Source organism: Haematobia irritans, chromosome 1 (assembly GCF_050003625.1).
Source record: "Haematobia irritans isolate KBUSLIRL chromosome 1, ASM5000362v1, whole genome shotgun sequence".
Taxonomy (NCBI): Eukaryota; Metazoa; Arthropoda; class Insecta; order Diptera; family Muscidae; genus Haematobia; species Haematobia irritans.
Window position 1 is genome coordinate 155,319,699 of NC_134397.1, and position 121,171 is coordinate 155,440,869.

Consider the following 121,171-nt stretch of genomic DNA (forward strand, 5'->3'; position numbering starts at 1 on the left):
TTATTTTAATTTTAAAAAATAATTATGGCCGTTATTTTTTTCTATTTTTGTTTAATAACTTTTAATAGATAATAATATTTTTTTTTAATTATTATTATTTTTTTTTTTAATCAATATATTCCTTCTTTCAAATCAATTTCCAACAATAACACATACACTCAAAACAACTTTCGCTTTCTTTTTCACTGTTAAATTGAAATTCTCTTGAACACCTTTTTGTTGTTTTAGCCAAAAAAAAAAACTCTCATCGAATTTCCATCGAGACCAACGATTTTGAGCTGGTTTTGTTGTTGTTGTTGTTGTTATCACTCTTGATTATGGTTTTGATTTGTATTTCTATAGGAATTCACACACAGTTACACAAACACATTAGACCACTCTTATAATGGTGGTGGGGGTGTTTAGCACTCACACACACATACACTTAGAGAGACATCGAAATGAGAGCTTGGTGTCGCTTGAATTTCTCGTCGACTATCCGTTTCCGTTGAAAGTCCCGTCGTGACTGAAATTGCTTTGCATTACTCTATCGTTTCTGTGTCCTTTCGGAAATGTCTGTTAACCATAATACGAATGTTGTTGTACTCTGTAACGATATGCGTATGTCTTCTCTGAACATTTCCATGCAATCGTTGTTAACAGTAGTCTGCTCAAGTGAATTAAATTAACGGTAATTTTTTTCAAATTCATTTGGATATGGCAACACTGTACTGTATAACAACAAAGATAATCTAGACAACAAGATAGGGCCTTGTCATTGGAAAATTGAAGCGCCAGAGGTCTCTGCCAACATATTATCATGAAGTTAGCGTCGGGAAATAACATTTGTGTTTTTGATTAATTTCTGAATTAAAAGCCACAAAAAAATACCATAACGATATTAAAAAGGAAAGTACGTGTATACACTGAAAAAAAAACAATGAACCCACCAGGAAGAAAACTTTCGGTTAATTTTAGAAAATTTTGAATATTTTTAGAAAATTTTAACTAAACAGTATTACACACGCTGGCATCACGCCGATGTCACAAAAATAAGTAAATATTTTTCCACAAATTCAAGAAAATGTATTAGACATAATTAGGTTTTTTCACTTGTTAAAGATAATTTTGTAGTTTGAAGGAAAAATTGGAGTTCAAAATTGCAACAATGTCTTTAGTGACATACGAAGTTCATGATGAACGCATTTGTAGTAAAATTTAAAAATTTAAAGAAATAATTAACTATTTTGTGAGAAATGTGAATTTAGTAAATCTTTATGCTTAATTTGTGTATAATTTTTCCCGATTTTTAGTTAATTTAACTAACGTACACAAAAAAAAATTATTAGAATAATGGAATCTTTCTCGAAACATAATAATTCCATGAACTAAAATAAAGTTAAATTGGCTTTAGTGAAATAGAGAGTTCACTTTTTTTTAAGTGTATTATATGCGGATATAAGCACATCTCATATAACAAAAAAAAACGAATAAAAGAAAGTTCAAAAAATATATATATATACTTTAAAAAAATACTTTATTTCCGTTCAAAATTTGATCCGTTTATAAAAAACTGAGCTTCAGATGTTTGCAACTAAAGTTTTTTTCTTTAGAAGGGCTGTGTGTGTATTACACACTGTTCTATAAATAGATATGCTTACTTGCGCAGAAAAATATATCACCAAAATATTTCCATTTCAAAAGTTAATTGAAACTGAAAACTTTTTCAATTAAAAAACAAGTATATACGACCGTAAGTTCGGCCATGCCGAAGCTTATGTACCCTCCACCATGGATTGCGTAGAAACTTCTACTGAGGCCGATGGCAAGGTATCTTAAAACTTCCTAACACCGTAATATATACCACATAGTCCATACGTGGTATATATTAAACTAAAAAAGACCGAATAAATATGCCAAAATTGGCATGGTTATTAAAAATGTTAAATTTTTAATTTAAAAAATAATGTTAAATGTTTAATTAAAAAATAATTGATACAATTAATTAACTTTTTAATCAAACACGGAATATTAACTCAGTTAAAAAAATTATTGAATTTTATTAATTTTTAATAAAAAAATGAATTGGTACAATAAATATTTTAATTAAACTAAGAACACACAGTTATTTAAGAAAATGAGTGAAAATGTTCGCGGTTTTTTATTAAACAATTAATTGTTTCAAATAAAAAGTGTAATCGATGTCGATTGCAAACCTTAATTTTAACTGATTTAATTGAAATTTTTAATGAAATAGTTAATTGAATCTATCAAAAACTGATTAATTTTACCAATCGACATCAATTAAATTTTTTATTGAATCAATTAAAAAATTAATTGATTTATGCAATCAACATCAATTAAATGTTTAATTGAATCAATTAAAACATTAAATAAAATTATCAAATCAATTGAAAATTTCTTACTCAATCATTTTTTTATGCCCACCCAGCAAAAAAATTTGGAAGTTCTTCTCAAGGCACAACATTAAAAGAACTTCCACAAATGCCCTCCCAAAGATGTTCTTTATTTCAACTGCACAGGAAGTTCATTTCAGACAATTTTTTTAAACTCGCTTTTTTCATATTTTTAATGGGAAATTTATTGCTTTTTTATACCCTCCACCATAGGATGGGAGTATATTAACTTTGCCATTCCGTTTGTAACACATCGAAATAGTGCTCTAAGACCCCATAAAGTATATATATTCTGGGTCGTGGTGAAATTCTGAGTCGATCTGAGCATGTCCGTCCGTCCGTCTGTTGAAATCACGCTAACTTCCGAACGAAACAAGCTATCGACTTGAAACTTGGCACAAGTAGTTGTTATTGATGTAGGTCGGATGGTATTGCAAATGGGCCATATCGGTCCACTTTTACGTATAGCCCCATATAAACGGACCCCCAAATTTGGCTTGCGATTGCTCTAAGAGAAGCAAATTTCATCCGATCCGGCTGAAATTTGGTACATGGTGTTAGTATATGGTCTCTAACAACCATGCAAAAATTGGTCCATATCGGTCCACTTTTACGTATAGTCCCCATATAAACGGACCCCCAAATTTGGCTTGCGATTGCTCTAAGAGAAGTAAATTTCATCCGATCCGGCTGAAATTTGGTACAATGTGTTAGTATATGGTCTGTAACAACCATGCAAAAATTGGTCCACATAGGTCCATAATTATATATACCCTCCATATAAACCGATCCCCCGATTTGGCTTGCGGTGCCTCTAAGAGAAGCAAATTTCATCCGATCCGGCTGAAATTTGGTACATGGTGTTGGTATACGTTCTCTAATGACCATGCAAAAATCGGTCTATAATTATATATAGCTCCCATATAAACCGTTCCCCAGATTTGATCTCCGGAGCCTCTTGGAGGAGCAAGATTCATACGATCCGGTTGAAATTTGCAACGTGGTGTTAGCATAAGGCCGTTAATAACCATGCCAAAATTGGCATGGTTATTAACGGCCTTATCGGTCTATAGTTATATATAGCCGATCCCCAATCACACAAAAATTGGCCCATATCGGTTCATAATCATGGTTGCCACTCGAGCCAAAAATAATGTACCAAAATTTTATTTTTATAGAAAACATTGTCAAAAGGTTATTTCTATAGAAAATTTTGTCAAAATTTTATTTCTATAGAAAATTTTGACAAAATTTTATTTCTATAGAAAATTTTGTCAAAATTTTATTTCTATAGAAAATTTTTTCCAAATTTTATTTCTATAGAAAATTTTGTAAAAATTTTACTTCTATAGAAAATGTTGTCAAAATTTTATTTTGTTAAAATGTTATTTCTATAGAAACTTTAAACTTAATTATATACGTATTTAATCAGCCTTTTTTAGTTTAATATATACCACGTATGGACTATGTGGTATATATTACGGTGTTAGGAAGTTTCTTACAACCTTGCCATCTGCCTCAGTAGAAGTTTCTACGCAATCCATGGTGGAGGGTACATAAGCTTCGGCCTGGCCGAACTTACGGCCGTATATACTTGTTTTTTGTTTCAAATAGGTTGAAAACAGATTAAGGATTAATAAAATGGTACAAATTATTAAAATTCTGCCGAAAAAAAAATGCTAAATCTTTTCTAGAAAAGTTACAAATATTTGAAAATATTTGATGACAAACGTTCCAGACAAGCGCAGCGTTGCCAGAATTGTTTCACCAAAAACCGCTAGATTTGCCCAAAAAAATAGCTAAAAAGAGCTAAAAATGCTAAAAAAATAGCTAGAAATAAAGCTAAATTTTTTTGTATCAAAAGTCACATTTTTGATTGAAATTTAACAAACTTAAAGGCTTTATTTCACTTACAATGCATATTATTTTCATTTTAGTTCCACTTCTGTGAGACTGTAACAATATCTAAGGCATATTAGCTCTGTTTGCGTATTCGATACATTTTGATACTATCACAAATTTTTTACTGGAAGTCCTTCGTTTTGTGGGAGCTACCTTCCCAACACCTCTATTTTATTTACTTGTTATTTTAAAATAATAAATGATCTAAGCATGCTTTGGATTTGGTAAAAAAATGATTTGTCATTTTTTTAAATAAAATTTTAGTTTGGATTTGAAATTGTGAAAAATTCGAAATACATTACTTTTATTTAAATTGTAGAAAATACTATCAAAGTGCTTTAAAAACGTGCTAACGCCAACTTAAATTTCCAAATTCAGACTCGACTTCAAGTAGAAATTATTGTATATATACGTTTTTAAAATAAAGTGTTGAAAAACATCTTCTATTTTTGAACGCTATTTTGGTTTGTGGTTAAGATGCAAAAACTCCTCACATTTAAAGACTATTTCATTAATTCTTCCTTCTTTCATGAAAACATACCCATTTTTAAGTTGAATCGCTTAATTATAAGGACAAAACGACTTTATCGTCTTTTGGACAAGGAAAACATAAAAGAAATTCACAAATGCTATTATAACCAAAATTCGCGTTCGTATTTTAAGGAGACGACAATATAATATTTTTCAGTGCACAAAGCTATTCACATCTACTATTTTAATTTAGTAATATCGTAATAACTTTAGAATATTATAATAACATAAAAAGGATAAACGAGTCAAATGATAATATTCCCAATAATTTACTGACAGTTTATCTAACAAATTTGTATGGTAATAGTAGATTTAAAGTTTACGATAACTTTTATGTATATAATGAAAAAACTTTACAACAAGGTGTATTTGCTACAAAAATGCCCGCATAATGGCTGGACTCATTATTAATGTTTCAACTGAGCTTTGAAATATGTGGAAACCCTTATACTTGCAGCAAGGCTTAGATTAAAACGACGATTTATCCATATTTCAATAGAAACATGTCGAAAATAAAAAAAGCCAAAAATAGCTAAAAGGGTCATGAAAAAAAGCCAGAAAAAAGCTAAAAGCTAAATGCATTTTTCCCCGCTAAACGTCTTCAAAAAAAGCCATATCTAGCGGGAAAAAAGCTAAATTGGCAACGCTGGACAAGCGTTATAATGCGTTAAAAATCATAAAATTTTTTAAAAATTATTTATTTGTCAAAATATCACAAACTTTCTACACATCCAAAACACTGAATTCGCCTCACACTTTAAGAAGTGATGCAAATTCAGTGCAGCGGCAGTTGAAATGACAAGCCTATGTCAAATTCATCGCTTCTGTGTCAATTTGGCACCACTTCCGGATCCAAACATTTTCACTACATTCCTGCATCATTTCATCATTCCTGATATTTCGCAATTTCACTGAATTGAATCGATTCTTAAAGATCGAATGCATGGATTCTTACACATCGAATGCCTCTAAAGTAGCAATTCAGTGAAATATCAGGAATGATGAATTAAAAGTAAATAAAAGAAGACTAAGATCTCAAACTTAAAAAAAAAAACTATTGACATTTTTTATGTGTACCAAAACTGGTAGATTTGTTACTGTTTAGTATATTGGTAAAATTCTTTATGATTTGGTAGATTTTGCAAAAAAAATCCTCTCCAACTCTCCAAAAAATGTTCTATAGAAATAAAATTTTGACAAAATTTTCTATAGAAATAATATTTTAACAAAATCTTCTATAGAAATAAAATTTTGACAAAATTTTCTATAGAAATAATATTTTGACAAAATTTTCTATAGAAATAAAATTTTGACAAAATTGTCTATAGAAATAAAATTTTGACAAAATTTTCTATAGTAATAAAATGTTGACAAAATTTTCTATAGAAATAAAATGTTGAAAAAATTTTCTATAGAAATAAAATTTTGACAAAATTTTCTATAGAAATAAAATTTTGACAAAACTTTCTATAGAAATAAATTTGTAACAAAGTTTTCTATAGAAATAAAATTTTGACAAAATGTTCTATCATAAGCGTAGGAAGGCCTCTGGGGAGTGGGCTTAGACCCCCAGAACAAAATTCTACATCACTACATGCCAAAATAAAAGTTCTTAGTTGTTTACTTTATTTGCAGTGTGTCTTCAAAGTTCAATAATTATTATTATTTTTGCGCGCATTGGTTAAAAGTGAAAATTTGCATATTTCCAGTGATAATTTTTTTAATTAAGACTTCTAAAAGTGAAAATTTTATAATGGAACCGTCTACTTCAGGTATTTGAGCATATGATAAATATTTGTTTGTTTAGATAAATGTTTTGGAAATATTGAAAAAAAATATAAGGAAATTGCTCCAAAAATTGGGTATTTTTGATGTTTGTATTGGATTTCAACTGAATTATCGGTGAAACTTGGTAAAACTGCTTATATTTTCTTAAAATATGAAGTTTCAGCTTATAAATTCCAAAACATCTTTTTGCCTTTTTGTTGCATTTTTTTACTTATTAAAGAATTTGTAAAATAACTCCAGTCGCTAAAAATATATATGAAAAAATAAAACAAACAAAAAATCACTTTGACCTTATTAGCTTTTGTCTTTATATTCCGTTTAGTATTTGTTATTGTAGCTACTGAGTGTACAGTGTATTATTGGCAAAGCTAAAAAATAAATCACACGCACTCACGAAAAAAAAATTAATTAATTAATTCCAAATTACTTACAAAGCTTCGTAAGCTAACTGAAGAATCTCAGGAAGCCAGAAATAAGGACTTCAAAAGGTATAGGGAGCACTTTTCCCGTAAATTCAGTCGGGAAAATACAATAGAAGACGTCTTTAATAGATTTCTTCAGTTCAGATCCATTTATTTCGAGCAAGAGGAAGAGTTGCAAAATGAAAATGCAGCAAATGCCTCAGACCGCATTGGAGTTACTTATTCTTACCCAAAATGAAAATGATAATGGTGACGAAGATGAGGAAGATAATGAAGATGAAGATTATGTTAACGAATTGTATGATGATTAAGAAGAAAATTATTATTATTAAGTAAATTAATTTTATAATGGTTGTGAAGTAAATGATGATTATGAATACTTTTAAAATTAATGAAATGAAGTAAATAAAAAACCCGTACAATTATATTTTTTAAATCATTTTTTTCCTTTAATGGTTGTTTGTTTTATTTTTATACTATGTTTTTTTATGAATATTGATCAATAAGATATAATAATATTTTCTAATGTAATTTTTTTTTAAATATGTGGAATTACGGAATTTGAAGAAAAAAATCGGATTTTAATTTAAAATTTTGGGTATATAAATACAGATTAAATATTTATTAACTATTATTTTTAAAGAACATTTTTTTTTTCTAAAAGCACATTAAGTATGCTCTAATTTTCAATTGCATTTCCTAATTTATCGTTTTTCTTTGAAAAATTACAGCGAAAATTGTGATATAAGACCACTTTTTCCAAAATACAAAAAAGGCCATAAAAGATTAAAACAACAATTTTTTAAATTTTTGTTGTTGTTTCTAGTTATGCCTTTTTATGTATTTATGACTATCCATCAATAAAAAATAACAATATTTTAAAATTACGGCTTTCCTGAATTAATCGCCACTTTGCCTACCGCTCAACCCACTGTGCGTCGCCAAAAAAGAAGTGAAAATGTTCTTTTTGGGTCCGGAAGTGGTGCAAAATTGGCGGAGAAGCGATGAATATAATATGAACTTGTCATAGAACGAATGTCCACCGTTTCAACAGCCGTTGCAATGAATTTGCATCACTTCTTGCAGTGTGATCCGAATTCAGTGTTTGAATGTGAATTAAAAAACTTTGTGACATTTTCCCAAATAAATAATTTTATATTTTTTATGATTTTTAATGCATTCTAACGCTTGTTTGAAACGTTTTCCCTCGAATATTTTCAAAATTTGAATAATTTGTACCATTTTATTTATTCTTACAATTTTTTTTTGAACTATTTGAAACAAGAAAACAAAAATGTACGCATTAAAATATGGAAAAAATGAAGTAAAAAAACTTCCTGTGTAGTTAAAATAATTAACTTCTTTGTGAGGACATTTTCGGAAGTTGTGCCTTTAGAAAAGTGTGGAGCTACTTTTAGTTGCTTTATTATAAATTAATTGTCGAGTTATTTTGATGCCTATTTATACCCTTCACCACTACTGTGGTACAGGGTATAATAAGTTTGTGCATTTGTATGTAACACCAAGAAGGAGTAATCATACACCAACCTTTTAGTATACGGATCGGCTTAGAATTAAATTCTGAGTCGATTTAGCGATGTCCGTCCGTCTGTCTGTCCGTCCGTCTGTCTGTATATGTAATTTTGTGCACAAAGTACAGCTCGCACTTTAAGTCCGATCGTCCTCAAATTTGGCATAGGGCAGTTTCATGGGACAGAGACAATCGCTATTGGTTTTGGAAAAAATCGGTTCAGATTTAGATATAGCTGTCATATATATTTATCCCCGATTTGGTCATAGTTAGCGTGTTTCGATTTGAACTTATATGGCCTCAAAATCCAGGGTTTTGCAGTGATTTGCTTCAAACTTCGCGCAAGGAGTGCGTTTAGTAGTATCGGTAATTGTGCCAAATTTGGTTGAAATCGGTTCAGATTTAGATATGGCTCCCATATATATCTTCAGTCCTATTTGCACTCATATGACCAGGGGGGCCAAAGTTATACTCCCATTTACGTGAAATTTCGCATAGATAGCAGAATTATTATTCTAACTATACATGTCAAATTTAGTCAAAATCGGTTCAGATTATATATAGCTCCCATATTTACGTACACCAGAGTTGGGGAAATATGGTAGACTGTTACACATTTTAGACCCATTTTCAATGGAAGTTTCCTCCAATTAACTAGATAGCGTTAGCCGATTTAAATTTTAATTCTAAAGATTTTGCAGAAGTAAAAAAATTGTCTCCTTTATATAGCTTCCAGCAAATGTGAAGTAGTTGAGATGTAACACAAATTTTGGCCTACATAGGGGTGAAGGGTATAATATAGTCGGCCCCGCCCGACTTTAGACTTTACTTACTTGTTTTTATTTATTTTTATGAAATAAAACATTTATTGAACCTATAAGTTCAGTCTATAAATTTTTAACTAGGGGGGCTATAGCCCCCCTAGGAAATTTGTCTAGCTACGCTAATGTGTTCTATAGAAAAAAATTTTCACAAAATTTTCTATAGAAAGAAAATTTTGACAAAATTTTCTACAGAAATAAAATTTTGACAAAATTTTGTATAGAAATAATATTTTAACAAAATCTTCTATAGAAATAAAATTTTGACAAAATTTTCTATAGAAATAATATTTTGACAAAATTTTCTATAGAAATAAAATTTTGACAAAATTGTCTATAGAAATAAAATTTTGACAAAATTTTCTATAGTAATAAAATGTTGACAAACTTTTCTATAGAAATAAAATGTTGAAAAAATTTTCTATAGAAATAAAATTTTGACAAAATTTTCCATAGAAATAAAATTTTGACCAAATTTTCTATAGAAATAAAATTTTGACAAAATTTTCTATAGTAATAAAATGTTGACAAACTTTTCTATAGAAATAAAATGTTGAAAAAATTTTCTATAGAAATAAAATTTTGACAAAATTTTCCATAGAAATAAAATTTTGACCAAATTTTCTATAGAAATAAAATTTTCTACAGAAAAAAAAAAATAACAATATTTTCTATAGAAACAAAATTTTGACAAAATTTTCGATAGAAATAAAATTTTGTCACAATTTTCTATAAAAATAAAATTTTACGTATTTTTGTAGAGCGAATAGCAGCACACGAACTCACAAAATCCCAGAAGATGGTTAGTGGCACTAACCGAAATATTGGAAATAAATTTTAAAACAAATCAATAATCGATTGTTTCTATGACCTCAAGCCGAATAAAATTAATAATCGGAGAAATACAATTTTGACAAAATTTTCTATAGAAATAAAATTGTGACAACATTTTCTAGAGAAATAAAATTTTAACAAATCAGGTTTTTTTTTTGTTTGGTATTTTTTTGGTAAATTTAAATTTTTGGCTCGAGTGGTAATCGTGATGGTAACTGATGGTAAGTCGTCATTCCCACGCTCATGTTAATGCTCGTGGTAAGCACCTCAACTTCTTGAGGTGCTTCTTGAGCAAGGCCGGCTTATTTGGAAAAAAATTGACAGGAAAAACAATTTCTTCTTTTTCAGAGGCTTTTTTAGAGACCAAGGCCGAGTGTAATTCACTGAATGCTCTTTGTAACAATTAAGCGTGAATCATGTAAATAACCACGTAGTGCAATGGTTAGTATATCCGCCTTGTATTCCAGCTTTCGGTCGAAGACCAAAAATCTTATTTTAATTGGTGGTCTTCCTACCAATTCCCACCAATTCGAAAAAAGTCGTATGCGATATCTAAATCACATCTGAAAATCGATTAACGTAACCCATTATGGGCCTTCAAATGTATAAATATATTTTTTTGTACATTTATAAATTCTAAAAAAATGCATATGCCATAGAGCTATTATAATATCGCTATCGCTACATAATCCAAAACAGATATTTTCGTTTTTCTAGTGATGCTGATGTATCAACCTCCCTATTTACATTTTTTTACATTTTTATTTACCTTTTTTTGTTTTTGTTGTTTTTTTGAATACTCATGTCAAGGATATATGTTTCGCCCATCGTTATTCGACATGGCTGTGTTTAAACATTAAAAACATTCATTTCATTGCTATTGTGATTGAGGTATTCCTACATTAAATACTTGTCATGGCAACTCTTTATTTAACCAGCTGTACTAAACATGTCTCAGCTATTGTGAATTATTTGAAGCAAAGTAAACAATTTTGTAAACCAAGCAAATTCCCATTTTACTAGATTTTTCTATAGTCTACAACGGTACCCCAATTTCCAAACATCTGCCATGGCTCACTATAAAGGAGCAGCCAGTGAAGCTGGCCGAGCCGCCCAACTTATGAAGAAACGTGAAATACAACAGCAAGAAATAGAATTTCGCAAAAAGAAAATCGAGGAGGAATTGAAGCTAGACAAGATAGAAAACAAATTCGCAACCCACTATGATGCCGTGGAACAGCAACTTAAAACCTCGACCATTGGTTTGGTCACTTTGGATGAGATGAAAGCCAAACAGGAAGACATTGTAAGGGAACGAGAGAAAAAATTGGCACAGAAAATTGACGAAAAAGAGCGAGAGAAACAAAGGGCTCTGGAAGCAATCCAAGCCGAAAAGAACAAACAGAAAAAACAAATTAAAACATTGTCATTTAGTTTTAACGATGATGAAGAAGACGAGGACGGCGATGGCGATAACGATGCTGAAGAAGATGAAAAACTGGAAATCAAACCAGAGAAGTCCACAAAAGTGGAAAAAAAGAAATGGACAGACTTGAAACCGGAAGATTTAAAAGCAGTACCTAAAAAAAGGATTTGTAAGAATCCTGACGTTGATACCAGCTTCTTGCCTGACCGTGACAGAGAGGAAGAAGAAAATCGCTTGCGTGAACAATTACGCCAAGAATGGGTCATGCAACAGGCCACCCTAAAAGATCAAGAAATTCCAATTACTTTCAGTTACTGGGATGGTTCAGGCCATCGTCGTAGCGTTGTCATGAAGAAGGGTAATTCTATCTATCAATTTTTACAAAAATGTTTGGAAGTTTTACGCAAAGAATTCAATGAACTTAAAACTGTTATGGCCGATCAATTGATGTATGTTAAAGAAGATTTGATATTACCCCATCATTACACATTCTATGATTTCATTGTCACCAAGGCCAGAGGTAAATCTGGTCCTCTATTTCAATTTGATGTACACGACGATGTTCGATTGATAAGTGATGCCTCTGTGGAAAAGGAAGAGTCGCATGCAGGTAAAGTACTATTGCGGCAATGGTATGAGAGAAATAAACATATATTCCCTGCCAGTCGCTGGGAGCCATATGATCCCACAAAATCCTATGATAAATATACTATTAAGGATAAAAAGAAATAGTAGAAAAATAAAAGTTATTTCAATTTAGAAAAATAATATTATTTGTATTTTTTTTTGTGGAAACTTATTTGTTTGATCATAAATTGAACTACAGAATTAACCCTTTCACTACTGATGTCCACTTAGAAGGACATTCTATTTTCCCACTTAGTTTCGATTTATTTCTCGATGTTATTTTAAAGTAGAGGCTTTCATCTAAATAAGCTATATATATTGTCCATATTGGTGAGGTCTAAAATACATTTTTATAAACTTCTTTAACAATAAACGAAAAATACGAAAATTTGAGACAATTTTTGTACTGTATGTTTCTAGTAAAAGGACATTTATACAAAACCTGTAGCTGATATTTTTACGGGTTCTTTTGTTTATTTTTTCTCACACTTTGAGAGATATTATAAGCCAAACAGCGCTTATTTTCGCAAGGACATTTGGTCAAAATTCTAAAATCAAGTTTTCAGAACAAGCTCATATAGCTTTTGAAGTAATTGAGGTAGGTTTTCAAAATTACAATTTTTGTTCTACATGCTGTTAGTACAAGTAAAAAAAGAAGAAAAATAAATGTTTTTATCATTAGGTTTATTTCGGTAGTGAAAGGGTTAACGGGACAACAAAAACATAGAAAATATTATTTGAGCATAAATTCGATCAAAGATTGATGTTGTAGACTTGTCAAATTTGAATTTTCGAGTTTTTCGAAACTTCCGTAGAGAGACAGTTTCTCGTATCGTTCGTAATTTGTTATTTGTAATTACAAGGGGCAATGGAGAACAGTGAATCCAAGCATCCCCAAAGGCCAATATCATTTGATAACCCCTTGCCAGATAGTAGGAATTATCTAGTCGATATCCATCCAATATTAGGTTAGGTATTGTGACTATTCAGTCGATTGTGATACAACCCCATCCAATATTAGAAAAACCGACATTTGCTCTTATCTTGGCAAATATCAACAGTTGAATTTGCGTTATCAAAGTACACACAATTAATTTTTAATTGAAATGTCTTCAATGGCAGAAATGAAAGTATCAATCACCAAAGTCAATTAAAAAAATTAGTTGATACTATTATTTATTATGAATGATTTTTGTTTGAATTAATGAATGAATTCGATATCGAATGCCGCACATGATTAAATCGCGGAATTAATTGATCCAATTTTTAAATTGAAGTGTCTTCAATCACAGAAAAGATAGTATTAATTAAAAAATTGCATCAATTAAAAAAATTAATTTATTTAACTAATTTTTGTGATTGATTTTTGTTTCAATTAAAAAATTGTTGAATCAATTAAATTTTTAATTGAATAGTTTTTAAAATTCAATTAAAATTTTAATTGGAAAAGTTTTATCGATATTTTTTCTGTGTATAAAAACAGTCACGTCATACTCCCCTTTCATATTAGACTTTTCGACTATATCGTTAATGTTCGATTTGTCGATTTTGGTCGCTATAAAAGTCGAATTACCAATTTTGGCCAAATTCAAAAGACATGTATGTCCATTCATAATTCTGTGACGGTATATTCGGGGCTAGTGCAAGATCACACAAAGATTTCGAAATAAGAACAATAATTATGGTCTCAATATGAAACAAATATTCTATACGGTAAAAATTGTAGCTACGCTGCGTACAGGTATCGTCATTTATTGCAATGGATTTACTTTTAATGCAATTTCAAACTTTACTGTAGGATAAGTCCATATGGGAGCTATATCTAAATCTGAACCGATTTCAAGGAAATTCGGCATAATTTACGACACTATCAATTGCACCATTGTGTGAAATTTAAAACAAATCAGGCTGAAATTCTGGCTTCTGGGGCCATATTAGTAGATATCGGGCGAAAGATATATATGGGAGCTATATCTAAAACTGAACCGATTTCTTCCAAAATCAATAGGGTTCTATTCTGACCAAAAAAAACATACTTGTGCCAAATTTGAAGTCCATTGGACTTAAATTGCGACCTAGACTTTGATCACAAAATGTGTTCACAGACAGACGGACGAACGGAAAGACGGACATGGCTAGATCGACTCAGGGGCCGGCCCTGAGTAATATTGCTAAAGACATCATATGTCTATCTCGTCTCCTTCTGGGTGTTGCAAACATATGTACTAACTTATAATATCCTGTTCCATAGTGCGGGTATAAAAACTAGTCTTTTAAAAATCTTCCAATTTCGGGCAAAATGCAGAAATTTAACTCGTTTATTCCTAATTACTATGACTGCATTCCCTTTCTAAACAGACGAAAACTCTTTAAAAAGTTCTGCTGTGAATTACAGTCTCCTTTGACCCATTTCATAAAGAAACATAGTAACCCCCTATTTAAAATGCCTGTAAAAATATTTGTTCGATTTGAAAATTTATTTTCTAAAATTTATATTCGTAATAACTTAAAAACAAAGTGATTTACATATAGTTCAGTTGGCTTAAGGTTACGATAACTCTTCTGCAACACGCAACACTTTTTATGATACTCATAAATCGTCAATACCTCTTCCGTGACTACCAATGATATTCGGCAATCCACTTTGCAATTATACTGGACTCCCTTTCTCTGGCTTCTAAAACTGAACGAGGATCTTTAGGATTTGTAGCCCTTAAATCCAAGTGATGGGCACCTTCGGGAATTATAATTATATGGATTGCTTCATTATCTGTTTGTAAAAAGCCACCACCACTCCATGGATCCAAAAGACCATTGCTAAATATAATATTCGATATATCACGTACATCCTTACCACCATAACGTACAGTAATGTCATTTAGCTTTGGCATCAAGCGATATTTTTTCATACAATTTTCCGAATATTCTTTGAAATTCCATTCTTTGGGGCGAAACATGGTATCCGGTGTAGAGCACATAGGCATAACCATTTGGTTACAGGTCTGTATTTCCCAAGCATCACCACCAATTGATGCTGGGTCAAAAGCCGATTTGTAGTCTAAGCATTTGCTGGACCCGGTAAAGTTGAAATACACATTTATGGCCTGCTGCATTGCATCCAATAATTTGTCACCAGTTTCTAGATTTTGTAAATACGAACAAAATTGTCTTACAGGATAGGGAGGCAAAGGACTTAAGAAATCATTTGCATAAGGATAATTGGCCATGGCCAAATTTGCATATACATCTTCTAAATAGTCCATAAATTTGTTGAGGTCATCTTCCGTTTTGATGGGATCACAAAACATAAACGCCCCATTTAATTTTTTCTTTCCTTCTTCGCTGGAGCTCAGCTGCTTAAACAAATCCCAAGATTTTTTAATATTGGCACTACATGTCCCGTTTTTAAATGATGTTGCAAATATGGAAGTGGTGATTTTTGAGAATATATCACAAGAGGTCAGCCCTTCGAATTGACGCACTGGGGCCGATGCTGCCAACGCACCATAAACTAAATGAGAATATTTCATGCGGAACCAGGCCGATAACATGCCACCATAAGAACCACCAAAAGCAATAACTGGACCATATTTATATTTTGTTTGCAGATCGGTTATAAGCCAAGCAAAATCCTCCAATGCCTGTTCCACACTCAAATAGCCATAGTTCAGCAGAGTGATATTAAAGGAGTCATTGCCAAAAGGCAATGATTTGCCATAATAACGATGTTCGGCAAACACAACACATGCCCTGTACTTTTGAGCCAACTCCCACATAAAGCCAGTGTTCTGGGCAAATGTTTCAATGTCACCTTCATTGCCGGTATAGAAAAACAGTGGAGATCTTTCACTTTGTTTATCCACATAGCTGTCATTTATCAGATATCGTAGTTTAAAGGTTTTATTCACAATGAAATTGAAATGATCTAGTGGCACATCGAATTCCTTTGTTTCATAATGATACGTAGCTTGACCGTAGCCATACGAGATAAGGGTCAAGAAGATTATTATATTAGAAATTGTTGTGAAATCCCACAAACTAAACACCCGCTTTGAACTAAACATCGTTTTCGGATGAGAGCTGCCGGGAGAATGATTGCAATTGTGAGTACAGAAAGTAATTAAGGTTTTTGTTTACGGCCTCTGTATTGATCGATGACGATAGGGATGCCAAAACCAAAAACCGGCCTAAAAATCTCATAGAAATAATAATAACTCCCAAATTCATGTAAAGCAAACATTATGGAAAGTTAGGTTTGTACCATTCGAATGAGTCTCAGGTATTAATTTTACTTAGTTATTGATTTAATTAAAATTTAGTTTTAAATTAGAAATTGACTACAAAGAATTAGTGGAGGACATGGAATTTTAATGTTAACATTCACGTTGGTACATATTGGGTATGGTTATTTTATGTGTGGGGATATACGAATTTAATGACTATATTTGTAAAGCATTGAGTTTCAGATCAACATCTAAGCCGCTGGTCAATGAGCTGGACTCCTCTAAAATCCAAACATGGACGTGGGGCTTTGTTACGGCAAGAAAAAATAAATAAATAATTTAATCAAGAGCGAAGAACAAACTGCCTGAAAATAGGCTTGTGAAAATAAAGTGTCAATCAGATAAGAAATATAATAAGATAAGTACATATCCTCACAGCCTAATGTAAAAATAGTGCAAGATTCAACTCGTACCTTTGTTTTTATCTCGTATGAATGGAGTTTTGTCTTATTATTGGAAGGTAAATCGCGGATCGAAATCAAAGAGCGTTTGGTTGCTGTGCCTCTTATTCTTCTTCTATAGCTACCGTTAATGTAATTTGTTTAAAATATTTTGACATGGTCGCACGTTGAGATTTTTAAGCCAAGTCTACCACAGAGTATTAAGTGTCAAAAATACATAGCCACCGATATAGATGAGACGCTAAACATTTTTAAAAATACATATAATGCATGGAATTTTGGTCGTGAATAAGGTGTCGGCGTGATTGGTGACTCGTTTACTTACTAGGACAACAAACACAATATTGAAACAATTCCAGAAAAAGGTTTGACGAGGTCGAAAAAGGCGATTCTGTGTTGGTAGTGGGCGAAACATGTACTGATACATAGCAGAGACCAAAAACATTGAAAGCAGACGTCACTGAACGAAAATGTTCCGAGGAAAGTAAAGGCTAGAAAGGCGCTGGTCACCGCTTTCTGGGATTCAAAAGGGCTTATTGGATCCCGGAGAAAGATTTAAACGAATATGCGGAAATAGCGGCAATTTTTTGGGCACTGATTTTTCACATTAATTGGAAACCGACTTGCATCTTCCAAATTGGGCTACGAACTGCTTTCCCATTCGTTGCATTCTCCTGAATTTTATTTCCAAGCTTACAAAAGAACCCACTGGCCACAAAAAAGTTGTTAGAGAGAACTATTTTACTGGGAAAAAAGGAAGCGTATTTCAATTTATCACACAACATAAAAGATTGCTTATATTTTTGAAAGCAGCTATTGCTTTGTAGCCATTATTTGATATGCTAAATATGATTCCTATCGGTGGAGTTTTTTCTACATAAACCGATCCCCCAAGTTTTGTTCTAGCTTTAGAAAGCAATATTTACCCGAGATGTCTGAAATTTGAAATCTGACGCTCTTTTATACCCACCACCATAGGATATTACATTAACTTAGTCATTCCGTTTGTAACACATCGAAATCCGTCCGTCTGTTGAAATCAAGCTAACTACCGAATGAAATAAGCTATCGACTTGAAACTTGGCACAAGTAGTTGTTATTGATGTAGATCGGATGGTATTACAAATGGGCTATATCGGATCACTTTTACATATAGCCCTCATATAAACCGATCCACAAATTAGCTTGCGGAACCTCTTAGAAAAGAAAATTTCATCCGATCCGTCCGTCTGTTGAAATCAAGCTAACTACCGAACGAAATAAGCTATCGACTTGAAACTTGGCCCAAGTAGTTGTTATTAATGTATACGGGAGCCACCGTGGTGCAATGGTTAGCATGCCCGCCTTGCATACACAAGGTCGTGGGTTCGATTCCAGCTTCGACCGAACACCAAAAAGTTTTTCAGCGGTGGATTATCCCACCTCAGTAATGCTGGTGACATTTCTAACGGTTTCAAAGCTTCTCGAACTGGTTTCACTGCAATGTGGAACGCCGTTCGGACTCGGCTATAAAAAGGAGGTCCCTTGTCATTGAGCTTAACATGGAATCGGGGAGCACTCAGTGATAAGAGAGAAGTTCACCAATGTGGTATCACAAAGGACTGAATAGTCTAAGTGAGCCTGATACATCGGGCTGCCACCTAACCTAACCTAATGTATATCGAATTGTATTGCAAATGGGCCATATCGGATCACTTTTACATATAGCCCCCATATAAACCGATCCCCAAATTTAGCTTGCGGAACCTCTTAGAAAAGAAAAATTCATCCGATCCGGTTGAAATTTGGTACGTGGTGTTAGTATATGGTCTCTAACAACCAAGCAAAAATTGATCGTAATCCATATCGGTACATAATTATATATAGCCCCCATATAAAACGATTCCCAATCACACAAAAATTGGTCCATATCGGTTCATAATCACGGTTACCACTCGATCCAAAAATTATCTACCAACATTTTATTTCTATAGAAAATATTATCAAAATTTTATTTCTATAGTAAATTTTGTCAACATTTTATTTCTATAGAAAATTTTATCAACATTCTATTTCTATAGAAAATGTATGATATGTACTGAAAGAAGTTTTCTTTTCTGAGGAACGAAGTTTTAGACAAGCAAAGTTTTCTTTTGACGCTAAATAATTTTCTTTAAAGCAAATAAAAAGAATTGGAGACAATCGTTGAATCGCATATCATAAATTTGGGTTTGTTTGGTCTAAAAGAAAATAGTTTTTAAGAAAGGGGAATTTCGTTTGTCCAAAATTTCGTTCCTAAGGAAAGTATTTTTTCTTTGGGTATACCTCTTAGTTGGAGAGGAATATTTTGCAAAATCTACCAATATAACAAACAGTAACATTTTTGGTAGAATTCCACCAATTGTGGCAACCGTGCTCATAATTGTATATATTTCAATTCTGGCTCTCTAATTACCGCGCAAATGTTCATATGGGTTCGTAATTATTTGTAGACTTCCCTATATATACCGGTCAAGAAGTGAATTATATACTAATTTAATGGGCCTTTTTTGTCTAATATATACCAATTTAGAAGACGATGTTAAGAAGTTTTAAGATACCTTGCGATCGGCAAGTATTACCACAACCCAAGTAATTCGATTTTGGATGAGGGCTTACAGATTCACATACTTGAGAGAGTATATGAGCTTCCGCCTGACCAAAATCAGCATAATTTTTACCTGTTAATACTTCCCATCAAATGTAGCTTGTTTAAGACTTTACTCTTTCCTTACAGGTTTCATATAGCCTCCATATAGACTGACATGATGTATTTACTTCTTGAGCATCTATAGGCCAAATTTGCGGTCCAATTTAAAAATGAGTCTATTTTACTTTATAATGCATTGGGCACTTATTTTCTTTTACGAATGTTTCAATTGTATTCTCTCACATAAAGCTCAAGCAGTCGGTATCTTAAAATACTACTTATAAATATTTCAATAATTAAGCGGACTTACCATTACATTTCATTCCATTATTATATTTCACACATGCTACAGTTTATAAATATAGTACAAAGAAAACGAAACCTACGCGGAAAAAAGACATCCCACAGAATGCATATTGTATTTGTAAAAGTAGTCTCTCTGTACGATACTTTTTGCGAGTAAACGAAACACAAGAACAATTTTCTTTTAACGATAGAAGCCATTCCATTCCAATATGATTAACATTTTCTAATATATAAGCTCAATTTTTATAACAGCTTTAACAATTTCACAAACTACATCCGCATCCTACAAAAAACGCGCCAAAACTGTTCACTAGCATTCATGAAAGCTTTGGAGAACATATTGTACAAGCATGAAAGAGATAGAGTACTATTGCAGACAAGGAAATGCAGTTAACAAAAGTTAGTGTTGCCATTTCATGTGGATTTAAAAATGAAGGATGTAGTGTTACCTGAGCTTATACAAAGCAAGTGCTTATGGATCCTGATTTAAATAAATGTTTATGTAGCGCAAGGACGTATATTTTCTATGCAAATCATTAATAAACAATTTTTGTTATCAAAAGAAATGTGATTTATATTTTAGTCCGTTATTTTCTTGATTTTTTAATAACCAAGTATTTGGTTCTTGTTTTGCAATAAGTACTTTTCTTTTCCTATTTCTTTTCCTATACAAAGCACTAATTATGGTTCTTGCGAGCCAATTTGAGAGCCCTTAAGCAATTTATTCAACTGAATAAACATTATATGTCGCAACCGACAACATGAAATCGTAATAGTCTTTTTATTTTATTTCCTGCATTGACGAAAATTTCAGTATCATTTTATACGTCGTTCGCACGTAGCATGTTTTGGGGTTTGATATGTTTTCCCTTTATAAGCATTTTAAAACGAGTCGTTTTCCTCGTTCAAAAAAACAAGTTCAAAAGTTTTTTTATATTGTATATTTAAATATTTCTCAAATTTAAGATTCCTGGAAATTGTTCGAAATTGTAATGGACACAAACGTTTTGTATGAGTCTGGCATCATAAGCAAATCAGCTGAGTTCATGCCATGAATAAATTGGCAACCCTATCAATCGGTTTCTGTTATCGACATCTCCTAATACACATTTCCCAGGCTGAGTAAATAGTTATGCAACGGCGTCTCTATGTAATATGGATTTTAATTATAAGAAATATGTACATATACAATTATTATTCATATATAAATTAATTCAGATTTCAGTGACGATGTTCTCTTTGATATACAGATTATCCATTTTGTAAGCGTTTCATTTCATAGCCTATTAATCTTCACGTATTGTCAAGACACATTAGCCGCCGGCTTCACATCTTTGTGCAAACAGCACGGTTATTTAACTTTGTGCTATATCAACCAGTCAGTCTTCTGTCATATGTCGATTAGTAAACACTTTGGTACCGCAAGTTTTTCTGTGTTTCCGGGAGTGCTTGCTGGAAGAGAAGATTCGATAAACGATTTTTCGATATTTTCTTATTAGAATTACATAGTGCCATATACATACATACACAACAGTCCTTTGCAGGCAAATGAAAATTTTACAGTAAAATATTTCTTTAAATGTAACAGTAAATTCTTATAAAAAACAAACCAATGAAGTGTTATCAGTGAAGAATGAAATATTCGTAGAAAAAATGTGTGAATAATCTCAATTTCAATTGATAAATTTTCTATCTTTTATCATGTTCCCGTGAACAGGGGTGACAAAACGAAAATTCACAAGTTTTTATGGTTAAAATTGACTACCACCACAAAGAAAGGGTGGGGTAATTGGAATGTTTATCATTAATCAAACTCTGGTTGAAGTAGTGAGAGTGTATTTTCTCAAGTGTTTTACAAAATAAACAATAAGAATTCGAAGCAGCAGCTAGTTGCAGTAGCAGTGAAGAAGACTAACTTTGCTTCCAACAGACTGCGACATCTTTGTTGGGAGTTTTAAGACCTACACACTCGAGGTATGTGTGCAATTTTCCATTTTTCACATAAACGCATCTCTGTGTTATGTAGGTGGTATTCCATTGTTCTTTCTTAAAATCCATGTATCTGTATATAAAGCGTCAATAGTTTATTCCATAATGCATTTTAATAATTGTTTTTAATCCAAGTTTTGGTGTGGGCAACTTGAAAACTGCATTTACTGTAAACGGCTCAATTATTTTGGCTAAATTTTTGGTCACATATACAAAACGAAAAAAAAATCAATAAGTTTGTGATTTGTATACACAAATAGGGCCATTTTCTTCTTCGTCCCCTCTTTCATTATTCCTCTTCTTATTCCTGTTATGTTATTCTTTATTGCAAACATACGCACGTATGTACTTAACATTTGGCAAGCTGATTCCACGATGGGATAGAGTTGCCATGATTTTGGGATATTTCTATAATTTTTAAAATGGTCGAATTTTTTTTTTTTTACATAAAAAGCCGTTGCAAAAGCACAAAAACGAATGAGAAATTTAGGGTAAAAATCAGATCATTTCGGGGAATGATCCAAAGCAAAAATTGAAAATGTTTATTTTTTTATATAATTATTAAAGGAACCTAACTATAAAAATTGCGATTTTGGAGCGGTAGTGCAAACTTAGTGGCTAATTTTATTAATAGAGTGTGTGAACAAATGTATTCGAAAAAGTTTTATTATTGGATTATCGAGTCCCATTTTTAATACTTGTTTGTTGCAACATTTATATGTTTTTGTTGAAAATTTGTTAAACAATCTGTAAATTTTGAAACAACAAATTTTATCCGTGAGAATTTTGGAGCTTCATCTATCAAACACGAACTTATCTTAAAAAAAAAAACATTAGGAGGGAAATTTTGGTTAGAATCATTGTGGTCTAGATGTAATGGTATAACAGTTTTAAAAATAAAATAAAAATAAATCTTACATTTATATATAAAACCCGTTATGCAGTTAAGAAAAGCATTCTACGTGCACATAAAGCAGTTTTTCCATGTAATTCTTAAACTAAACAGTCGATAACATCGTTCCATCGAATATTTTTCTAACAAAAATGCCAATACAATGTACAAATTTCGCTAGAGATACATACAGAGCTTAAAGGAAAATTTTAAAAGCCTATTTCTCACTTCAGAAACATTCGTTTGACTTAAACGCCACAAATGCAGCTTTTCTTAATAAATTCACGTTTTTCGACATCCTAGTCGGACAAAAGCATTGATTTCTGACTTGAGAATTTGACATAAGCATTGAAAAGAAATTGTTAGGTGTTCCTATTATAAGAATTTATGTTGAAACGTTGGTTTCTAGATAATTTGTTTTTTAATTTTTGTCATAACTTCCTTATTTTTTTAGAAATCTTGATTATAAATTAAATTTGTGCTGTAGACCTGAAATATTTTTTTTTTTTTTTGTTTGAAGGTGAATTCTGTGTTCGGTTGTTTCACCAAAACTCTGAATTAAAAATTGTAAAAATATATTTACTATTTCTAAATTAATTGATTAAAAAAAGTAATCTTGAAAATAAGCAGGTTTTCAGCTTGAAAACTTAACATAGTATTTGATTAGGACCCGATATGATGCACATAACCGACATTTTATTAGTTTTAACATTTCTTAAGCTCGATGTAGTTCTTGCGAAAATTCCTGTTATGCCTCCCATATGAAATGCTAAACAAATTTTCGCTAAGACGATAATATCGCTTGCTTTAATATTTTCTCATAAGAAACATAAAGGGTGATTTGTTAAGAGCTTGATAACTTTTTTTAAAAAAAAAAAACGCATAAAATTTGCAAAATCTCATCGGTTCTTTATTTGAAACGTTAGATTGGTCCATGACATTTACTTTTTGAAGATAATTTCATTTAAATGTTGACCGCGGCTGCGTCTTAGGTGGTCCATTCGGAAAGTCCAATTTTGGGCAACTTTTTCGAGCATTTCGGCCGGAATAGCCCGAATTTCTTCGGAAATGTTGTCTTCCAAAGCTGGAATAGTTGCTGGCTTATTTCTGTAGACTTTAGACTTGACGTAGCCCCACAAAAAATAGTCTAAAGGCGTCAAATCGCATGATCTTGGTGGCCAACTTACCGGTCCATTTCTTGAGATGAATTGTTCTCCGAAGTTTTCCCTCAAAATGGCCATAGAATCGCGAGCTGTGTGGCATGTAGCGCCATCTTGTTGAAACCACATGTCAACCAAGTTCAGTTCTTCCATTTTTGGCAACAAAAAGTTTGTTAGCATCGAACGATAGCGATCGCCATTCACCGTAACGTTGCGTCCAACAGCATCTTTGAAAAAATACGGTCCAATGATTCCACCAGCGTACAAACCACACCAAACAGTGCATTTTTCGGGATGCATGGGCAGTTCTTGAACGGCTTCTGGTTGCTCTTCACTCCAAATGCGGCAATTTTGCTTATTTACGTAGCCATTCAACCAGAAATGAGCCTCATCGCTGAACAAAATTTGTCGATAAAAAAGCGGATTTTCTGCCAACTTTTCTAGGGCCCATTCACTGAAAATTCGACGTTGTGGCAGATCGTAAGTCTATTCATGATGAAATGTCAAAGCATACTGAGCATCTTTCTCTTTGACACCATGTCTGAAATCCCACGTGATCTGTCAAATACTAATGCATGAAAATCCTAACCTCAAAAGAATCACCATTTATAACAAAACTGTCTTGTTGGCATTTTCGGTAGCATATCCATGAATTACTTATGGATACGTATCTTAAAAACTCCTAGCACCGTCTTCTAAAATGTAAGTTAGTCCATACGTGGTATATATTAAACTTAAAAAAGGCCGATTAAGTTCGTATATAATTCAGTTTGACAAAATTTTCTATAGAAATAAAATTTTAACAACATTTTCAATAGAAATAAAATTTTGACAAAATTAGAAATAAAATTTTGAAAATTTTTTTATAGAAATAAAATTTTAACAAAATTTTGACAAAATTTTCTATAAAAATAAAATTTTGACAAAATTTTCTATAAAAATAGAATTTTGATAAAATTTTCTATAGAAATAAAATTTTGACAAAATTGTTCATAGAAATAAAATTTTGACAAAATTTTCTATAGTAATAAAATTTTGACAAAATTTTCTATAGAAATAAAATTTTGGTAGATTATTATTGGCTCGAGTGGCAACCATGATTATGAACCGATATGGACCAATTTTTGTGTGATTGGGGATCGGCTATATATAACTATAGACCGATATGGACCAATTTTGGCATTGTTGTTAGCGGCCATATTTGCTCATTTTGCTCCTCCAAGAGGCTCTGGAGGACAGATCTGGGGATCGGTTTATATGGGGGCTATATATAACTATGGACCGATATGGACCAATTTTTGCATGGTTTTTACATACCATATACTTACACCTCGTTCCAAATTTCAACCGGATCGGGGGAATTTGTCTCCTCCAAGATGCTTCGTAGGTCAAATCTGGGGATCGGTTTATATGGGGCTATATATAATTATGGACCGATATGGACCAATTTTTGCATGGTTGTTACGAGAACATATATTAACACCACGTACCATATTTCAAATTTGCTTCTCTAACAGTCTCTGCAAGCCAAATCTGGGGTTCGGTTTATGATTTAAATTTTTGTAAGTTTTAAATTTGACTAGTAGATTCTTGACGGATTTCGAAATCGACTCTAATCAGCATTTATGTTAAATCATTTTAAAGAATTTAATGTTTTAAATTAAAAAAAAGATTTCTTGATTAATGCTACAATAAGCGAACTTTTCTTTTATGCTGTCCGATCCTTTGATTTTTTTTTAAATATAGAATCATTTTATTTATGGGACCTAAAAAACTCAAATCTACATTTAATCATCCAGCTCCTCAAAATAGTTAACTGATGACCCACAATATGAAAACAATACCGATGTTATGGAATTTCTTCTATGCATTTTTGTTATAGATAAAAATGGCTCATCCACAAAATGTCGTTGTCGAGGTCGTTGTTCTGGATGGCATATTTTTATGCGAATATTCCTTATTTGCTCTTTAACACTTTGCTTAATTGATGTTGAATGTATGTCTGGTAATATTTCAATAACAGAATCTATGTTTATGGCTAATGGAACTATAAAAAGAACGAGTACCTATTTCTTTTGCAAATTTATTGCAAATACCAATGAGACGAGCCCTAAACACATTTTTAGGTCTCTTTGGGTTTTAATTGTATTTTTTTTTTGAATACCTTGCCTTCCGGCAAAGTGAATATACATACATATTTCAACAGGGACCCTCTTACTTTTTTTTGTCGAAATATTTATAGGGTAATAATATTTTTTTTAATTTACATAAGATTTTAAATTACTATGGTGTGTATTTGTACACGTTGTTTTTCTCACAATATTTTGTTTATATTTTTTCACTCGGCCTCCTCTACATGTAGGCAACGGCTACTTTACTTTGTAGTTGTTTTGGACGTAGCGTAGTATCAAGCGCCAATGACCGTAAAAATAACAACAACACTAACGACATAATACCACTTCAACAACAGAGATAATTTGAATATTGCCGGTTGTTGGTGATAGCGATCCGGGCGCACGTACTTAGTGAACATTGCAATAAAGTATTGGCTAGTATTCTTCTTAGCCGTTAACAAAATGTTTGTCACTGAACAAAAATAGCTAGACTTAAGTTATGGGCCTTAAAGTGGTGAACAATTGGCACGCACATTTCTACCCATTCTAACCAAATATTTTGTAGTAGTCGCAGAAATGACTAAGTCTCTAGAAATTTCTGATTGTAATTATACACGAGTATTTTCCTAAAGTAATTAAATGTAATCTAATCTAGTACAATATTCAAGGTGAAAACGAATCAACAGTTTACTTGTTTTTTTGTACGATCTCAGAATGGAAAATCAAAGATGAAATCCCTTGGAGTAGGTTCCAAAATTTTCTATAGAAATTAACTTTTGACAAAATTTTCTATAGAAATAAAATTTTGACAAAATTTTCTATAAAAATAAAATTTTCACAGAATTCTCCATAGAAATAAAATTTTCACAGAATTTTCTATAGAAATAAAATTTTGACAAAATTTTCTATAGAAATAAAATTTTGACAAAAAATCTTCGATAGAAATAAAATTTTGACAAAATTTTCTATAGAAATAAAATTTTGTCAAAATTTTCCATAGAAATAAAATTTTTACAGAATTTTCTATAGAAATAAAATGTTCACAGAATTTTCTATAGAAGTAAAATTTTGACAAAATTTTCTATAGAAATAGAATTTTGACAAAATTTTCTATAGAAATAAAATTTTGACAAAATTTTCTGTAGGAATAAAATTTTGACAAAATTTTCTATAGAAATAAAATTTTGACAAAATTTTCTATAGAAATAAAATTTTGACAAAATTTTCTATAGAAATAAAATTTTGACAAAATTTTCTATAGAAATAAAATTTTGACAAAATTTTCTATAGAAATAGAATTTTGACAAAATTTTCTATAGAAATAAAATTTTGACAAAATTTTCTGTAGGAATAAAATTTTGACAAAATTTTCTATAGAAATAAAATTTTTACAAAATTTTCTATAGAAATAAAATTTTGACAAAATTTTCTATAGAAATAAAATTTTGACAAAATTTTCTATAGAAATAAAATTTTGACAAAATTGTCTGTAGAAATAAAATTTTGACAAAATTTTCTATAGAAATAAAATTTTGACAAAATTTTCTATAGAAATAAAATTTGGACAAAATTTTCTATAGAAATAAAATTTTGACAAAATTTGCTATAGAAATAAAAATTTGACAAAATTTTCTATAGAAATAATATTTTGTCAAAATTTTCTATAGAAATAACATTTTCACAAAATTTTCTATAGAAATAAAATTTTGACAAAATTTTCTATAGAAATAAAAATTTGACAAAATTTTCTATAGAAATAAAATTTTGACAAAATTTTCTATAGAAATAAAATTTTGACAAAATTTTCTATAGAAATAAAATTTTGACAAAATTTTTTATAGAAATACAATTTTGACAAAATTTTCTGTAGAAATAAAATGTTGACAAAATTTTCTCAAGAAATGAAATTTTGAAAAAAAAAAAGTTGCCAATATTTTCTAAAGAAATAAAATGTAGGCAACATTTTCTATAGGAATAAAATTGTGGCAAATTTTTCTATTGAAATAAAATTTTGACAAAATTTTCTATAGAAATAAAATTTTGATAAAATTTTCTATAGAAATAAAATTTTGATAAAATTTTCAAAATAAAAAATTTTGTCAAAACTAAATAATGAAAATGAAATAATGAAAAATAAAATTTTCCTATGGAAAATAAAATTTTGGCAAAACTTTCTCTAGAAACGAAAATTTTGTTTTAAAAATGGCTTCGGTCTCGTATTCGTCTGAATATTGTCTTTTATGAGGAATTTCTTCTTTGACTTCGGCCAAAAATATCCAATCAGTAAAAAGCTAGTGCTGCTATATTAAATCTGTTTTTATTGAACAGCACATATGGAAGAAATAACGTAGATATTTACTTTGTGTATTATGATTTGTGATCATAATAGAATTTTGCATAATTGTCCCCACTGACAATTCCACTCACGTATCATCTTGTCACATTTTTCGAAATCATCAATTGAAATCATCATATTAGTATTTACAACCTTTCAATTGATATAACATTTTAAATTTTAGTTAATTGAAATGTTACAAATATGCTTTGCTGACCGACAATCCATTTAAAAATTCCCAATAAAAAATAATTAAAAAATCATTTGACTTTGTTTTTTTGTTTCCTAAACAAATTAATTGAAGCATGTGAACAACTCAAACTACCATATAAGGCAGCAATAATGATTAGCTTATTTAAACCTTAATTCCACAATTAATTCGTAGGTGTTTTTTTTTTTCATTTTTGGATAAATCAATTTAAGACAATTTATTTGACAAACTTTATTATTAGTATACATTTGCAGCAATTAAATTTAAAAAATGATACAAATAGAGGAAACATATGCATACATTATGTGGTATGCTAATTATGTTTTAGATCCTAGACACCATATGAACGAACGCTATTTTGAATTAGGGGAAAAATGGTCAGAAAAATTTTCTCTGAATCAATAACAAAATTTATTTGATCCTATTAATTTTTAAATTGAAATTTCTTCAATCATGAAAATGATTGAAGAAAATTAATAGGAAATAAAAAATTTTACTTGATTAAAAAAATGATTTCAATTAATTTTTTATTTGCGGTTAACACTTACTTATTATATTATTATTTGTTTATAATTGTTTTTTCTTGATAATTGGTTGCATTATTCTTTAGATTTGAGTACAATGAAATTCAATATTTCCGAATAAATTTTTCAATTATCTTTGAATTATGTCTTCGAAGATAAATTTGAATTTGAAATTTGCAGCAAAAACTTAGCCGAGACACAAACCACCACCAAAAATATTTTCCAAATTTGAATTTGGATTTTTAGTATTTTGCTTATTATTCAAAACTAAGCTGCATGCGGTATAGAGACTAGGTTCATTGGAAAGGGCTTGAGCTTAGCTTTCATACCCACGAAAGTCTTAATTAGAAAAGTATTTGTGAAAAGCGCAAATTTGAAAATTAAATTTTCAACAAATTTTTACAACGGGCCCACTGTGCCAAAACTAAGCCGCGTGCGATATAGAGACTAGGCTCATTGGAAAGGGCTTAAGTTCAGCGTTCATACCCATGAAAGTCTTCATTAGAAAAGTATTTTTTACAGCGGGCCCACTGTCCCAAAACTAAGCCGCGTGCGGTATAGAGACTAGGCTCATTAGAAAGGGCTCGAGCTCAGCTTTCATACCCATGAAAGTCTTCATTAGAAAACTATTTGTGAAAAGCGCAAATTTGAAAATAAAATTTTCAATAAATTTTTACAACGGGCCCACTGTGCCAAAACTAAGCCGCGTGCGGCTAGGCTCATTTGAAAGGGCTTGAGCTCAGCTTTCATAATCACAAAAGTCTTTATTAGAAAAGTATTTGTGAAAAGCGCAAATTTGGAAATAAAATTTTCAACAAATTTTTACAACGGGCCCACTGTGCTAAAACTAAGCCTCGTGCGGTATACAGACTAGGCTTATTGAAAAGGGCTTGAGTTCAGCTTTGATAATCACAAAAGTCTTCATTAGAAAAGTATTTGTGAAAAGCGCAAATTTGGCAATAAAATTTTCAACAAATTTTTACAACGGGCCCACTGTGCCAAAACTAAGCCGCGTGCGGTATAGAGACTAGGTTCATTAGAAAGGGCTTGAGCTCAGCTTTCATACCCATCAAATTTGAAAATGCTTTTTCAACAAATTTTTACAACGGGCCCACTGTGCCAAAACTAAGCTGCATTAGAGGTGTGCACGTGAGTAATAGTTTACTCACGCTCACGCACACTCACGACAGAAAAATCATGCTCACGCACACTCACGCACGATATTTTTTGGTAGGACTCACGCTCACGCACACTCACGAAAAGAAAATTTGTATTCACGCACACTCACGCACGAAAACGTCGTGACTCACAAAAAATACCGTGACTCACGAAAAATACCGTGAATCACGAAAAATATCGTGACTCACGAATAATTTTATAATTAATTTACCTTACCGAAGTGTCTGAAAACATGAGCATTATTAAAATCGAGAGTGTTATTAAACTCTTAACGTCTCAGGTGTCACTAGAATTGTAATTGAATTTAAATCTTAAGCGTTTTATGTTGGTGAGCAGGATTATTGTCGTGAGTGTAATTCGTTACTCACGCACACTCACGAAGATATTATTTTCGTGACTCACGCTCACGCACGACATTTTGGTTTGTTAATCACGCTCACGCACACTCACGCTGTTGTCATGAGCGTGACTCACGACTCACGCACGAATCACGAAAATTTTCGTGAGTCACGACAATTTCGTGTCACGTGCACACCTCTAAGCTGCATGCGGTATAGAGACTAGGTTCATTGGAAAGGGCTTGAGCTTAGCTTTCATACCCACGAAAGTCTTAATTAGAAAAGTATTTGTGAAAAGCACAAATTTGAAAATTAAATTTTCAACAAATTTTTACAACGGGCCCACCGTGCCAAAACTAAGCCGCGTGCGGTATAGAGACTAGGCTCATTGGAAAGGGCTTAAGTTCAGCGTTCATACCCATGAAAGTCTTCATTAGAAAAGTATTTTTTACAGCGGGCCCACTGTGCCAAAACTAAGCCGCGTGCGGTATAGAGACTAGGCTCATTAGAAAGGGCTTGAGCTCAGCTTTCATACCCATGAAAGTCTTCATTAGAAAACTATTTGTGAAAAGCGCAAATTTGAAAATAAAATTTTCAATAAATTTTTACAACGGGCCCACTGTGCCAAAACTAAGCCGCGTGCGGCTAGGCTCATTTGAAAGGGCTTGAGCTCAGCTTTCATAATCACAAAAGTCTTCATTAGAAAAGTATTTGTGAAAAGCGCAAATTTGGAAATAAAATTTTCAACAAATTTTTACAACGGGCCCCACTGTGCCAAAACTAAGCCGCGTGCGGTATAGAGACTAGGTTCATTAGAAAGGGCTTGAGCTCAGCTTTCATACCCATGAAATTTGAAAATGCTTTTTCAACAAATTTTTACAACGGGCCCACTGTGTCAAAACTAAGCCGCGTGCGATATAGAGACTAGGCTCATTGGAAAGGGCTTGAACTCAGCTATCATGCCCATGAAAGTCTTCATTAGAAAAATATTTGTGAAAAGCGCAAATTTGAAAATAAAATTTTCAACAAATTTTTACAACGGGCCCACAGTGCCAAAACTAAGCCGCGTGCGGTATAGAGACTAGGCTCATTGGAAAGGGCTTAAAATCAGCTTTCATACCCATGTAAGTCTTCATTAGAAAAGTATTTGTGAAAAACGCAAAATGTGCCAAAACTAAGCCGTGTGCGGTATAGAGACTAGGCTCATTAGAAAGGGCTTGAGCTCAGCTTTCATACACATGAACGTCTTTATTAGAAAATTATTTGTGAAAAGCGCAAATTTGAAAATAAAATGTTCAACAAATTTTTACAACGGGAAATGTCTAGATGATATAATTTTTTTTAGTTCTTGTAAAGAGACACATAATTTATCTTAAATATTTAATTTAAAAAAATAATATTTTGAAAGTCGGGAACTCGAAAAATAAAATTTTCGAAATTTAAAAAACGTCGAAAAGTCGATAAGTTGTATTTTTTTCTCAAATATAGAGGTCGAAAGAAAAGTCGGTTTTGAGGTTCCGCTTGTAATCCCTGCAACTGCTAAATTTAATTATTTAACTTTTAATATCTTGAATAAAATGCATGCAAATTAAAAAAAAATACTTCGTTTAAGAAAATTTTAAAGTTTATAAAAAATATTTCAAATAAAAAATATATGTTAGATATACACGCAAAGAAAAAAAAAACGTGTACCGAAAACGTTTTTCTTTTGTTAGAGTTTTTTTGAATTGCTTCGAAAATTTTAAAATTTTATCACCAAAAAAAATTCGTTTGTTACAAAATTTTTATTTTTTTTCAATAAAAAAAATATTTTTGAATCAACAACACAGTCAATTTCGTTTATATCAAACACAGTTCTTTTATGACTTTAAGTCTTTAATAAGACACATTTTACAGTTCACTGTGCCCAACTAAATGTATGTTTCTGTTAAATAAAGTTTGTTTAATCGGCTCGTAGGCGCCGCAAGCTATGCTATATAAATATAACTTATATGGATAATTGTCAATTGATGACAGTAACAGCTACATAGCTCAGTGGATAGTGTGTTGTCTTACAAATTGCATGGTCCACGGTTCGATTCTCCGTTCAGGCGAAAGGAAAAGTTTATAAAATCGAATAATTTCTTCTACATTGTTTGTATTACAGAAAAAGGTGATAAAAACTGAAAAAAACTCGTGGAAGTGAGAAAGATGTGAGGGAAAATGCAATTAGCCAGAAAAGATTGTTTTTTTTTTTTATACCCACCACCATAGGATGGGGGGTATATTAACTTTGTCATTCCGTTTGTAACACATCGAAATATTGCTCTAAGACCCCATAAAGTATATATATTCTGGGTCGTGGTGAAATTCTGAGTCGATCTGAGCATGTCCGTCCGTCCGTCCGTCAGTCTGTTGAAATCACGCTAACTTCCGAACGAAACAAGCTATCGACTTGAAACTTGGCACAAGTAGTTGTTATTGATGTAGGTCGGATGGTATTGCAAATGGGCCATATCGGTCCACTTTTACGTATACCCCCCATATAAACGGACCCCCAAATTTGGCTTGCGAGGCCTCTAAGAGAAGCAAATTTCATCCGATCCGGCTGAAATTTGGTACATGGTGTTAGTATATGGTCTCTAACAACCATGCAAAAATTGGTCCACATCGGTCCATAATTATACATAGCCCCCATATAAACCGATCCCCCGATTTGGCTTGCGAGGCCCCTAAGAGAAGCAAATTTCATCCGATCCGGCTGAAATTTGGTACATGGTGTCAGTATATGGTCTCTAACAACCATGCAAAAATTGGTCCACATCGGTCCATAATTATATATAGCCCCCATATAAACCGATCCCCCGATTTGGCTTGCGAGGCCTCTAAGAGAAGCAAATTTCATCCGATCCGGCTGAAATATGGTACATGGTGTTAGTATATGGTCTCTAACAACCATGCAAAAATTGGTCCACATCGGTCCATAATTATATATAGCCCCCATATAAACCGATCCCTCGATTTGGCTTGCGAGACCGCTAAGAGAAGCAAATTTCATCCGATCCGGCTGAAATTTTGTACGTGATGTTAGTATATGGTCTATAACAACCATGAAAAAATTGGTCCACATCGGTTCATAATTATATATAGCCCCCATATAAACCGATCACCAGATTTGACCTCCGGAACCTGTTGGAAGACTAAAATTCATCTGATTCAGTTGAAATTTGGTACGTGGTGTTAATATATGGCCTCAAACTCCCATGCAAAAATTGGTCGATATCGGTCCATAATTATATATAGGCCCCATATAAACCGATCCCCAGATGTGACCTCCAGAGCCCCTTTGAAGAGCAAAATTCTTGCCATTCGGTTGAAATTTGGTACGTGATTTTAGTATATGGTATCCAACAACCATGCAGGAATTGGTTCCTATCAGTCCATAATTATATATAGCTCCCATATAAACCGATCCCCAGATTTGACCTCCGGTGCCTTTTGGAGAAGCAAAATTCATCCTATATGCTTGAAATTTGGTACGTGGTGGTAGTATATGATATTTAACAGCCATGCCAAAAGTGGTCCACATCAGTCCATAATCGTACATAGCCCCATATAAACCGATCCCGAGATTTGGTTTTGGAACCTCTTGGAAGAGCAAATTTCATCCGAGTGAGTTGAAATTTGGTACATTGTGCTAGTATATGGTCGTTAACAACCATGCCTAACTAGGTTCATATCGGTCTATAGTTATATATGGCCCTCAGATAAATCGATCCCCAATCACACAAAAATTGGTCCATATCAAGTTCATAATTGTATATAGCCCCCATATAAGCGACCCCCATATTTCAATTCTGGTTCTCTACGTACAAAAAGTCCATATCGATTCGTAATTATTTGTAGACTTAACTATACATAACTTTTTTGTCTAATATATACTATGTATGGACTAAATCACAGTCTTTCGTAGAAGTTTCTACGCAATCCATGGTGGTGGGTACATAAGATTCGGCCTGGCCGAACTTGCGACAGTATGTACTTGTTTTTTTTTGAGTTAGTCTTTATGAAATTGTTTTTACATCCTGGAAAAGACTAAACGTTTATCACAAAAAGTATATACTTTTCATGCAAATAAACTTGCTTACAGCGAAAAGCAACTGAGAAACGAACTTTGTTTGTCTAAAATTCGTTTGGGAGGAAAGAATTATTTTTTTGCGAGTACTTGCTCGTATGGAAAAAAATTTATTGACAGTTTATCAAAGGAATTTCTATGAATTATTTTGTATATGGGTGACTATCTTTACTCAAATCCTAAGAAAAATCCAACTACTTCCTATTCCTGGTAATATATGATCTAAATTAATATAGTATATTTATATACCGAATGGAATATCAATATTACGGTAGTATTTATAAAATGTTAATAATTTAAAGTCATTTCTGGACAAGTTGACATTTTCACTTCCTTTATGTTTCGAATTTATGAATCTTATAATATTGAGTACAAATAAATTTAACCCTCTAATGCCCCAATTTTTTGCCAGCTTATTATATATTCAACGTTAAAGACACAAAAGCAAGAAAACGAAACAACAAAAAATTATGAGGTAAAGTTCAGTATATGCTGCAAAGCCTCTTGAACAGATTTTACTAAGTTTTCTTTTTATTTTATCCATTTTTGTTGTCTTAAGGTGTGTTTTACTAAAAGCTTCCTGATTTTTCGAAGCCCGCCTAAAGGCGGGATTGGGCATTATTTTTTTTTTTAATATTTGGGAAAATAAATGACGTTAGACACCCACTCATTCAAATTGCTTCATGTAAAAACATGAACTTACATTGGGATATTTTTGTTTTCAAATAATTTGTCAATAAAATATTTAAAAGATGTGGAAGAGGCAAATAAAAATTCAAATAATATATTTCTACCTAAATTATAAACAGTTTTCGATTATATTGCAAATGCTGAAAGTTAAATTGCCACCACTGATGTGGATGAATACTTTTCCACTTAAAAAATATCAATTATTCTTATAAACGATATTAATTAGACGACCAAATAGTATCGTATTGCATGCAAATTATTCTTCTCTTTCATTTCCATATCAATCGTTTCTATTCCCTTGCCCTTAACTTAGCGGTCATTCGCCATGTAATGGAATTATATTCCTGTTAAGTGAACATACGACTGGTGGAAGAATATTTTTGGTTTGTACTTTGCTCAAAGTGTTCTGATGGCATTTACAAGCAATGTTCGTTCAATGTTGAATCATCATCAATATACACTCACGCGTTTTAATGTCCACTTGGGCCGCCGTATATGTGGGTATGTTAATATATTCCCACTAGTTTTCAGAAGAGTTTAAATTCAACACAATTTGGCATATATGCACGTTTGCGTCTGCTTTATGACTGTATTCTTGATGAGACGAGACGTCAACGAAGATGTTTGATTACTTTAAAAGGCGTCCAATGTCTTATTTTAAAACTTGGTATAATTTTGTCATCCAGGGATGGTGACGGTTTGTTTTTTTTTTTACAATCTGATGGCCAGCGGGTAATATAAATATTACCATTTAAATGTAAATAATTAAAAATCCAAAGTTCTAATTAAATAAAATGTTATATGTCATTTATGTGTCACACGTTTAACACAAATCTACTAATCAACTTTGGTTAAGAAGAAAAGAATTGAAGTAAGAATATATTTAAGACAAAATTTTCTTGAGTTTGTATACTTGTATTTTGTATACTTGATACTAGAAGAAAAATTTGAATTTATCCGTTTTTTATATGCTTTAAGGGTCCTCTACACTCAAAAAACAGTACATCTTTATGCGTCAATCGTGTATAATTTTTTACCCATTTTTTAGTTCATCTACACAAAAAAAAGTTGAATTGTATTCAAAGATTTTGCCTAAATCCCCTTAGGGATTTAGGCATTGATTCCGAACCAAAGATGCCGCTTCTTTAAAATAGAGATATTTTTTAGCGACTTTTGTGGCTTTAAATCTACACGGACGAAAAAGACTGTTTTTCATATGTTTGGATGTAAAAATTATATGTTTAGAACTCAAATTTTTTTAACACATTATTTTTAAGTGCAAGCGTATAATGTTCATAAACTAGCATAACATGTTTGTGATATATATGTTAATATGTTAGAACATATTATATTTGGCACATAACATTTTTGTAAATACAATATGTTTGAATGCAAGCATATACTAATTTATAAATAGCCTATAAACATTTATGTGTTTAGAATTAGAGACCTAGAGAGTAAGATGCAAGTAAAAGAATGGAAGTAACCAATTGTCGCCTTAAAAATATATATGCACAAAGAAAATTTCATTAAAAGTTTTTTCTACCAGTGTATGCCTTATGTGAAACATAATATGTTAGAGTAATACAAACAATATTTAGTTTGGACCAATCCTGAAAATATATATGCTTGAAGCAAAATGTGTTTGTTTGTATATATTGCAGAAGCGATTTTTGAGGGTGCACGGTTGAAAAAGACTGTTTTTCATATGTTTTGCTATAAACATTATATGTTTGGAACACAAATTTTTAAACACAATATTTTTGAGTGCAAGCATATAATGTTCATAAACTAGCATAACATGTTTGGGACACATATGTTAATATGTTAGAACATATTATGTTTGGGACATAAAATGTTTGTAAATATAATATGCTTGGATGCAAACATATATTAATTTAGAAATAGCCTATAAACATATATGTGTTTAGTAGCTTGGAGCGCTATTTAACAGGGAGCGATATTGAATTAAGTTGGTGGTTGTTGCTTGTTATTACAAAATTAACATTTTATTTTTCCTTGGGCAATTGATCAGCTACTTCTTTGATCCTTACAAACTGTGTGGTCCGCTGTTCGAATCCCCGTCCGGCAAAAGGTAAAATTAAAATAAAAAAAATCATAAAATTGAATAATTTCTTCTACAATGTTTGTATTACAGAAAAAGGTGCTAAGAACTAAAAAATCTCGTGGAAGTGAGAAAGATGTCGGGGAATATACAATTGGGCAGAAACAAAATTTTGAGCATTCAGGTCGAAAACCTATGTTGTTAGCACCTATATTACCTGTTTATTTTCATAATTCATTATGACTGTAAATATATAAATAAATAAAATTTTGAGCACAATATTGTTTGGGAGAATTTTTTTTAAGCATATAATATTTTTGGGTGCAAAATGCTTCCAAACATATTATATGGTCACATAATAACATATTGTTTTTTGGAAGAAAACATTATTGAATTTGGATGCAAAAATACAACTTAGACTACCCAAACATATATTGTTTAGACCAATATGCTTTCAAACATATTATATATTGGTAGAGATCAAACATATAAATGTTTGGGCAATACCCAAAAATGTATATGCTTGAAGCAAAATATGTTTGGGAGTATATGTTACAGAAGCGATTTTTGAGGGTGTAGAAGGCAAATTTGAATTTATTCGTATTTTTCCTAATGTCTAACGTGCTATAAGAGATTTTTACACTAAAAAAACAGCAAATCTTTATGGTTCTTTTGTGTATATTTTTTCACTCATTTTTAGTTCATCTACACTCAACAAAAAAAGAATGTTTACTTGGATTCGAAGATTTTGACATTAAAGATTTTGGTATTGATTCCGAGCCAAAGATGCTCTTCTTTAAAATAAATATATTTTTTAGCGACCTATCTTGCTTTAAATCAAGGATCAATAAAATTAAAATTAGGATACATCATATATAGAAATTTCATTTTCTTTTACGTGTATATTAGTAAAGCTGTTCTCGTACAAACAAATGCCAGATTAAAAATCCAAATTATAACAGATACTTCAAAGCAAAAAAAATATGTTTTTAAGAACTTTAAACCAAAGATGCTATATCTTCAAAATAAGTCTTAGCCTATATTTGAAGCGTTTTTATCTTAAATCTAAAAATTCGATATTTCAGTAAATTTAAGGACGATTTCTTTAAATAAAAAATAAGTTTCTTTACTTTAAGGAAAATTTGCCCTACTTCAAAGACATACGGCTTTAACGGATGGACGCAAATTTCCAAAATTTGTTTCAAAGATTATAAACTTTATTGTTATAAAGATTTCATTGTTATAAAGATACTTATCCTTAATATTTTGTAAATTGCACATTCTAAAATTTAGGTTGCGTAGTTTTAATATCACGTAAATATTTTTTTCAGTGTACACAAAAAAATTATTAATGTCAAGTAAACTTTCTCGAAGAATAATAATTCATGTAAGGGAAAATAGATCCGTATATGAAAATTCATTTCAGCGCCACCTATAAGTGAAAAAACAAGTTATTTACGAATACATTTTTTTGCGATATAATCCTCCGTAGAAATTGGTATATATTGGCCAAACGGGAAGAGATAGAAATGCCAAATTTTAACAAAAGATAAACTGAAACGATAGCTTTCGATTGGAATTAAAACCTTTGGCCAAAAATCTTCCGAATGTTGCATATACGAAACATAGAGAAAAGTGACCACTGTGGCCAAATGGAAAAAGATGGGGTTCCAGGGGTTATGGGGTTATATGTGAAAGATAGATCTTTTAGTGCTCTATCCGATGGTAAAAACGGATATTGCAAAATATGTTTGGGAGTCTCAAAATATGGCTTGGAAAAAAGTGGACCCACTGTTCCTCAAGAGAAAAGTGACCACTGTGGCCAAATGGAAAAAGATGGGGTTCCAGATTTATATGTGAAGGATAGATCTTTTAGTGCTCTATCCGATGGTAAAAACGGATATTGCAAAATATATTTGGGAGTCTCAAAATATGGCTTGGAAAAAAGTGGACCCACTGTTCCTCAAGAGAAAAGTGACCACTGTGGCCAAATGGAAAAAGATGGGGTTCCAGATTTATATGTGAAAGATAGATCTTTTAGTGCTCTATCCGACGTTTAAAACGAATACAGCTAAATGCGTTTGGGAGTCTCATTATATGGCTTGGAAAAAAGTGGGCCCACTGTTCCTCAAGAGAAAAGTGACCACTGTGGCCAAATGGAAAAAGATGGGGTTCCAGATTTATATGTGAAAGATAGATCTTTTAGTGATCCATCCGACGTTTAAAACGAATACAGCTAAATGCGTTTGGGAGTCTCATTATATGGCTTGGAAAAACGTGGGCCCACTGTTCCTCAAGAGAAAAGTGACCACTGTGGCCAAATGGAAAAAGATGGGGTTCCAGATTTATATATTGTGAAATGTATTTGAGAGTCTCAATATGTGGGTTGGAAAAAAATGGGGGCACTGCTCCTAGAGAAAAATGGAAAAGATACCCCATCTTCCAGTCACAGAAATATCATTAAAATATTTTAAATTGAAAATCATTTAAAAAAATAACTTTTTAATAAAATTCACAAATATTGTAAACAAAATGAGTGAATGTTTATTAACACTTTAATTCAATATCTAAATTTGATCCGATTTTTTCCAAATTCAATAGGGTCCGTCCTTGTGCCAATAAAGCGCTACATACCAAATCGCTTACTAATTGCGACCGGAATCCTGCGAACAACAAATAAATGGACGGACGGACTGACTGACGGACGGACACCAAGGGCTAGCTATACATATCAAAATCGGTTAATAATTGCGACCGAAATCCTGCGAACAACAAATACATGGACGGACTGACGAACGGACGGACACCAAAGGCTAGATCGACTCAGGAGGTGATTCTGAGTCGATCGGTATATATTTTATGGGGTCTAAAATCAATATTTCTGGTAGGCACATTTTTTGGCAGATCAAAGTTATTATACCCTGACCACTATGTGGGTATAAAAATCGAAAAGTTTAATTTTTAAAAATATTAAAATTTAATACTCATTTCAATCCATATTCCATATATCGTCATTATCGCGAAATTTCAAAAGATATAAATCAATTTTTTAATATTTCAAATTCGTTTAATTCACATTTCATGTAGGCCAAAATATAAATAACTATGTATGTTATGGGGAATCAGTGACCACAAGATTGTTTAATATATTACATTGAAATTTAAATAGCGAAAAAAAACACCGCAAATATGATAACCCTTCTAACATCATTTCCATTTATAGTTGGCATTATCTTGCGTTTATAATTGCGTATAATTTTTATTATGGCCACAATTCCATTTGATATATTATAGAATTTTATAATAGAAAATAAATAATTAATGAGCACATACATATTATTTAAGGCCAAATTATTGAATGATGACGTAGAAAATATACACAGAAAAAACATCCGTAGTTTAACTAACGCCAACTTGTATTTATAGCAAACAAAATTGTTTTTGTTTGTAGTTAAATTTTATTATTTTTGCGAAATTTTGCACAGCAAAATTAAATTATCGTCTTTTTAAGTATATCTCTTAACATTTTATGAACTAAACGTGGGTATAAAGTTCAATGATCGCAAATACAGTTTTGTTAACATTTTCTAAAATTAACAAAAATTTTCCAACCAAAATTGTAACCAAAAATTTCCTTCCTAGTGGGATCAATGTTTTTTTGAGTGTATATTAATACCAAATATATGATCGTTTGTTTGTGTTAGCCATCCCGAAGATGAATGGGATAAAATCATAAAATGACTAGTAAATTTAATAGGTAATAGGAAAACAAAATTTACAAAATATTAGTTGATGAATTAAGAAGGTAAACTTTGTCATTGCTATCGGTTCAAACTGACTGACTACTTTTCAATCGTGTTCCTCTTTTTCTACCATAAAACTTTTTCTTAAACGATACTTAGCATCAGCGTTGCCAATTTAGCTTTTTTCCCGCTAGATTTGGCTTTTTTTGAAGACGTTTAGCGGGGAAAAAATGCATTTAGCTTTTAGCTTTTTTTCTGGCTTTTTTTCATGACCCTTTTAGCTATTTTTGGCTTTTTTTATTTTCGACATGTTCCTATTGAAGTATGGATAAAACTTCGTTTTTATCTAAGCCTTGCTGCCAGAATAAAGGTTTCCACATATTTCAAAGCTCAATTGAAGCCTTAATAATTATTCCAACCATTATACGGGCATTTTTGCAGCAAATACACCTTGTTGTAAAGTTTTTTCCTCGTATTCATACAAGTTATCGTAAACTTTAAATCTACTATTACCATACAAATTCCTTATATAAACTGTCAGTAAATTATTAGGAATACTAGCATTTGACTCGTTTATCCTTTTTATGTTATTATAATACGTATTCTAAAGTTATTATGATATTACCAAATTAAAATAGTAGATGTGAATTGCTTTGTACACTGAAAAAGTATTGTCGTGAGGCCAAAGATTTCATGTCTTTAAAATACGAACGCGAATTTTGGTTATAATAGCATTTGTGAATTTCTCTTATATAAACTGTTTTCCTTGTCCAAAAGCCGATAAAATCGTTTTGTCCTTATAGTTAAGTGATTCAACTTAAAAATTGGTATCTTTTCATGAAAAGGCTAGGGTCAATTCTAAAAAATTCTTAAAATTAATTAAATAGTCTTTAAATTTGTGGAGTTTTTGTATCTTGACCACAAACCAAAATATCGTTCAAAAATAGAATAGGTTTTTCAACATTTTATTTTAAAAACGTATACACATAATAATTTCTACTTAAAGTCGAGTCTGAATTTGGAAATTTAAGTTGTCGTTAGCACGTTTTTAAAGCACTGTGATAGCTCATGAAGAAAAAGCTGAAAAAACGAATAAATTCAAATTTGTCTCGGAATCAATACCAAAATCATTAGTGTACAAAATCTTTGGAACCGAACATAGAAATAATTAAGGAAATAAAGTTTTGAATGTGGTATTATTTTTTAACATCAAAAAAAAAAAAAAAATGCAATAAAAAACAAATCTGCTATTTATTCATGGAATGGACTTACATTTACGAAAATTGGACAACAATAGATTTGTATGGGAAATTTTCGTATAACGAATTTATCATTAATTCAGTTAAAACGAAATATATTGATATTTTCCAATGCAGTTCTATGTGACATTGGACTTGTTGATGATTAACCAGAATAATTGCAAGTTTACCGGGAAAAAAGTTTTTACTAGGAAATATAAATGAAAGACTTCCAGTAAAAATTTGTGATAGTAATCAAAATGTATCGAGTATGCAAACAGAGTTAATATGACTTACATTTTCTTACAGTCTCACAGAAATGGAAATTAAATGAATACAGTTAAAATAATATGCATTTTAAGTGAAATAAAGCCTTTAAGTTTGTTAAATTTTAATCAAAAATATGACTTTTGATACAAAAAAATTTAGCTTTTTTTCTAGCTATTTTTTAACATTTTTTAGCTTTTTTTGGCTAGTTTTTTGGACAAATCTAGCGGTTTTTGATGAAACAATTCTGGCAACGCTGCTTAGCATTGATCTGAATGTTTTCGTCACTGATTATACATTTAACTTGGTTTTTGGATTTTTACGTGTTCATCATAATTATTTTTCAATTCTTTTTTAAAAACAATTTTCTATTTGAATTCCAAGCTAAAAGCCATTATCTCTCTAATTGCGGCAGCAATATAAAAGAAAATAACAAAGTTAATGATTCTCTCAATATTCCATATAAAAGGTTACATCTTAGGATTTATTATGAATTTATGGTTTCTTGTGAATTTTTCTTTTGCAAATTTCAATATTTGCATATCCGTAATATTTTCCAATTGGTTGGCATACGAGGGCAGTTCGGAAACTTCTTAGCCTAGCACAAAAAGCGCGGTATAAACAGAAAAAAGTTTTGAAGACTTCCATCTCTGTTATGAACACATGCTAAATTTTGTTTCTTCATATAGAAACAGGTGTTCAAAAAAGACGCATCTGCAATTTTTTTACAATGGAAAAATTAGAAATGTGTGCTGTCATTAAATATTTACATAAAAAAGGCTTATCATAATGATATGGTGAATGTGTTAGGTGAAAGTGCTCCTTCATATGCAACAGTAAAAAATTGGGTTGCTTAATTTAAACGTGGTCGTACAAGCATTGAAGATGAACCACGTAGTGGACGTCCAAAAACAGCAAGAACAACAGAAATTGTAGCCAAAGTGCATGATATGGTATTAAATGATCGACGAATAAAAGTGTGTGAAATTGCTAATATCATGGGCATCTCAAATGATCGAGTCGATTTAATTTTGCATGAAGAACTACAGATGAAAACGCTTTCTGCAAGTTGGGGCCGCATTTGTTAACAGTCGATCAAAAACGCATAAGAATGAACATTTCTCAAGCTCGTTTGGTTTTATCTTAATCGGGATCTCCCCATATTATCTTCGTGGTCCTTCCAATTATTCCACTGTTCCACAGCTCTACATGTGCTCGCTTCGCCCACACTTTTAACTCGGACCGGGTAGCCCCGAAGGGCTTGGGGTTATCCAAGTTTACTTCCTCAGCTTCCCTGGCTTTTATCGCTAGGTCATTCACATGCTCGTTTCCATCCACCCCACAGTGAACAGGTACCCAGATGATTCTAATGGAGCCATACACAGAGTAGGAATTTATTATATTTTTGAATTCTAAAACGGTTCGTGATTTAACCGTATTGGATGCTATTGCTCGTATAGCCATCTGGCTATCGGTGAGAACATTTACACTTAGTGGCCTTGTGTTTGTGCTGAGCCATCTTACACACTCCGTGATCGCTCTGATTTCTGCTTGCAGAATAGTTGTATGGTCTGGCAAGCGAAAGGAGATTTCGGTGCCAGAGTCTTCTAAGTATACCACCAATCCCGATCTATCCCCCATCTTCGCTCCGTCTGTGTAACAATTGTTACCATAAGGGGCTTCCATAACGGTTCCGTTAGACCATGATTGTCTCTCCGGTATGAGAATTTCGCACTCGGTCGCTAGCGTTTCTTCAGGTATGCGATCATGGAGCACTCCTAAATCAGCCGTCTCTCCTATCGTCACCTCAATTATCCTCTGATGGTTTGATCTGTTCCCCATTTGGTGCCATTCTCCCATCATCTTGAGTCTCATTGCTGTCATGGCTGTTTCACTTTTTATCTGTATCTCTATAGGTAGGACGTTTAGAATCGTTTCTAGCGCTCTAGTTGAAGTTGTCCTCATAGTCCCGCTTACACCAAGACAACATGTCCGTTGGACCCGTTGCAGGGTTTCTATTAATTAATTTAACTAAATAAGTAATTGAAAAAAAAATCAATATAAAACAACTTTTTAATTGGAAATATATTAAATATATGATAATTTTTCTGTGTAATTGAAAAATAATAAGTTTTTTCTTAATTAATATATCTGTAAATTGCCTAAGTGGCAATGGCCCCTTAAAAAAATCTTCCAAAAAAAAGGTTTGTGGACACAACCTGTGATATGGAACATGTTCAAGTTTATATCATATGTCAATATTACGTGGGCTTGTCAAGTATTAGAATTGGGTTAAAATTGAAAACAGCTTATAATTTGTTTATGCTGAGGATTTCTTGTAAGCTTGTAACAAATCAAAAATATTATTACATATATACTTTTGTAATATATTGTAAATATTACATAGTATATATTATATATTTGACAAACATTGAGTAGGTCTTAACATTCGCCTGCATGTCTGGTTTTAATTATAGCTTTTGCACTAAGTTTTCTTCAATGTACACACAAAAAAAAAATTTTGATTTCAATCACGAAAATCGCGGATTCAATCATTTTTTTAATTGAAATGTCTTCAATCACGAAAATGATAGTATCAATCACCCATTTTGATTGAAAACCAACACGATTTTCAATTAAAAATTTAATTGACTTTTGTCACGGAATCAATTAACTGTGTGATTGAATCAATTAAAAACGTGATTGATTTTTAAAATAAAATTCAATCACAGTTTCAATTGAATCAATTAAAATTTTAATTAATTTCGCGACAAAAATCAATCAACTATTTGATTCGTTCAATTAAATAATTAATTGAAATTGGCTATAAATTTCAATCAAAAAATTTATATATTGCGACCCCAAAATCGTATTTAATTTTATTTGAAATAAAAGAAAATATGTGTTTCTTATAAAACATATTTAACATTTTATTATTTTTTGAATTATGCAATAGACAAATAAATTTGGTTCCTGTCATTTGTGGTTTGTTCTAACATAACTTACAAATACAATTACATAAATTATATAAATCATTACCTTCCTTATAATAATAACCATGTTAGCATGGTCCTTCTAATATGTAGATGCGCCTAGATTTCCAATAAATCAGCAGCCTGTAAGCTAAATTAGTTTTTCTGAAAGTAAACAGAATAATTCGAATTTAATTTTGTTCAATTAAAAGTTAATTTTGTTAAACATTACCTGCATAGAATATCAAGTTCAATTCTTAGTTCCAGGTTGCAGATTTATAATCTTCTTTTGCAGTTGTAGTCTTTTAGCATAAAAAGGTGTATTAAGGAGCTCGGTAATTTATTTTAGTAACAATTCCTTTCCAAAATTTCCGCACATTGAAATCGTCCAATCATAGACAAAAATAATGGGAAACCAATGTAATATTTGGTATTATATTGATGGTACTTTGCAAATTCTAAAAATAGAAAAAATATATAAATGGGAAATACATATTTTTATTATTTTCGGATATTTTTCATATTTTTAAATCCAAAAGAAAGAACTTTTTTACCGCTCTTGGTTTTAAAAAACTAGGAGTGAAAAAAATTATAATTTTAAAAGATCAATACGGTACCCACTTTTTTGTTGCAAACATATTCTTACATATTTGATAAAATGATGGAGTTGACGGGATTGATTGGTCAATTTCACGAAATAAAATTGGTTACTAAAAGAAATGAATAAAAAATATATTATTTTAGTCCGTTTAATGTAAACAGGCTTCAATGGAAAACGGTATTCACATTTCACAATTTCTTACCTTCAATAAACGTAGATTGTTTTCTATTTTTACAATACCACAAAACACCAACACAGGTAATTTCAAATGCGTTCTCTCATATATTTTTTCAAACCTTTACCACGTGGCCATTTGTTGTTGCACACTTTATTTATTTCAACCCTTTGCTATGATTTGTTGTTGCGTTCAAAATATTTATGCACACATTTTGAATGCAGCAGACAGAATGTCGCCAATCATGTTTTCAATTTACGTGAAAAACAAAAACCCAACCGTTCGTTACAAGTTACTTCTACAGACTGATCTCTCCATCATACATTGTTGAATAAATACCCATTCTCTTGTTCTCTTTTCGCTCTTTCCATTGCTCAAAATTATTAAATTTAAATCACAAAGGTGATTGGATCAATCACATGTGTAATTGGAAACGGAAAAAATTTCAATCACGTTTGTAATTGAAAATTATTTCCGAATTGATTAACACATTGATTGAATCAATTAATATTTTAATTGGAAACGTAACAAATGTCAATCATTTTTTAATTGGGTTTTATTCGGATTTGATTAAATAATTAATTGAATCAATTAACATATTAATTGAATCCGTTTCCAAATTCAATTAAGTGTTTAATTGAAAAAATGTTGGTGATAATTTTTTGTGTGTACCTAGCTAAACATTAAGAGTACCTAGGTGAATATTAAAATATAATACCTTTAGATATGTGCCTACATACTATCTATGTTTATACGTTGCTGGTAGATACAAATAAACAGGTTTCTTATACTTTCGGTTTCATTATTTTGTAAGATGCTTTTTTTTTTGCAAATGATAAAGTATAAGTTGACCAGAGCTTTGTATTGTCATTTTTTACTGACCTATCACATTGCAAGTATCTAGTATCCATAAATCGATCAAGTGATGTAGTAGTTTTGGACAGTAGAAATAGTGTAATGAACATTTCATGCTTTCAATGTTATTCAATATGGGTGAATACTATCATTTGGTATAAGATTAAGTACAATGAACTCTTTTTATATAATACGTAAAAAATTTGATATAGGAAATGCAATTAAATATGCATTAAAAGACCAAAATTACTTTATGATGAATTGCAATAATTTTTAAATGTACGAGTATGTACACACTAAAAAAAAAAAAACAAGTAAGGAAAGTCTAAAGTCGGGCGGAACCAACTATATTATACCCTTCACCACTATGTATACCAACATTTTTGATACCATCTTAACACCATCAAATTTGTTAGGAGATATATAAAGGTTTATATTCCCATATACAAATATTTTAATTTGAACAGATTTGGACATTTTTTAAACTTTCACAAAATGTCTAGAATCAAAATTTAAATTGGTTAATGACCGGGACGGACCACAATGTTAGTAAATAAATATTGGATATATTAAATATGTCGCAAATCTGCATTTACGATTTATACGAATTAGAGTATAGGTAAATTTGAATATTTTTTGCGAGTTTTCGAATTAACAGTGACGATTTTACAAGAAACATGTGGGAATTTTGGTCATATTTGCTAAAATCGGAAGAAGCCGATTTTGCTAAAATCTCATGTTAAATTTATCTCTTCTGCACCAATTTTGCACCACTTCCGAAATACGATGTTCATCATAGACACAGTATTGGTAAAATTTAGACATTTTTGGAAATTCTAAACTATTTTGTGGGAATTATGAATTTAGTAAATCATTTACACTTCATTTTTGTACACCCAAAAAACGTGACCCCTTCTTTAAGTTAAAATGAACTGATTTTGAAGAAAGTTGAACTTCGTATAGCGCCAAAGACATTTTTATTTGTTTGAACGATGTGATCTTCGTAGAAGCTAGGAAAAATGCATTCTATATTTTAGTTAATATTTTCCTATACCATTACACAGAAAAAATCGCCAAAATATTCCCAATTAAAAAGTTGATTGAAATTGAAAACTTTTGCAATTAAAAAATTAATTGGTACTATTAATCTTAAATTTCCAATTAAAAAATTAATTGATACAATCAACTTTTTAATCGAACTCGGAAGACAAAGTAACTTAAAAAAAGTGATCGACATTTTTTAATTTTTAACTAAAAATTTATATCAAACTATCCATTTTTAATCAAACTAAAACACTAACCCCCATTTTCATGAAACTTAACTGGTGAAATTTTTCAGTTGAAAGTTAACCGGAGAAAATATATTTTCATTTTTCTTTCTGTTAACTGGCAGTTAAAGCCTAACGGAGCTACATGAAAATGCCCGTAAGTCACTTAAGAAAGAAATTGAAAATAGTTACGTTTTTAATGGAAGCAAGTATATAAAGTAAGTTCGGCCGGACCGAATCTTAAATACCCACCACTATGAACCAAATATTAGGGTTTCCTTTGAAATTTCAGGAGGGCTTGAGGACTTTAGGACACTTCCCGAAGATAAATTTAAAGATTTCACCTATGAGGACTATATCAGATTCTGGATTTATAAGAACCATTTTTGTTTGAGTTTTAGAGGAATCATTAACATCTCTTGTAAGTGTGCAAGACAATTATAAAATAACGTCTTGATTTGAAATCTTAAATCTGTAGAAGTAAAATCTGGAAATTTTACATTGAGTTTCAAGCAATTTTCCTGATCAGTGCGCCTTCTACACCCTCAAGAAGTGAAGTCGGTCTATATGGAGGCATTACCAAATGGACCGATAAAAACTTAATCCGATACACGTTTTTGTGAGCCTAAAATACCAGAATATTTACAATTTCAGGCAAATCAGATAAAAAGTACGGTTTCTATAAACCCAAGGAGTTAAATCGGGAGATCGTTCTAATGAGGGCTATATTAAAATATGGACCGATACTCACCGTTTTCGGCACACCTCTTTATGACCCGAAAATACCTCTAGATTTCCAATTTCAGGCAAATAGGATAAAAACTTCGGATTCTAGAAGCCCAAGAAGTAAAATCGGGAAATCGGTCTATATGGGGGCTATACCAAAATATGGACCGATACTCACCATTTTCGGCACACCTCTTTATGGTCCTAAAATACCTCAAGATTTCCAATTTCAGACAAATTGGATAAAAACTACGGTTTCTATAAGCCCAAGACCCCAAATCGGGAGGACGTTTTATATGGGGACCATACCAAAACATAGACCGATACTCACAATTTTTGGCACACGTATTTATGGTCCTACAATACCTCTAGATTTCCAATTTCAGGTAAATTGAATAAAAACTGCGGTTTCTATAAGCCCAAGAAGTAAAATCGGGAGATCGGTCTATATGGGGGCTATATCAAAATATGGACCGATACTCACCGTTTTCGGCACACGTGTTAGTGGTCCTACAATACCTCTAGATTTCCAATTTCAGGCAAATTGAATAAAAAATGCGGTTTCTATAAGCCCAAGAAGTAAAATCGGGAGATCGGTCTATATGGGGGCTATACCAAAACATGGACCGATACTCACCATTTTTGGCACACCTCTTTATGGTCATAAAATACCTCTAGATTTCAAATTTCAGGCAAATTGGATAAAAACTACGATTTCTATAAGCCCAATACCCCAAATCGGGAGGTCGGTTTATAAGGGGGCTATATCAAAACCTGGACCGATATAGCCCATCTTCGAACTTGACCTGCCTGCAGATAAAAGACGATTTTATGCAAAATTTCAGCACGATTGCTTCATTATTGAAGACTGTAGCGTGATTACAACAGACAGACAGACGGACAGACGGACATCGTTATATCGTCTTAGAATTTCTCCCTGATCAAGAATATATATACTTTATATAGTCGAAAATCGATATTTCGATGTGTTACAAACGGAATGACAAACTTATTATACCCCCGTCACCATTCTATGGTGGTGGGTATAAAAATTAATTGAGTTTTGCATTCAACATCAATTAAATTTTTAATTGAACCAATTAAAAAATTAATTGAATCAATTAAAAAATTAATTGAAAATTGCTAAAAAAAATCAATTAATTTTTTAATCAAGCATTTTTTTAATATCCAATTAAACCTGTGATTGATACTATAATTTTCGTGATTGAAGACATTTCAATTAAAAAATTAAGTTTTTTGTGTGTAGTTGATTAAATTTTTACTATCAACTATATATTATGCTATATCAATAACCTCTGTATTTATTCATATATAAGAAACTTAAAAACAACCTCATTAGGTAACTCCCTTACAGTAGTTTATTTGGAATTCAATTTGCAATGGAAATTAAGCGAAATTAGCGACATTGTTTAAAAAATAACAAGCAAATAATATTACCGAATTACTTCCTAAGTTTGTTGAAGAAAATTAATCTCATGGCAATATGTAATGCCCTTAATAATTTATACTATATTTTGGATTTTCTTTATGGCAGCGACATGAATTTATTAGCCATGATTATTACACAATCATCCAAAAGATGAATTTTGACAATATTTTGTATTGTTTTTTTTTTTTTTTTTTTTTGGAAATTTCCTAAAATTGGGAAAAGCAAACTCGCAAATACATAAGATTCCTAAAAAAGTTTGAATCTGAAATTCATAAAACAATTGCTCATACCATGTTAACTAAATATATTTCGTACAAACATGCAATGACATCCATTTTATATTCCCACACGCTGTCAAGTTCACCATTGAAAATAACTGGCAGTCCTCTAACGTACAATGAGTTTCATAAGAATGGTTATTCAGTGTGATTTTATGTATTGATATTTCAGTGCAAATAACGCTGATTTAGGATGTACAATATTAGTTCAATAGTTAATGTTTTTGCAATTTGTATCCTTCCATGAAAATCAAATACCTTGCAACAATTTTACACTCTTATACAGGGTATTTTTCGGTGTGAAAATATTTCGATATGATTACATTTTGCCTTGAGTGTTACTAGGAGTCGTTTAAAAAGCGGTTGAAATGTAATGTGACGATATTTTGAAAAACCTACCAATATCATTATAACGATTTATGATGAGATACAAAAACATTTTGTTGATGATTTTCCAGCCAAATATACAGATCACAAAACTATAAGCACAAAATACACATGGCGTAACAAGTATGAGTACTGATATGCATGCTACTCATACAAAGCATATACTATGCAATGCATATATGATCCGTTTTTCTCGCGAAAAAACTCCTGCTTTATTTTCTGACATTTCGATTTGATTTTTTCGTAACGAATCAGTTCCAAACAGTAATTTGCTTTTGTGTCTTTTTGTAAAGAGCAAATCCGCTCAAAATTAAATATCGTATTTTCGAGTATGTATTGGGATAAACTCTGTCCGCCACACTGTGGAACAGGGTATTATAAGTTACCTTACGCCCGATATGCACTTATATGGGCCCAGAAGCCGGAGTTTTACCTTGATTTGCTTGAAATTTTGCACAAAAATAACACTTGGCCGTCAAGTCAAGTGCGCAAAATTTGGTTGAAATCGGTTCAGATTTAGCTCCCATATATATTTTTCGCCCGATTAACACTCATATTACCACAGTGGCCAATCTTTTACTCCGATTTATTTGAAATTTTAAACAGGAGGTAGAATTAACATTCTGACTGTCCGTACCGAATTTGGTTGAAATCGGTTCAGATTTAGACATAGCTCCCGTATATAGCTTTCGCCCGATTTACACTCATATAACCATAGAGGCCATTTTTTTTACTCCGATTTAGTTGAAATTTTCCACAGGGAGTAGAATTAGCTTTGTTGCTATGCGTGCCAAATTTGTGAAAGTGAAAACATACAATGTTCATAAACTAACATAACATGTTTGGGACATATATGTTAATATGTTAGAATATATTACGTTTGGGACATAAAATGTTTGTAAATATAATATGCTTAGATGCAAACGTATATAAATTTAGAAATAGCCTATAAACATATATGTGTTTAGAAAGAGAGACGTACAGAGTATGCTACAAATAAAATAATGGAAGTAACCAATTGGCGCCTTAAAAATATATATATACAAAAAGAAAATTTCATTAAAATTTTTTTCTACCAATGCATGCCTAATGTGAAACATAATATGTTTGAACGATACAAACAACAGTTTGTTTGGACCAATCCTGAAAATATATATGCTTGAAGCTAAATGTGTTTGGGGCATATGGTACAGAAGCGATTTTTTTGACCCGACTTTAGACTTTCCTTACTTGTTTTATTCTCCGATCTAAGGCATATTTAAATACCATAGAATGATGAAATATGCGCCTTGTTGCCATTTTAAGGGTATTTTCATTTCGAAGAAGTCCTCTCCTCTATCATGGTACAATAATTCCCAGGTAGTTGCAGTACTACAAAAAAAACAAAAACAACAGAATTCAAGTATATCCAAATGTCAGTTTTGTTTATAATTTTAATGTTAGTAAACAAAAGATATTAAATATTTTCAATTTGTTTTGTTTACATTTTAATGTTAGTTACCAATAGTAACCTAAGTAACCAATAGTAACCTACACGGATGAAAAAGGCTGTTTTTCATATGTTTGGCTATAAACATTATATGTTTGGAACACAAATTTTTAAACACAATATTTTTGAGTGCAAGCATATAATGTTCATAAACTAGCATAACATGTTTGGGACATATATGTTAATATGTTAGAACATATTATGTTTGGGACATAAAATGTTTGTAAATACAATATGCTTGGATGCAAACATATATTAATTTAGAAATAGCCTATAAACATATATGTGTTTAGTAGCTTCGAGCGCTATTTAACAGGGAGCGATATTGAATTAAGTTGGTGGTTGTTGCTTGTTATATCAAAATTAAGATTTTATTTTTCCTTGGGCAATTGATCAGATACTTCTTTGATCCTTACATACTGTGTGGTCCGCTGTTCGAATCCCCGTCCGGCAAAAGGTAAAATTAAAATAAAAAAAATCATTCAATTGGATAATTTCTTCCACAATGTTTGTATTACAGAAAAAGGTGCTAAGAACTAAAAAATCTCGTGGAAGTGAGAAAGATGTGGGGGAATATACAATTGGGCAGAAACAAAATTTTGAGCATTCAGGGGCCAAATCACCGCATTCGTCATCGAGTTCTGTTTCGTATAGAGAAACATTTCGATCGCATTAAATTTTTGGATCACCGCATTCGATCGTAATTTATTTTGTCTACTACTTTTTTTTACATTGCTGTAAACATATGGTAATAAGAAATTGAAAGAGTTGAATTTCAAAATAATGTTTTGTTATCAAATTATGTTATTTCTGAGATATTTATATTGTTTTTGTGTGTTAAGATATATGTGTAAAAATATATTATGAATCCAAGTGTTTTTTTTCCTCGTTTTCGGATTCAGACGATGAGTACAAAGTGGCATTAATAAGGAAAAATATTCGTGACAAAAGCAGTCCTTTAGCATTGCCTGAAGTAGAGTAAGAGTAAATTGTGTTTTTAACATCCACAGATTTAAAAGACGTTTTCATATGTCAAAAGAAGCTTTTAAATATGTTCTTGAAAAAATAAGTTTTTTTGAAGCGGCTACTGAGCATTCCTTTCTTTGATCCGATTCCCTAAATGCAAGTAATATATTTTCTTAAATGTATTTTGCCAAAATGGAATAATAATTACATTTTCACAAACTTTTTTCTTTTTGTTTACCTTTTTTATGCTCAAAAATCACTACATACTTCGTTTTCGATAGCATGCTACCTATCGTGTTCAACTTCGAGTAGAAACAATTCGATAACGACTGCGGTGATCCGCGTAAACTACATTACGAAGACGAAGTACTCGATTTCGACTGCGGTGATTTGGCCCCAGGTCGAAAACCTATGTTGTTAGCACCTATATTACCTGTTTATTTTCATAATTCGTTATGATTGTAAATATATAAATAAATAAATAAAATTTTGAGCACAATATTGTTTGGGAGAATTTTTTTAAGCATATAATATTTTTGGGTGCAAAATGCTTCCAAACATATTATATGTTCACATAATAACATATTGTTTTTTGGAAGACAACATTATTGAATTTGGATGCAAAAATACAAAATGTTTGGAACTTAGACTACCCAAACATATATTGTTTAGACCAATATGCTTTCAAACATATTATATATTGGAAGAGATCAAACATATAAATGTTTGGGCAATACCCAAAAATGTATATGCTTGAAGCAAAATATGTTTGGGAGTATATGTTACAGAAGCGATTTTTTGTGAGCGTGTATGTAACCAGTAGTAACCAGACATGTTTTTGACAATAATAACCTGTGGCATGTAAAACGTAACCAATAGTAACCTATGTAACCAATAGTTACATCTGTAACCAATAGTAATCATACATATTTTTGACAATAGTAACCTGTGGAATGTAAAATGTAACCAATAGTAACAGGACATGTTTTTGACAGTTGGATGTACTTAGCTGTGAACAGCTGACTGTGATGTAGTACCTTTAGTAGTTTTATCATGTCCACTATTTGAAAAAAATTAGATGTTCACAAGACTATCTTGAAGCGAATTTTTTATCACCAAAATTGTTCGCAGCACTGAAGAAAAAATCGTAGTTGAACTAACTTTAAATTTTTTAACTAAAGCACTGAAAAACAAATTCGTGCTTATTTATCAAACCGTAAACTTAATAAAATTTCCAAATAAATATTTAAATAGATCAATTAATTTCGAAAAAAATGTATCTTGTACACTTGATATTTTGGACGGTTTCAAAAATAACATGTGATTTCTTCGAATTAAACACCAGGTACTACATGACTTGTTATGTTAACAAGATTCTATTAATTAGTTCTCATCCACACCCAAAAAAATGGGATAGCCAAATAATGTTAATACATTTCTCTCAAAATCACTGTTCTCATCATTCCATTTTGCCTTGAACTTATTACTTTGAGTTTATAGCCCACTCTAGACACAGAAGCACAGCCCATGAAATTCTAGACCTACCCACTAACTAAAATGCGTAGTCTTTGTATTTTATAACTGGAATGTGGAAATTGGGTTGGTTGTTCTGCTTCTTCTCGGTGAAAACCTTTTCATAGGTACGATGGTAATTTATTTGCATAAAACATTTCATGATTCAATTGATGGTGGTGTAATAAAAAAAAATAGAGAAGATTTGCACAGTTAAACACACGCTAAATTAAATTAAAAGGAACAGAAGCCTGCTATTCAAGTTCAAAATAAAACTTGACTGTAAAAACCACATAAAACAAAATACAACAAAATTATACTTTTTATTTGAAGGTAAGAAAGAGTCTAATGTTAAACGTAATTTAACATGATGGAAATTGCTTTAAATTTTGTTTCCTAAAAAAATATGGTTGTATATATTGCAATAATTGTAGTTTTATTTTCTTTTGCTTTTTTTATTTTTTACTTACCTTTGCATTTTTTTTTTTGTTTTGTTGAAAGTCATGCACTGGAAACTTTTGAAATCAAACAAAAATAAGCAACAAATAAAAAATAATGGATAATGAAAGAAAAACTTTCTAAAATGAGAGCACCACGATCTCCTCAGCAATAGATTTTATTTACTGTGAAATGGTAGAAAAGAATTGCTGCACAAAAACCTATTATGATATGCAACAGATTTTTTCCAGAAATTAAGTGCATAGAGGATAATGAGTGTAAGAAATTCGCTTGCCGTAACTTCATGTTTTTTTTTTTAGTTCTAAAAAATTCTTTAATTTTTCTTAAATGAAAAATAAAACCTCAATGAATAATAATTTACCTAGTTCTGCTACAAGGACAAACATCTTAATTTATATGTTTTTCCGACTGATTTGCTACTGTATTATCAAAGTCCTTCATCAAATTATGCAATGTTCACGCACAGAAAAAACATGTTTGGACATGGTTGCCGCATACATTTAATGCTTATCTAGAGTGTGTAATTGTCGCGAAAACCATGTATTTTGTCTTTGTAAAAATAATTTTCGAGCGGAGAAAAATATATGTTAGCAATAAGCATTTAAATGGTTCTCAAATGCCGCAAACATGTTCTATTATTTAAATGATAGAATTTGAGACCATTACATGGTCGGGAAAATCATGTACCTGACCATTCAATTTTTTTACTTTTTTGCAGAGAAAAAAGTATTTTTATAGGTTAGGAATAGACATGTGTAGAACCATTACATGGCCATAAAGACCATGTACATTTTTTTCGTGACCATTTTTTAACTTTTTTGCAGCGAAAAGATTTTTATAAAAACATTGAGTAGGTACACACGATTTTCATTTTGCGCGTCAGTCATGTGTTGATTGTTGCTTCGAATGGAAGGAGAATACGGATTGATGGGCACGAAGTAAATATGGAATGATTACTTATTGTTGAAATTGAACCAAAATAGAGTGTGTAAAAATATGTGATGTTTGCTTGCACGACATTATAAATACAAATAAACAATGAATTAGTTTATAAATAAATAAAACAAATAAATACAATTAATGTTGTGTTTTCTTTTCTCAAGTGGCGTCCTTTTTCATAAAGATCAAAGATCAGGTTGTGACCATGTTCTTTTAACTGGAAGAAAAACATTTTTGATGAATACCATAACATTTTAGATCGTGACCATTGTATTTTGATTCAAACAAAATTATTTTTATCAATATAATAACAGTTTAGATGAGGACAATTTTATTTTTCTTAGAACCATGTTCACAGAGCCAACATGGTTGCAGGTGAAAATGTTACATGGTCGCCGCAAAAATAGCTCCTATAATATTATTTTGCTCTTCGAATATGATTGTGACAATCATGTTTCTTCTCTGCGTGTTTCAAGTAAAACGGGCATTTAAAGTCTTGAATGACATCTGCTTCAAAAAATATTGACTTAATTGAAAAATATTGGCCTGACCTAAATCTTAGGATACGCATAAAGTAAATTAAAGTCGTATGTCTTTAAAGTAACGAAAATTTCCTTTAAAATAAAGGAAGATTTTTTGAATTAAAAAAAAATAATTAGGAAATCCGTTTTTGCTTTGAAATATTTTTAATTTTTAAACTGGCATTTATGTTATTTGTACATGAATACCTTTGCTGATACATCGCAAAAAGAGAACGAAAATTCGCTACATGAGTAGTTCTATTGTAATTTATCTTGTATCGGCCTTACGGCTTCCAATTACAAAATTGAGCAAATAAATGTAATGAAATGATATCTGTATCGAAATTTTAAATTTATTGAGACTAAATTTAAAGCTAGATAGCTTCCTAAAAATTTCTTTACTTTAAAGAAGCAACATCCTTGGCTCGGAAATAGGATCAAATAATTCCTTTGGACCTGTTTTGTCAACATTTTATTTTTATAGATTTTTTTCTTCAAAATTTTACTACTATAGAAAATTTTGTCAAAATTTTATTTCTATAGAAAATTTCGTCAAAATCTTATTTCTATAGAAAATTTCGTCAAAATCTTATTTCTATAGAAAATTTTGTCAAAATTTTATTTCTATAGAAAATTTTGACAAAATTTTATTTCTATAGAAAATTTTGACAAAATTTTATTTCTATAGAAAATTTTGACAAAATTTTACTACTATAGAAAATTTTGTCAAAATTTTACTACTATAGAAAATTTTGGAAAAATTTTATTTCTGTAGAAAATTTTGACAAAATTTTATTTCTACAGAAAATTTTGTTAAAATTTTATTTCTATAAAAAATTTTGTCAAAATTTTATTTCTGTAGAAAATTTTGTCAAAATTTTATTTGTATAGAAAATTTTGTCAACATTTTATTTCTATAGAAAATTTTGTAAAAATTTTATTTCTTTAGAAAATTTTGTAAAAATTTTATTTCTTTAGAAAATTTTGTATACAGAAAAAAATACCACCAAAATATTCCCAATTGATTGAAGTTGAAAACTTTTTCAATTAAAAAATTAATTGATACTATTAATTTTTTAATCAAACTAGAAGGTTAGGTTAGGTTAGGTGGCAGCCCGATGTATCAGGCTCACTTAGACTATTCAGTCCATTGTGATACCACATTGGTGAACTTCTCTCTCACAAGGGAAATGAAGATTGTGGTTGATCTAGCTTCAATGCTTGAGAGTTGTTCACCCAACATCAAACTAGAAACATTAAGTCAATTAATTCAATGATTGAATTTTTTAAAATTTTAAATTACAAAATTAATTGATACAATTAACTTTTTAATAAAATTATTAAATAACTTCAAAAATATCTTGCACAGTATTTGAGATATAGTGTCATCAGATATATGCTATATATAGCCCCGATATACCCCTTAGATATTTTTATTTTTTTATTTTACTATCTTATGACCATTACTTCAGGATATATTTACATTTGTATACGACTTTAGAGTTATTAGCGGTTATCTCTTATGGATCAATTTTTCGACGATATAAAACCACCAATGCATCAGCTTTTCCACCACAAAGTTGCCTTATTTTAAGAAAAATTATTTTTTTGGAATGCGTTAAATTCGTCCCACAGAGGTAAATTCGTTCCACAAATTTTAATTTTGCTTAGCCCAGACACAAACCACGAATTTAACTCGCGAATTTATCTTCACACCCTTAATGAAATCAATGAATTTTTTAATCAAGTATTTTTTTTTTCAATTAAAACGGTGATTGATACTATCATTTTCGTGATTGAAGACATTTCAATTAAAAAATTAATTGGATCAATTAATTTTGTGATTGAATCTGAAAAAAAATGTTGTGTGTAAAATTTTGTGTAGCCTCTTAGTTGGAGAGGGATATAATTGCAAAATCTATCAAACCATCAAGAATTCTAACAATCTACCAAACAGTAAAAAATCTATCATTTTTGATAGAATTCCACCAACTGTGGAACCGTGGACCCAACGCGAACAAATTTTTTGATGGTTAAATGTGCATGCAATATTGAATGTTTGCTGGTCCTACTAATGCCTAAGTTTGTCTCAATCTCACGATAGATCACAAGACGAGTTTGAAACAAGTAAAAAAAGTCTAAAGTCGGGCGGGGCCGACTATATTATACCCTGCACCACTTTGTAGATCTAAATTTTCGATACCATATCTCATCCGTCAAATGTGTTGGGTGCTATATATAAAGGTTTGTCCCAAATACATACATTTAAATATCCCTCGATTTGGACAGAATTTGATAGACTTTTACAAAATCTATAGACTCAAAATTTATGTTGGCTAATGCACTAGGGTGGAACACAATTTTACTAAAAAATATGGGAAACATTTAAATCTGAAGCAATTTTAAGGAAACTTCGCAAAAGTTTATTTATGATTTATAGCTCGATATATATGTATTAGAAGTTTAAAAAAATTAGATTCATTTTTACAACTTTTCGACTAAGCAGTGGCCATTTAATAAGGAAAATGTTGGTATTTTGACCATTTTTGTCGAAATCAGAAAAACATATATATGGGAGCTATATCTAAATCTGAACCGATTTCAATCAAATTTGGCGCACATGACTATATTACTAATTGTACCCCTAGTGCAAAATTTCAACCAAATTGGGCCAAAACTCTGGCTTCTGGGGCCATATAAGTTCATATCGGGCCATATAAGTCCAAATCAATAGGGTTCTATTCTGATCCAAATTAGGAACATGTGCCAAATTTGAAGGCGATTGGACTTAAATTGCGACCTAGACTTTGATCACAAAAATGTGTTCACAGACAGACGGACGGACGGACGGACAGACGGACATGGTTATATCGACTCAGGGACCCACCCTGAGCATTATTGCCAAAGACACCATGTGTCTATCTCGTCTCCTTCTGGGTGTTACAAACATATGCACTAACTTATAATACCCTGTTCCACAGTGTGGCGCAGGGTATAATAACAGCTGACGCATAGCATCAATGGCTTTTGGAACAACTGATTTTGGACATTCGTTTTGTAGTGAACGAACTCCGTTGAATTCACCATGCCTTCGAGGAACACTGGTCCTTGACGGAGTTTCATCGCCAAAAATTGAATTAAGTTAATTTATGCACTATTTTTTAGTTAATCCACACAAAAGTTGTAAAAACTTTTGTTTTTATACGATTTAATTCTTCAAACTTGCTGTGAAAAACACAAATAGCACTCGTATGTATAACCTCAAAAAAATCAATATTTACGATAGAGCTGTTCGTTGCCCAATCCCGACATATAAAAGGTAAACCTCGTTGTAACGCAAGAACAAATGCGCTTACTGCAAAGTTGTATCTATTACCTGATATTGATCACAGGAATATGTCAAATACTTGCATATCGAATGATTTAACAATAACCCTGTAATATGTAAAGCATATTATAGGGGAACTGGAAAACTTTTCAAATGGTAAAATTTAGTCCTACTTTATAAGTAAATTTCGTAATGGAAGTTACCTTACTGTACACCCAGAAAAAAGTGAACCCACCTTGAAAAAAATGTAGATTTATATTAGAAAATTTTAGCTAAAATATTTTACTAATTGCAACTTGACAAAAAAGTGAATAATATTTGTAAAATGGAAGAAAATTTATTAAAAATAATAATTTGTTCTGTTGTTTAATAAAATTCCATATTTTGGAAGAAAAAATTGAATTAAAAAATTTCTCTAGCGTTATATGATGTTCAAGACAGACACAATTTAAGAAAAATTTGCTTATTTGAGAAACGTACGAATTCAATTTATGACAACTTCACCCATTTTAGGAAGATGTGAACTATTTAGTAAAATTGTGGGAATTTTTTTTTTCATTTTCAGTTCACGTCATTAAAGTAAACAAAAAATTTTTTCACATTTGCCAAAATTTAACTAAAATTAACTAATTTTCATGAACTAAAATAAAGTTAAATCGGCTATAAAAAAAATCGTTGTCTTTTGGGGGGTAAATTTGGTGGTATTGTTGTATTTTTTATAGTTTTGCATAAAAATTGCTCATGTTGACATGTGGTGGCACCACTTCCAGAGACAATTTTTATATCTAATATATGATATTATTTCCAAAAAAACCCATTGTGCGACGTAAGTATTTCTTCCTCACTGCTGTAGCAGATAATCTATATCAACTCTTTCACTTCATGAAAACATATCCAGCACTTCTCCAGGCAATCGAACAACGTCATGCCATGATAATCTAACGCATTTCTAATTTGGCCGCACACATGAAAGCACCACTAACCAGCAAATAATTACAGCGTAAACACTTCAGTCTCAGTTATTCGTAAATATCTATGGAAGAGCCACCCAACGTATGTACAATGAATTTTCTCGGTCAATGTTTTATGCAAGCTTCTGTCTAAACAACGCCTAAGAGATATATGAACAAAATATACTTGCAATTTTTTTCCTCGGGAAATCAAAAGCCCACCGAATACTAAATTGGTCACATTAGGCCGAAGAGAATTAATCGTGTAGAAGAAATTATGGAGTGTTGAATCACCATATTAAATTCCAAACTTGCCCATAAGACATCTAACATTAATACGCTCAATGTATGTGTGTATTTTCCCACTTCACTTGCTTGTGCTAATCTTTTATTGGCCGCACTTAGATAAAAAAATGGTTCAATCTAAATTTGGAACATATGCGAGGCTAAAGCATAGACACGATGGACGCATATCGTCTATTGTATTCGTTGCAGCATCATTTTTTTTAAATTTCTTATTAGAATCAAGTATCAATGACCCACTCGTTCATGAATTAGTCTGTAATCATTTGTGCATCTTTATTATGTGCTCTGTTTTATATTCATAGCCAAGAAAATGAAAATGAAATGTAGTGTAACCATAGGGAAGCATGTGTCCCCATTTTGACCATTTCTATTTTGATAATCGCTCCTTTTCACTACTGAACATTTTAATTAATAAGTCTGCTTTTTTTTTCTTTTTTTTACAGGAGAATGAAATTTTAAATTTGTTTCATACCCAGGCATCACTGGCCGGTGACGACTACTTGTGGTTTTGAGGTTCGCCCGTTTAAACCACCCATCCAAGATGTTTCGTTCATCAGCCGGCGAAAAGGCACAATCACAGGTGACCACACCAGATTTAGATGACTCCATAAGTTTTTCGGATGATGTGAATGCCGATGGAGATGTGGTGGATGTTGATGTCGATGTTGACGTTGAAGCGGTTGCTACGAAAAAACCCCACTTTTTGGACTATGATGCCATTGCCCCACCAGAATTTATTGAACAATTCGATAGGGTGATGAGCTTCACTAATGATGTTCCAGCAGCAACACAGATCTCCACAAATGGTTTTGTCAACAGCGGCGGCAGTGGTGAGCAATTGAAATTGGACAAGAAATTTGAAAAGGATGGTGAAATAAGTGACTATGAGCTGGCAGCTAGTGGTTATACCAAGAAAGAGTTTACTCAAGATGACAATACCTTAAATATTAATTCATCAACACAAAATACTTCCATGGCTGGAAAGCCCCGTAAACATTTCCTAGATGAAAATCCAATACCGCCAGATTATATGATGAGTGAACATCAACTACGTGAACATCGTAGTTTGGATCGCAATTTTGAGAGACATAATGAGCAACGATCTGCCTCGGATTTACACTCAAATCTGCCAGGTTTTAGATCATCCCGAGAACGATTCAAAGATTTTCCACCCAGTACAAGATTACCCAAAGGATCCGCATGGACGCAGAGTTTTGATAGTCGTTATGACGAGAATCTAACCTCAAATAAATTGGACTCCTTTGGGCCAAAAGTCGAATGTGTATATTCCTTACTCTCCATGTTAGGTTCCAATGATCCCTTGGAAATGTCTAAGAAATTTCATGAGCTTTCCAAAACACCCGAAACCTGCAATACGTTGAGAAGGTCTGGTTGTATACCATTACTGGTGCAAATCGTTTATGCCGATGGTGGTCCTGATGAACCAAGAAAGTGGGCTGGCATGGCCTTGCATAATGTAGTTCACTGTCATCCCGACGAAAAGTCGGGGAGGAGAGAAGCAAAAGTTTTACGTTTGCTGGATCAAATTATGGACTATTGTAATTTTTTGCGCACATTATTGCAAAGTGGTGGAGAGGCTATAGCCGATGATGCAGACCGTCATCCCTTGGCCGCTATGTCTTCGCTAATGAAAGTTAGTTTCGATGAAGAGCATCGTCATGCAATGTGCGAATTGGGTGCTTTACAAGCCATACCCAGCTTAGTGCATCTTGACCATGCCGTACATGGTCCAAAACCTGAAAATCAATGTTGCAACTCGTTGAGGAGGTTTGCTCTAATGGCTCTGACAAACTTAACCTTCGGCGATGAGAATAACAAGGCATTGCTTTGCAGCCAAAAATTATTTATGGAAGCGCTGGTCGCTCAACTGGATTCCGCCCCTGATGACTTGTTACAAGTGACGGCCAGTGTGCTACGTAATCTTTCTTGGCGAGCTGATGCCCAAATGAAATCGGTTCTAAACGAGATAGGCACCGTCACCGCCTTGGCAAAGGCCGCAATGAAGAATAAATGTGAAAATACCCTAAAAGCTATATTGTCGGCCCTCTGGAACCTATCTGCCCATTGTAGTACTAATAAAGCAGAATTTTGTGCTGTCGAAGGTGCCCTCTCGTTCATTGTACGCATGCTAACCTATGAAGGACCTAGCAAGACATTAAAAATTATTGAAAATGCTGGAGGTATCCTGCGTAATGTCTCCTCTCACATTGCTGTCAGGGAAGATTATCGCCAAATTCTAAGAGAGCACAATTGTCTTTCCATTCTTTTGCAACAGCTAAAATCGGAAAGTTTAACTGTGGTGAGTAATTCGTGTGGAACGTTATGGAATCTCTCTGCCCGTTGTCCAGAAGACCAACGTTTTCTTTGGGATAATGGGGCAGTGCCCATGCTTAGATCTCTGATACACTCAAAACACGCCATGATATCGGAGGGAAGTGCTTGTGCTCTAAAGAATCTTTTGAATTTCCGACCATCAGCCCAAAATACAAATCAATTGGATCCCATTGCAAGGTCTTTGAATTTGAAGAAGCTACCCACTTTGAATGTAAGGAAACAAAAGGCACTGGAACAAGAACTGGGGGCAGCATCGAAAAAACACAGTGAAACCTGTGATAATTTGGACACAGTAAATCCAAAAGATAGACCCACATACGATGCAACTGCAACAACATCGAACTCATCAATTCTGCAAAGGCATCGTTTTCCTTTACATGCAGGTGCCCTAGGATCTATGGTTATGCAAACGACTACGGGATCTGTGAGATTGACACGTTCTGCAATGTTAACGAAAAGTGAAAGTCGTGATTCTGTTTTCTCTGCCAAATCTGATGGTGTTGTATTCGATCAACTTATGAGGTCTCATTCTGCCTCTGATGCCAATCGTAAGCAACGATCGGCAGCTCCCGCTTCAACAGCATACAGCTTACAACGAGATGTAGAACCGGCAGAGGAGCAGCCCATAGATTATGCCCAAAAATACACCGAACACATAAGTAAACACAATGACTCTAGAGTCGCCGATGCTGAAAATGAATCGGCCACATATCAAGAAACCGATCTAGATCAACCAACCGATTTTAGTTTGCGTTACGCAGAAAATCAATTAGAATCGGATATTGATCTATCTCCACCGGGAGGTAACATCGATGAGACAAACAATGCAAAGACACAAGGTGCTGGCAACTTGATCCCCTCGAACACGCAACAAAACTCAACAAGACCTGCCGGAAATCAAACCGAGGGTAGCGAAATATTACTCATTTTGGAGGATAGTGTAAAGTGTTATCAGACTGAAGATACTCCGTACGTTATATCGAATGCTGCCTCCGTAACAGATTTACGATCAGTACAAACTTCAGGAAAGAATGATGCAAATGATTTACCAGCTGGCATGGATAATTCGGAAACCACATCCTCGGCAGGTGTGTCTCAACAACCATCAAGGAAATTCAGTAGACCTCCTCCTCAAGCCCATCATCAAATATCATCGAATCCTTATGGATCAGGATCATATACTCCTGAAAAGCCTGTAAACTATTGCGAAGAAGGTACCCCAGGCTATTTTAGTCGATACGAGTCGTTAAGTAGTTTAGACGAATCACCACCACAACCGGATCATACACCCAAAGATTTACAAATGACAAAAGCTCGAAAAGGAGATGTTTCATCGGAATTAAACAGAGGTGATACCACCTCTGATAAGTCGAATCCTTTGCCTGAACCCCAAACCCCGTCACAAGTACAGCAACCGCAACTTAACTCGGCTTTAGAAACTCCCCTAATGTTCTCCAGACGTTCGTCTATGGATTCATTGGCTGAAGAGGATGTCGGTCCATTGGATGATAAAAGCTCTGTGGTCAGTGAGTTTAGTCGTTTGGCCAGCGGAGTTATATCACCATCTGAAATTCCCGATTCTCCCACACAAAGTATGCCACAATCGCCCAGACGGAATTCGAATACAAGTACATCACAAAATCAATGCTTCTCGGGCGCCGGAGGTATGTCACCCAATATTCAGAGGGTACAGACGAACCGTACCGCCGACCCAAATAAACGATGTTTGCGTAGCGTATTTGAAGACGATATCAGCACATTTAATGTGGAAAATACACCGGCCCAATTCTCCACAGCTACAAGTCTCAGCAATCTATCAATGATGGATGAAGAAGCTTCGTCAACAAACCAATCTCCGCCACAACCTCAGCCCACTGCCGTTACAACGGCCAATACCATATCCGAAGGCGAAGAGGAAGAAGATGGCAATGTCAGCGGCAATAATGATGATATACTTCTGGCTTCATGCATCAACATTGGCATGAATAGAGCAGCTGCTGCCCCATCAATATACTCACAAGGTAATGAAGATAACGGGTCATCGGTTAATAATACTGCCGCAATGGGAATGACACCAGATGAACCAAAACACTATTACACTGAAGATACTCCAGCTTTGTTGTCGAAAGTTGGCAGCAATACAAACCTCTCGGCTATATCTCTTGGTTCGAGTAACAATGATCCCAAAGAGGATACTGTCTACGAGGTTACTGTTGTTAGTTCTTCAACGCGTGTAATCAATAGGCGTTCGCTGAATTTATCCGATGATATGTCTTCGAATGCTTCTGAAAGTGGTGCAGCCGGTATCGATATACTCCAACAGTGTATACGAGAGGGTATGCAAAAATCTTCTTCGATAAAGGAAAAACCTAAAATGCCACAACATCCTACATCCGCTGCCACCTCTAATCCAACAATTCCAAATAATCACATTGATCCCATAGCCATGCTAAGAAGAGGAGGTAATATGCTTCCGCCTTATGTCACTGGCAATGATGAAATGAATAAATACCGTGTGGAAGATAGTCCCTGTAATTTCTCTGTTATGTCTGGTCTATCGAATCTTACGGTTGGTTCTAGCCTAGTAGGACCAGCAGTTACCCTGCAAGGAAATTCCGCTGCAATGTGAGTTGGTTTTAATTCTATGAAACAATTTAGAAGATTACAATGCTTACTTTTGTTTACAGAACTTCCAATCCTTATGAAGGCTCTATTCCCAACGGTATGAGGGTTCAACCGAATTTCAATCTAAATGACAACAAAGCAATGTTGGGTGCTATAGCAGTGGATGCTACTCGAAGAGATCCTCAATGGCAAGATGATTCTTTAAGTTCCTTATCCATAGAATCGGAAGATGATACCAATTTGTTAAGTCAGGTAAGCGAGAAGAATTCAAGGAAAATATCAATGACTCGTAAATGATGAATGAAATTTTTTTAATTTCAGGCTATTGCCGCCGGCTGCAATAGACCAAAATCAAATTTGGGTTTCACCACCAATTTGACTTCTAATGGTAATCACAAGACAACATCATTGTCATCATCACAGCCCATACCTATTAATGCAGCCACATCTGCATCATCATTAACATCACAATCGACCTCAAGGAATTTCGATAAACCCCATCATCAAGTGCAACAAGATATTGGCAAGAATCATATGTATGGACCAATGCAAGCGGGAAATGAATCATACAGTTCAGTCGATTCCAGCGATTCCAATGATAATCAGTCAAAATCTTTATTTGAATTGTGTATTTTGACGGGCATGCATAAAAATCGAGATAATAATCATGGGGGCGGTGGCGGAAGTAGTTCATCATCTCGCAAACATACAAGAAGTGCACATTCTCATAGATCTCATAAAACCACGGGATATGGTGAACAGAATACTACGCAATCGAATCCTAATCTAAAACAATTCGATTCTTTACCTATGCAGGGAAAACAATTGACCCCCAATCGCCATGTCAGAGAACGTGATAGAAGAGATGAAAAACTACTTATGGAGTGCATCAATACAGGTATTATGAAGAAGATTGGAGAATCACATAAACAACAACAAACGCCTCCTTCACTATTGACCCGTGAAGCCTTAGTTATACATAATAACCAGCCAAAAAACGGGCAGGCTACGTCTGCAGCTGCTCAAATGGAAGAACTAATTCACCCTCAAAGTGCCAAATACATGGACACTTGCAATTTGTCCACTACAACAACGGTCAGCATCAGCAGCAGCACCACCACCATCACCACCACCACCACAACAGCAGCTTCAGACGTAGAGAAGACAGACAACAACAACATCATCAGCAATCCACACATCATAGTGCCAGAGATTTTGAGTCACCTACATCAGCAGCAACAGAAAACCAACAACACCAACATCAATCAAGAAGGAGACATAAACGATCAAAGAAATCACTTCAACTCACCCCCGCACAAGGAGCAGAATCTGCCTCTGTCTCAACGACAAGGCGTAAATCTTCCAAATCCAGAGAACGTTCCAGAGATAACGAACGCTATTGGGTGTAAACAGCGTGAACAAGAGGACTTGAATAACACCCAAAGTGATGAGTCCAATCAATCGTTTATAATGGATACAACTGTGTCTTTGGACACTAAACTTACGGGCGACATTGCTGAGGAATCCCATGAGAAACACTCTGAGAAACATAAGGATCCAGATCTAATGTTGAAATCAGTAGAGAGGTTGACATTAGAATTTGTCTCATCGGCTGAACAATTAAGAATTAATAGTAGCTCTGGACCGGCACAGCCATCGGCGAATCCCATATCGTTTGTGAATGCCTCCATCACAGCTAGCTATAGTGATGAGCATGAAATAGTGGATGGCACAACCACTACAAATTCCATATCTAACGATACTTGGGACGAAGACACTTGCCCGAACGATGTTAGTTTCCCCAGTGTTAGCATTTCGGCTCCCAAGGTAATCTCAACCACCTTCGATGAAGACGATGAAGATCAAGCTACCACAGCCGATTATAAAGAACTTAATGACTTTGCCGAGAACACACCAAATATTGATGAACTTCCAGCTCCAGATTTATCTTTAGATTTTGATAATATTGGTGAAACATATCAAAATGGTTTTACATACGATTCACAGCCATCTTCTTTAGATTGTGGCACTGAAACCGATAAAACCCTAATAAATGGAGCTGATAGGTCTGCTGCAGTTTCAAAGGAACACCACATAGATCAGCTTGCCAAGACTGACGATAGTCAAGAAAGTGCTCATGGTCTACATTTTAAATTGGGAGGTAAGGTACAAACAGCTGCAGCCACACCATCATTATTCTTCAATTCCAATTCCATGACAAATTCTGTTTTTATAGCCCAGGAGGCTAGGAAATTGGCTAATAACTTACATGCTGCCGACACTGATGGTGAAGAAGAATTGACGTTTAGTATTAATAGCTTGGATTTGGATAATATACGACCTCCATCGGGAATGGATTCGTTGAATATTTCCGGCTATTACCAAGACTCAACACAACCAAATTCTTTGCAAAACTCACCCCAAATGCATTATAAGTCACCGAAATTTCCCCGTAAAACATTACCAGCTGGATTGGTTGCACGTCGAGCATTGGGCCAGATGCCTCCCCATCTAACCGGAAGTGTGGAATCGATAAACTCGTCGTGTAATCTTCTATTGGATAATATAAAACCACCCAGTTTAATGGATGAGCTTTTAGACTCGATGATAAGTGTATCGAGCATACAATCTGAAATTGCCGACGATTGTGCAAGCATGGCTACAACGGTTACAGTATCGAATTATGAAACCGCCACAGCTGGACCAGATGAGGGCGGTGATGGTACTGTCACCTTGCAAAGCTATAGTGACCAAGACCATTTGCCTAAAGATGACGATTGTACATTCAATGATGGCACAATTACACCGTTGCCATCTGACTATGATTTCAGTTCTGCCGAAAGTACGCCACGGAAAACATATTCGGCCGGCATGAGGAACCTAACACCAAAACAAAAACGACAACTGGTTCAAGATCGTTACAAAACCTATACCATAGACGCAGATATGAGTGAAGAATTGAAGAGAAAAATAGAAGAAGCCCAAAAGGATGAAACACTGCAAATTGAAATTACAACGAACTATGAAACGATGGATTTAAACGCAGATACCAAAGGTGTTATACGACCCGAATCGGATTTACAAAATACTCCTCGTACAAGGAGAAGATCTAGTCAAGAACGTTATAGAACCCAAACGATAACATATACTGATCTCCAAACAAATGCTAAACTATTGGAAGCAAATGCCGAACAAATGCAGCATAGTGATAGTTCAGTGTGTTCTTTACAAACAATGACACAAAATTTTAAATTCATAAATGGGCCACCGATTGCTGGAGAAAAATCAAACATGGAGATGAATTTCAAACCAGATCAGGAACTAACAAGCTTGGAGTACGATCAAAATTCTGAAACTGAATCAAATCACAATTTTGACTCAAACACACAAACCTTGACAGATTGTGAAGAAGAGAACGAATTAGACGAGACGGAAGCAGAAATGAATTGTGCCACAGAAGTAGCTCGCCCGAGAATTGTAAAACCCACAGAGGGATGTGGCGACATAGTAAAGGTACAAGATCAAGAAGACCAGAATCAGCAATCTCCTGTAAAAGCCATACGAGGAGGTAAAAAACCTCAGTATATTTCTCCCTATAGCATAAAATATCAAAAGACTAACATTGAATCGCCACCAAAGACAACAACAACAAAAATACAAACTACTGCCCCCAAAACAAATTTTTTGAGAAAACCTACTACAACGCCAGCAAGTGCGAATACAACAAAATTGGCTCAAAAGAAACCTATCAAACAGAATGACAGTGCTGGTACTACTAAAGCTATAAATGAATTCGAAGCCACACCACCACCACCACCTCCCTTAGAGCGACAGGGTACGTTTGTAAAAGATGAACCTTCTCTCGATGCCTCAACGGTACCGGTGGTAGAAATAAGTCCCAAAAAATCTAAGCTATCCAAATTACCCATGAAACGACAACTATCTGCCACCTCACCATGCAAAACATCTCCACAGAAGACAGCGAATACACGCAAATTACCAGTATCCACATCCTCAGCAATAGCACAAAACAGTACAACCACGAAAAGAAATTTTGCTAATGGTGGATCCATTTCGAAACCTCAACGAGCCAATAGTAATGTTAATATACGAGTAACAACAAATGCAGCCCGCATTGCAGTATTGTCTACTAGAGTATCAACCACCACACCCCCCTCACGAAGCAATTCAACATTGAACTCTGCAAATGCCGCAGTTACAGCAGCTCAAAATGCCGCGGCGAAAATTAATCAAGCACAATCTCGTATAGCTGGTATTTGGCGTAAAGTGGATGAGGTAAAAAATAGACAGCAACAACAGACCAAAGTCATAAAAGCTCCTCAACAAGGTATGAAAACAACAAGTGCACCAGCTCAACGACAGCCGGTGGGAAAACTCATACGTAGTACAACATTTGATAACTCACCGCCTGTTGAAACAACAAAAGCTACCAAGACCAACACGACAGTTGCGGGGACAAAAATAGGTATGACACATAAGCAGATATTATCCAATAGAAAATAGATTGGGGGTTCAGATCCTATGGAAAATTGGGAATTATATAGGGTGTATAGCGTGCATCGAATTTTTCTTATAGAAAAATTGTAAAAGCTGCAATTTTTATATCCAAGCTGAACGAAAAGAATTGGACTTAAAACTTATAGTTTTAAGACAATTCTTAAAAGTATTAATATCGATTTTTTTCTTGATTTATCTCTGACAGACACAGACAAATATTAGACCATAGAAAACGGATATATTGGTCATATGTATCGGGAGTTGTAATTAAATTTGAAATGAAAGAAAAGTGCTTTGTTTTAAGATAGACATTGGTTATAAGGAAATAGATGGGAACCTCACTTTTTGTGAAAGCCAAAAAACGATAGTGGTAGCTCCCATGACTTTATTCGGCCTGATCTTAAGGATTATCATTCCTGCTTCTCTAAACAGCATAAATATCGAATCTTGTGCTCAGTGACTAGTTCTACATTGTTTTCCTGAACTACACTGTACAATATTTGATAATTCGCCCTAAAACACACACCATAAACATAAAATCATCTAAAAAAAAGTCTATCACCCAATGGGTGAAAAGTCAACTTTCCTTTAAAAAAAATCTTAGGGGACTTTCGACTTTTGACGATGATCGATTAAATCGTTACAAATCGATAACCACTTTTGTTATAGGTCGATTTTTCTAGGTTCTCATATACCCCAAGGTACAATTTTAAAATGCGATTTTCCAAAACTTGAAAAATTATAATCCGTACTTTTTTTTTAAATCATAATACAATTTAACTCTACATAGAATGCTAAACACTACTATTTTCCACGAAAAGCGCCTCTGATTATACTTTTATAGCTTCATGACATAAATACAGGCAGCGCCTCTAGCGGCGAGTAGTGGCGAATTTCAACCAACATCTATTTCCTGTCATCATTGCTAACCATTGCACCACGGTGGCTCCCATCATTGAACAAAATATGTTAATTTAAAATCCAGATAATATAAGCAGTGATGAAAAAAGAGCCCACGATGATCGTGCAGCGTAGAAGCAGGAGCGAAATCAACATGAACGTAAGCATTATCACCTCAGGTTCTCTAAGCAGATACAACAACAAAAACAATGGACTTTACTTAAGATAATCCTCGTGGCCGATATCCTAACAGGTTTCCCCGGGACAGCACTCAGTGAACTCAATGCTAAAGAAATAGTAACGATTGTCGACAATACCTTATCGACTTTTGGTATCGAGTGAATTTCTAAAAAATTGGAACCAAAAACGCATTTATAATTGCGTAACCAATTCCGAGAAAATTTTCACTAGTTTCTAAAAAAAAATTTGCATGCCAAATGCTTTAAGGTTTCATATTGATCCATCGCAACTATTAAAAAAAATAATAGACATGTTTGGAAAATTTTCTTGTTTAAATCACACAGTAAAAACTAGTAAATCACAAGAAGGCGGGTTTGCAGATTATAGCGATTTTTTTTGTCTTCCGAAAATGTGTAAATTATTTGGTTTGCTGCTGTTGTTCCCAATCTAACATCTTCCCAATTTTGCAGATTATATGAAAGCAAAACTATATAAAATATATTTACCATGAAATTTTCAATGATTATGGTAGTTAAATAACAAATAGCCACATTTACATGTACGCACATACTATTATAGTGACAACAACAACAAAAAAACTCGTTAAAAGAAAATAAGACTTGGAATTTTTGAATACAAAAATAATTTAAAAGAAACATCAAATGTCAGATAAGGTGGTAGGGTAGGAACTTTTAACTATGGAAATAATATACACATAGATTATATTGATATAAATAGGTATGTATTTCCAGAAATCAAAATATATATCACAAACTGGAAAACCTCCACTGTCCCGCCCCCCTCTCTCAAACACGGACTATACCAATGGGATTTTATGTAGCTTATGACGAACGAATACAAAAAATAAAACAAATTTAGAAAGAAAACTCCTAGTGAAAACATCCTATATCTTTTTCGATAACAAAACACAATTAGAAGTATTAAAACAAAACAAAAAATAAAAATAATATAAATATATTGTAGCATATGTAGAGTACGCAACCCTTTCTTCTCATATATACTTATTATTACTTCACCAAAAATATATGCATCTGAGGGGAAAACAAATAATCACAAAAAAATAATATATATTATATATCGAAAGTCACATAGGAAGAGATATTTCATTGAAACTTCAGCCAAATGTATTTAAATTTTAACTATAATTTTTTTACTATATTATTATGATTACTGAACTACTTAAATATTTCAAAAAAAACAAATGGTTTATAATCATGGTTTGCTTAGACATTACTAGTTTAGTATTATTTTCCAAAAGATGATTATTTTCGCGTAACATTTTTTTTTTGTTCATAGATATTTCGAAATTTTGCTTTATGCTTTTAGAGTTTCTTATATATGTTTTGTTAATTTTCTTATACCAAAAATGGCATATAATTTATTTTACTATTTAATTTAAAAATATTCAACATTTTTATTTCTTGAGGGAAAAAAACTTTCACACAAAAAAGTCTTATCTCTATTCAATTTAATATAAAATTAATGTTTCTTTTATTTTTAACGTTTGAAAAATAATAAAATAAAATAAATAATAAAATAAATTTCCATTATATTTAATGTGGGATATTTTATTGATCTAAATAGTTTATAAAAAAAGAATACCAATAAATGAAAATAATTTGCTTATTATCAAATATAAATTTAATGTTTTAATGTTTGTGGATCTTTGGTTACGTATGTATCTGTAAGGGGTTAAACCTACAATCATTATCTTGACATCTTGCAGCAGCGATACTGCCAACTATCTCGATAGCAATAGGGTGATACTGACATCTGGATGTACTGCAACTACTTGGGAATTATTTTATCAAGGCACCAATACTACTTCTGCAAAAAGGGTGAACTTACTCACAATGGACTTTGATAGTATGATGTAACACAAAACATACAATTTTTAAAGATATTGAATTTAAAGAAAATTTTGTCAAAATTTTATTTCTTTTGAAAATTTTGTCAAAATTTTATTACTATTGAAAATTTTGTCAAAATATTATTTCTATAGAAAATTTTGTTAAAATTTTATTTCTAGAGAAAATTTTGTCAAAATTTTATTTCCATAGAAAATTTTTGCAAAATTTTATTTCTATAGAAAATTTTGTCAAAATTTTATTTCAACAGAAAGTATTTGCAAAATTTTATTTCTATACAATTTTAATTTTATTTCTATCCAAATTTTTGCTATATTTTATTTCTATACAAAATTTTTGTTAAATTTTATTTCTTTAGAAAATATTTGCAAAATTTTATTTCTTTAGAAAATATTTGCAAAATTTTATATCTTTAACATATTTGCAAAATTTTATTTTTATAGAAAATTTTTGCAAAATCTTATAAAAAAAATTGGTCACAATTTTATTTCTATAGAAAATATTTGCAAAATTTTATTTTTATAGAAAATTTTTGCAAAATCTTATTTCTATAAAAAAATTTTGTCAAAATTTTGTTTAAATAAAAAATTAGGCAAAATTTCATTTCTATAGGAAATTTAAGTACATCTTATGGCCACATGAACTCCGTTAAGGTGGGTATTAAGTTCGAGTTTAGCCGCTAATTTTCACTAAAGTGAAAACTAAATGAGTAAAATACGTCATAAAATTATACATATTTGTCGCAGATTTCATTATAACTTGATGGGGAATATCCCAAAGCAAATTTTCACAAAGTTTATATTCCTTAAAATGGATTATTAAAGAAAAGTAATCGTGAAAAAATTACGATTTTAGCGGCTAAACTCGAACTTAATACCCACCTTTAGGCTTTAACTGCCTGTTAGCAGAAAGTAAATTCCAAATATCTTCTCTCCGGTTAACTTTAACTGAAAAAATTTCGGCAGTTAAGTTCCTAACTGCCATATGGAATATATACGCAAGATGTCAGCTATGCCCATAATACGGTTTAAAAGTTCGTTAGTTAACGGAGCTTCATGAAAATGGACTTTAGATTTAGAGGAATATTTTGCAAAATAAACCAAAACATCAAGAATTCTACCAATCTATCAAACATTAAAAAATCTACCATTTTTGGTAGAATTCTACCAACTGTGGTAACTGTGTTGTCAAGACGCCCAAGAAGACAAATCGAGAGATCGATCTATATCGGGGCTATACCAAAACATATAGAATTCTACCAACCGTGGTAACCGTGTTGTCAAGAATCTCAAGAAGACAAATCGAGAGAACGATCTCTTAAAATAGGAGAACAACTACGGTTTCTAGAAGCCCAAGACGTCGGGAGATCGGTCTATATGGGGGCTATACCAACACATGGACCGATAGCAACCATATTAGGCACACCAATATGTGGTCTTAAAATACCTCTAGATTTTCAAATAAATAAACGAAAGATCCAATATCGGGAGGTGAGCATTGAATAGCATGTTAGGTATCAGCAAATTTTCACAATGTTTGTATTCCTTAAAATGGATTATTAAAGAAAAGTAAACTTGAAAATATTACGATTTTAGCGGCTAATGCTTAGTACTAAGTTCGAAAAACGAATATCTTCATCTATCTTCGTAAATGGGTCTCAACCCCATGGATGTTAACTTATATATGCGAAATAATATACCTGCTTATTTTTTCGTGCGAAAAATCCAGGGTTGTCTAAATATGTGTTTGAAAATGCTCAAAACAAAGATTTCGTATTTATTTCGCGCTAACGTTTTTTATATGGAGTATAACAGTTTTTCGTGCGAAAATGTGATCTTAGTACTAGGCTTAAACACGAACTTAATACCCACCTTTATGCGTCTTATGAGCTTTACAGATTATCACTTATTCCGGACGACAGTGCTCGTGTCGAACATATCCCATATATTGTGCACATTATAAGTTAAGTCCGAAGGCATAATCGATACTGCTGCATGTTTATGGGATCGATAACACATTTACCGATTATTTAGTCATCAAAAAATTGTCGTATCTATTGGACACACTGTAAGATTCTTTAAGCGGATCTTCGACGGTCGTATAAACACTACGACAGGGGTTCGCCTATTTGTTGTGTGTTCGTTCAAGTTTTACCCTCACATTGCACGAACAATTATGATAACAACATGAAGAAATAAGAAGAAGCATAAACACAAACAATGAAGATGGACGAAAAGTTATATGTAAAGCCATTTTTTAATAAAAAATGGAAGAAACAATAAAAATCCCAAGCTGAATTAGCGATCCATCATTAATTTCATTGCAGAAATGCTTGTTTTAATTGTGAAAATAAATTTGCTTTTCCTAATGTTTGGCGAACATGCCCTTACGCGTCAAGATTTGTGCCTCCTAACCAGAAAAATCAAAGTTGTTTTGATTTTATTGCAACACGTCCCCGCAACACGCGAACATGGCCTTATATTAGCGGATTTGTCGCCGCAACGTGTTGTGTCGCAGAGTTTATCCGACCGTATAAGGTGCCCTTTACAAACACCGACATTCCGTCCGGAATAACTGATTGTCTGTAAAGCGCATTAAGACGCATTAGAAAGTATTCGCCTACCGACAGTCGCTTTGGTTGAGTTTGTACACAATCATCAGATGCTTCGCCTATAGTTAATCGATATGGTTGTGTTTATACACAATGAATAACACCCCTTATGGAGCCCGTATCGTAGCGTTAGCGTATTAGTAGTCTAGTTGACAAATAATTCTTCTGAGTAACTGGACAACGGGAAAAAGAAGCCGACTTCTCTAATTGTTATTTATTGAAAAAATTGTAATATAGAAATATAATACCAATTTGTTTGATTATCGAATCTTAATAAATATATAAAATGGGGATCAGAGAAAATATAAAAACGTTGGTATTTTGCTGGATATTTCTAATGGTATGCTGTGCTGATGAATATATGAAAAGGGAACACTCTTTAGTTAGGCCTTTCCAAGGTAAGGAAACATTAAAGTACATAATTGAAGGCGCCTACTAATAGCAAATGTCTTGGCTTTAGGTGTTGGTGTGAACCTTCCAAATTGGGACTTCCTTGGTCATACAGTGGTAACAAGTAACTACATTAGATTAACACCAGATTTGCAATCTAAAAGTGGAGCTCTGTGGAATTATGCGGTATATATGGACTTAAACAAGGGCGGAGTAAAGTTCAAAGTTTAAATTCACTTTTTTTTTATATTTGCAGCCGTGTATGACAAAAAATTGGGAAGTCCATGTAACATTTAAAGTACATGGGAAAGGGTCAGAACTGTTTGGAGATGGTTTTGCAATTTGGTACACAAAAGAGAGAATGCAGCCGGGTCCTGTATTTGGAAGTAAAGATCACTTTTCGGGTTTAGCTGTAATTTTAGACACATATAGCAATCACAATGGGCCTCATAACGTAAGTTTGTTTTTACATAATTATTTAGTAAGTAGAGATTCATCAATAATTTAAATATTTCGTCAATAAGCTAGGTATTGATTTAGCTTTAGGGACTACCACTAGGTATTTATTTATTGTAACTGGGTCTGTTAACTAATGTTTACATCTATAACTTTGTGTCTTCGGTGGATTTTGCAGTAAATTGGGTTCTTTGATCACTGTCATTCCCATGCTTAAGTACTTCTAATTTGAATAGGAAACCAGCTTTGCAAATGCATGTCATGTATTAAATATACAGATTTCCAGATTTTACGTCTGGAGCGTCTAGAGGATGTTTTATTCGATTTATTTGAAATTCGGTGCTGGCGTAAATTTCAGCTCTTTAAAGACTTTTCTCCAGGAGGTTATTCATCATCATCAGCTTAAAATTCGGTACATCTTGTGTTTATCCCATGATAAGAGAGAAGTTCACCAATGTGGTATCACAATGGACTGAATAGTCTAAGTGAGCCTGATACATCGGGCTGCCACCTAACCTAACCTAACCTTGTGTTTATCCCATTCTACTAACTGCACTACCATCATTACCATTTCTCAATAATTGGCATAATTGATCCAATTAATTTTAAATTGAAATGGTTTCAAACACAGAAATGCTGGGATCAATTAAAAAATTAATTGATATTATTAATTTTTATGATTGATTTTTGTTTTAATTAAAAATTTTGTCCAATCTAAAGGGTGATTTGTTAAGAGCTTGATAACTTTTTAAAAAAAAAAAACGCATAAAATTTGCAAAATCTCATCGGTTCTTTATTTGAAACGTTAGATTGGTCCATGACATTTACTTTTTGAAGATAATTTCATTTAAATGTTGACCGCGGCTGCGTCTTAGGTGGTCCATTCGGAAAGTCCAATTTTGGGCAACTTTTTCGAGCATTTCGGCCGGAATAGCCCGAATTTCTTCGGAAATGTTGTCTTCCAAAGCTGGAATAGTTGCTGGCTTATTTCTGTAGACTTTAGACTTGACGTAGCCCCACAAAAAAATAGTCTAAAGGCGTCAAATCGCATGATCTTGGTGGCCAACTTACCGGTCCATTTCTTGAGATGAATTGTTCTCCGAAGTTTTCCCTCAAAATGGCCATAGAATCGCGAGCTGTGTGGCATGTAGCGCCATCTTGTTGAAACCACATGTCAACCAAGTTCAGTTCTTCCATTTTTGGCAACAAAAAGTTTGTTAGCATCGAACGATAGCGATCGCCATTCACCGTAACGTTGCGTCCAACAGCATCTTTGAAAAAATACGGTCCAATGATTCCACCAGCGTACAAACCACACCAAACAGTGCATTTTTCGGGATGCATGGGCAGTTCTTGAACGGCTTCTGGTTGCTCTTCACTCCAAATGCGGCAATTTTGCTTATTTACGTAGCCATTCAACCAGAAATGAGCCTCATCGCTGAACAAAATTTGTCGATAAAAAAGCGGATTTTCTGCCAACTTTTCTAGGGCCCATTCACTGAAAATTCGACGTTGTGGCAGATCGTTCGGCTATTCATGATGAAATGTCAAAGCATACTGAGCATCTTTCTCTTTGACACCATGTCTGAAATCCCACGTGATCTGTCAAATACTAATGCATGAAAATCCTAACCTCAAAAGAATCACCCTTTAGTTTCATAGTAATGTGAAAAGGAGGTCCCTTGTCATTGAGTTGAATATAGAAGCGGACAGCACACATTGACAAGTTCACCACCTATGGTATCACAATGGACTGAATAGTCTAAGTGATCCTGAGATATCTGGCTGCCGCTATACCTAACATAGCCATAAGTTCGCTCACTGAAAAGAGATATTGTAACGTACTTGAAAATCTCAATTTCCCACTGTAGTAACAATTGATATCCACTGTACCTGAACTAGTCTACGCTGCTGATCCAGAATAAATACAATATTTTTTTTGCGTCAATTTGCAAAGTAATAATAAAAAATATCGTCAAATCTATCATGCCTGATTTTTCTGTATTTTTGCATTTGAGTAATTGTGCTATTTGTTTTGCCTGAATGGCTTCCATTATCCTTAATGATGTTTTTTCAAAACATGCCTTTTGAGAGTTTTATCGAAGTTGACTAGGCTATGAATTTAATTAATTCAGCTTACGATATGTGTTTGATTTCTTTTTTACTTTAAACCAGCATCAACATCCTTACTTGAGTGCTATGGTAAACAATGGAACGTGGAGTTATGATCATGATCGAGATGGAACCCACACACAATTAGCAGGATGTGAAGTTCGTTTCCGAAATGTTAATTTCGATACCCATGTTGCTATACGCTATGAAAATGACATTCTTTCGGTGTCAACTGATCTTGAAAACCGAAATGAATGGAAAAATTGCTTTGTTGTCAATAATGTAGAATTGCCAACTGGATACTTTTTTGGACTCTCAGCAACAACAGGTGATTTGTCTGATAATCATGATATTCTAAGTTTCAAATTCTACGATTTGGATACAGATATAACGGTAAGTGCTTAAAATACATTTAAGCTAATTTTTTGGCCAATGAAAAATATAAAATTACAATAACAACAACATTTTGCGCAGATAAAAGTTAATGCTAATGTCACATTTATTTTTTCTTTTCTAAATAAAATACAGCCCGATCAAATTATTGCTCGTGCCAACATCATACCCAATGCGAAGACATTCGAACCTCCACGTGAACATAAAGATGATCCTAAACCGGGCATGTCAAATACGAAAATCTTCTTCATTTTACTTTTTGGCATGTTGGCTGCTGTGGCTGTGGCAATATTCGCCATTTCATATTTTAAGGAGAAAAATTCACGCAAACGTTTCTATTAGTCAATGAAATATTAGTCTTCGACCGACCTCCTCCAAATATGACATCTTTTTGAGAGAAAAAGACATGAATATTTTTAAATAGAAACATATTAAGAAGTTTTTATAGTTCTTATTAAAAATAAATTTTCACTTCGTATATAATAAATAGTCTTTTCCAAAGTATTTTTTTTATTTACTGAATATTTTTTAGTTGGTTTCCATTATTTATTCGTAAATTTTATATTCAAAAGTGATGACATTAGAAGTATATGTTTTTTTTTATTTCTTTTGTTGTAAACGTACATATATTTACAAAATTTTCCGTGGTATAGCATCACAAATTGTGTGTAGTAAAATGTTATAAAGAATTAAATGAGTATTAAAAAGATACGATTGAAAAATATATAACGAAATATTGTGGGAATGTTGTAAATAAATAGTTAAATATAAAAAATATATATAATGGTGTTTTATTTTATACAAGCTAATATTCACAAATATATTGGTGAACATTAGCTTTTATTGTCTATATATTCCGACTTTCTCGAAGCTCATGCCCTACATTATAAGGTTCTGCTCTAAGTTTACAGATCAAAAACAAAGAGTAAAATTCTCTCTGCTCCGAAGATTGAGGAATTGATGTACATACATAGTGGCTGACATATATTCTAACTAGCTTCAAATTATATCATTTCTTAACCGCTTGTCTACATGCTGACTACGTTAGCTAACGAACTTTTAAGCCGTACACATGCCTGTCAGTCACCCTTCATCCATATGGATGCAATTATGTAGTTGAAGACTACCTACAGACAGCCACCGTGGTGTAATGGTTATCATGCCGACCTAGACGTCCATGCGTCATGTGCTCAATACGAATCCCAGAGCTTCTCCAAGCCGTTTCACTGCAATGTGAGACACATGCCCATGTTCCCAAATCCACTTCCAGGTGAATGTGAATCAATTCCACAACTTTCTAGTCCTACAATCCACATTCACCGGAATTTTCGTGAAATCAATTCACTTGCAAAAGTCTTGGTGAAAGCTGAATTATGTCCGGTTAAAAAAAAAGTACTCGCGTAAAAAATTTTAAATGTTTTATATTTAATACATGAGTTTTATTAAAACTGCGTCATTTTTAATTAAAAAAATAATAAATTATAAGTCTATTGATTTCACTAATTTTGATTTCCGCCTTAGTGAATTTTTGGGTGATTTGTGCAACCCAGCTGGTTACAGAATAGTTCAAAAAAGAATGTGGAATTAAGAACACCAAATTTTCACGTTCGTGGATTTGACGTTAATAGTGGAATTGAAGTGGATATCGGAACATGGGTGTAAGTCAATTATTCAAGGAATTGTGTAGTTTTTGGGTTATATATGGTCCATCGACTTGACTCTATGACATAAATGGACGAAATCGATATTTATTTATTGATTTTATTCATTTATTTATCCACAAAGTAATACAAAAGCCCTAAGGCCAATAAAAAGTATTACATAGAAAAGCAAAATACCTGAATTATAGAAACTAATAAAATTCAAAAAACTTAAAAAATACAATACTTACAATTTCGAAAAAAATCTCTTTTCTAAAACTAATCATGCATAGTTCTAAGAATGTTGTTTAGAAGTTATAGTAGTAGCATTTGTCTACTCTCCCAAAAATTAAGTGTTGTTTAAATTAGCACAATATGTTATTTATTTATTACAAAATTTACAATCATAATAAATTATGAAACTAAATATAAAAAAGCAAATATCTCCAAAGAGGTATATTTGGGCTGCTTTAATTTTTTCTGCAGTTGAAAACAGCCCAATATTTTTTGATCGTTGTATATTTGAAAAAAATACGATACACCTTTTTGCGAAACTAAAATTTTTAATTTTCGAAAATATTCTCTTTCGAAGGGTACACGAAGGGATGTATTATTTTGCTTTAGTGAATCAACAAGAAAATATCCTATGTTTACAAGCGAAAACTAAACGCTTTCAAATACAATATAAAGTGAGTTGAATTCTAACAATATCCAAGCTTTCGCAACATAATGCTAATGTATGGAAACCCTAAACAATCAGCTGACAATAGTTTACTAATTTCGGGTCGGACGGACGGAAAAATTCATAGAACACAGTAAATCATGACCACAGATGAAAGAAATTTCCGTTCGAGTTATTATGAAAAAGTTGGATGTCACAGCGTAGAAGAGAAAAAATCTCTAAACAAACTTCTACAAGATAATATTCGAAATCATGTGAAGTTGAAACAGTTTTGCCTGAGTTACACTGTCCCCATCACACATCGTAGTCTTTTGTGGAACATTATTTTGGGTGTTATGCCACTACATAAAAATTCTACAGAATTCATTATGGATCAACGAAAGGACGTCTATGATGATTTAATGAGGGCTGTAACCGTAATGCAATATGGAACAACACCAAAACACCAGGCATTTTTAAATATGTGGAAATTGGAAAACAATACATTGTTAGCTAGTGATAGAAATGATGATTCGAACGCAGACCTGGTGTTTATGGAAATTGTGAAAGTATTATTGCAGATATTTGAGGATGATGTAGAAATCTATTGGCTGGCGAAAGAATTTTATGAATGCACCTTGGAAATTCAGCAAGAATGTCCAAGACTCAAGGAGCTAACGCAAACATTGCTTAAAAAGGAGGATGGTCAACTCTACAAGTGATTATATTATTTTGAATTTAAATGTCGAGTTCTTTCTAATCTATTACACATTGTTTTCAGTCACTTGGATAGTTTAGGCGTTTTTAGTTCAACTGAATTATTAGATCGATGGTATACAACATGCTTTGCTGGCGTTATCAACGAATCCACTTTAGTTAGAGTTTGGGACAAAATATGTGGAGGATCTCGAAAAATAGTTGTATTTATTTTTTTGGAAATGACAAAGGCTTTTAGCGACAAAGCAATGAAATGCAAGACCATGCTGGAGTTTAAAAATCTAATGGAGCAGGTCAGTTTGTTAAGAATTCTATTGCAGAATTATTACATATGTTTCCTGGAATTTGAAAATTGCTCTTCACTTGACTACGTTTGGTTTTCGATTTATAAATTACTTTATTTTTGCGGTTACCTTTTCTAAAATAACAAAACACACATTCCTTCTAAATCCTTAAATGAAAAGGAACTAAATTATGTTTTCTTTTCAGGTTAAGGATCCCGATGCCCTAGTGAATAAGGCCATAAAAACCTGGCAAAATAGTAACCAACATAGTGAAAAAATAACAGTCCATTAATATGATTTTAACTCTTTTTATCGGATTAACAATAAAAATATTTATGTTTTTACTTAAATATATTTGAAAACAACATCATTTTTATCCTGTACTGTTTGTAGTTCAAGTGTTACAGGACATTGTAGCCAATACGACAAAAGCTCCTCTGTGTAACCAATTAGAAAATACATCTTGCGTGCGCTAATGGCTTGTCGAACTATGGCTCCTATGCGTATCATATTATGCTGTCTTTTAATGATAACCTCGGAGCAGACTAATGAATGCCATGTGCCATTGAAAAATTTCCGTATAAATACATCTTCAATGGCAGTTTGAGAGGGCCTTAAGCCGTCCAACATCGTGGCTGGAGAAAGTAGAAAGTTATTAATAAACATTTGTTGAAGATTTGTTTAATTCCAATACATACAAGTATTCCATGAATTCCAGGATTTTCTATGAGCAATATAGTGTGGTGGGTTAGCCATCTCGTAGGTCAGTGGTTTGTTTCGTTTGTTGGTTATGCGGTAACGTCCAGATTGTGTTTTTGGACAAACAGAGGTGGTATGTATTGAAGCCACATATTTTATACAATCTGTTGTGTCTTTTAGGAAGACTGGTTTAATCTGAAAGATGAAATTGTATCAAACATTTACCTTTATATTGTTATTAAATTTTCATGTACCTTTTGTAGGGCTAACATAATTTACCAACGGAACTAATAAAATAAACAGCTGTCAATGACATAACACTAGAGTGGCGTATGTTTAATCAAAGTAAAATGTTTTGTCTTAGGGATGCCAAAAGAGAATGAAGCTGTGGCGACATACCCTTGGCGAATGATATCTTGTAGTTGGTTAACCATTAGCCAATACGTCGAAATTTCAATACACCATCCAGCACCATCGATAATATAAGTTGTGTGCCGCTACAATCCTCACTTTTTCACGATTACTTTTATTTAATAAACCATTTTAAAGAATATAAACTTTATAAAAAGTTGTTTTGGGCTATTCCTCCATCAAGTTATAATATAATTTCCACCAAAAAGGTAAAATTTTATTCGTTTTTACTGACTTATTTTTGATTTTAACCGCTAAACTCGCACTTAATACTCATCTTAAAACAAAACACAAAGAAAAAACTATGTTGATATCTTAATCCATTCAAAAGTTACAGAATTATTTCCAAAAAAAAAAAAAAACGATTTGCAACTACTATGGTTTGCAAAATTTATAAAGAAGTAATTATTTTTGTCGAGTAAGGCCGGTATCCACCTCTAGCGAAAAATTTCATTCCCATAAGAAATGCATTGCTATTTATGCTAACGAAATTTTCGGTAGCGTTCAATTTCGTAAGCTGGTACGCACCTCTAGTGAAAATAACAGGGTTGTCAAAAGCATATTTTGGCAGCAAACATTTAATTTATTACAATCATTGTGTGCGTAAAAGTTTTAAAAGGTCTGTAAATAATAATCAATTTATTTGAGGAATATTTGGAACATACATTAACAATTTTTAAAAGTGATTAGCGGGTTTAAAATTTGTGTACACAGCCCTGTTTTTTGTTGTAGACTTAAATAAATTTTTGCTACCGAAAATTTCGCTAGAGGTGCATACCGGCCTGTAACTTGAAGTAAAAAAATTAAAAGAGACTTGCATTTTGACATTGTTCTCTTAAAATTGTTTACTACTTTTACTTTTTTTTTGGTTGATGAACGGTTTCTAGTAAAAACTAGTAAAAGTAGTAACTAGTAGTACGTAAAGAAACACAACGGTAGAGAATAAAATCAATCATGTAGACCATATAAAAGCGAATTTGTCAAGATCTCTCCGAAACCTTATTTATTGCGTAACATTTTTTCTTTTGAAATGCATTCTCTGCCAACATTCCAATTTTTCATTTTACCTCTATCGTTACTATACACTATTAAGCGACACACCTCCACATTTCCCTTAACAGTTGAAAATTGTTATAGTGTCACTTAAGATTCTATGGTAGCGATGGGATTAGATTGAATTTTGAAATACTGGCAGCGCATAAGTGTTCCCGAACCCCAAAAAAAAAAATGTTGGTAGAGTTATGTCTTTTGCACAAGGTGTGAAATTTGTCCAAGGGCATAGAGTTTTCGAATTGGAACACAAAATACTCAGCAACGCACAACGTTTGAAAATAATAATAAGGTAGCTGCCGTGAGTTGTCAACATACATAGGGTAATGCGCTTTACAGACTATCAGTTATTCCGGACGACAGTGGTCGTGTCGAACATATCCCATATATTGTGCACATTATCAGTTAAGTCCGAAGGCATAATCGATACTGCTGCATGATTATGGGATCGATAACACATTTACCGATTATTTAGTCATCGCCGACAAGTCGTATCGATCCGACACATTGTAAGATTCTTTACAAACACCGACATCCCTTCCGGAATAACTGATAATCTGTAAAGCGCATAAGTGCAGCAAATGTGGTATAGGCTGGTAATGTGGTATAGTAGCTTTTTTCTCTATCTAACAACATACGAAGAACTAAACCAAGCTGAGTAGATTGTGGCTGTCAGAAAATGAAGCTATCAAAGATCAATTCGATTTTTGCAACTCTTTCTTTGTGCCAGTTTAAAGAATTCACATTTACCCGTGTTCGAAGGTTTTTTTTGGTGGTTCTTAATCATTTCGTTTTGTGTGAAGATATATTTTAAATTTATTAATTTTCGGATGTAAATAACTGACGAGTACTAAATAAGCATAAAATGTATGCAATTTCGATACACATATTGCATTTATTTTTTTTTACAAAAAAATCTACATTATGGTGTACCACATAACCTGCACATTTTATGAATCCTTGCTTAATGTGTTTTTTAATAAATTCGCAAATACATCCGAAATTATGGGTTTCTAATTTTTCGCTCATAGTTGCGTGGATGGCTAACACTAGTAAAATGAATGTGGTAAAATCTTAGCCTCGTCGAAGAAAAACAAAAAATTTGGCTTTCGAAAAACAAATGGGTATACCACATTTGCTGCACTTACCCTATATGTTTTTAACAACACTGTTATGGGCAAAAATTTCATTAGAAGTGCATGCGGAAGTTAACACTGCCGAAAATTTTGCTAGCATAAATTGCAATGCATTTCTTAAGGTTGAGTTACATACCATGCGTTAATGCGTCCGATGATTGAAGAGTTGAATTTTCTCTTTAAAAGCAACAACTTGATTAGAGTGCTCCAAAGTGAAAATATCAATCCTTCCATCAATGGACGCGTTAACGTATTGTATGTAACTCAACCTTTATGGAAAGGAGCATTTTCGCAGAAGAAACATACCGGCCTATATAACAAAATTTGTGACCAGACCTCGTAAAACTGTGATCAGACTTTAATGTTCAAAATATCTCATAGATACGTACCAAAACAAATGTCATAGTACGAAGTTTATCAACCCTGATTCTAGTTGTTATGTGTCTTATTGTTTATTCAGTTGAAGTTCTTTTATTAATTATTATTAGTTATTAATGTTTGTTAGTTTGTTAACAAAAAGAAAAAAAGTACATGAACAACAACAACAACTAAAAGGTTTTTGTAATTGGGAATCGCCAAAAGGATAATTGTTTTTTCATAGGTACATTTCAGTGCAAGAAAAAAATGTTGACCTGTATCGTTTTCTATCTTTGGGTGAAAATATATAATTAAAAATGTAAAGCATTGTACAGTGAATTTTAAAGTGAACGTTTAATTTTATTCGCCTATAGACAATGTTTTTAAAGAGTAAATACAATTTGTAGATAGAAAATCGATAATTTCGTGTTCAACGAACAAAACCTTAGATTAAGAGGAAATTTTGACCTTGGGAATTGAAATTAAGTATAAATTTAGCATGAACCGGCACCCTAATCCGATTTAAAATATGTATGATCCTATTCTATATTTTTTTGCTTTAGAATAGACCAATGGTATATTATTGGATGTGGAGGAGCATGTATGGCGAACATTGGTAAAGGTAAAATGGCTTTTCGCTGGGAAAACCTTTCTCATTGCAATTATTTATCAGAAAGAGAAAATCGTATTTTTAAAACAAGTAGATGTGGTCATGTTATTGTAATTGTTCCTCCCGTTTGAATTTCCCTGTGACACACATGAAAACGAATATAAATTTTCGCTTCTAAATCTCATTACCCAATCTACCACTTCAGCAAGTTTTCTTGTTTTGTATAAACTGGAATGCGTCTTACACTCTCAGCCCATGGAGGGCATTTTTCCAGGCCTCGAAAAGCCGTACATTTTAAGACGGGCAAGAAGAACTGAGCCAGGTAGGTTTGGTTAAAAGAACACGGCGTTGAAGACCTCATATTCTCTTTTAAACTCGATACACTTATCTTCTACTGTTTCAATAAAAATAATTCGTACGGGTTTAGAGCAGGAGTATATGGTGGATAGTGTAAAAGAAGAAGTGTATTTCGTTTACGCTGACTTGGGCAAACTTGCCTGAATTTTAGTACGTCCGAAAAAATTCATTATATAACTACCCCATAGTACTTTTACCATTCTCATAGTTGTCGATGTGTGTCGCACCTTGCGAATCCCACAAAATGGTTGCCATCACAATTCCTACCGAGGAGTAGTCTTTGCTCTATTCGGAGCGTTTTTGTCATACAGAGTTTCGACCCAATCTTGGACTACTAGGATTCCGTTTAAGCAGCATCTAACACTGTCCTGAAATTGCTGTTCGGAGAGAAAAGGCGTGGTGCCGCTTCAGTTTTTGAAATGACACATGTATAGTCTATCTCGCGTTCCTTCACTCGGCTCTTCAAGAATAGCAGTTTTGTTGTCCGTGGTAGGAGTGTTCGGGGCTTCTGGAAAACACTTAGAAGAAATCAACGTAAACCCGTTTTTACATTTAATTATGATCTTCCTATAATCTAAACTCACCCTTTTGCAGTGTGATTATTTATTATTATATTCTATTAAAATACCATTATTTTTTCAGACTAACAAATCAATTACTACACCTACAACAATTAAGCGTTGTTACAAATAAGCCTTATATTATCACTGCAACGTTTACTATTTTTCTATTATGGAACAAGAAGTTGGAACTTGGGATTCAGTACTGTTGGAAAATCTTTCAGAAGATAACTTCATTAACAACATTCATCTACGTTACAAACGTGATCTTATATACGTAAGATGTTTTTTTTTCGGTTTTTTCCTCAGGTTTTTTCTAATATATTTATTTTTTACAGACCTATATAGGTACCTCCGTGGTGGCCGTTAATCCATATCATCACATATCAGAAAATTCATTGGATTTAATACACAATTATGGTAGCAAAGGCATATTCCAGTTACCTCCTCACATGTAAGTTTTCTTATACGTCTTCAATAATAACGACGAAAGTATCATTTCAATTCATACGTCACAAATTTATAAAATACCAAAAAGGGAACTAATTATGTTCCCGGACTTGACATTGTGTACACACAAACATTTTTTTCGAATTCAATCACGAAATTAATTGATCCAATTAATTTTTTAATTGAAATGTCAATCACAGAAATGATAGTATCAATTTAAAACTCAATTAAGATATTAATTGAAAAAAATTTCGAAAAATTTCTTTCTGTTTATGCAATTGCATTGCAAATTTGCAGAATTATATCATTAACATCAGATCGTATAAAAAGAAACTTTTTAAATTCTTTCGCCGTTTTAGGACATAATCGCCTTATTAATTATAATGATAACGACCGTATGTTTAATTCCGGTACAGGTGTAAATGTACTAGGATGTGCAAATTATCTTTTTTTTTTGAAAAGTCTAATTTCGGTTTATTCGAAAATCCCAATTTTTTAAAAACAAGTTGTCAGTTTTTTATTTGGTCAAAGCCGGTTAACCAACTAAAACCGAAAAACATAAAAATTAGTGAAAATTAGTTTTAAACACTAATTTTTTTAAATCGAAAAACAACAAATTTGCAATTTCTTGTAATAAAGTTAGGGTGCTCCCTTTCCTTTCAGTATATTAAATTCATGAGTAACGTGACCGTTATAAACATCGTAAGAGTTGTTAAGTTCTTTTATATTTTTGGATGATTTTTCAAAATTTTTACTTACACCACTCACGAATAGATTATAGTCGTGATACATTCACAAAAAAATTCACAAAAAATTAATTAATTGAAAAAAAATTTCGAAAAATTTCTTTCTGTTTATGCAATTGCATTGCAAATTTGCAGAATTATATCATTAACATCAGATCGTATGAAAAGAAACTTTTTAGATTCTTTCGCCGTTTTAGGACATAATCGCCTTATTAATAATAATGATAACAACCGTATGTTTAATTCCGGTACAGGTATAAATGTACTAGGATGTGCAAATTATCGTTTTTTTTTTTTGAAAAGTCGAATTTCGGTTTATTCGAAAATCTCAATTTTTTAAAAACCAGTTGTCAGTTTGTTTATTTGGTCAAAGCCGGTTAACCAACTAAAACCGAAAAACATAAAAATTAGTGAAAATTAGTTTTAAACACTAATTTTTTTAAATCGAAAAACAACAAATTTGCAATTTCTTGTAATAAAATTAGGGTGCTCCCTTTCCTTTCAGTATATTAAATTCATGAGTAACGTGACCGTTATAAACATCGTAAGAGTTGTTAAGTTCTTTTATATTTTTGGATGATTTTTCAAAATTTTTACTTACACCACTCACGAATAGATTATAGTCGTGATACATTCACAAAAATTTTTTTTTCTTTTTCAATCACTATATTAATTGATACAATTAGTTTTTAGTTGGCATGTCTTCAATAATAACGACGAAAGTATCATTTTCCAAATTCAATTCAAATTTTAATGGAATAAATGTTGGTGATATATTTTCTGAGTTTCCTCGCACACCAGCACCAATAAATGCAGAGTGAATCACGACTCAGACATGAGTGAATTGTTCATCAGTTAGAACTAAAGTGTTTGCCAGATGTCTTGATTATATCTCCTGTGTACCTGGTCACCTCGGTCTTACAAAAATTTGTTTGGGCCGCCAAATCTTCATTTGCAATCCAATTTAGAAATTTTTTTAATCTCACAATCAATTCAATATTGGTATATGCGTCGTCATAATAAAAAATAATCCTATTTTATTATAATTATGCTATATTGTTTTATCTTTTTCTTTCAGCTATGGTCTCGCTAATTTATCCTTTCAATCTCTCAAGGATAAAAGTGAGGATCAATGTATTATTATAGCTGGTATGTTATAGCAACTTCTTTTCGTAATAATTGTGGATATTATTGCCATTTTTTATAATAAATTCCAGGTGAAAGTGGTTCGGGTAAAACTGAATCATTTAAGATGATTGTCAATTTTCTAACTCACATACAAGAAAAGTCTAAAAGAACGGCCACCCTTTGTAAACAATCTTCGGTTAGTTCAGGTTGTACATCTTCAACGCCTTCGGCATCCCATAAACATCGTCGTACCTCAAGTTCTTGTTCAGTTGGAGGTGTTACAACAAATTACGTGTTGAGTAAAAATTTTGGATCGGCCGCCAGTTCTAGTTCGTGTCACACTATGCATCAACAGCGACGTCAATCTCCATCGCCAGGTCCAACAACGAAATACTGTGATGTAGCTGTACAACATCGTGCTCGTGCCGAAAGTTCAGAACGTGGAAAACGTAGTATGCGAGAGAAAATGGTCGATTTTGACTTTTCCCACCATAAAAGTACGGAAAATATAACAACATTAGATAGTTCCACGTACACAACGGCCCCAATGCAATGCGGCCAAATAGGCTCGGCATTTGGCTTAACGCTATCACCACATCCAACGAAATCATGTTTTAAGCATCAGCAATCGGCACAGTTGGCTTATAATACTTCTGCAGGATGTTCCTCGAAATCATCATCGACCATGTATTTAGCTAGAAGTACATCACCAAAATATTCGTCATCTAACAGCGGATGTCGTCAATGTGGTCACAGCAAGTGCACGAGAGCTATCGCCCAGAACTTCGAAAAGGACGATGGGGATCTAAGCATTTCATCACAACCAGGAAATTTTGGTTCTTCTGCTAACCACTCTGTACACTTACAACGAGGGAGTTGTTCCAATTTAGCCAAACAATCTTCCATGGATTGTCACAATCGAGATGAACGTTCAAATTTATCAGGTTCAATGCAACGTATCTCCTTATATGATGCTCACAAATTAAGTCAGTCATCTTTAAATGCACAAAAGTTATGGCAAACCTCACCAGCCACACCTAGGAAACATAAAAATCCCATGAAACGATTAAGGGAATGTGTATCGTATGCCGATGTATTCTTAGAGGCAATGGGAAATGCTGTGACATTAAAAAATAACAATTCTAGTCGTTATGTATGTATGGTACATAATTATCATATATTTAAAAAATCATCACTTGTCTTTATTTTAGGGAAAATTATTTGATATTGAAATTGACTATAAAGGCGATCCAATTGGTGTTCATATAACACATTGTAAGTAATCGATATGAGGCAAACAATTTTATATCGCTTATATTGAAATTTATTGAATTTTATGCTAAAACTAAAAACCCAAAAAAAACTAAACATAATTGAATAAGCAAATTTACCTTTTATTTATAAATTGTTAAATTTCTATTATTTGCATGACTTTACCAAGATATGTTGGAAAAGGTTTGTTGCTCACAGATTCCTGTTAAATAATAATTTACACATTCTTGTTACGAGCATAAATTAAAATTATTGTAATTATTTTAAATTGTGTGTTCACTTCTTTTCAGACTCGTGTTACTGACGTGTCTATAGGAGAAAGAAATTTTCATATTTTCTATCAGCTATTGTCAGGTGGCGATTTGCAATTATTAAGTAATTCATTTTTTTCTTGATTCAGATTGGACAAATATTTATATTAAGCGCATTCGTTTTTCAGAGTCATTAAAATTGTATCGCAATGTTGAAAAATATGAACTTTTAAAGAATACAACTGTCTTGGAAGAGGATCGTGCAAACTTTCACTATACAAAGGTAAGAGTTTTTATAAAAATTAATAAATATTAATAAATAAATTATGTGGTATTTTCTTGATAGAAATCATTGGACGTTCTTGGACTATCGTGCGATGAAACACATTCAATTTTCCGTATTATTGCTGTGGTATTAAAATTAGGTAATTTTATATTTGTACCCATTACGAATATTGATGGAACCGAAGGCTGTCAAATTTCAAATATTTACGGTAAGCTTTGTGTCAACGAAGCCGTAGTTTGTGATGTTCATTTCATATTTTTCTTCTAAAAAAATTATAGAAGTACAAGAGACAGCCCACTTACTTAACTTGGAAGCTCAAATTTTAATTAATTGCCTTACAAGAGCATGTAGCTCAAGCAGCAACTTTGAAGATGTGGGTAAGTAAAATTATGCCTTATTATGCCGATGGTAATTGCTTAACAGACCAAAAAGTGTCGAATTTTCGGTAAAATCTCGAATATACAGTAGCTGATAGAGTTACCAGTGTTAGGGTTTTTGCTTGAAACCATTTCTATTGATTCAAAAATGTTTTGGCAATATACGAATTTTTACAGTATATGTACATTTTGTAGAACCATTTATGTCTTACTTTATAAAAAATAGTAAGAAAATATAGGCGTACTACTGCCAGTTGGATTTCATATAACCGTATAAAAATCGGCTTTATTAGTCCGCGTGGTTGATTTTTGTATGCCCACACGTAGTATCTAAATCCGATATTGGCCACAACAACTTTCAGCAATTGGAAATCGTGTTGCATTCAGACGTTTTTAGTATGACTGCAAATTGCTTTTGAGTAGAAATTTCAAAAAAATATAAAAAAAAAAAACTAAAATTTTTCAATATGACGTTTTCATGCCTTAGCATTTTTGACATTTACTACATTTTTTTACCACATTTACTACGTTTTTGATAATGAAATTCAATAATTAGCAAGCGTTGTTCGTTTGTAAGATGAGTTATAGTTAAATTATAGACTAACTGAAATAAAACCGGTATAAGTCGGCCAGCGGTTGCCGTGCCGACAACATCTCCCGCACAACAATATTCTCCACCGCAGCATCTTACACCCATTATTATGGCTGTTTTCTTTTAGCACTGGATACCCTAAGCAGTCACGGAATAAAAGAAAACAGAGTAATCGTTTAAGGTGAGTATTAAGTTCGAGTTTAGCCGCTAAAATCGTTAAAGTGAAAATTAAATCATTAAGAAAAATGCATGGAATTATACATATTTGTTGCAAATTTTATTATAACTTGATGGGGAAAAGCCCAAAGCAAATTTTCACAAAGTTTGTATTCCTTAAAATGGATTATTAAAGAAAAGTAATCGTGAAAAATGACGTTTTTAGCGGCTAAACTCGAACTTAATACTCACCTTTATCGAGGACATCTCCAAAAAATATGCAACACTGTCAACAGCTGTTTAAAAATAATCACAGAAAATAAGTAAAATCTTACATTTTTAATGTGTGAAATTCCCAAATAGTAATAATTGTTTACTGCTGCGATTATTTATGACACTGTGCCACGTTGAATCTCTGTTATTCGATAAATTAGTCACAATAAATTGCTATTCTAAAAAGCGTCACTTTATCAAAATGCAATCTGGCAACACCGTTGCGACTTGCACTGATTAGATGTTCTGGATATAACACCAGTGCAACGATGTTCTGGATTGCCCATATAAATGTTGCATCCAGTGCTAAAAGAAAACAGCCCTATAATTCTATATACATAATAATAATACATAATTCTTTGGAATTTAATTCCAAAGGGATCCAAGGTAAAATTAGTGAGATTATAGACTTTATGGATAGAAAAAGAATCAGGGTCGCGGCTGAAAGTGGCCTGGCTTTCATATTACAACGTTGCGTATAGTATAGACTAGATAGGGTCGCGAAAAAAAGTTCATGCAGTCACCCCCCAGTTTTGTAGCATATTTGAAGACAATTTCAGAACACTAAAACTTTTTTTTTTTCCGTGCACCCTACGACCCCCCGAAATGCAATTTACTGTGCTGTGTCGTCATTTGAAGTCGGATCGAAAAGAAACGCATATCGTTGTTCATGGTTGATCAGGGGCTATATTTCGTGCATTGGTCAGTTTTGACTCCGACGTCAAATTTGATTTTTAATTTTTTTATTTCGCTTCGTATACCCCTATGATGCCCATTTCTTATAACCATTATAAAGATCTTATCAAAATATGAAACTTTTGCTTTGGAAGTATTTAATTATATTCATAAACAAAAAAGTTACAGAGATTTTAAAAAGTCAATAGGTCACCCTACACCATCAAATAGCTTTTGCTGTGTTGTCATGATATCCTATCGAAACCACATGCACATCGTTATTCACATCTACGAAATTAATTTGAAAGGTATTTAATACACACAAACTGTTTATCTGTAAATTTCTAACCGTATCATTGTATACATACTCGTTGTGTGCACTACGGCATTTTCTGCGTTATGCAAAGTTCTTGTGTTTTTGCTTGAACAACTTGAGAGCCTACTGTTTTAAAATCTAACAATCAATCTAACAATAAAAGTAAGTGGTAACGGAATTGTGGAAAATTACGAAGATCGTTATGCTGCTTACACATTGGTTAAATTTCTGCCTTTCAACATCTGACTACGCCGTATTTTTTTGCGTTTTCTTGTCATCTTCACAATGGTGAGCAATGTTGTCACATGAGTAAATACTTTAAACAAGAAAATATTAGATTAGATTTGTATTTGATTTGAGTACATTTCATGTTTTTCCACAATTCCGTTACCACTTACTTTTATTGTTAGATTTTAAAACAGTAGGCTCTCAAGTTGTTCAAGCAAAAACACAAGAACTTTGCATAACGCAGAAAATGCCGTAGTGCACACAACGAGTATGTATACAATGATACGGTTAGAAATTTACAGATAAACAGTTTGTGTGTATTAAATACCTTTCAAATTAATTTCGTAGATGTGAATAACGATGTGCATGTGGTTTCGATCGGATATCATGACAACACAGCAAAAGCTATTTGATGGTGTAGGGTGACCTATTGACTTTTTAAAATCTCTGTAACTTTTTTGTTTATGAATATAATTAAATACTTCCAAAGCAAAAGTTTCATATTTTGATAAGATCTTTATAATGGTTATAAGAAATGGGCATCATAGGGTTATACGAAGCGAAATAAAAAAATTAAAAATCAAATTTGACGTCGGAGTCAAAAATGACCAATGCACGAAATATAGCCCCTGATCAACCATGAACAACGATATGCGTTTCTTTTCGATCGGACTTCAAATGACGACACAGCACAGTAAATTGTATTTCGGGGGGTCGTAGGGTGCACGGAAAAAAAAAAGTTTTAGTGTTCTGAAATTGTCTTCAAATATGCTACAAAACTGGGGGGTGACTGCATCAACTTTTTTTTTTGCCTTAGGCCGTGACCCTACCTAGTATAGACCTATCCCGCTTGTGCAAGACACTAGTGACCCCTACATGGAATGTGGGGCATAGCAGTCAAGTCTGGGCAGCCGAGATAGAGTTATACAACGTGTATATACATACAACCGGCAGTATATACACGCTCCAAGTTATAGACCAGACATTGAGTGGCTGTTGTGGGTGCATAACCGATTGGTGCTAGGAGACTTTAATGCCCACCATGAACTTTGGCATTCTTTCCTGGGTAATGAGAGATGTACATTTTGCACGATGAACGAAGAAGCCCTCATTTTTTCGAATAAGCAGGAAAATGTTGGTAGTTTGGCAATTTTTGCACAAATCGGAAAACATATATATGGAATCTATATCGAAATCTGAACCGATTTCAACCAAATTTGGCACGCTACAATGCTAATTCTACTCCCTGTGCAAAATTTCAACTAAATCGGAGTAAAAAATTGGCCTCTGTGGTCATATGAGTGTAAATCGGGCGAAAGCTATACATGGGAGCTATATCTAAATATGAACCGATTTCAATCAAATTAGGTACAGAAAGTTGAATGTTAATTCTACTTCCTGTGCAAAATTTAAAGTAAATCGGAATAAAAGATTGGACACTGTGGATATATGAGTGTCAATCGGGCGAACGATATATATGGGAGCTATATCTAAATCTGAACCGATTTCAATAAAATTTTACACACTTGGCTACACTACTAATTGTACTCCTAGTGCAAACTTTCAACCAAATTGGGGTAAAACTCTGGCTTCTGAGACCATATTAGTCCATATCGGACGAAAGATATATATGGGAGCTATATCTAAATCTGAACCAATTTCTTCCAAAATCAATAGGATTCTATTCTGGCCCAAAACAGGAACTTGTGCCAAATTTAAAGGCGATTTGACTTAAACTGCGACCTAGACTTTGATCACAAAAATGTGTTCACAGACAGACGGACGAACAGACGGACATGGCTAGATCGACTCAGGGACCCACCCTGAGCATTATTGCCAAAGACACCATGTGTCTATCTCGTCTCCTTCTGGGTGTTGCAAACATATGCAATAACTTATAATAACCTGTTCCACAGTGTGGCACAGGGTATAAAAACTTTGACGGCTTCAGAGAATACCCAAATCGCCGCTTCAGTGAGCTACCGCCCCCTCCCATATCCCGACCTAGACTTTGATCACAAAAATGTGTTCACAGACAGACGACATGGCTAGATCGACTCAGGGACCCACCCTGAGCATTATTGCCAAAGACACTATGTGTCTATCTCGTCTCCTTCTGGGTGTTGCAAACATATGCACTAACTTATAACACCCTGTTCCACAGTATGGCGCAGGGTATAAAAACTTTGACGGCTTCAGAGAATACCCAAATCGCCGCTTTAGAGAGCTATCGCCCCCTCCCATATCCAGACGCTGGCTTCATACCCACTGGTCGAATTGCCCAGGTGAGGCCCAACTTTCCAACAGAAGAGTCAAGACTCGCAGACGAGAGTGATGAACGCCGTCGTGCCAACGCTGCTGATCATAGAATCAAGGAACTAAATCTAGAGATTAGGAAGATAGTCGACGAGCACAAGCGGAACACTTGCGGCAATGTAACCTAGGCACTGCCACAGGTATGTTGTGGTCAACAGTGGGAGTCATCTCGAACCCCGCTACAAGGGATGATGCGATCTCAGTCACCTTTGGTGAAGTGGCTCGTTGTCTCCGAGCCAGCAATACACCATAATTTACCACAGCCGAAGTTACGGTTATAATCAACAGCGCGAAACCATCTAAGGCGATGGGCTCCGGGGGAATTTCTATGTTAATGTTGAATCATCTGGGAATACTAGGATTTGAGCACTCGACTCCTCAAATTGTCTTTGGAATCACGTATTATACCCGATGTCTGGAAAATTGGTAGGGACATTCTACTACTAAAGTCAGACAAAGACTCGAGCAAGAGTGAATCTTACATACCGATTTTCCTTCTCTTGCACGAACCATCAACATGGATTCCTCAAAAGCACATAGCACCACGAAAGCATTGCATGCAATTTCAGCATATATAAGTAGATGGCTCAATCAGCCCTAGCCGTGTCATAGATCGGTCCTTGTGGCGTTTGACCTATCGAAAGTATTCGATACGCTCAACCATGAGAGACTGTTCGTGGACATCGAAAATACGTCCTTACCGCCAGTCATATGTGGAATTTAAGGGTTATGACCCCTTAGAGTGAAACAGGGAGTTCCCCAAGGTGCTCTGATGTCTCTGGCACTTTTCAACTTCTACCTATCCTCCATTCCACCCCCTCCTGTTGGAGTCGATATTGTATCATATACAGACGACTATACAATCATGGCAACCGGGCCCATAATTGATGACATATACGATCGAGTAAACGTCTACCTTATTTATCTTACAAGTTATTTCACTTCCATACTATTCTCTACAAAGACGGCAGAAGTACGCAAGCAGTTGAATGTCAGAGTCGATGGCGAAATAATTCAGACTATGAATTACCCCAAGATTCTCAGGATCAGTCTTTTCAAGTCGGCCGCCTATTGTATAAGCTCCGCGGTAGAAACAGGTCAAATAGCTTGCCGGCAGCACTTGGGGTGCGGACAAATAAGCTTTCGCCAGAAGAAACGCCACTTATGTGCCGTACAGTATACGTTTATGGGGACGGAATGTCTGTTCAACATGAATTTTATCGTCCGGATAAACTTATAGTTTGAACGACGCATCAGATAAGTGATACACATTGCATTAACATACAGACCTGCCAGAACGATGCCCTCCGAACTGCGACAGGATGTCTCCGCAGTACATTCCTGGGATCACTTTACGTGGCGACAAATATCCTACCGGTGCGTAGACACTTTTAAATGTTGTCAAAGCAGCATTTCCTGGGTTGTTATCGCTGTAATCGTTTAAACTACCATGTAATGGATTGACAACCTCCACTCAGGTACGTAAGGGTTGATCTACATTATCTAGTACGTGAGTTCCTGCGCTACAAAAGAGAGCCTCTACATCAAGCAGCGCACCAGGCAGGTCTGAACAGGATTCATGAGGATACTGTAGCTGTTCTGTCAAAATAAAAGTAGTGCGTTTACTGAATTCCTGCTAGAAATGGCCAGAAGCATTGTACTTATGAAAAATGTAGTTGATAAAATAAATTAATACCTCAAAGAAAGCATATGTGGCATTTCAAAGTAATATCGGTTATTCCCCAACAATTGTCCGAAATGTTATAAAATATAATCCGGAGTCACCGCGGTGCAATGGTTAGCATGCCCGCCTTGCATACATAGGGTCATGGGTTCGAACCCAGTTTCGACCAAACATCAAAAAGTTTTTCAGCGGTGGATTATCTCACCTCAGTAATACTGGTGACATTTCTGAGTGTTTCAAAGCTTCTCTAAGTGTTTTTACTGCAATGTGGAACGCCGTTCGGACTCGCCTATAAAATGTCCCTTGTCATTGAGCTTAACATAGAATCGGGCAGCACTCAGTGGTAAGAGAGAAGTTCACCACTGTTGTATCACAATGGACTGAATAGTCTAAACGAGTTTGAAATATTGGGCTGCCACTATACCTAACCTAACCTATTCCTCAGCCAGAAACATGTGGTCGCCCTTCTGTTATGTTAAGATTATACCGCGCGTTGTTAGACACCAGAGAACGGCTACCAATTGGTAAAAAATGTCAACCACCAATATCCAATGCAACCGACGACTGTCGGTGTTTGTTAGTATGAGTGTTGGTCTCTCGAAAACACCGTAGTAAAGCAATCACACAAATTGGTTACCCATATCTCAGCAGTTTGGTATTCTCTTATTTGGTACTCTCTCAATTCTCTTGAGCTAATGCCAACTGCTAGTAATTGTTGTTGTTGAGTGCAATCACACTTAAGTGCCAACCTCGTTTTTTGTTTACGAGCGTTGTTACGATGTCAATTGGTTTAATATTGCAAGACACTGCATACCAACATTGTTATATACTATTGGTGTTTTTATTCTCGCATTTGTATCAATGTAAAAGATCGCATGGTAATTGGTGTCTTACTCACTGCCACCGACATTTTGTGGTAAAGATTGCAATACGAAAAACAAGCCACCGGTTGCAGTTCTCTGTTAGACACGCAAAAAGTAATCGGTTTCCTCTATCTTCCACCATAGAGCGATTTAAACGTGGAAGCAAATGTTGAAACACTTTGGAGATACGCGATCACAATTTGACAGCTTGCTTACAACATTTGCTAAATAACTCTAAATTGATCTAAATAGAATTGGAGGAACATTTCGTGGTCTGATGAATCAAAAATCATACTTTATGGCCGTAGAGGTTCTAATCAGTATGTCGGAAGATTACTATATACAGAATGTAGCTCAGATTCACAATGGCGACTGTCAAATATGGGCCTTAAAATCCATCACGATATTATGCTCCCTTACGCCAGTTTTGTCTCTTGTCTTGGTGTTCCAATGGAACAATGATTCTAAACAGAGCAAATACCTCCAGACATACCAGAGAAATGTCAAGGAATGGTCCCTGCAGTCCCCAAATCTAAAAATCTGCAGTAGCGCACTTTAAAAGCAGTAATAGTATGCAGATTTACGAGGCTGTTTAGGCTCATTGGCAATCAATACCAGAAAAGGGTGGTTATCAACGGTAAATCAGATGTGTCCATACCCGGGTAGAAACGTGGATATTGATTGAATATTTGTATAACCTATCAATTGGGTTTATATGTTTCCATTTGTGTGGTATACTTTATTTATAATTGTTACTTATTTAGAGTTTAATGCATGGGATTTTCAGAGTAGAGATAAACACATAAATTTTATGACACCCGCAAAGACAATACCACTTGAAAAGGGATCAGTTCGATCAATAATGGGTTTCTATTTACATATGAGTTAGGAGATAAGTTGTTGTGAAAATAGGTTAAGAAATAACAGGTTGGTAAGTCCCCGGTCTAACAAAGAAAAACACATTTTTTTGTCAAAATTCGTTTTTATTATTCAGCATAGTTCCCTTCAAGATCGATACAACGGTTAAAACGACCTTCCAATTTTGTTGATACCATTTTGGTAGTACTCCTTCGGTTTTGCCTCAAAATAGGCCTCAGTTTCGGCGATCGCCTCTTCATTGCAGCCAAATTTTTTCCTTGCGAGCAACCCTTTGAGGTCTGAGAACAAGAAAAAGTCGCTGGGAGCCAGATCTGGAGAATACGGTGTGTGGGGAAGCAATACGAAGCCCAATTCATGAATTTTTGCCATCGTTCTCAATGACTTGTGGCACGTTGCATTGTCTTGGTGGAACAACACTTTTTTTCTTCTTCATATGGGGCCGTTTTGCCGCGATTTCGACATTCAAACGCTCCAAAAACGCCATATAATAGTCACTGTTGATGGTTTTCCCTTCTCAAGATAATCGATAAAAATTATTCCATGCGAATTCCAAAAAACAGAGGCCATTACTTTGCCAGCGGACTTTTGAGTCTTTCCACGCTTCGGAGACGGTTCACCGGTCGCTGTCCACTCAGCCGACTGTCGATTGGACTCAGGCATGAAGTGATGGAGCCATATTTCATTCATTGTCACATATCGACGGAAAAACTCGGGTGTATTACGAGTTAACAGCTGCAAACACGGCTCAGAATCATCAACACGTTGTTGTTTTTGGTCAAATGTGAGCTCGCGCGGCACGCATTTTGCACAGAGCTTCCGCATATCCAAATATTGATGAATGATATGACCAACACGTTCCTGTGATATCTTTAAGGCCTCTGTTATCTCAATCAACTTCATTTTACGGTCATTCAAAATCATTTTGTGGATTTTTTTGATGTTTTCGTCGGTAACCACCTCTTTCGGGCGTCCACTGCGTTCACCGTCCTCCGTGCTCATTTCACCACGCTTGAATTTAGCATACCAATCAATTATTGTTGATTTCTATGGGGCAGAGTCCGGAAACTCATAATCAAGCCAAGTTTTTGCTTCCACCATATTTTTTCCCTTCAGAAAACAGTATTTTATCAAAACACGAAATTCCTTTTTTCCATTTTTTCACGATAACAAAAGTTGCTTCACAAAAGACGCTCTATCTCACAAACTAATTGACTTACAGACGTCAAATTTTGACACGAATCATTTGAAGGTTGGTACTATATAAAAATAATATGCATTTAATACTAGCGACGCCATCTATGTGTCAGACCGGGGACTTATCAGCCAACCTGTTAGTATGTAAAATAGCATTAAGAAAGAAAAAATTAAAATAAAATCAACCTCCAAAATAGCAGATCTCTTTTTATTCAACTATGTTTTTCACACTACATCACTATTAATTCTCTTTTTAATTTAAGCGCCTCTGGCTGTTAATAAAACAAATATCATATAGATTTTTTTATTTATTGTTTGACAGATATACGAATGAGAACTTGCTAACACTTCGTTTCAGCTACCCTGTAGTGTAAACAATTACATACATATGTTTCAACATCTATTGTTATTTCCTTTCTTTTTATAGGTTCTGAATTGGATGCTCGCCAAGCTTCAGTTGTTCGCAATACTTTGTGTCGGACACTTTACTCGAGGCTCTTTACATGGCTTGTGAACAAAATTAACGATAGCCTCAAGTCTACACAGCGAGAAAAAAATTTAGCTTTATTAGATTTTTATGGGTTTGAAGTTTTGGAAAATAACTCATTCGAACAATTTGCTATAAACTACAGCGCTGAGAAAATACATCAGAATTTTGTGCATAACATGCTAAGAGTCGAACAAGAACTATATGTGCGAGAGGGACTCGAATGGGCAAGAATCGACTACTTTGATAATGAATCGATATGTGAGCTAATTGATAAACCCAACTATGGTATTTTAAGTTTAATTAATGAGCCGCATTTGACTACAAATGATGCATTGTTAACGCGTATTCAGCAATGTTGTGCAGGACATCCATGCTTTATGGTATCTCAACCTAACTCTATGACATTTCGTATACGCCACTATGCCAATGTTGTTCAGTATTCAGTACAGAGATTTCTAGAGAAGAATTCCGACATGCTGCCAAAGTACTTAAGTTCAGGTTTATATCAAAGTAAACTGCCACTTGTACAAAGTCTTTTCCCCGAAGGGAATCCACGAAGACAAACCAATAAAAAGCCCACCACTTTAAGTTCCAATATACGCACTCAGTTACATACGTTACTAGCCATAATAAAGCCCCGATGTTCTCGTTATGTATTTTGCATAAAGCCAAACGAATGCCGCCAATCGAGAACATTTGATATGTCTTTAGTACAACATCAGGTTCGATATATGTCATTGATGCCTTTAGTATATCTGTGTCGGCAGGGTCACTGTTTCCATATGCTTCATGCAAAGTTCTTTTTACGTTATAAGTTACTAAGTTCAAAGACATGGCCACATTATCGTGGCGGAACTTGTGTGGAGGGTATCGCCCTTATAATTCGCAATTTACCATTACCATCCGCCGAATTTACTATTGGAACAAAGAATGTTTTTGTACGCAGTCCTCGTACTGTTTATGAACTGGAGCAATTTCGCAAAGGACGTATGCATGATTTGGCCACATTAATTCAAGCACAATTTCGAATGTATAGGGAAAGGAGAAGATTTCTACGCATGCGTACAGGACAAATAATTATATCAAGGAACTGGAGAATGTGGAGGGTATGTAGAAAGTGTTCGATATAGTATCGAAGAAGTTGAAGTCGAATGATCTCATTTAAAATAAAAAAATATTTCACAACGTGTGTGGTCCGATAAGAGCTTAGCCTCACAGCCTGATGCTGGAATAAACGTTTACAGGAGAAATTTCGCCAGATATGATTTTTTTTTTTTTTAATTTTCGTGGTTATTTTATTAAAACAGTTCAATATAAAGCAATTGATGCGTAGTTTCTTATTCCTCTAGATTTCGGCAAGACTTTAGAGAAAAATGTTTGCTTTCATTTCTAGTTTTGATTATTCCAGCAAAAGTAATCTCGAAAATAAAGTGATTTTTAGCTCGAAAACTGAACATAGTACCCACGAACCCACGGACGAATTTTTAGATTGCGTCATTTCAATGGATACAATAGGCTACGTAAGGATCGCCCAAGGAATGGAGGTGGTGGCCTGGCTTCCATATTACATCGTTCCGTGCAGTATAGACCTACATAGCTAGTGCCATGGTATGTATGGGGGTAAATAGTGATACACAATGTGTACATAACGCCGGTGGTAGCTTTGCTCCACGTTGTAGACCACACATTTGGCGCCTTTGGGTTGGTCATAACCGATTGGTGCTGGGACACTTCAACGCTTTGGCATTCTTTCCAGGGTAATGACTAGTGAGTCATAGCTTTGGCAAAACAGACTGATGAGTCCACATTTTGCATGGTAAACGAATTTTGAATGTTTGCCGTTCGCCAGACATATCTACGTAGTTCGCCAGACATATCTACGCCTGGTTTGATTAACGACGTGTCCCGACAACTCGTTATCTCACTAGGATCAGACCGCATCCCATAACTCTCACAATTGACCGACCGTCCAATTTCTTAACCTCTGAACGCCGGACGCTTACCAACAAAAATAAAGCCAACTAGGACGGCTTCAGAGAATACATCGATCTCTTAGGTGGACTCCCGAATTCATGTTGCTCAGTGTATTCGCAGGTGGTGCCCAACCTCCCAGCAGAAGCAGAGGAATTCACAGACGAGCTTGAAAACCCCTGCTTTTCCTAGAATCTGGAACTGAATCAAGAGATTACTAAAATAATCGAAGAGCCTTTGTTCCGATTTACAAATGTTAAGAGCACCTGAAGCAATGCTTTGAGCACCACCTGTGTATAGTCACAGGGCCAGGAAGGTTGTGGTCAACAATAAAAGCACTCTCGAACCCCGCTACAAGAGATGGCAAGAGGTGACGGGGATCCTACCTTTTGACGACGAGAAGTTGACTGAATCGAAGAGATGCACGATGTTTTTTAACCGGTAATTGGTTGAGCATCCCGTGGGTGAAATGGAGTATCATTCGTCTCCGATCCAGCGAGTCATAACAATTTACCTTAGTCGAAGTTACCAATATCATCAATAGCACAAAACCATCCAAGACGTTGGGCCCCGATGGAATCTCTAAGCAAATATTGAAGCATTTGGGAATACGAGGATTTGAGTGCCTTACTAGACACCTCAATTTCTCCATTCATTATATGGGTAGGATGATTCCATTATTGAAGTTAGGCAAATACGCAAGCAAGGGTGAATCTTACACACTGATCTCCCTTCTTTCGACAATAGCCAAGACACTTGAGGCACCACTCCTTTCCACCTACTAACCACCAGCATGGATTCTGTGTTCATAGCACAATAACAGCTTTGGATGCCGCCCGAGACGCGTCCTAGGATGGTCCTCATGGCTCTTGACCCATCGAAGACATTCAATATGGTCGGACAAGCCAGGCTATTGTGCGGGCGCCAGGCGTACGTGAAATTTAGAGTTAAAAAGTCAAGTCGTTGTAGATTGAAACTCCTATTCTATTCCGCCCCTTCTTGACGGCGTCGAGATTGCATCATATGCGGACGGCTGTACAGCCATGCTGTCAGCAGCAGTTGCGGTGCGGACAAATAAACCATGTCGACTATCTATAAGGAAATTGGCCTGCCAATGGTAATGGTAATGCAGCATCTGTGTGAACACCTCAAACAAGCGACATGCATGGAACAACATACAGACCTGTCAGAACACTGCCCTTAGAATTGTGGAGGATGTCTTCGCAGTATACGCCTGGATCATCTTTATGTGAAGACTAAGATCCTCCCCGTGTGTAGGCACAATTACATGTTGTCGAACCATGTGCGGTGTCTCTGCAGTACACCCCTGCATCATCTTTATGTGAGGACCAAGATCCTCCCCATGACTCAATTACAGGTTGTTAAACTAGTATGTCCTGGGTTGTTGTCGCAGTAACCAACCAAATCACCATCATGGGGATAGACAACCACCACACAGGGATGTAAGGGTTATTCTTCAACTTCTTGAAAAGCTACAAGAAATCCTGTTCTTGGATTCTGACCACCGCACATTGAACCGGAGGAAAGAGACCTCACACGACAGACTAACATAGTTCAAGGGTCATATGATACGCATCACCTTTTCGCTTGCCGAGCCTAACCTACCAACCTTAATCGTAGAATTCCTCGATCTATATAGAAGCTGCTGTATCAAAAGCGCAACACTAAAATGGATGATAACACAACACACTGTTACAACAATAATAGCATTCAGACGATTCGCTGCTGAATTAAAATGACATGTAAAAAGGTCCATCTGGTCGAAAACAAGGATTTTTCACGATGATGGGTTTATTAATCTGACAGATATTGTCGGGAAGGCAAATGGATACTGCCGTTGGAGAACAAGTTCGCATTACCGGTATGCAAAAAGAATTTCACACCATAATCCATATAATTTGTGAGTACAAGAAAAATATAAAAAATACAGAAAAAGGAAAAATTTATACTAGGAATCAATGAAAACACAAGAAAAATCATATCACAATACAAGGACAAAATTAGAACCACTATTGCAGACGAAGGAAATAAGACAGTGGTATTATACAAAGAAGATTACAACAGCCAGATAAAGGAAATAATAGAAGACAAAAATATATACAAAAAAGTAAGAGAAGATCGAACTCCAAACTATAAAGTGCATATATTATATTACACGAGATTTTCAAAAAAGAATATATTACTGAATGCGAAAAATCAGATTAACGTCAAATTGTGCTGCAGCACCGGAACTAAATATGCGGTCTGCCTAAAATACATAAGTATAATGTTCCACTCTGGCCCATTTCATCATCGATGAAAGTTCCGTGCTATGGACTTGCACAATGCATAAGAAAACACATTAAGAATCTTGAATCCCCGACTTACAATGGAAGTACACGTGGAGATTAAGGACGTGATATTGGAAAACGACGATACAGTCATTTGGCGTGGTAATGATAACGCACCGGCTGACAGCTTGTATCTCTTCACGGTCATATCAGTAGTTTACAGACGGATTTAAAGAATGTAGCAACCGTTTGGCATCGAGTTTCGAGGAGCCTATTTCGAAAAAATAGTTCCCTAATCTTCCTAAATGTTTGTTATTTTCTGTAGGCTAAGTTCTTATCGGACTATATTTTTTAATTTGAAGTATAAAACATGTATGGGTCAATCGACATACTGACGCTTTCTTTCGCGATTATAAGTAGTTAATAACGTTTCATTTCAGAACCGTGAACAAAATCACACGGTCAAATATAAACAACGAGGTAATTGGGCTGTTGATGTTATAGAACGAACGTACATACAATACAAAACTCGCCAATATTTGCTCACAATACCTCATAAACTACCACCAAATACTTTAAGTCCTCTTACAATGGATTGGCCAGTTGCACCATCTTTCCTTGCCGAAACGTCAAGATTATTACGAGCAATTTATCACCGTTGGAAGTGTTATTTATATCGCAGTTCATTCGATCAAACTTCAAGAAATCGCATGCGTGAGAAAGTTACAGCGAGTATTATATTTAAAGATCGAAAAGCTTCGTATCCCCGAAGGTATGTATGGTATTTAATTGGTTTGTTGATCCTTCGTATTGTATCTTTCGTATCGTATCTTTCAGTGTGCCTCATCCATTTATTGGAGATTATGTTCGCCTAAGACCAAATGCAATGTGGAAAAGAATGTGTACGGAAACCAATGATCAGTATGTTGTGTTTGCTGACATCATAAATAAAATAACTAGATCTAGTGGAAAGGTATGTGTATAATTTTAATGACGCATTAAAGTAGTTCTACAACATCCTACAAATGACTACAGAATAGAGGTGTGCACGTGAGTAGTATTTTACTCACGCTCACGCACACTCACGACGGAAAAATCTTTCTCACGCACACTCACGCACGATATTATTTGGTAGGACTCACGCTCACGCACACTCACGAAAAGAAAATGTCTACTCATGCACACTCACGCACGAAAATGTCGTGACTCACGAAAAATACCGTGATTCACAAAAAATATCGTGGCTCACGAAAAATGTCGAGACTCACGAACAATTTTTTGAGTAATTTACCTTAGCGAAGTGTCTGAAAACATGAGCATTATTAAAATCGAGAGCGTTATTATACTCTTAACATCCCAGGTGTCACTAAAATTGTAAATGAATTTAAGTCTTAAGCGTTTTATGTTGGTGAGCGGAATTATTTTCGTGAGCGTAAATCTTTACTTACGCACACTCACGAAGATAATATTTTCGTGACTCACGCTCACGCACGACATTTGGGTATGTTAATCACGCACACTCACGCCGTTACCATGAGCGTGACTCACGACTCACGCGTGAGTCACGACAATTTCGTGTCACGTGCACACCTCTACTACAGAAACCACAAATTGTTTACTGTTTTTCATTCGGTATTTTAATTTTTTATACCCTCCACCATAGGATGGGGGGTATATTAACTTTGTCATTCCATTTGTAACACATCGAAATATTGCTCTAAGACCCCATAAAGTATATATATTCTGGGTCGTGTTGAAATTCTGAGTCGATCTGGTCATGTCCGTCCGTCTGTTGAAATCACGCTAACTTCCGAACGAAACAAGCTACCGACTTGAAACTTGGCACAAGTAATTGTTATTGATGTAGGTCGGATGCAAATGGGCCATATCGGTCCACTTTTACGTATAGCCCCCATATAAACGGACCCCCAAATTTGGCTTGCGAGGCCTCTAAGAGAAGCAAATTTCATCCGATCCGGCTAAAATTTGGTACATGGTGTAAGTATGGGGTCTCTAACAACCATGTAAAAATTGGTTCACATCGGTCCATAATTATATATAGGCCCCATATAAACCGATCCCCCGATTTGGCTTGCAGAGCCTCTAAGAGAAACAATTTTCATCCGATCCGGCTGAAATTTGGTACATGGTGTTAGTATATGGTCTCTAACAACCATGCAAAAATTGGTCCATATCGGTCCATAATTATATATAGCCCCCATATAAACCGATCCCCCGATTTGGCTTGCGGAGCCTCTAAGAGAAGCAAATTTCATCCGATCCGGCTGAAATTTGGTACATGGTGTTAATATATGACCTCAGACACCCATGCAAAAATTGGTCGATATCGGTCCATAAATATATATAGGCCCCATATAAACCGATCCCCAGATTTGACCTCCGGAGCATCTTGGAAGAGCAAAATTCTTCCCATTCGGTTGAAATTTTGTACGTGATGTTAGTATAGGATATCCAACAACCATGCAGGAATTGGTTCCTATTAGTCCATAATAATATATAGCTCCCATATAAACCGATCCCCAGATTTGACCTCCGGTGCCTTTTGGAGAAGCAAAATTCTTCCGATCTGGTTGAAATTTGGTACGTGGTGGTAGCATATGATATTTAACAACCATGTGAGTTGAAATTTATGGATGACAGTCTTTCGTAGAAGTTTCTACGCAATCCATGGTGGAGGGTACATAAGATTCGGCCTGGCCGAACTTACGGCCGTATATACTTGTTTTTTTTTTTTTTTAATATTTTTCTATATACTTTTACATCAAAAAGTATTTGCCGCTAATAATGTCTCATCCATGTTTCTTTAAGATTGTGCCTATTTTATTGGTAATTTCAACATCGTCATTATTGTTATTGGACCAAAGAACTTTGCAAATTAAATATAGAGTACCAGCGGCAGAAATCTATCGTATGTCGTTAAGCCCATATTTAGATGATATTGCTGTTTTTCATGTAAGAGCGGTAAGTATATATACATTGTTCAAAAATTCATAAATTCGTTTCAATGAAAACACATTATTTCTTCACTTCTTCATAGTCGGAATTTGGTCGTAAAAAGGGTGATATTGTTGTTCAAGCAGCGCATATTATAGAAATAGTTACCAAAATGTTTTTGGTCATACAGAATGCTACTGGAAAACCACCAGAAATACACATAAGTACAGAGTACGTATAGATGTTTTTTAATACTTCCCTAACGTATATGCAATAGTACCCTAACTGGGAATTCAGAAGAAAAATTTTATTTTTTATATAAATGATCGGATGTTTTATATCATAATAAATCACATAGTACAAAAAAGGAATTTCGGTTTGAATATCATCTTTTTGTAAAAATGGTCAAACTCGCTTCCAGTACACTATAATTCAAGCTAACAATGTGCTCTAATATTTCTTTCTAAAGGTGGGTACTATGGATTCCGCGTCGAATAAATTCAAATATGTCATAGATTACACAGATAAAATTCAACAAAACTTACAGCACAAGCTTCTCAACATAGAGATCAAAAAGAGAGAGAGAGAGAGAGAGGGAGTCACATTACAATAAACTAGATAAAATCGAAAATTCACAACATTGGGAGAGAAATGACTCATACACTGAACGAAATGAAACTATTGAAATTTAAAAAAGAGCAATGGAAAAATATAGCAACATCAAACCAAGGACAAAACAGACTCATTTTTCAAAAATAGAACACCTTACATAAGATCAATTTTCCACATTTGATTACCACTTTAACGATGATTGGTTGATTATTCTGACGGACATTGAATTCAGTCGGGAAAGCATATGGATACTGTCGTTGGAGAACAAATTCGCATTATCGGTATGCAAAAAGAATTTCGCTCCAGTACCACTGATCGCAAACATTGAACAATGGATACAGACTATAAAATACGACAAGGAAAAGCATATCACAACAGCAAAGTATGGCAATAGAATTTATGAGTACAAGAAAAAATAAAAAATTGTAGAGACTTTATGCTAGGAATCTATGAAAACACAACATAGCATATCACAACACAAGGGCAAAATTAGAATCACTATTGCAGACAAAGGAAATAAGACAGTGGTTCTATACAAATAAGATTACAACAGCAAAATGAAAGAAATAATAGAAGACCAAAACACATACAGAATGTAAGAGAAGATCCAACTACAAAGGACAAAAAATAATATATTATTAAATCAGAAAAATCAGATTAACGTCAAATGTTCTGCAGCACCAGAACTATATGGTCTACCCACAATACATGGATAATGTCCCACTCAGCCTCATTTCATCATCTATGTAAGTCCCGTGCTATGGACTTGGACAATGCATAAGAAAACTCCTTAAGAATCTTGAATTCCCCACCTACAATGTAAATAAGATGGAAGTGAAAGAGAAGATTAAGTACGTGATTTTGGAAAAGACGATACAATCATTTGGCATTGAATCAGAATTATCATGCAAAAATGGGATAAACTTAATTTATGCACAAAAATGGCGATATGACCTGCCTTTGGTCGGTCATATGCGCCGAAAAATAGGCTGACCAGGAAATAGTTATATTTGACGTGATTTATTGTTCGTGTCTTTGGCTAATGCAAGAAGGGTTGGGACCTACTGAGAGGCAAGAGCAGCCGGAGGCCGTATTAGCATCAGGAGGTACGCAATATTAAAATTAATGTCGGAATTCAAATCAAAAACTGTCATAAACGAAGTAATTTCGAATCCCAGTTTTAACAAAATAAGTACGTGAGTGAATACGGAATGTACGAAAGTGAGTCGGAAAAGGTATTTTCACAAACCACTATTACGAAAGCCGATTCGGCATATAGTCTTTTTGTATTCCATCCCCTGAAATGATACGTAATATGGATGAAGGGGATATGCATTATTTTATTGACGAGAATACTTCGGTCGTTCCATCTTGTGGGTAGAAACAATCCATATTTATTCACTTAGCTTACGAACGAAACTTTTTTTTTAATTTTTTAAAACAAGATAATAAAATAAATGATGCAAGAATTTGAAGACGAACTGAATGTGATGAATTTCATCACCATCATTTTAAGTACTCATCAGCAACACGTCGATCATCCCATTCCTTTCCAATTTTCTATTTCAAAATACATAAAATCTGACAAGTCAGGTTTTTCCTTTCACTTTTGTCTTAAAGACCAAAAAGAGAAAAATCAGCATGTTTTTAAATTAATAAGTTAAAATGTCTTTGAGCTGAAACTGACCTCATTCACGAGCGAAAGTGGTCTTTGTAGAGCCACATTAGCCGTTTTTCCAGATGTACATCCGAAGGGATGCTGGTTCCATTTCTCTCGGGCATTGAGAATAAAAATTGATTGTTATTTAAAAATATTCTGTTATTGAATAAAGGGTCATAATACCCTTATTTTTTTATGAGGCCTTTGACCGCGATGGGAGGAGGACATAAAGCCCAGAATAATGCAAGTCATACCGCATAAAAATCATTTCGGATAATATTTTGCGTGGATGCCATTAAAATTACTCCAAATTCGTCAATTCTGGCTCAATCAATTACTTCAAGCAGGACAATACATTTTACCATCAGACGTATGGTATACGAATGGGTAAACCCCTTTCCCCGACGATAGCTAATAATGGGCTAGAAAACAACTAATAAATGGCTAGACAATAGCAAAAATATAAAAATTGAACAAATAACAAAGTATGTGGATCATCTACTGGGGATTATCAACAATGACGACGAGCAGAAAATAATGAAATTGTTGAACTCGTATCAAAACAAAATTCAGTTCACTATTTAAAATGAGGAAAAAGGAAATCCCATATTTAGATATGAAAATGATAAAAGATGGAAGTTTAATTATTACAGACTGATACACGAAACACTTTCAAAAAATAATAAACCACCTTTCAATCCAATCAGAAACCATGGAGATAAACAAGGCCTTAAATCTCATGGGAATTCATTTTCCCCGGCAATAAAATCCTATTCTAAACAATAGGGGAAGGGACTAATTATGGAGAAATAATTTCGAGTATTCGAAGTCAGCTGTTTTCCTTCAGTTATTCTATTTTGGAAAATATTTACATAAAATTTTAAATTGAAATCGTATGAATTGACGTAAAAGTAGATTTAGAGGAGAAAATGTGAAAAAAATTGTTAAGAGCAGTGTTTATGATAATAGCTGAGGAAGAGGCGCATCTACGTAACAATGTCCAAAGGTAGAAAGCTACGCGAAGAGCGTAGAGCAGCGTTGCGTTAATGAAATTTTATTTTGGACCACATTTTTTCCAAAATCGGACCATTTTTCAAAATTAAATTAATACAATTTAAAAAGTTAAAATTTTTCCAAAATTTTACTTCGATAGAAATTTTGTCAAATTTTTATTTCTATTCATTTCTATAGAAAATTTTGTTAAAATTTTATTTCTATAGACATTTTTGTCAATTTTTTTTTCTATAGAAAATTTCGTCACAATTTTATTTCTAAAGATAATTTTGTCACAATTTTATTTCTATAGAAAATTTTGTCAAATTTTTACTTCTGTAGATAAATTTTGTCAAAATTCTATTTATGTAGAAAATTTTGTCAAAATTTTATTTCTATAGAAAATTTTGTCAAAATTTTATTTCTATAGGAAATTTTGTCAAAATTTTATTTCTATAGGAAATTTTGTCAAAATTTTATTTCTATAGGAAATTTTGTCAACATTTTATCTCTATAGAAAATTTTGAAAAAAATACCGATTTGACGAAAATGGACCAAAATCAACCAAATTCCAATTCAAATTAATGGGATACTTTGCTTTCAAGGTTTCACAAATATTATGGGGTAAATAAACCTGTCTTCAAATACCTGTTGGACGTGTTATCAAGTCTTTTGAATTTTCCCCACCAGTAAAATTAAGTGCTGCTCTACGCTTCTTTGTCGAACGTGGCTTCTAAAAAGGAAGTAGGAAAGCTCTTAAAGAAGTCATAAACATATTTGAAGAACGCACAAAACGGAATAGGAAAAAAAAAATTCTTTGGCTTTTTACGATACGCATGGTATTCCAAGAGTAATATGTTATATATGGGGATCGGCTATATGTTATATATTGGGGATCGGCTATATAGCCGATCTACCAAAATTTTATTACTATAGAAAATTTTGTCAAAATTTTATTACTATACAAAATTTTGTCAAGATTTGATTTCTATAGAAAATTTTGTCAAAATTTTATTTCTATACAAAATTTTGTCAACATTTTATTGCTATACAAAATTTTGTCAAGATTTTTTTTCTATACAAAATTTTGTCAAAATTTTATTTCTATAGAAAAAACTTTATTAAAATTTTATTTCTAGTTATATATAGCCGATCCCCAAAAATAATCTACCAAAATTTTATTACTATAGAAAATTTTTTCAAAATTTTATCGCTATACAAAATTTTGTCAAGATTTTATTTCTATACAAAATTTTGTCAAAAGTAGATTTAGAGGAGAAAATGTGAAAAAAATTGTTAAGAGCAGTGTTTATGATAATTGCTGAGGAAGAGGCGCATCTACGTAACAATGTCCAAAGGTAGAAAGAGCGTAGAGCAGCGTTGCGTTAATGAAATTTTATTTTGGACCACATTTTTTCCAAAATCGGACCATTTTTCCAAATTAAATTAATACAATTTAAAAAGTTAAAATTTTTCCAAAATTTTACTTCGATAGAAATTTTGTCAAATTTTTATTTCTATTCATTTCTATAGAAAATTTTGTTAAAATTTTATTTCTATAGACATTTTTGTCAATTTTTTTTTTTCTATAGAAAATTTCGTCACAATTTTATTTCTAAAGATAATTTTGTCACAATTTTATTTCTATAGAAAATTTTGTCAAATTTTTATTTCTGTAGATAAATTTTGTCAAAATTCTATTTATGTAGAAAATTTTGTCAAAATTTTATTTCTATAGAAAATTTTGTCAAAATTTTATTTCTATAGGAAATTTTGTCAAAATTTTATTTCTATAGGAAATTTTGTAAAAATTTTATTTCTATAGGAAATTTTGTCAACATTTTATCTCTATAGAAAATTTTGAAAAAAATACCGATTTGACGAAAATGGACCAAAATCAACCAAATTCCAATTCAAATTAATGGGATACTTTGCTTTCAAGGTTTCACAAATATTATGGGGTAAATAAACCTGTCTTCAAATACCTGTTGGACGTGTTATCAAGTCTTTTGAATTTTCCCCACCAGTAAAATTAAGTGCTGCTCTACGCTTCTTTGTCGAACGTGGCTTCTAAAAAGGAAGTAGGAAAGCTCTTAAAGAAGTCATAAACATATTTGAAGAACGCACAAAACGGAATAGGAAAAAAAAATTCTTTGGCTTTTTACGATACGCATGGTATTCCAAGAGTAATATGTTATATATGGGGATCGGCTATATGTTATATATTGGGGATCGGCTATATAGCCGATCTACCAAAATTTTATTACTATAGAAAATTTTGTCAAAATTTTATTACTATACAAAATTTTGTCAAGATTTGATTTCTATAGAAAATTTTGTCAAAATTTTATTTCTATACAAAATTTTGTCAACATTTTATTGCTATACAAAATTTTGTCAAGATTTTATTTCTATACAAAATTTTGTCAAAATTTTATTTCTATAGAAAAAACTTTGTTAAAATTTTATTTCTAGTTATATATAGCCGATCCCCAAAAATAATCTACCAAAATTTTATTACTATAGAAAATGTTTTCAAAATTTTATCGCTATACAAAATTTTGTCAAGATTTTATTTCTATACAAAATTTTGTCAAAATTTTATTTCTAGTTATATATAGCCGATCCCCAAAAATAATCTACCAAAATTTTATTACTATAGAAAATTTTGTCAAAATTTTATTGCTATACAAAATTTTGTAAAAATTTTATTACTACACAAAATTTTGTCAAATATCGTATATCGAAGGATTCGAAAGAAAGGCTGTCACTCGAACTCCAATGAATTTGGGGTTTTCTCACATCGTACCCACCTTAAAGATGAGTACTAAGTTCAAGTTTAGCCGCTAAAATCAAAAATGAATCTGTAAAAAATTTATAAAATTATACATCGATTTTAGCGGCTAAACTCGAACATAATACTCACCTTAAGGCGGTAAGTTGAATGTTTGTATTTACTATGTGAACATTTTTGTAGCAAAAACTTTGTTTTTATACTCAATACCATACACATAATTATATATGGTATATTAGATTAGATATGAGTAGATTCCCCCAGATGGGTGACTATTGCAATTCCATCGCATCATTGCAAACAAATTTGTCAAATTTTAAAATTGTCTTATCTTTGTTTACAGTTTTGAAGCAAATTTTGGCCAACAAACAGTAATATTTAATTTTAAATATGGCGGCTTGTCATCGGATCTCTCTCCGGGGCCACCTAAAGTTACCAGAAAAGCTAATCGTATGGAAATCATAGTATGATCCGCAGCCAAAACGTATCGTTGGACATCACTGACATTTTTAAACCCTTACGAACTGGATGCAAGGGCGGAATAAAAAACTGCATTATTTGATTATCCATTTGTTAGCTTAGATTAATATAAATTTTTTTTATCTAGCTCCTAAATCTACAACACAAAACACTGACAATCATTGAAGGTTATGTTGTTCATTTAAAACATATTGAAACATATTGCTTCAATTTTCCCTCTTCATAATTTGAAAATTAATAATATTTTATCTTATTGAGAAAAAGAGGCATAAGTAAGTAATTGAATCACACTCACCACCACCACTACTACGACCACCCAAACAAAATGGAAACTTATACATATTGTATATTGCAAATTAGGTTTTTAATTTCATATCTATTAATTTATTTAATAAGTTAAGAATAAGAACAAAAAGGTTAGTTAATTGTTAATTTATTGCGTACATATTTGTATAGCATATATACAATATGATTCCAATCACCCACGATGGAAAATAAATTCTATTACACATAAAAAAAGAGTTTACTTATCCGCAACCGGTTTCACAATGTAATAAAAATGGTCATGGCTTCACGCCGATAGACGCCCCTACTACACTTGCTCAAATCTTTTTTACCTTTTTACTAATCCTCACAGACACAAACACACACATACACATACCCACATTGTCTTATATCATCACAGCAAAAGTAACAAAACAAAAAATAATAATTACAATAATTGCAAACGGAACAATACACAAACAAATTTCAAAATTATATACAAATTGTTATTATCTTGACTTAAATGAAATGAATCTCTATTTATAAACGTTGAAATCCCCCAGAACAAAAAATATTTACATATTTACATAAATAAATAAGAGTAAGCTATAGCAAAATTCTATGGACAAGTTAAAAATCGATGAAGTATATAATTAACCTTGTGTTACTAAATGAGGATGGCAACGATTTGCAATTAATGTTGAAATTGAAAACTTAAAAAAAAGAAATATTTTATTTAAAAAAAATCTCCAAAGAGGCTAATTTTGATATCTAATACATAAGTAAGCTTAAAGACCAGGCTTACATAAACTCTCACTCTATTCCTAAAGTAAATGCAAATTTTCTCCAAAAATAGACAGTAGTTTTATATGTGCCAAATTTTTTTTTAAGTTTCTTCCAGATCCCACACGAGATTCAATTTTAAGTAATAAAAAAATTCCAAAAGCCCATTGTGTATTATATTTTTTTTAATTAATTGAAATATTATTTATACAAAAATCTGAATCTTATATCACAATAAATAACACCAATAAATGTTCAATTGCTTTTGGCCAAATTTTGCTAAGCCAAATATTTTCTATACATTAATATACATACATACATATTTGTTATATGGTTAAGCTATATTTTATAACCAATGTAAATAAGTCCCTTATTTCGGTTGTCGTCCTGATAGAAGACTTCCACAATGTTTCAACGCCATTTTAGCTAATTTTAATTTTTTATAAAAACTGATGGCAACCGATGTAAAGGGAAAATGTCTTTAAAGATTAAAACATGAGCTTTTATAGACGGGATTAATCTTGTATTATGTATAACTCCAGAATGAAATGAATCTGAAAATACATAATACAATTTTCTTAAAAATTCTTGAATGAATCGTTGGAACAATTTAAAGCTGGGATAACGTAGCATTGACTGATTCGAAGAAATGTGCTAGATTTTTTAACCGACAGTTTGTCAAGCATCCCGATAGTGATAGTTCGAAAAGGAGAGCCATTCGTCGCATTTGTGGTCTTCGAGCCAGAAACGATACACCACAATCAAAGCTAACAATGCTGTCAACAACGGGAAACCTACTAAGACGCTGGGTCCTAAGGAAATTTCTGTGCTAATGATGATGCATCTGCTGAGAGTTGAGTACTTGGCCAGACTCCTAAATTTATCTAAAGAATTGTAACAACTGAAAATTAAAAAATTAAAACATATGTACCAATCGTAGAAGTTTAATAACAGATACATTTTTCTTATCAGATAATTTTATAATTGGTGACCCCGAACGTTCTCAAAGGCCACGGAGAACAAAGAGATCGTCATCTGGACCTTCAGTATCAAACATTCAGTTCCCCATAACAAGTCGAACAATGAACGCTGTAATACTACCAACATTTTGGAAACTTAATGCTCCCCTTTGGTTTGTTCTAGCTGAGGCCCAATTTATTCAACATGGCATCACAACGAGCGCTGTAAAACTACCAAATCTTTGGAAACTTAATGCTCCCCTGTGTCTTGTTTTAGCTGAGGCCCAATTTACTCAACATGGCATCACAACTGAATCCGCAAAAATGTTCAATGCTATCGCCAAAATGGACCAAGAGATCTTAACAATAATTATAACCGATGCCTGAAAGATGAGTAGGGTGATTCCACTACTAAAGCCAAATTTTGGAAACTTAATGCTCCCCTGTGGTTTGTTCTAGCTGAGGCCCAATTTACTCAACATGGCATCACAACGAGCGCTGTAAAACTAACAAAATTTTGGAAACTTAATGCTCCCCTGTGTCTTGTTCTAGCTGAGGCCCAATTTACTTAACATGGCAACACCACTGAATCCGCAAATATGTTCAATGCTATCGCCAAAATGGACCAAGAGATCTTAACAATAATTATAACCGATGCCTGAAAGATGAGTAGGGTGATTCCTAAAGCCATGTAAAGACTCGCCGATGTCCAGACTATTCCCCCCAGCCTTGTGGAATCTTTTCAGCTGCCAACACTATTGTTGTTGTTTTTTGATTTCAGCATAAAACCATGCATTGACTAAACTACAAGTATAGCTTAACCAACAGAGGAAAAGTATGCTTGTGAAATTTATTTGGGCAAAGCCCTTGTAGACTGCAAGATGGTTGGATGTACAGCTGTTTCGGAATTACCACATTCCTCATCAGCATCCTCTACTTGCAGCAAAACTATCAACCAATTATCAGAATAAATTCGGGTAATTCACTCAACCCAAAGTGAACTACACTTGAACCTTCCGAAATAAGTTTTGATAGTCGGCTACTGCCTAAACAAATTTGCAAGCAATATCTCTTTTCCTTTTGCCAAACTCAAATCATCGATTTGAATGTAATTGGATGGGTTTGTTTTTTAGCGTGCTTCCTCTATCTTCATTCGTTTTGTTTGTTATTGTTGGTTTCTCTTCAATCATTATTGTTGTTTTTGATTTCAGCTTAAAACCATGTATTGACTAAACTACAAGTGTAGCTTTAACATGGATCCCGTAAAGTGCATAGCACCACGACAGCGTTGCATGCCATTGCATCATATAAAGGGTGATACGGTCAAAATTTGGTCATGGGAAACCGCGTGTAAATCGGTGAAATCGTTTATTTAAAAAATCAAATTAAATTTATTTTTCAAGTTCAATTAGTATAAAATTCAGGAAAAATATTCAGTTAGGCTTTCGCTTTTCCAAATCCGAATTGCCGGGCCTTACGCTTGACACCTGCCATCAGATTTTGTACAGCCACCTTGTCCACCTTCTTCACCGCAGAAAGCCAGTTTGCCTTGAACTTCTGCTCGTCCTTAACAGTTTTTTGGTCTTCTTTAGGTTCCGCTTGACAATAGCCCAGTATTTCTCAATTGGGCGGAGCTCTGGCGTGTTGGGAGGGTTCTTGTCCTTGGGAACCACCTGCACGTTGTTGGCGGCGTACCACTCCATGGCCTTTTTACCGTAATGGCAAAACAGTACGGAAAAACCGTGTTTCTTCAGGAAAGGCAGCTGACGTTTATTCAAACACTCTTTCACGTAAATTTCTTGGTTGACAGTCCCGAAAGCTATTAAAATGCTGCTTTTCAAGCCACAGGTACAGATGGCTTGCCAAACCAGATATTTCTTTGCGAACTTTGACAGTTTTATGTGCTTGAAAATATCTGCTACCTTTCCCCTTCCTTTAGCCGTATAAAACTCCTGTCCCGGAAGCTGCTTGTAGTCGGCTTTGACGTAGGTTTCGTCGCCCATTACCACGCAGTCAAACTTCGTCAGCATCGTCGTGTACAGCCTCCGGGATCGCGCTTTGGCCGTCGTATTTTGTTTATCATCGCGATTTGGAGTCACTACCTTCTTGTAAGTCGATAGTCCGGCTCGTTTTTTGGTTCGATGCACGGTTGTAGACGATACACCCAGCTTATTTGCGGCATCTCGGAGAGAGAGGTTAGGGTTTCGCTGGAAACTACCGGCAACTCTCTTTGTCGTCTCAGCGGCTTCCGGTTTACGATTTCCCCCCGATCCAGACTTCCTGGCTGTCGACAAACGTTTACTTTTAGCGATTTTGCCAGCTTTGCGTGCGAGTAGCTCGGATTT

At 33.4% G+C, this 121,171-nt stretch overlaps 8 protein-coding genes across 11 annotated transcripts; 5 read left to right on the forward strand and 3 right to left on the reverse strand.

Annotated features, from left to right (window-relative positions):
- The first annotated feature begins 11,173 nt into the window (after positions 1-11,173).
- On the forward strand, positions 11,174-12,419 carry LOC142222039 (protein FAM50 homolog). The gene has a single exon (XM_075291968.1). It carries the CDS (start codon positions 11,295-11,297, stop codon positions 12,381-12,383), a length of 1,089 nt encoding a protein of 362 aa, XP_075148083.1. The 5' UTR covers positions 11,174-11,294; the 3' UTR covers positions 12,384-12,419.
- Positions 12,420-14,734: 2,315 nt separating this feature from the next.
- LOC142222040 (lysosomal Pro-X carboxypeptidase) lies at positions 14,735-16,403 on the reverse strand. The gene has a single exon (XM_075291969.1). The coding sequence runs from the start codon at positions 16,340-16,342 to the stop codon at positions 14,897-14,899; it is 1,446 nt and encodes a 481-aa protein (XP_075148084.1). The 5' UTR covers positions 16,343-16,403; the 3' UTR covers positions 14,735-14,896.
- A 5,368-nt stretch (positions 16,404-21,771) lies between these two features.
- Positions 21,772-73,778, forward strand: Apc (APC-like). 2 transcript variants are annotated; one of them, XM_075291971.1, is made up of 5 exons: positions 21,772-21,910; positions 62,421-66,957; positions 67,020-67,209; positions 67,279-69,118; positions 69,194-73,778. In XM_075291971.1, exons 2-5 carry the CDS (start codon positions 62,519-62,521, stop codon positions 71,479-71,481), a joined length of 8,757 nt encoding a protein of 2,918 aa, XP_075148086.1. In that variant the 5' UTR covers positions 21,772-21,910; positions 62,421-62,518; the 3' UTR covers positions 71,482-73,778. The 2 variants fall into 2 exon arrangements, with proteins under 2 accessions (XP_075148086.1, XP_075148085.1); XM_075291970.1 differs by having other exon boundaries at positions 67,279-73,778.
- On the reverse strand, positions 43,939-44,760 carry LOC142232680 (uncharacterized). The gene has a single exon (XM_075303327.1). It carries the CDS (start codon positions 44,758-44,760, stop codon positions 43,939-43,941), a length of 822 nt encoding a protein of 273 aa, XP_075159442.1.
- A 3,435-nt stretch (positions 73,779-77,213) lies between the features above and the next one.
- On the forward strand, positions 77,214-80,910 carry LOC142222042 (vesicular integral-membrane protein VIP36). Its single transcript, XM_075291972.1, has 5 exons — positions 77,214-77,453; positions 77,516-77,631; positions 77,702-77,899; positions 80,077-80,406; positions 80,542-80,910. Exons 1-5 carry the CDS (start codon positions 77,342-77,344, stop codon positions 80,746-80,748), a joined length of 963 nt encoding a protein of 320 aa, XP_075148087.1. The 5' UTR covers positions 77,214-77,341; the 3' UTR covers positions 80,749-80,910.
- Positions 80,911-82,823: 1,913 nt separating this feature from the next.
- TBC1d7 (TBC1 domain family member 7) lies at positions 82,824-84,058 on the forward strand. The gene is made up of 3 exons (XM_075291973.1): positions 82,824-83,425; positions 83,489-83,717; positions 83,914-84,058. The coding sequence occupies exons 1-3, from the start codon at positions 82,869-82,871 to the stop codon at positions 83,998-84,000; spliced, it is 873 nt and encodes a 290-aa protein (XP_075148088.1). The 5' UTR covers positions 82,824-82,868; the 3' UTR covers positions 84,001-84,058.
- mRpS24 (mitochondrial ribosomal protein S24) lies at positions 84,001-84,815 on the reverse strand. Its single transcript, XM_075291974.1, has 3 exons — positions 84,662-84,815; positions 84,407-84,602; positions 84,001-84,343 (listed from the first exon to the last, which is right to left on the reverse strand). The coding sequence occupies exons 1-3, from the start codon at positions 84,677-84,679 to the stop codon at positions 84,054-84,056; spliced, it is 504 nt and encodes a 167-aa protein (XP_075148089.1). The 5' UTR covers positions 84,680-84,815; the 3' UTR covers positions 84,001-84,053.
- Positions 84,816-87,429: 2,614 nt separating this feature from the next.
- Positions 87,430-117,417, forward strand: Myo95E (Myosin 95E). Of its 3 annotated transcripts, XM_075291975.1 has the most exons (17): positions 87,435-87,605; positions 88,971-89,165; positions 89,227-89,342; positions 91,163-91,233; positions 91,302-92,365; positions 92,424-92,487; positions 92,654-92,667; positions 92,775-92,859; positions 92,924-93,018; positions 93,082-93,229; positions 93,300-93,398; positions 103,002-104,170; positions 107,767-108,098; positions 108,164-108,299; positions 110,156-110,308; positions 110,385-110,512; positions 116,684-117,417. In XM_075291975.1, the coding sequence occupies exons 2-17, from the start codon at positions 89,061-89,063 to the stop codon at positions 116,808-116,810; spliced, it is 3,906 nt and encodes a 1,301-aa protein (XP_075148090.1). In that variant the 5' UTR covers positions 87,435-87,605; positions 88,971-89,060; the 3' UTR covers positions 116,811-117,417. The 3 variants fall into 3 exon arrangements, 1 of the variants encoding a protein (XP_075148090.1); XR_012718248.1 differs by lacking the exons at positions 92,654-92,667; positions 93,082-93,229; positions 93,300-93,398; ... (4 more) ...; positions 110,385-110,512; positions 116,684-117,417 and having other exon boundaries at positions 87,430-87,605; XR_012718249.1 differs by lacking the exons at positions 87,435-87,605; positions 92,654-92,667; positions 93,082-93,229; ... (5 more) ...; positions 110,385-110,512; positions 116,684-117,417 and adding an exon at positions 87,736-87,983.
- The last annotated feature ends 3,754 nt before the right edge of the window (positions 117,418-121,171 follow it).

Excerpts from the sequence above, each read along its gene's own strand:
- LOC142222039 (XM_075291968.1), top strand. The coding sequence starts at position 11,295 with ATGGCTCACTATAAAGGAGCAGCCAGTGAAGCTGGCCGAGCCGCCCAA.
- LOC142232680 (XM_075303327.1), bottom strand. The coding sequence starts at position 44,760 with ATGAGGACAACTTCAACTAGAGCGCTAGAAACGATTCTAAACGTCCTA.
- LOC142222042 (XM_075291972.1), top strand. The coding sequence starts at position 77,342 with ATGGGGATCAGAGAAAATATAAAAACGTTGGTATTTTGCTGGATATTT. Across the intron at positions 77,454-77,515 it reads TTTAGTTAGGCCTTTCCAAG|GTGTTGGTGTGAACCTTCCA; the intron begins GTAAGGAAACAT and ends TCTTGGCTTTAG. Across the intron at positions 77,632-77,701 it reads GAGCTCTGTGGAATTATGCG|CCGTGTATGACAAAAAATTG; the intron begins GTATATATGGAC and ends TTATATTTGCAG.
- Apc (XM_075291970.1), top strand. The coding sequence starts at position 62,519 with ATGTTTCGTTCATCAGCCGGCGAAAAGGCACAATCACAGGTGACCACA. Across the intron at positions 66,958-67,019 it reads CAAGGAAATTCCGCTGCAAT|AACTTCCAATCCTTATGAAG; the intron begins GTGAGTTGGTTT and ends TTTTGTTTACAG. Across the intron at positions 67,210-67,278 it reads ATACCAATTTGTTAAGTCAG|GCTATTGCCGCCGGCTGCAA; the intron begins GTAAGCGAGAAG and ends TTTTAATTTCAG.
- LOC142222040 (XM_075291969.1), bottom strand. The coding sequence starts at position 16,342 with ATGTTTAGTTCAAAGCGGGTGTTTAGTTTGTGGGATTTCACAACAATT.
- Myo95E (XM_075291975.1), top strand. The coding sequence starts at position 89,061 with ATGGAACAAGAAGTTGGAACTTGGGATTCAGTACTGTTGGAAAATCTT. Across the intron at positions 92,366-92,423 it reads ATAACAATTCTAGTCGTTAT|GGAAAATTATTTGATATTGA; the intron begins GTATGTATGGTA and ends TCTTTATTTTAG. Across the intron at positions 93,019-93,081 it reads CAAACTTTCACTATACAAAG|AAATCATTGGACGTTCTTGG; the intron begins GTAAGAGTTTTT and ends TTTTCTTGATAG.
- mRpS24 (XM_075291974.1), bottom strand. Across the intron at positions 84,344-84,406 it reads CTGGAATTCATGGAATACTT|CCACGATGTTGGACGGCTTA; the intron begins GTATGTATTGGA and ends TACTTTCTCCAG.
- TBC1d7 (XM_075291973.1), top strand. The coding sequence starts at position 82,869 with ATGACCACAGATGAAAGAAATTTCCGTTCGAGTTATTATGAAAAAGTT. Across the intron at positions 83,426-83,488 it reads GAGGATGGTCAACTCTACAA|TCACTTGGATAGTTTAGGCG; the intron begins GTGATTATATTA and ends CATTGTTTTCAG. Across the intron at positions 83,718-83,913 it reads TTAAAAATCTAATGGAGCAG|GTTAAGGATCCCGATGCCCT; the intron begins GTCAGTTTGTTA and ends TTTTCTTTTCAG.